Source organism: Eutrigla gurnardus (genome assembly GCF_963514095.1).
Source record: "Eutrigla gurnardus genome assembly, chromosome: 9".
Classification (NCBI taxonomy): Eukaryota; Metazoa; Chordata; class Actinopteri; order Perciformes; family Triglidae; genus Eutrigla; species Eutrigla gurnardus.
In genome coordinates this window covers 7,965,197-8,109,375 of record NC_139923.1, presented here as the reverse complement: position 1 = coordinate 8,109,375, position 144,179 = coordinate 7,965,197, and the positions used below count along the sequence as shown (strand labels likewise).

At 43.2% G+C, this 144,179-nt stretch overlaps 3 protein-coding genes across 3 annotated transcripts in view; 2 read left to right on the top strand and 1 right to left on the bottom strand.

Moving 5' to 3' along the window:
• The first annotated feature begins 54,825 nt into the window (after positions 1–54,825).
• Positions 54,826–108,635, top strand: mgat4c (mgat4 family member C). The gene is made up of 5 exons (XM_084018379.1): positions 54,826–54,910; positions 101,402–101,553; positions 102,190–102,337; positions 103,199–104,907; positions 105,215–108,635. The coding sequence occupies exons 2-4, from the start codon at positions 101,425–101,427 to the stop codon at positions 104,353–104,355; spliced, it is 1,434 nt and encodes a 477-aa protein (XP_083874505.1). The 5' UTR covers positions 54,826–54,910; positions 101,402–101,424; the 3' UTR covers positions 104,356–104,907; positions 105,215–108,635.
• Positions 108,636–127,555: 18,920 nt separating this feature from the next.
• Positions 127,556–133,001, bottom strand: nts (neurotensin). Its single transcript, XM_084016986.1, has 4 exons — positions 132,743–133,001; positions 131,931–131,992; positions 129,453–129,656; positions 127,556–127,991 (listed from the first exon to the last, which is right to left on the bottom strand). Exons 1-4 carry the CDS (start codon positions 132,801–132,803, stop codon positions 127,848–127,850), a joined length of 471 nt encoding a protein of 156 aa, XP_083873112.1. The 5' UTR covers positions 132,804–133,001; the 3' UTR covers positions 127,556–127,847.
• A 2,011-nt stretch (positions 133,002–135,012) lies between these two features.
• rassf9 (Ras association domain family member 9) overlaps positions 135,013–144,179 on the top strand; it is a 10,958-nt gene continuing 1,791 nt past the window's right edge. The window contains exons 1-2 of the mRNA XM_084016878.1: positions 135,013–135,204; positions 144,041–144,179. The exon at positions 144,041–144,179 is cut by the window's right edge and continues 1,791 nt beyond it. Of these exons, the coding sequence (XP_083873004.1) occupies positions 135,158–135,204; positions 144,041–144,179 (186 nt within the window). The 5' untranslated portion in view covers positions 135,013–135,157. The remainder of the gene's footprint in view (positions 135,205–144,040) is intronic.

The following is a 144,179-nucleotide window of genomic DNA, read 5'->3' as shown; positions in this document are numbered from 1 at the left end:
TTCACACCAGAATCCAGAAAAAAGTTGGATCTTGTGTTCATCAGATCCACCCGCCGCTCCTCCACAGTCCAAATATGGTCACATCCTTCACTGGTTGCAAAAACACCAAGATGGTTAAATGCTGAACTCGAGGCACGGGGTCACAATGTTATGTTTTGTTATTTCTCTGCGCTCGGCACAAAAGTCCACTCAAGGATGAACTCAAGAATCAAGATGCTAATTTCGTCAATGTCTTACAAATGTCTAATGGTTGGGTATGGATTGTAGTTTCTCTCCTTCAGTCTGAGAAAGGTTGCGAGCCCCTGATGTAGATAACACCACAGTAACCAGATCAACACAATGGGCTTGTAAAACTCAACTGCAAAGCTTCCATTCAAAGGCAAAGCAGAGAGTAAACTGTTACAGCTATAAAAAGGGTTCAAACGAGAACACTGGGCTCAGCAAATCGGGGAAAAGTTGATATGGCAACATTAAGTCAGCTTGTGTTTTGAAGTGGAATGATCTGACACTCACTGAGGTGCTCTTTGCCGGCTTCATCTTCCGTCCGTGGCCGCTTCTCCTCCGTGTCTCCCCCTCCGCTGCTCATTTCGCATAATGTGACTTTCCTCACATTAGTTGCCGAAGAAGGCTCGTTCAGATCCACAGAGACGTACTTCTGTATCCTCTTGTGTGGAATATATTAATCAATTAAGAGTTGAATGGTCAGTTTTCCCAAAGTACGAGTCAAAATGGTTTCTACCCACGTAGACAGTTTAATGTGCTGAGGTTCTGAGATTTTAACCAACCAAAATAACAGTGACAGTACTTTCTAGGACACAAATAGTCCAACTGAAAGCATTTTATTTAAATGCAGTTTTTCAGAGCTTTGAGGAGTACCAACTAAATTCTTTAACTATATATATATATATAGCGAGAGAGAGAGAGAGAGAGAACGAACACATCAACATTATTATTGGCACATACAACTAAAATAATTGATTAAAAGTTAGAGTCTCTCTAATTATCTGGTGATATTGCAGGTATTTTTGGGGCTGCCCCTCTATCTCATGCTAACAGTGAAAGGACTGTACTTGAAGAACTGAACTGAGATGAAAAAAATGCCTTAGGAGGCATTTTTTATAAAATATATGCCAAAAAACATCACAAAATGTATGGTATTTTTACATCTAAACCCAATGTATTTTTCATCATGGGAGATAAAATATGAGGTGTGCTTACATTGCTGGTCCTAATATCATGACATCAATCAATCAGTCTTGAGCTAATCATCTGATCAATCAAATCGTATTCTCTCAACGTTAAGTCCCGCCTGCCGATCCTGTCCCACTGGACACTCGATGCTGTTTCAGCTCGTCAGTATTGGCACCAGGTTGCCGATCCGACGGCTCCTACAGAGCGTTACATCAAAGCAAAGCACGGTTCCGAAGGCTATTTTTAGACGGCGAGTGGCTTCAGCTGGAGTTTGATTGACAGAAGGATGAACATATCAACAGTTACCTATGACGCTTTCTCAGATGTTTCTGTATCATCATGCCTGTCAACATGTGATACAGACATAGGATGCTGCCGTTACAATCAGCACATTGTGTTGTGAACGTGTAATTAGGAGCGTGGATGTGCCACAGACTTCCCAGAGTCATTTGCATGTGTTGCTTTCATTTACTAATAGTGGCTGAACTCACACTCTTTTATTCGTGTGTAATTATTTTTGGAGGTTTTGCAGTGAATCTGTCCTTGACAGAACCATGAACAGTGTCAGGTGAGGGGGAGGGGAGGGAGAGAGAGAGGGATGTTTTATGGCTGCGTGATAAAAAAGGAAACAAGAATTTTGAAGTTGCCTTTATCCAACGTTCAGATGTCGGTTCTGGAAATGGATGCAGATTAGCACATATTTGATGAGAAAATGCCTCGTTTGCATATTTAAAAAATATATGTAATTTCGGAAAACTGAAAAAAGCATTTTCTATTCGTACATGTTTTTTTTTTAACTTTGTTCACCCCTTGTCTCCGTTTAAGCCTCTGATGGAATATTGTGGATGAGCATTCACCACCGACTGAGAAATTCTTGTTTCTTGTTTCTACATCACTAATTTGTTGTTGCGTGGGGGGAAAACCTGCTGTGTGCGGGCATTTCCTTCATCCCTTCTGTTCTGAAATCCTGTTTAGCTGCTGACATAAAGGTGTAGCCGGCCTCGCAGGAAGATGTGTGATGGGGAAGAAGAGCAACATCCAGGCATGTTGACGGACAGACACTCGGCTTTAACGCGCCACAGAAATGATTGCGACGGCGAGGCGAACAAAACAACACTTGAAAGCAGCCCATTAGCCGTGATGCATAACAAAAAAACATGTCCAGATGCGTCACGTTACCGACGGGAGAGGAAGTCAGTCAAACTCAACGCGCTGCACACATTTAAAACTACAAATGACATGATTTCATTCATCCTGAGCTGCTGAATATGCTCAGCATCAGCACCACGTTATTATTGTTATCAGTTATGATAGTGGTCATGAAAGCAAGAATGTGTTTTATTGCAGTCACATGATCAGTTAAGTAATGAATCAATTGACAATTAACCAAAAGCTATTTGAAAAGCAACTCATCATTAACGATTCTCCATTTTAAAGACTACAAAATAAATACTTTGCTCTCTGAGAGCCTTAATTGTACCTTTTCATCATACCTGTTAAAATGTTATACAGGAGGCATTCATATACAGTGCATTAGAACTGCGAACGTCGTCTTGTTGTCTGTAATAAGGACCGTGGAGACGATAATGGGAGCTAATGGTTCGCTGGAGAGCAGCACCAAAGTGCCAAAGAATCAAAGGAAGACAGTGAATTCCCTTATGAAATATGCATCAATGACAGTGAAGTAAAGACCAAAGGCAAGCTGTGTTTGTTTGGGGAACGGGGCGGAGGGGCGGGTTGAAATAGGTTGCGTAGTGGTGCCATATTGCCATTCCCCTTTAAACATGCACGCCAGCTGTTGACGAAGGCACGGTGCAGCTTTGATCAGCGAGGGGAGGTGTGCTGAGGTTGACGTTACAGATGTGGACCTGATGGGGACCGAGGCTGCCTGCCTGATTTATATATTTATTTTTCATTAAGGAGTTTTAATTTTCTGAAGAGTCATTACATCGGAGCTTCGCCTTCAAAACTTGGCTTAATAGCTGCGATGGTCTGGGAAGGTTCCCCTTTAATCGTGGGCTCCTTTTTATAAAATGGGAGATTTGTATGGAAGCCCCACCAGCATGTGCAGGTGGTAAATGTAGAACGGCAGAGTGCCAAAGCAGTACATCAAACTCTAACAGACTCCGGTAAACAATGAAACCTTCATGAATAATTGCTTCCAATTGTTCCCCGGATGGAAGCACCAGGATTACCAATAAACGGCTGAATATGAGGCTGTCTGCGCTGATATTTACTCCTCTGCGCTGCACACGGTTAACAGCCGTGTGAGTCGGCTCCTCGAGAACACAGATTGACAAAAGTGAAAAACTCCCAAAGTCAGCATTTGTACAAGGCGCCTTGGGAAGGAAACTCAAATAGCACAGTTAATGCACCTGCGACTGAAGATGTTCATCACTGATTTATCACAGGAATTTCAGGCTCAACACAGGTGCTCTGTCTGTACAGGTCTGGAGATTACTGCTGAGTCACCGGATGCCTGGAGGCTCAGTCACAGAACATCGGAACGCACTGAGAAACTATTTGGACACTTTGAATAGTTTCAATTTATTCCACAACAACAGAGAGGAAGATGGAACTAGAACAGATATTTACATAGAACCACCGATATTTCCTTGGCTGTTGGTTAAAACTTTCTCCACCTTTTCAAGTGGAGAACTACTTTCATACTTTCACTTTCTACTCCCCTCCACAATCATCAGGTTGGTGTTTCAATTCAATTTTATTTATAGTGTCATATCACAACATAAGTTATCATTAAGCAGGACTAGAACACTCGGGATTTCCGGCGGTTCAGTCAGGATCAGGTTCCACCATCATCCAGGGAAACCTACAAGATGAGCACAAGGACTCCAGGGAACGCTTACAGTGATAGAGAGAGAGGCTCAGTTTGGGTTTATAGCAGCATAACTAAGACCCTCCAGTTTGTATTAGTTCTGTTTAGTTCCAACAGCTAGCAGTGACCCCCCCCCCCCCCCCCCCCCCCCAGGTTGACGGCTATGAGATGGTTTTGAATTAGGTTTTGTGTCATTTCTCATGGGTAGTGCTTCCATGCCTGCAGTGAGGCTCGCTGTGTTTGTGACGGTTTGATGTGGAGACGATGACACTAGTGTTGACATGAGCACGATTAACCAGGAGCTATGCAACCTACTGTGTCGAGACCTCTGCAGGAGTGAATCAACTTCCTGCCGTCTGTTTGTCCAAGAACTGACTCTTCATCATCATTCAGTGAGGTTACAAAGTCAAGCGTCCACGGCTCAGCAGCTGTGCTGCCTCTGGTTAGAAGCCTTGAGATCCAATATTTCTCTTCTGGGTCTCAACTAGGAACTGGCAGAAAATTATCCCAGATACAGGTCAACAAACCAGATTTACTTTCCTAATATCACTAATATCATGGTCACGTGGATTTCTGTATGAATTGTAAGGTAAAAAAAACTGTCAAAACTACATGACCAAGACTTGGAGGGGCCAAGACTTAGGAGTCCAAGTAAAGATTAAGACCAGACCAGACACAAAATGTGGAACCATGGTCCCCCAAATTGATTTAACTGATCCACATTCACATAAACCCCCACAGAAAACACATGAAGATTCCTCTTCATTCACTTGTATTCCATATATACTGTATATGTGTGGAGTGTTCCTTTGGTTTGTATGAGCGAAAAAGAAATAAATCAGAAAATGCACATCTGGAAATCAAATCCAAAATCCTCTTTGATTGATACAGACTGAAAATTCAGTCAATTCCAAGATGAGACCTTCAAGAAGCGGTCTTGAATCCAACACCCATCCGCTATAACACTGCAAACCTGCTTTCAGGAATTTTGCTATCCGTTGCACAAAAGTTCGTACTGCATCTAAAAGTTGAAAAAGTTGCTTCAATGATCCGATGACTCAGTAATAATCATTGTGCTCATTCTCAAGCCAAAACACAAGCATAACTGTTTTATTTAACTATTAGCGTTTTGTGTGACTTATTACCTTCACACAGGAGCGTTTGGCCGGGTCTCTGCTCTATTTAACTAACTTGTTCCTCTTGTAAAAATATGACTTCTCCGCTGGCACCAGTTGCAATGAACCGAGGACCTGTTGGAAATGTTGTCACATTCCCGCGGTTGCCGAGCGAGAGAGAGAGAGAAATCGATAAATGTCAGAGATGACTTAATACCCTGTTATTTTGACCACGTCTGTCCCCGGGTGCACGCCACATAAACAATGTCGGAGTGGCGAGAAAATCTCATCCTGCTTCTTCCGCGACTCGCCGCTTCTCTCAGGTACACATCCGCCATCGCAGATTCAGCTCATGCATTATTGAAGTCTGTCCCACTGCCCCGACCCTAAAGTGTAATTAGTTTTGCCCAACACTTCTCATCATGCTACACTTTGTGAGCGTCAGGAGGAGGGGGGGTCGTTGGGCGGTGAATACATTTTCCCCTTTAAGACTGGAGAAGTGGAAAGTGGAGGAGAGTCAGGTGGAAAGAACCAATGAGAGCAGGTTTATGGGAACCGTTAGTGGCACCTTGGCGAGGAGAGTTGTGCTGTGGGGGATAGGGGGGGGGCGTGATGTTGAGAGGAGAGTCTGCGAATGAGAAAAAGGAGGGGAGAGAGAGAGAGAGAGAGAGAGAGAGACAGAGAGAGAGAGCGCCTGAGTGGGAAGACAAAAAAGGCTCCTCGGCAGGCTTCTCACTTCCTTTACAATGAGCGTTTATCCCACTTTTTTGAGAGCCAATTATCAGCTCCCGCATGAGTCACGGCGCTCTCGTAGGCAGACCGTCAGCAGAGCAGCCTCACACCTCAGCGAGGACCGAGCGCGGGGATGCGTCCGCGTGCTTCAGACAGGTGAGTGTGCTGATTGTTGTTTTTCACGCTGCGGCTGCGAGAGGCGACGCTCTCCTCCTCCGACTACGCGCTTGTTTTATTTCCAGGCTGAAGTCTTGGTGGATATGTGACTCTCCCCGTGTTGCATCTCACGCCGCCTCTCCTCCCTTTCAAATTAAAACGCCCTCTTGCCTCCTGCTTCCGCTCCTTCATCTGCCTTTCCTTTATTGTTTATTTATGACTTATGACACGTCTGATCCAGACATCATAACTGATCTCAGTGCAGCGGGTCCACCTGCTGAGTCGTTCGTCCGTTTTGATGATCCAACTAGCTGGCGTCGCAGCAGTCAGGGTTTTTTACTCATCGTCACAACAACTGCCGTGTCTCATAATTAGTCTGGCGTTCAGCCCGTTCAACATGGCTGGAGGCATAAAAACTAACCGTATCTTATGTCCCATTTCTACATCCTCACAACTCACTCTCCCTTACTTTGCACTCTCACTTTTTTCTGAGGACTTTATTTCACTTTTTCTTTCTTTTCAGAGAGGTAAACCTCGGCTGTCCTGTGTGAGTGCTTTAGCGGCATGAATCCCCCCCGCCCTGCCGCCGTCCCGCTTGGCTCTATTTCATACTATTGTCTGCTGGCGGTGATTAACTGCCTGTGCCTGTGGCTCGGGTGATTTCTGCTTTGTGTGGAGAGCTCGGCTGCGGCCTGGCGGACGGGACCGGGCGGAGGGCGGCTGCCAGGATTGGAGGGTCAGCTGATCGGCTCTGAGGTGCTTGAGATTTATGACCCCCCAGAACAAAGCCGTGTCTGCCGAGGGACCTATAAACCATAAATCAGGGAGAAGTGGGTCAGATTGGGTCAGTGCTCATCTGCTCACTGCAGATCTGCTCTCTCTTTTTCCTGAAGGTGCTCTTTTTATGCACCTGACTACACGACACTTGAAGTGACGTTTTCTTCCGGTCAAGCAGCAGACCTGTTGCTCTCAGCGGCGCTCAACGCCGTCAAACACGCTCGCTAATGAATTCCTGTTTTAAAATGCCATTACCTCCTGTAAGTGAATCACCCCTAATCCCTTTATTATCTCCATCTACGTTAACAGTGTTGGCCTTTCGTCTCCGCACATCTTAATCATCCTAATTATGTGATGTTTGTCTTTTTGAAGAGGGCGATGAGAATCAAATGGCACGTTCCCGTTCCGCCAGCGACTCGTCACCGAGGCGTTACACTCCGCACGCTCCCATTCCAGTCTGTTTGATTCTGATCGCCGGTTTGACTACTTTTGTGATTCCTCTTCCTCGAGGGCAGCTGGAGCCAATGTGGGAAATTGATTTTCTGCAGAAGGATTAGCAGCAGGGTTACAGCTATAGGCACGCATTGCATTATGATTCATTTGGCATCTGCCCACCAATGCAGGCTAAACAAAGTCTTGTTGTATAAGAGTGATATTTGAGAGAAAACCCGGGCGTGCAGCAGACTGTCAAGGTGGTGGGCGGCGGCCATGGGAATAGCAATGAATTACTTGAAGCTGTGTTTTCGAAGTTCAGACAGCTTGAGTAGGGAGATAAATAATCTCAGCCAGGAAGGATGGATCTTAATTTATCTGCGTGTGTTGCTGCACAAAGAGGCATCGCACGCTGCCGCCGGAAATCAAACAAATGCAAATGCCGGGCCGCGGAACGGAAACAACGGCAGAAACATCAGATGCGTCTCAGTGTGACTGCCAGAACAGCAGGGATTTGTACTTGTGTTCACGACAACACGGGTAATATTTTCTCCCATTTGAGAGTGGAGCAGGAATTAAGCATAAGTGTGAAGCGCGGCGTTTTATCGTTTCCCCTTTTTGATGCTAATGCACGGCGGGTTCTCGTTAGATAAGTATGGACTTCATGCAGAGAAGAGAAACATCCACAAAAATGTCCTCTCAGACTAGTTTCCTAAACACCTTCACAGGCAAAGGAGCTTTTTTGTTGTTGTTGTTTTATCCAACAATTATTAGTATTATTCAATGCATCTACTGACTAATTTATTGAATCATATAAAGATACTTTCTTTTAATTCCTAAACAAATTAATTTACCAAATCAAAAACTTTTATTAAATAATTTTCTCTTGAAAACAAATAAATGTAGGAGGATAATAGAGCATGTTTGTCAGATGTCTGATTAAGTACAGGGTCAAGTTCTAAGCTTGGGACACATCCAATCAATGTACAGCAAAGCAAGCCTTCAGCCAAACTGAAGTACTTAAATCTTTAAAAACAAATGTTGTGACATGGATTGATTTCATCACTGGACTAGAAAGTTGCATTCATCACTGGCAAATCCATTTTTGCATCAGTGTGGTGCAAAGAAACCACGTTACTGACTGTAACACCAGTTTGCCTTGCCTTGTTTCCTCGTCATACATTTCCATAAAAGTAATCAGAAAATAACAACGTTAGATGGCGTAGCGCTATGTTACCATAACAGAAGCAGCACAGAAATGACTTACTACACGTTGATCCTTTTATAACACGCAGGCAATGAAGAAACATTAAAGGTCGAGTAGGTGATTCTATGACTTGAAATCCTTGTAACACACTGATAGCAATGAATACATTGAATGCTCTGACATAAAACGTTTCAAATGTCATCTGTGGCCGTGGCAGGTCTGTAAAATTATTTTATCTGCCCGACCTTTTTAATTGGACAGCCTGCCTGTCTGTCGATGCTTACTTCCTGATTGCGCTCTGCTGTTCTCGAGCTCCTGTTTGGCGTTCTGGGGGAGTGGCTTTAAACAGGTCTGAACCAAGGGGGCGGGACTTTTCGGTTCGACAATGCGTTCAAAGTCCAAATCTCTGTGGTTTTTCAAATGACCTACTCTGCCTTTAAGGAAGTCAATTTTAAGGGACCGCTACTGACAGAAACACGTTCTGAATGTAATGGTCGAGTTTTTCACGCATTTAATCGACATGTTGTTCACCGTCGCCGAGTTTTGTCGCGGCGGTGGCTTTGACGGTCAGCGTTCCTATAACGGATTACCCAGACTGCATAATCAAGTCCCCGGGGTCAGCTATTAGCCCCGCGTATGGTTTATTGCTGCAGTCCGCTCATGTTGTTGCATTAGTTGAGCTGCGGCCCAGGACTTTACTGAAAAACGGTTGTTTTGCCCATTAAAATGATTCCCACAGCAGTTTAGTGGCATTCTTTATTTGTTACTGTACAGCACAAAGCTGCAGCGTTTTTATGACCAGCTCAACAATGTGAGTGAACGGGGAAAAACATAATGGTAAAACATATGGGATTGGAAATGTATCATTTTTAATATGCCTCAGCTTTACGTTTGGTTCCCAGTTCAACACTTTCAGACTGTAATTTTAGCATCGGACGGCTAGAAGAATGTACTTTCTTTGCCAATTTACACGTAACCGCTGCGTAAAAACTTTTTGTAAAGGAAATAAATGTTCCTGAACAAAAGCAGGAATTACAGTTTGTTGTTACTACATGACGAAGGCTAGAGTTCTTCTGAAAGTAAAAATAATTTAGATTTAATCGTCAGCATGTCAAACATAAAACAGTGATGGAGTTTTGTTTCCCACACCATACCTATCCGTTATATTCTGCTTTCAAGTGGAGGAGATCTTTCATTCACAGATGATGATGATACGCACGGCATGTCATTCAGATCCCTGATTAATTGATTCTTCTAAATTATAGAGGATTTCCAGAATTCGGCGGATCATGATCCATCTCCGGGGGGATTGCGGTGCTTTTGCAGTGAAATATTTCACTGAGATGTGAATTCAACATCAGCCATGCATCTGTTCTATGGGTTTAACTCATCGACATCATCGAGCGCGATAATTTCTCCCCAGACAGCTTCGAACGAGCCGTAATGTCACACGCGGCGAATTGATGGCCTTATGCTTAGTGGGAAATAAATCCGTGCGGAGAAAGATTTTCAAAGCGGGGGCATAAAACACATCACTATTCTGAAAGGATTTTAGGGTTTTTTGGACACGTTTCTTTGAAAGGACACACTGTTCATTCTCAGCGAGGAGCTGATGAACTGAAGTCACTTTAATCACAATTTGTCCTCAGCTGAAGGAATCAGATCGGCAGGTCAGATATTATAGACAGCACTGAGCTGTAATAACTTCTAACGTACATATATATATATATATATATATATATATATATATATATATATATATGTATATATGAAGATAATATCAAAGCCTCATTTCAGTGCAACATTCAACAGTTGAGCTAGTTTGTCCTCTGACAACACAGAAGATAAGAGTTTTTTTACTTAGTGCTTTAGAAAGGTGCAGATGTTAACCTGCTGGGTGATTAATGCATTCAGTTTCATTTCATATTTAAATGGAAGGCAACAGTCACTATGACATGTAGAGACAGACAGGTAACCAGTCTATCACAGGGCTGACATGTAGAGACAGACAGGTAACCAGTCTATCACAGGGCCGACATGTAGAGACAGACAGGTAACCAGTCAATCACAGGGCTAACATGTAGAGACAGACAGGTAACCAGTCTATCACAGGGAGACATGTAGAGACAGACAAGTAACCAGTCTATCACAGGGCCGACATGTAGAGACAGACAGGTAACCAGTCTATCACAGGGAGACATGTAGAGACAGACAGGTAACCAGTCTATCACAGGGCCAACATGTAGAGACAGACAGGTAACCAGTCTATCACAGGGATGACATGTAGAGACAGACAGGTAACCAGTCTATCACAGGGCTGACATGTAGAGACAGGCAGGTAACCAGTCTATCCCAGGGAGACATGTAGAGACAGACAGGTAACCAGTCTATCACAGGGAGACATGTAGAGACAGACAGGTAACCAGTCTATCACAGGGAGACATGTAGAGACAGACAGGTAACCAGTCTATCACAGGGCCGACATGTAGAGACAGACAGGTAACCAGTCTATCACAGGGCCGACATGTAGAGACAGACAGGTAACCAGTCTATCACAGGGCCGACATGTAGAGACAGACAGGTAACCAGTCAATCACAGGGCTAACATGTAGAGACAGACAGGTAACCAGTCTATCACAGGGCTGACATGTAGAGACAGACAGGTAACCAGTCTATCACAGGGCCGACATGTAGAGACAGACAGGTAACCAGTCAATCACAGGGCTAACATGTAGAGACAGACAGGTAACCAGTCTATCACAGGGAGACATGTAGAGACAGACAAGTAACCAGTCTATCACAGGGCCGACATGTAGAGACAGACAGGTAACCAGTCTATCACAGGGAGACATGTAGAGACAGACAGGTAACCAGTCTATCACAGGGCCAACATGTAGAGACAGACAGGTAACCAGTCTATCACAGGGATGACATGTAGAGACAGACAGGTAACCAGTCTATCACAGGGCTGACATGTAGAGACAGGCAGGTAACCAGTCTATCCCAGGGAGACATGTAGAGACAGACAGGTAACCAGTCTATCACAGGGAGACATGTAGAGACAGACAGGTAACCAGTCTATCACAGGGAGACATGTAGAGACAGACAGGTAACCAGTCTATCACAGGGCCGACATGTAGAGACAGACAGGTAACCAGTCTATCACAGGGCCGACATGTAGAGACAGACAGGTAACCAGTCTATCACAGGGCCGACATGTAGAGACAGACAGGTAACCAGTCTATCACAGGGCTGACATGTAGAGACAGACAGGTAACCAGTCTATCACAGGGAGACATGTAGAGACAGACAGGTAACCAGTCTATCACAGGGCCGACATGTAGAGACAGACAGGTAACCAGTCTATCACAGGGCCGACATGTAGAGACAGACAGGTAACAAGTCTATCACAGGGCCGACATGTAGAGACAGACAGGTAACCAGTCTATCACAGGGCCGACATGTAGAGACAGACAGGTAACCAGTCTATCACAGGGCCGACATGTAGAGACAGACAGGTAACCAGTCTATCACAGGGCCGACATGTAGAGACAGACAGGTAACCAGTCTATCACAGGGCCGACATGTAGAGACAGACAGGTAACCAGTCTATCACAGGGCCGACATGCGAGACAGACAGGTAACCAGTCTATCACAGGGCCGACATGTAGAGACAGACAGGTAACCAGTCTATCACAGGGAGACATGTAGAGACAGACAGGCAACCACTCTATCACAGGGCCGACATGTAGAGACAGACAACCATTCACACCTAAGGACATTTATAGTCCTCAAACTGCACACAGAAGGAACCCGATCCAGGAATCAAGCCCGGGACCCTCTCACAGCCTTCATCGCAACATGATTATGATTATGGAATCTGGACTGCGTTCAGGATTATGGTCCAAAATCTGTCTGCGAGTCTGGACAAGCACGGAGGTTTCCAGTGTCACGCTGCTTACTGAGCCATTCAGAATATTAAAAAAGAAATCATAATTTAAAGAAAAACATATGAACCATGTATTAGTAACTCTTGTTCAGTTTACATTAATCAAAACAATAAAACATACAACATTATTAAATGAGTAGCTTCTGCATCAACAAATGATACAACCAAGCACAAAAAGTAACAATTAGTTTCTTCAGTAATACATGTATATGTATATATTAATTTGCACCCGACTTCGTGATACTTGAAGTGATGTTTATTTCTCATTAAAAAATGTTTGAATTTGTTGACAAATGAATGAAAAGAAGCATTTTCTTCTCGAAGAAATGCCTAGCTAGTGCAATGACATGATCCCTCACCGGCCTCCTACCCGTGAGTGTTCTGGTGAAAACCAACGCTAGAGAATATCACTCTGCGAACAATAACTTGAAGTTATTCATTGAGAGGAGCCGAATACTCAGCAGCTCATTTCTGTTAAAAAGCACGTCAGGATATCCGTCAGCCCTATAATGATGTATTGTTCAGATCTCAGAACCTTTTGTCACGTTGGCGTCCTTTGTGTTTTGTAGTTGACGCGCCGCAGTGAGTCCGGACATACGCAGCCCGAGTCCCTGCAGGTCTGAATGGAAGGCGGCCAGATACATAATAAATGTCAAGGTGAGTGTGAAAGAACGCAACACACACACACACACACACACACACACACACACACACACACTTGCTCTCTCTCTTCCTCACCACTGAGCTGCTTTGTTTAAAACTCCACACTTTCATGTTAGAGAAAACTTCAACATGTTGTGTAAAAACTCAACATCCGCTGTCCTGCTGAGAGTCAGACGAGGAGAGAAAACCACTAATATCTGTAGCCACACGGTCGTCACGACAACCGATACTCTGAAAGCTGGGTTCCAACTAAGAGTTGGATTTTCCTCAGTTGAAATATCCAACTTCTGACCTCCATGACTTCCAGGTAAACAATGGCAAACGCGAACCCCGGCCGTGGCTGATGGTGACAAACCCATGCTTCTTTGGCAAATTGAAAGTTTTCAAGTCAAGTCAAGTCAAGTTTTTGGGGCTTTTAAAAATGTTTTCCTGAATAACTTGTGTGCGGAGATGATAACTTTCAGGGATTGTTGACCCTAACTAATCTACCTGATAATGGCAACGTGTTTGGACATCAATCTTTATGCAGAACTCGTTTTTCTAGTTTGTATTGATTTAATTAAATGCAGTTTAGTTGAAGGTTTAAAAATCACACTTTTATTCTTATGAAACATCAAACAACGGCTTCTTCGTGAAGTCCGGGTAGATTGACTTTCACACTAGTGATTCTGACTGAGATGTGTTCCATTGGAGGATTTCTCATTGGGTGTCTGAGTTCCTGTGACTCACGTTACTACTTACATTAATCACTTGTAGATATAATCCAGTCATTCTAAGGTAATGTCAACACAACGATTCCTATTTTCAGGAATCACACACACACACACACACACACACACACACACACACACACACACACACACAGAGAGAGAGAGAGAGAGAGAGAGAGAGAGAGAGAAATACAATCATACTTATTTATTTCTATTTGCCCTTTAAAGACCAATTGCGGTTCACCCACAGAGACAGAAAAGCATTTCGCTTCACTATGCTGCATATTTACAGAAATAATGTCATGACGACGCGAAGACATCAAAGTGGGAGCTAATTTCAGTACGAATCATTAGTTGTAATATTATTATTATTTGTGATGGGAACAATATTCAAATATGGGAGTTCCCAAAAGTGTAACACAGACTTTGTATCATCAGCAAAAGCAGACCTCCGCAGATAAGATGGAGGGAAAGAAGAAGAGTGTGATCATCATTAAAAATGCACATGAGTAAAAAATAGATTAAAGGAGTTGCAGCCTGAAAATAACAAGATCCACACTCACACCTGCAGCTCACGGAGCGTTTCAACTTCTCATTCTCATTGAAAAAGTTTGAATGTCACCTTGTGAAGTCTGGAGCTACTGTGAGTCAAGGTCTCCATTTTCCAGAAAATGATGGGAACTAAGTGATGTTATTGGCCAGGAAGCGTTTTCAGCGCGCCAGCATCCCGCGGTAATGAGAAGAGAACACCAGCTTTCTTAATGTAGCCTAAATTTGCATTTGCTCACTGCAGAACTTAAGGCCAATTACACCTCGCCGCCTGCCAAATCCCCGGCTGCTGCTGAAATAAATACTTCCCCTTTTTCTTGAGTAATGCTGCTTTTTGACATTGTTAAAGTGACACGTTAGCTTTTCAGGAGCCGAGGCGATACATTTGTAACAAAAGCATTTTCCTTTCTCTATTGATTAGCAGTTTATCCCTCCTTTGTGTTTGACACGCGGTGTTGAATGTCACCGAGGCTGGTTAACTGCTGACAGCTCTCTGTGGATGGGGGGGGGGGGTTCTTGTATTTATGCATTTATACCTCACTTGTTATTTGTCAGATGAGTATGAGGATGAATTTTCTATTCCTCGTCAACTTGGTCGGCCTGTATGACTTCTTTTGAAATATCATGAAAATGTTCTAGATACATTTTTTTTAAAGAATAACAAACAAACGTTATCATTTGGAAATATACATGACAAACATCTATCAGCTTTACCTTCCTTCTGCCAAAATGTATGTTCACAGCATCAACAGAGGATACAACCAACCATTACAGATTTAACTAATAATATTTCGGCAGAATTATACTGATAATCTTCCCTTTCTTTCCCAGGATTAAAACATGTAAATCCAGGTTTAAATCTACTTTGAATATAATGCTATGCAAACACTATCTTAAAATGATTTGAGATGAACTGCATACTGAGCAGCTCATTTGTATTTTTCACACATTTCTCTTTCTAATAACTGAAGCATTTTCTGAGCTGTGCTCAGATGTGCACAGGAAGTGTCTTCAGCATGAAATAGCTTTTGGATTTGTGGAGACACAATATTTGTCAAAATCTGTAAGGAAAACAAATCTTTTAACAACAAGCCTTTAAAAAAGAAAGTCTTGGACTCGATCGACAAAAATCATAATCACCTATATTGAGATCTCGCTGGAAACGTGAACATTTTGTGGCCGACCTGATTGAAATGCATCAATCTGGTGCACTTTGACAGCAAAATCAAGAGACCAGATCCATGAAGGTTGTTATGCTTTCGTAAACAATTTAATCATAAACATTGTGGCACAATAATCATTGTATGTCTATTATCCTTTTTTTCATAATCATTGGAATCCAAAGTTGAAATTGAAATTCTATTAATTGCACTGCCGTAGTTTGGATATTTCAAAAATGAAAAAAGTAATTATAGCATAGCCTTCACATCCCTGATGGATAGATAGATAGATAGATAGATAGATAGATAGATAGATAGATAGATAGATAGATAGATAGATAGATAGATTGATTCAGAATAATAAATGTTCAATCTTAGTGTTTTGGAAGGCCTATTGGTGCCTTTTCCTGGTGTTCATCAACTCTGCTGGCTGCACATTTGGGGTCACATCCCATCATCAGATGCCACAGATGCATTTCCGATCCGCCGGCTTCCCGTCGCCTTCGTGTCTATGCCGAGCAGCGCGAGTAGGTAGAGACAGAACAGCAGAACGAATGGGCGGCGGAGGCAGCAGCGAGGTGGACCAGAGAGATTAGCCGGGAAATTGACACTGACAAATCTCATACATTACGGCTTCCTGGGAGGCAGCTATCGGTAGAGGGGGCGGCAGGTACCATATCCCATAAAAAGGCACCGGGCTTCTTTAATGCTCTGCCTGCAGCACGTTGGAAAGTCGAAACCACCCTGTCGTCTACAGCGCGGGAGATAAGGAAGCCAGGTGTGCTCAGAGGCATTTCATTTGACTAATGTGTTTACAGCTAGAATAATGAATAGAGAGAGGAAGACGAGTAATTAATTTGAGCTGTTCTAGGTAAATAACAAAGCAAATACGGGCAAAACTGTTTCATTTCCCATTGGAACCGCAGCTTCTCCCCCCCTTTTCTCGCCTGCTTTAATGAGATAAAGCCAGCCGTCTTTGATAAGGAGTCCTAGTTACGAGGCTGTTGGCTTCTTTGTGAAAACGAAGGACAAAGCAAATACATACATCACATCACCGCTTTTGAGTGTTCAGAGAACCTCTCGGTCATTTTTTGAAGAATATAAATTCATATTTTTATTTAAGCAATGCAACATTCTATAAACCAATTCACATTTTTATCTTCATCTATGTTTAAAACTCACGTAAGCCTATTCTCACCCAGTAAACCTTTTGAAATCCACAGATGTATGTTTCTCTAAATCTGGAGAGTAAAAAGTCTAATTACCAAACAAACATATCTCGGCCTTCGCAGCCACACTCGTTGATGTCTGCTCAGTGACTTAACCCCACTCAAGAGGTTCGCTGTGTGTTCCTTCTATCTTTATTTATTTTGGACAGCAGGGGGGGAAAAGGACCGGTTTGCTGTTGCCTGGCAACAAAGTGAGTCCGAGGGATTTTGCACCTCACAGGATCTCTTCCAACCATCTCTACCTTGAAACTTGTCCTCTTTAGAGGTTTATTTGCGAAACCATCACTGTTCGCAGACGATGAAGTGCTGTTTGTAACGATGGAGACATTTACATACAAAAGGCATGGATTGTTTTACTGGCATTCTGCTGTTTTACCAATGGATGAGTGACAATCAGGATGTCAGAGCATGTGTGTATACGTGTGCACTCCTGCTTTGCTTCTATTATTTATTATATGTTGCGCTAGGGCTGCACGATTCTGGAAAAAATGTGAATCAAGATTTTTTTGCTTAGAATTGAGATCACGATTCTCTTGCACGATTTTTTTCCACAAAATGTTTATTGCACTGATGAACTTTAACAAAACAAAAAAACGTTTGTTGCTTTGGCAGAGGCATAGTACTAGTTCTATCATTGGAAGATACGTAATTTTTACAAAAGTAAAAAAAAAAAAATTCTCTGTGGACACGCGATTTTAAACGCGAGTGGACACGCCGCTTCCCAGGATTGCACGCTTGGTGGGCTGCCACTGAGGATGATTGGCAGGCGCTCTCCTTCATACAATCACGCGCACACTTCATGGCTGCACCTGATTGGACGATCGCTTTCACAGCTGTCCTGTCTGCTCCGGAGTTCACGCAGACCAACATGGCGGCTCGTTTGGAAACTCTCTTATTTTACGAAAATAGTTCACCGAAAGGTGTTTCTGAAAACATTTTAAGCGAGAAATAAGCTATGCAGTTGCTGAATCCGTCTTTATTTTAGATCGACAACATTCAGTTTAGAAGATTTTGCGAGCGTTCCCGAGGCGGCGAGTCGAGCCCGGCGCAATGAATGGGACGCGGGTAAACACCGCTGCCTTCTCTCTTTCCAAACACTCAACTGCAGGCGGCTTCCTCCACTGAATCACGTGTTGTAAAGACGCTTTACCATAGGTTGAGGGAGGAGGCAGCGGCAGTGCTGCATTTGGGGGCGCTTCAAAAATGTGGCGCTTTGTGATGCAGCTCGAGATATAAAATGCTTCAGAATCGCTGTGTGTAGAAATTAGGGTTGCACATCTCTTTGTGATAAACGGTTCGATATGCATCTAGATACACAGGTTACGATTCGATTCAAAAACGATATCCTTTATCACAGACCGATTCGATTCAAAAACGATATCCTTTAATTACAGACCGATTCGATTCGATTCCATACAGTGTAAGAACGATACGATTCGATTCTACGGTTAATATTTGTTGTAGATATTTTATAAAATAAAGAAGCCGATTATATGAAAGTGACAGTACAATAGTTTCTTTTCAAATATGTAAAATACGACATATCCCCAAACATTGTGGCTGTATGGCACTGGCAAAAAAAAAACAGAACAACAAAATCACATGTCAATGTATTTATTTTTAGACATCTACCAAAAAAAAACTCTGTCTGAATCGTTGGATGGCGGTCACAGGACAGTGTCGTGGACGCTACCCGTGCTGCGGCCGCCTCTTGTGGCGTAAGTTTAGACACAAGCGATTGACATTCAAAGCCGTCCGTCTCTCACGTGCGGTCGTGGAGTGCCTGCGGTCACACGGCAGCGTCACAGCCGCCTACCTGTGCTGCGCCCACCTCTCCACCTCCACCTCCTCCATGTTCCGTGTTGTCCCTTGTTTATAACTCAACCCACGGCGTTTCACGGGCAGCTTCAGCTCTCGCGTTGTTTTAGAGACGCTGGTGTAATGCCGCCAACCGCTTCAAAGTCTCGCGATACCCGATCCATGACTCCGTAACCGATTCATCTAGGAATTCATTGATAATTTGTATCGATTGAGGAGGCTGCTACCGATGCAGCCGTATCTCTCACTTGTTGAACCGAATATCCGGTCGCATCGGTTTATCGTTTACAACCCTAGTAGAAATGAGATCACGTGTATGTGTGAATCGAGATCGCGATTTTTTAACGATTTTTTGTGCAGCCCTATGTTGCGCTATTACAAAAATGTCGAGGTTTACCTTTACAGCAAGCACAACAATCGTACAATATTGCAGCAGCTTCACAAGGACCATTTTCTACTCAGAATGGTGAATTTACCAGACTTCAGGAGACAAGCTGGTTAATTATTCACAGCGTTGTGTTCTTAAAAGAAGCCTCATTAGCACTCGATGCCTCCTTTCAAGTTCCGCCTTTCTCTTGTCACTCTCAAAAGAGCAACACAAACATGTTTTTCCATCGCCCACGATCGCTGCGCCCAAAGGAGCTACCATTATTACAGTCGATGATGCCTTTACTTTGAAGTCACACCGAGTCATACTGTCAGGTTTTCATTCCTACCCATACGAGTATTGATTGAATCACTATAAGTGTTGTAAAAGAAATGTCGGTGCTGTAATAAGGGAATCGATTTCTTAAAATAATGGGAACATGGGCTCCTAACAGGATTACAAATACTCTATTTCCTCCTAAAAAATAAATATATGATCAGCAGCTTAACTCTGAAGCTCCTTGTTCCCGGCTGCAGACTCGGAGACACAAATTGTTGTGAAAGCGCTGTGTGTGTGTGTGTGTGTGTGTGTGAGATTACTCGCCAACCTGTTGCGGTGACATGCTACAGTTTCTGATGAGATGCAGCTCCGCATCACTGCGAAACACAGGATGAACGGAGAAAACGGACGGATACTTTGATGGATGGATGCTTTAATTTTCATGACATTTAATTTACATTTAGGGCTAATCCAGTTCCCTTCATGCTCTCATTTCAGAATGACTGGCTTACACTTCTGGGACGTGGAGCCTAAAGCTACAGGTGCTTTAGGGAGGAACACTAGAAACGCTACCCAACATTCAAAAAGCTTTTTGTGCCCAATTAATAGCACAGAATCCAAAAACATCCCATCTACAATGATAACAAAGAAGGACATCGGAACCTTTGGCTGTATAAAAGCAAGTGGACGTCGTCACAGTGATGACACCCATTGGTTTATGAATTACAGTTTTGAAGTCTCTAGTTGGGGATTTGGTCGTGAACATCTTGACTTTTGGACACGTCCCCTGCTTTCTGGTCTGTTTGACTCTAAATGGAGCATAATCTATGAAATGAACATCATGCTGGATTGAAGAAGACTTTAAACTAGAGATCATAAACGAATGTTTACAATGTTTACTGAGATTATAAAACTAAAGAGAAGTAGGGTCATTTTCACATATACAACCAAAGAGGAGTCGCCCCCTGATGGCTGTTAGACTGCAAATTTAAGGCATTTTAGAATTGGCTTCACTTTTCAAAACAAGCAAATAATTGACATTTATGCACGATAAGTGACATAAATGACTGATTTAATAAACTAAAAGTTTCACCAGCAGGAATTACTATGATGGATTCCACATGAAGGCAAAGTCATCTCAGCTCATGATTTAACCGTACCCAGATTTCCCAGCATTCCTTTCAGTGTAGCCAAGATAAAAAAAATAATTTAATGTGATGCATGTCTACTTCATTTTAGATGCAATAAGGGACCTACTAGAAAATCCCAACATAAAATCCTTTAGTAAACATTAATGATGACATTTTAGTTGTGAAGACACAATTCAAGTTGTGTATTATTGCATTTGTGACTTTGGCATCCATGTTTAGTATGTAATGTGAATTTGGAGCACTTTATTGAATATAAAAACTCAGTAAGTGGATAATGACTACCCATTTTACTAATCCATCTGTTGCAAATAGTAAAAATGCTGTTTTGTTTTATTGTGAGCATGTTACACACAAAAACACTCACCCAAACACTCACGTTTCTATTATGTAATTTCTGCAGGAGGGTGGTTCACCTCACCTGCAGGCTTGGGTCCACCCAAAGGCAACCTATTAACATCCACTTTATCACCGCTTTCATATTTCATGACCTAGTTCATCAAACTTTAATGCGGTCCTGCTTCTACACGTTGGGGTTTTTAGTGCAAAGTCATGTCTGAATTGACATTTACCCATTAGATCTCTTGCTGGAATCTCAACTGCTGCTCCAAACTGAAATTATAGACTTATTCTTTAGCCATCAGGTTGCTGTGACCTCCATGCTCCAAACCAAAATATTTTTGGACGGACCGCGCCTTTCGAAAGGACACCATATTTGGTGCAAAATGATCTTGCACAGCCAATAAACCTGCTGAAAGCAGACGACGGGCCAAACGCCAGGAGTTTCTCTCCCTCCCTCTCTGCGGACATGGCATTCAGGCTGCTGTGGAACACTAAAGCATGTCTGGGGTAATGCGGTGCCCTCAGATTGCTGGAGTCCTACTGAGCCTGTGGGACGCATGATTAGCCTGTGCCCAGACCTGATATGCACTGACGAGAGCCAAGCACTGATACATGAATAGAAAAGAGTCCGGGAGGAGATTGGAAGGGAAAGACGATAGGCAGCATACAGAGGTGTGTGTCCATACTGTGCAGGAAACAGCGTTTATGGTTGACGGGGTTTATATGCTAAAACAGAGTGCATTTGCCATTAAATGATTGGAACCCAAATAGTTTTTTTTCCCCAGAGATCTATGCCAGCATGCTGCCATGTAAACAATTATATCAGTCCCCCAAAAGCTCCAATGTGAGTGAAAAAGATTCTGAGAAGAGGGTGACTGAATAATCCCGCTGAATGTGACAATCACTCTGAATGTGGCAAAAAAAAAGAAAAGAAGAGAAAAAAAAGGCAGCAGCAATGCTCAAAGTAGGAAGCCTGGAGCATAAAGCCAGTCATTTCAATCTGACCTCGGTTCAATGTGCCACACTTCAGAAGGGTTTCTGTGGTAACAGTGCAAATTGATACTCTTGGATTGTGCTCCCTGCATTCTGATGGCCTTCTGATATCACACAAGATGTTTGTTTCTTTGTCTGTTTAAATCAGTTTGCAAAGGAAACAAGGAACAAAATATCTTTTGGGGGGTAAAAAGCTCAAACAAATGCACCATCTCCAAACTGAGAGCTGATTTGATGGCATCACATACACTGGGAGAGTTTCCTCATGATCACACACGTTGGTTGAAACTAGTCCAAACACAAAAGTGCAAGACAGAACAATTAGTAGAAATAAAGTTGAATCCGTCCATGCTAATCCTGAAATGCTCCACGGAGGAACAAATGGGTGTATTTGCTGCAGAAGGTTCCTTAAGTTACTGCCGTCTTAAAGGCACAATGTTGTAACTCTGAGAGTCAGTGCTATGAGTTAACGTTAAATACAGGCTCTCATAGACCTGCATGTTGTGTGTCGCCTCGAGTCACGTAAAAGTGAGAATACATGTCTGCTCGGGTTCAACTAGCCAGCAATTGTTGATTAATCTCCTGATTATGTTTGCATGAAAGACCCATGGCATGTTCCCAGAACACAGTCTCATTGTTCATTTTGTCCACAAATAAAGTCCATAAATGAATATCATAAACAGGAAAACTAACTCCTCACATTTTATATGCCCGAAGTGTTCAAATGATTATTTATCTATTCATCATAAGTTGCTGGATCATTTTGTCTTTGATATATAGATATATATTCTTTCATGTTTAATCCACCAAATGTCACATAGAATAACATGGCATGTTCGGTTTGTGTGTGTGTTACGGCCACCGGGTCAAAATTCACAGGAGACAAATTACATAAAAAGGAAACAATTAAAAAAAAAAACTATTTAGACTAAACACAAATGAAAACATGAACCCAAGTTAACAAAAGGATCAGATGGACTGCCTCGAAATAAAAATAAGGGATTCAGGCCAGCCACGTCATGGACCTAAATCTTTAAACTACAGAACAAAGCCGAAAAAACAAATGTCTGCCAGTCTCATCCATTCCTAACGAAAACACACGGGAATATAAAAACAACATAAACCCAAGACAAAGCAGAGTGCAGCCACCAGGCTGGGAGAAAGGGAAAGAGAGTTCAATATGGCCTTTTTAACACGGTAAGGTTCATCAGACCACATGAGCTGCAGCTTGGGCCAATCAGGAAACCAACCGACCAATCAGGGCTCTGAAAGGCAACTAGAGCCCCATTGGAGCAGCCAGGCAAGAGCACAATGAGAAACAAGACAAGTGGTCATTAAAGATGAACGGCTGAAACGCTTAATGATGATGGGCTGAAACGATTACTCAAGTTACTAGATTACAAAAAATTATCATGGATCATTGTTCCACACGGAGCGTTTTTGAGGAAGCCGGGACTCCAGAGTGCGACCATTTTGGGCGCACATGCGACCAAAAATCAGTGAAGTGCGGCTAAATATGTTCCTCGGTCCCACCGGTGCTCACAACATTCAGCTGGTCTGTTTATGTGTGTAGCGTAATGTTTTTCCCCGCAGCATACAGAGATGAGTCACCACTGTCTGAGCCAATCAGAGGCCGAGTAGGGGTGGGCCTAGGTCCCTGATTGGCTCTGACCCCGGTCTCTTCTTCGCTGAATGTTTGTGAGGAAAAGTAGTCAAGTAGAGTGACTTGAGCGTCAAAAATGAAGACAACTGTTGATCGTTTTTTTTGTACAGAAAGTTTCTGTGCCCGTAACACCTCCCGTAAGAGGTGTTTCCTGTTTCACACGTCTCCGCCCGAGCCGGTGTCGCAAACCGGGCGGTCTGGTTGGGCGTAGTTTTAAGAACCAGTTGTCTGATTCGGTCCCCGGTTCCCCGTGGGCGGCCAACATTATGCAGTACGGCCAGAAACAGGTTCGGAACACTGCCTTTACTGTCGGAGCGTCGTCGTTCAGAGTAGTTAAAAAAGCACCAGAAACACAACCGGTACCGGGACAGGTGCGTGGTGGGCGGAGCAGTGTCTCAGTGTCAGGCCACCACAAACCGGAGCAGTGAGGAGTCAGACATGATAATAACATTTAACACTGTTTATAATATCAACAAAGACGCCTATTTTATGTTTATTTTTAAACAATTTAGGTTATTTTGATTTCTTGTTTGTTTTGAGGTTTAAATAAAGGAAAAAATCCTCATTTATCTTTATCTTTATTTTTTCGTTTCTTTTTTTCTTATCTTTATTGCTGTTTATAGTCAATCACCAAATGTGTTAATTAACATTGTATATGGGAACTATATACAATGTAAATTTTCTATCCGATTACTCGATTGATCAATGGAATAATCAGTAGATTACTCTATTACAAAAAGATTCGATAGCTGCAGCCCTAGGCACAATGCAGTCAGACAAGTACCGTTGTCCTGGCAACCGCCAAACCCAGACTCTTCCATCAGACTGCCAGATGGAGAAGTGTGATTTGTCACTCCAGAGAACGTCTCCACTGCTCTAGAGTCCAGTGGCGGCGTGCTTTACACCACTGCATCCGACGCTTTGCATTGCACTTGCTGATGTATGGCTTGGATGCAGCTGATCACCATGGAAACCATTCCATGAAGCTCTCTACACTGTTCTTGAGCTAATCTGAAGGCCACATGAAGTTTGGAAGTTTTGGAAGTTTTTGACTCTACAGAAAGTTGGTGACCTCTGTGCACTATGTGCCTCAGCATCCTCTGACCCCGCTCCGTCATTTTACGTGGTCTACCACTTCTTGGCTGAGTTACTGTCGTACCAAATCTCTTCCACTTTGTTCTAATCCCACTGACAGTTGACTGGAATATTTAGGAGTGAGGAAATGTCACGACTGGACTTGTTCCACAGGTGGCATCCTATCACAGAACCACGCTGGAATTCACTGAGCTCCTGAGAGCGACCCATTCTTTCACATGTTTGTAGAAACCAGGCCCGGAGTGGCTAATCGGGAGGACCGGGACAATTCCCGGTGGGCCGGTCTGACTTTTGGGCCGCGAGGGCCGGTGTTCAATTATTATTTTTATTTATTTTTTGCCGGTGTTCAGTCATGGCACTGAGTGGAGTGGGTATCACGTGTATGCTGTTACCGCTGTCGCTGGTCATATCAGGGAGCTGGCGGTCTGTTAGATCATGCCAATGAAACTGGGACGCGGACGCAGGTTAAGGGCACGCCCACCAACAAGAAACAGACGCAGACGCAGCCTGACGTAACGTACGTGTCGTGCACTAGTCCGCACACTTCAGTGGTGTTTGCCTAGCTCCAACCACAGATGTACAAGGAAAATAATAACCCAAACCGGAAAATAAAAAGAGCAAGGGTGGCGCAGAAAAAGCGAGGATTAAAAAGAGAAAAGCCCTGGAGACAGATGCAGCCAAATGTGCAAAAATCGGCAGCTTTTTCATTCAAACGTGCTTGCGGTCTGAAACGACCAATGAAGACGATGAAACGGGTAAGACAAGATAATGAACAAAATGCAACTTTACCTGCACCGTTCAAGTGAATTAATTAGCCTATCAAGTCAAAGAATTGCGTGGCGTTGTAACTAGGGATGCACCGAATTTTCGGCCACCGAAAATCTTTGGCCGAAAATGGTCCAAAAGCGCATTTTCGGTTCTCGGCCGAAATACTTTTTATCACCGAAACAACAAAAAAGCGCGGCCAGCACACGCTTGCTTGTCTGGATAAGCGCTAATATGTCTGCGGTGTGGACGTTTTTCAATGATTCTGAGAAAGACCCACGTATAGCGATTTGTAAACATTGCAATGCCTTGATTTTAATGAAGTTAGTACACAGTCATAGCCATAAATGCAATGGTACTAGGGTTGCCGCGCTGTGGACGTTTTCACACCGAGTAATACACTCGTGTCAACACCGGTATTACCGAGTTTAAACTTTGAAACTAGGTCAACCACCATCTTTCTCCGTCAACTCTCCTCTCACACTCGGTGACAGCGTCTGGCAGCGCGCAAATTCTCGGTGACAGCGTCTTATAACGATCATATAATAGTAGAATATAATTTTATATATATATTACAGATTATTACCTTTTATTATTTTTTCAAATTTAATATGTAATATTGTATTTATTCTTTTTATAATTTGTTGAAAAGGATGTTGTGTTGCAAAGAATAATGGTGGAGATGTGCACTCATGTTGAAATAAATCCCCATTGTGAAGCAACCATTACTTCCACTGAATTGGAATTATTTTAGAAAAAATACACGGAATTACAAGGCTTTAGAGAACAGTGCGCTATTGTATGCTTAACATGTAAAGTTATAATTACATTATTTTAATATAATAGGTTGTGATCTAAAGTGGGCCGGTCTGAGGTATGAAACTCCAGGGCTGAAAATGAGTCCCACTCCGGCCCTGGTAGAAACAGTCTGCATGCCGAGGTGTTCGCTTTTATACACCTGTGGCCATGGAAGTGATTGGAACACCTGATTTATATTATTTGGGTGGTTGAGTGAATGTTTTTGGTAATATAGTGTATATAAAATGTTAATAAAATAGAAAAACAACAAAATCAACTCTATTTAAAATGTAACAAAGCAAAGAAAAAGACAAAAAAAGCTGCAACCTACTCTCCTTCTAGATAATTATACCTCCTGAAGCCTCGCCTACCTGGAGCATACCATCTGCTCAGTAATGGCAGGCTGAGCAGGACTCATACAATGTTCCCAAATAATACAGAATAACAAGATCAAGACAAGATTTACTTCAGAATGGTGTTACCATTTCTTCACATCTTTGTCGTGGCCAGACACTCACTGCTGAGATGAGCTAATGATGCACACTTGAGCAAATGATCTCCAGCAGCAGCACGAGCAGAACAAGGAAACGTCCATGTTTCACTCCACTAGTGAGCCTTTTAACAACCTCATGCACCACAAAGAAAGACACATCTAAAACCTGTGTTATGCCAAATTCACACCAAATACTAACCACAGTTTCACCTTGTGTTAAAGGTATGGCTTTCAAAGGATTAATCACAGGGGAGCTGTGGATTAATCACGATTAATCACAATGATTTACCATGTGTAATTATAACTGAAAAATTCCCATTGTCTCTGTTAAAGGAGAATAATACTGGTCCACCTTAAAGGTCAGTCCACCTTAAGTGTTGCTGAGCAAGAGTTGTTTCTAGCGGATTGCACCACTACGTTTACGCTGTAACGTTACTGATGACTTCATACTCACCGTCACACCCCCTCCACCGGACACTCACTAACGTTACGGCGTAGCAGCTGTAGTACATCGGCAGCTACATGAACTGATGTGGTGTAGACTCACTAGACTGTTTAGCTTCATCCTGCAGCTGCTGATTAATGATGATGTAACATGTTTGTCTATCAGGTTAATGTTGCAACTGGCGGCTTATTAGGCTCCATGGTTAACGTCAGGGTTACTTGGGATCGGTGCGGTTGTATCGGAGTAGTTTTATGAAGCTGCGTGGTTATTGAGATTTGTTTTTTTTTACAACGAACGTCCCATCCAGACAGCCAACAGCATTGCCCTAGATGAAAGCGCAAGTTTAACTGCAGGATCAATTGTGTTTATTTGCATAACTCGCGCTAGACACGAAGGAGAGAAGGAGGGATAGAAATACTGGGGAACTAACCAATATTGCTGCTTTGTACATTTTGAAAAAGTCCCAGAAATGCCGGGAAAATAAACTTGTTGTGGATTACATTGAGTTTTGACTTATCACAAATATGTTTTAAATTAGTTCAGAGAGAAAGTAGGCTGGAGGTGGTTGCAGATTCTGAGAACACAGGACTTTCACCCAGGAAACTGTTTGGTCATTTTAAGCCAAGACATTGTTTTTTCACTAAACCTAACCAAGTGTTATTGCCCAAAGGTAACAAAGTGGCGTTTTTTTATATTGATTACAGTTTCAAACCGTAAGGCTGTAACCGTATTTCGGGTTCACTCCCCTCGGAACGTGAGTAGGTCTGATAAGGTTAATGTTGTTGGTGCAGAAACGACCCTTTTAACGTGGCAATCTTGACTTAATTCCCTGCCATATTTCTCACTGCCACTCTGCAGCTTGTGCTATGTTCGTCTTATCATCACAGCATCCCTCTGTAGGTTTAACCCATAAATATCATTTACGGGGCTGTTTACACAATGAGGCTGACAGGTCACACAAAATACAAACAGAGCTCTCGTTGGAGCCTGAAGAGAATGGCAGTTAAATGGTCTGGCCTCCTCCAGGATAAGGCGACGCTCAATCACCAAAGACAGTCCGGCCCCCGAGGAACGCCGACAAACACATCACGTTATTGAAAGGAATAAGGTGAAATACATGGGGCTTCACAAACTAGGTTTACACCGCTCCCGCGACGCCCGCTCACTGCCATCGCCGCCCATTAATTATCAATGTGGACTCATAACATGGTTGATTAGTGCCTTAGATTGTCTTCCCGGCCGTGGATGTGCAGTCATTTTCACAGGGAAATTATGAACTCAATGAAAAGTGTGACAATCATGATGATTGATGGTGTTTGCTTTATTGGAGGCAGTTCGACGGCACTGGGCACGGGCGGCGTCCTTGGAGGGGGCCATCAGTGTGATGGCTGCAGTGTACACATCTCGCAGCTCACAGTTCCCTAAAGTGTTCACAGACTATAGAATTGTTGTGGAGGGGAGAAAAAAAAAGGTGATATAATGAAAAGACATTAAACCTTGGAATGGAGACACTGAAACAGATGTTGTTTTGCCTCCATTTCTTGCAGCGGACCATTTAAACATCGTATTTAGTGTAAACAGAGACCAAAACATGGAGATTTTCACCAACTCATGTTGTCAACAACCTTATCTGTCCTTCGCTGTCTTTCTTTTATTAGTTTCAAAATATAGTTCCCTTAACTGACCGAGGCCGATGCTCCCGGTTGATGATCGAGACTTCTGCTCCAACACGTCCTTTCCACACCACCGGCCACCTCCTCCCGAGTGCCTCTTCAGGCCTCATTGCCCTCCGGTGGTCCACAGTGTGGCGACTGGAGCGCCACTTCTCCTCATCCCCCGTATCCACCTGCTGGGTGATTGAAACAAGAGTGAGCTCTTGTCAGGGCCTTGGCCACCATGTAATTGAATTCTACCTTGTTTCACAGAGCGCGACAAAGTATGGCACTGGATAGAGGGTAAATATACTCAGCACTTAGAGACAAACCTGGGCCACGACCGCTCAACAACAAACACCAGTGCAGGGTATTGCTTGGTATCATTTACAGACACAGTGCTGCTCTCTGTGTGGTTGTTGCAGGGAGGAGGCCTTTTGTTGGTTTTCAGTTAGAAAAAATTTAACTCGGGACGGGAAAGTCTGTATCGATCCTTAGCAAGCACAACTGAGCAACATTAGCTCCAGTCTGGTGGGCATGAGTTCCCTCAACTCTCAACATGTCCTGGCTTTTATCTCACATTTTTCCATCTCCTTTCTGTCATTGAAAGCACCGTCTGTACTTTGAAAGGTGGCAAACAATGTGTTCTTGCAGCAGAAAATGCAACAATCTTTAGTTTTATGGGACAAAAAATCAAACGTCTTGCACTTGTGTTCTCTAAATACTAGCTATGCTCTCCAGGAACAAAGACCACACCATTAGGTGTCCAACTTACTGGAGCGCAGTCAACTTGGACGTGGCAACATTTCCACCTTCAACTTCTGATTTCTGAGGTAAATGCAACATATTTACTACAAACCATTATGAGAGTACATAATACGTAGGTCTGAAGGGTTTCAAACAAATAAGGAAGAATTTAAAAAATGTAAGATAATTTGGAAAAAAAAAATATTACATAGGTGACTTCTTAGGTTCTTGTTACAAGCCTGCAACTGTAAATCAGATGAAAAGAATGTCAGGTCAGAGCACCGACGAAAAAAAGAGGGTTTTGCTGTATAACGTCGGTTCACTCTTGTCTTTTCCAATTTCCTCTCCGCACCTGGAGGGAAGATGTGTGTGTTCCTTCTTTTTTTGTGTTCAAATTAAATTGGTCTGAGACGGCACACCTTTCGGTCTTTGGAGGGCAAATGGGATTATATCGCTGCGGCTGTTTCAAGGCGTCACAGGCGTCACTTCGCCGAGGCAGGCTTCAGCTGGTGGCCTGTTGGCTGTCGGCTAATCTAAGGAGATGGATTCTCAGTGCAGCGCTCTCTCCAGTACAGTTACTGTGCTTAATGGGTTTGACTCCCCAGGACATTGTTTCAATCTAAAGGTCATCATGGTCTTAGCTCAAGCCAAGCACCTCTCAACCCAGTCTGATTTGCTTCCCAACCACCCTTGCATAGTGTACCTCAAAGGACATTTTTTTTCTGTTAGCACTGCCACAGTAATTACCAACGAAGAACATGTTTTAACTTTGTCTATTTCAACTCAATGACAGCATAACATAATTGTTCTATTAATACTGCAGGGACTTTTTCAGGAACCTTTGCAATTTTTGCTTATCAGTGCAAAAAACAACTAGAACAAAACAAGACAAATCACAATTTTCTGAAATTACCTACGAAATGAAAGAAGTTGCTACACAATTTACTTCATAATAAATGAATGAGCAATCACATAATCAGTTGATTAAGGAAGCACCATCTGAAGTTCGTCCAACACAAAGACAGAAAATAGACAAAATATTAACAGAATAACAGTCGTGACGAGTGATCACAAAATAACGAGGGTAAAAAGTCCCCCAAAGGGAAGGAGGGCTATTTCCTAGTTAGATGTCAGGAAGGGCCAGAGATGATTGAGACTGAGCAACATGTGTGCAGTGACAGTGGAAGTGAGTTCATGACTATGCTAACGATATTCGCTGCTTCTTTGCAGCAATTTAAAATATTTATTTTTCTCAAAGTTGTCAGTCAGCCTCCATCTTTCATTCCTTCAACCACCAAGATAGCGTTCTGCTATTCGTTTGAAGCACGATGATTGGAATGGACCAATCATGAGCAGGCTGAGGTTGAATGCAGGTAAACGGTCCGTGAGGAACAGATTGGCCAAAATGCGAAATCTGGGAACTGGTCGGCTGTTTTCGAACAATGATTTAGCTTTTTATTGGTTTAAAATTGTGCTGTAAACTGGCTACTCTGGTCGTACGCGTCATCTCTCCAACTCCAGTCTCGCATCTGAAATGCTAATCGGACTGTGAACAATGAGCAGCACGCTGAAAAGGAAGAGGAAGTCCGCTGGATACACTGGAACCCCAGAAATATAGCCCCTCACCACCAGAGGCTTATTGCTTCAGAACGATACCTGATGGGTTCAGATTGATCTGGTCCTGTGTGTGTGTGTGTGTGTGTGTGGGGGGGGGGTTCTTCTTTGCAGACAGGATTATTGCTTTTGTGACACATCCAACTGTCTGATGGGCTCTTGTTCCCGGGACTATTTGGTCAAAAGGAGCAACAGTCAAAAATCCTAAACCGGTCAGGTTGAGTGTGCTGGAACTCTGCTACTCAACACCAATGGATTTCTCCCAGCAGTTTCCCACCACATGAAATTCCACGTCTGCAGCTTGGTGACAGAATTCAACTGCTTCCTGCCACGTTGCAGTTTCATGTCAACTCTAAGGTGACAGTTGGCTCATCGGGCCTCAGATAAGGCTCTCACAGAGTCCGCTCGCCCGCTCTAATTTATCTAAGGGATTTCTTGTGCTGCATATATTTTGTCCTTTGAGCAGCCAAGCATTAAATTGCTTTCCATTGGGAACAGCTCGTATGCCGGGGTCACTAAAGCTGTGGCTGGTTTCCAATGAGACGGGTTGGAAGCAAAGCCAACACTGTAATTAGGGTCACCCAGCTCTGGAGCTGTTGGTGGGCCAAAGGGTCGTCACGGCTGCATGGCCGCTTGAAAGTCACAATAAAGCTGGAGGATGGTAACACACGACTTCTAAGATCATAAATCAACAAAACACTAAGGAGGCACGTCTTCAAAACATGTGTTTTCTTTGTTCAAGGCACCAGCCTTCAATATAGTATATTTATTCATAAAAATATTCATGGGATTCTTTACTTTGCTCCAGAGAATTATAGAGGCAGTTAGGACATGCAGCACACTGTAACTGTGAGAAGTAGACGTGAAAAGACAAAGGCAGATATGGAGAGATAGCGGCGGCTTGGCCAGTGAAAGCCTTGTGTATAAGGAGTTGTCAGCTTTGTCTCATCGTGCCAGAAGCTGACTTCAGCAGCCTTTTGCTGTGTGAGCTCTCAGTAAAGCCTCCCTGCCTGTACAGTGTGCCTCCCAAAATGTAGCCGGTGGTGTTTTTCTATGAGGAGAATGCACAGCGTGTGTCCATCTGCAAAGAGCTCTCCAAAGTGCCCAGTGTTGGAGGGAAGAAAGGGGGAAGAAACTCCAGGGTGCTGTTTTCACCTCACAGCATTCTCTTTGGCATGGCGGAGTGGAAACGCCTCGGAGGAAAGTGCAGAGGAGGAACATTTGGACAGCTGCTCAGCAGAACTGACTAATGACTTGGTGTGTTATGACGTGTGCTTTTCTGTGTGAAAGCATACCAGTTTGATCCCGGAGGCTCAAGGGATACTCAAACTCTTTCGAGGCATATTTCAAGGCTGCATTAAAGGAATACTTCAGCTACAAAATTAGTTTTACCTTGAATTCTTAAAGAAATCTTTTTTTTGGTGCAAGCATCAACGGTGAATGGAGAATCAGAAAACAGGGAATGTTTTGAAATTAAACAGCCATATTATACGAAATGATCCGTTTACAAACTCTCATCATCTACATTTATGTATTACGTCTCATATGCATTCCTGTCTACATTCAGTCTATCATTTTAAATACCGCACACATTTATATTACTTTAAATATTTAAAAATGATTAATAATTGTATGTTTGTTTGTATTATATTCCTATTTTAACTTGTACTATTCTGTCTTAGATTCTCATTTTCTGATTTTTCTTTTTTTATACATATTTAATGAGCAATGTTGAAGGGAGTGTGGGATTCCATAATTTCATCGCCAGCGAACTGCTGCGTTTTTAATTGTGCATAATGATAATAGTAAAGAGCTTGAAACTTGAAAGTAGTTTCTAACCCTAACCAATAAAATCCAGGCGTTCGTGGACGTAACAAGCGCGTTGGGTTTCTAGTCTTTGGACTCCAACTTTGATTTCATGCACAATGTGTAAACACTCTCATTTGCTAACTGCCACTTAAAGGAGATTTCCAGCGGAATTTCGCTTTCATCAAAGAAGAATTTGAAATAAATTGAAGGGAGTTCTATTGTGTATGAGCTATTTTTTTCTTCTTGGCTTCTAATGAGGCTACATCTGTGGTAGAACCATGCAGGGCTAAGTGGACCTCATCACTGATTAATACATTTCATACTGTGGAGCACAAACTGCTTTGATTAGAAAGTCAGCACAGTCATAGCATGAAGGGAACAGGAGTCCTTATTGCCTGAAAGCCTCCTGGACGTCAGGCTGAATCAGGCCACTGTACTTCACATGCTTCAAAAGCACTAAAATTCTGGTCTCACAAAATCTTGATTAGGGGTTTCACGCAGGAATACTGCAGAGTAAATACTGTATGTGGAGCAGAGAAGAAGCTTTTTACTACATGCACACTGGTTACGTTGTAGTTTCAAGTACAAAATATGAATACAATATTGAAATAAATAAATAATATTTGGCACTGAAGTTGTGATAGTAAGAAAACAGTTGCTGCAACCTTCCAATGTCTGATTGTACTCAACTGAAGGCTGCTGTTCACTTCTTATTCCTGCATCCCTGTGTTGCACGATGACAAATGGTTCCAGTCCTGCAGCATCACGTCCAACGTCGTGCTCCAGCCCACCTCTTGCGACCCGTGTGGGTTGATGTGGTAAAAACACAAATGCCAATCCGCAAAGGTCTATGACCCGTTTGTTTCTGCCTGCTTTTATGTGAAGGAACGAAGCAGCAGTTGTAACCACAGAAATCAAATAGGAGGATAATTCACATTAAAGAAGCAGGATGGTCATTTCTATGTGTCTGGCTGTGAGCGCTGTAGCGGCCCACTTCCTTATAAAGCAAACCAACGTAAGGAGGTGAGGTTTTGCAGAAACGACAAGCATGGAGTAGCAACATTACTCCAACATTAACTAGTGAACTAGCCAGACAGCCGTCTCAAGAGCTGCATCCAATCTCATCCTGGTGAGCTGTGACATCACCTCCTGGCCCTGATGTGTGTGCTGTCACCATGACACCAATCAACGATAATAAATCCCATTTTCTTTTGACCTGGTTATACTATGGTTGTAACCTTAGAAAACATGCTCTGTTTCATTGTCTCCTGCAATGGAAATACCTCCACAAGGACCAAAACAAAATATAATAAATGAAATGGAAGTTTAAGATTCAGTCTGAAGTCAGCCCCATATTCTAGACGTATCCAATTATGAAACATGTAATAATTGGGCTGGTTGAACAAATAATGTTGCAGCTTCAAAAACAGCAGTAGCACCTCAGTGTTCCTCAGTTCCATGGCGGTTGTGCAGAGGGACGCAACTTAAAAACTCTTTAGTTATTGTCTGGCAGAAGCACCAGAACGCTGCAGTCCAGCATGTATTTGAAACCTACTGTATGTGTGCTTGTTGAATTATTTATCCACTGGTTTTGAACGAGACGAGTCAATGTAGAGAGTTTAGCTGAACTGCAGTTGTTTCTCCTAGACTATTTGAAAAAAAGGCCCCATAGAAAGCATTCACACCATTTATCTTTACAATAAACAGTATATGGTGCTGGATGGTAGAAAGGTGCTTATATAGAGCATCGTGTTCCAGGCGGCTTGATAAAACGATGAGCATCGAGGGAGGAGCTCTTTATTCTGCTTTTGTGCTCACACATCTACACACCCACCCATATACGTCCTTGTAATACACGGGGACAGTTATGGAGGATTTAATTGTCTGAGGAAAAAGATAAACAAAAGAGATTACTTTGCATTACTGGTGAGTTTATAGAAGCGTGTTACGTCAGGCTCCCAGAACCGGTGGTCTTATATGGACCATTTTATGATGCAGCATTATATAAATGAAGTCCGCTTACCGAGTGTCCAACTCCTCATTGCTCCGTGGGTGAAGAAGGACAACCATGAAACTTCCTCAGTTGATTTCTTACATTAAGAAAAAACATTTTTTGCATTACAAAAAAAATGTTAAAATATGCAAATGACACCATTAGCATACATTTCCTGAAGAAAAGTAGGAATATTGGGTTCAGCCAGCTTAAAAATATGTTCATTTTATTGACGTATTGGGAAGAAACTTATCTCACTCAATATCTCACTGTCACCAGCCAGAGAATACATTTCCGGTATGTTTCCGGGAATACATTTTCATACCTATCTTTATATTTCATATACCTCTCTGTAAAAACCTTCAGAATACAGATACGAATGGAATTGGAAGGTTTCATTTGATTTCACAAGATCTCATAATTGTAGATCTTTGATTTGATTATGTGAAAGTAAAGCTGGATACTTTGAGGAAGTATTGATTGGTAACTTTTCCCTTTTATTGATTGAATCTGAACATAAATGTGACAGGCTCGCTGGATGTCTTTACAGAAGATGCAAAATATCTGTCAAGATGCAATCTGTTGGAGAACTTATACACACATTATTCACCGTGTTGCACAGACTGTCTGAAATAAAGAAGAAGCTGTCAGCCCTGTGTCGTCCCCCCCACACCCCCCACCAGCACTGGTCACATTTCAGGTTCAGAGCTGCAGACGTGAGAAATGTTATTTATCTCCTCCATATTTAATGAGCAGTCGCCCTGGGAAGCAGATGGTGCATTAGCTGTAATAAACCAGAGCTGACTTCGGTGGTTTAGTGGGTACAATACAGAATTGAGCCGTTAAGGCCTCGCCGTTTTCACACCAAGATGCTGTCAGGAGTCGAAAGGTGTCCGATGTCCACGGGGAGCATGCTCGCTTTCCTTACAAACAGATCCCGATCATACATCTGGACAGGTTCTCATTGCCTCCAGTGAAGCATCACATATTGATGTGGAGAGGACAAAAATGACTGGAAGCTCTGACCCCTTTGTTTGCAGAGGCAGCATTAAAGTTGCTGAGCGAGGGCTTCACATTGATAGTTACGCTCAGCAGAAGCGAGTGTGGTCAAACACACACACACACACACACACACAAACACACTCTTCGTACACATGCATCCTGTCATACACAGGAGAGAGAGAAAAAAAGGTCTGATTGAGATTTCTGTCATGTTCTGGAGAGCAGATGTGTCTGGTCATCAGAATGAAGATGGAAATATTAGCAGAGCGCATTCTCGAAAACTACATCTGGCAACAACCATTTATTCCCTCAGATTATTTTTTTCCTCTTCTGCTTACTTCACAGCTGGTGGTTTGTTGCTGTGATGTCTGAGTATGTTTCACGTCCTTGTTCAGTCTGTGCAGAGAGACCGGGGATGGCTGGCAGCTGTCTGAGAGCAGGTCCACTCCCACAGTCGACGGCTAATTTCAATCATTGAGGGGTGTACACAGACATGTTTAGCCTCTCTCGTACAGTAGGGCTGCAGGAATGACATGTTTTTGTAGGCCGACACCGGCATTGGCAATCGCAATGGTTACCGAGACAAAGAGCCAGTTGGGTTGTGAGCCTGGAAGATAGATTTCTATGCATGAAGGGTCATCGCTTGTGGGTGGAGATTGAGGAAGGTGATGGTGGTGCAGCCTACCCGGGAGGCAGTTTGTCCCATGCAAGAGTTGTGTTGTTTTTTTTTCTTCTCTTTTATCTATTGAGGCCATCAGGATGTAAATCAATTTAACACAAGAAAAAAAGAAAAAAGGTGGTCAGAGGTGAGGTTTTGCAGTAACTTCAGATTCAGACAAGCAGTAGAGTAGTAATGTTACGAAGCAGAGAGAGCCAAAGTAAATTAGTTAAATTTAACTTAGTGCTTCATCGACACGCTCGTGGGAAAGCACATTGCTGTTGCCAGATGTGTGACAACTTTGTTCGTTCGGGGGCGCCATGAATTTCCATTTAGTTGGTAATCTGATCCTGACCGATCTGGTAAGGGAATCTGATTTCATGATCCTCATATTTTATTTGGTTAAATGCAGAGTAGGTCAGGAGACTTTGAACACATCGCCAAACCAGAAAGTCCCGCCCCCGTCATTCAGTCCTGATCGAAGCCCCTCCCCCAGAACGCCAAACTAGAGCTCGAGTGCAATCAGGAAGTAAGCTTTGACAGACAGGCAGGCCGTCTACTTATTGGCTCCGGCCCGGCTTTTTTAGTTGGACAGGATTTTTACAGTCCTGCCACGGTCATAGATGATATCTGTTAAACATTTTTGTCAGAGCATTTATTTCATTGATGGCTATCAGTATGCTACGAGGATTTCAAGTAATATAACAGAAAATATTTTTGAGACGGATCAAAGCTTCAAAATGTATTAAATTAACTGGCATATTTTTTATTTTTTTTAAAGATTATTTTGCAGCTAGAGCACCGATCAAACGTTTTTATTATTTATATAGACAGTGTGTAAACAGGGAGAGAGAGGGAGAAGACGTTTTCCTGCAATGTCGAGCCTCTGTTGAGCCTCTGTACATGGGGCGGCTGCCCTAACCACTGCACCACCGCCCGCCCCTGGCATATTTTATATCAAACAAAAACAAAAAGTCAAAATCTCCAACACTTGAACACTGTTCACCACTAATCTTATTTAAGGCACCAAACCAAAAAAACATTTTCTTTAAAATCCCATTGACTGAGACGAGGCAACTTCAAAAATGCGTTTCAGGGTTTTGGGACTCACTGCTGCAGAGCTTGAGTGCTGCTGTGAACCCTGCTGAGTCTCAACAGGGCACCTTGAGGTGAGCGCAAGCAGGTTTCTAGGAAGTCAGACAGCAGCGGGTGGGCTGCAATGATTCCTCATCACAACTGGGTGCCTTCTTAACCTCGGGGTGTATGTGGGAAACAATGATCATGCGGTGCGGCATGTCAACTCTAGGCCTGATCATGGAAAATAAATAAACATAGCCATTGCTTTCGATGGGATCCATCACAGACTTACTGATGCATGCAGGGCTTGCCATGTTCACTTATTTTCAGCCAAATGCCATTGTTAAGGCAGCAGAGAAACAGATCTTAACAAGTTAAAAGGACCTCCCAGGAGATGGACCAGGAGGGAGAAGGAGGGCCGTGGATCACTGCAGTGTGTTCATTGAGAAGAATGAATGAATAAATTGAAAGTGATGGCATTCCTGGCGATCTTCAAGGCAATGAGACATTATTGATTTCTAAGGAGAAAACGCATTCTTAATGTGTCCAGGGATCCCGGCTTTCTCTCTCCTCTCATACCTGTACTCACCATTTCTGCAGCTTTTAGACACCGAAAATGACTGAATGATTTAAGCTTGATACACGGAGAAAGCTGGCTGTGGCTTCGGCATGCCAGTGTAGCAGCAAGCTCCTCATCTCAATGGATCCACGAAGGTATGTCTCAACCATCTGTTCGCTTCTGACACAATGCTGTGAATCAGCAGTTCTTTTGAAGGGTTGCATCTTAAAAGCCTTTTTATCTATGAATCGCTGCAAAGGTGGTAATCTGTGATGATATTTAGAAGGAAAGGAGCGGGGATTTTGGTTTCTGCCCCTGAGCCCATTTTCACATAAACTCGAAGCAAACAAGCTGTTTTTGAAGTTGTTTACCACATGATGGTTCTTTGGCATATGTTTAACAACTGCAAGATATCAGAATTAAGTGTCAGTATTAGGAAGCATTAAGAAGTTGTTTTTCGCCGATAGATATCTGATGTGAACGAATACATATCTCTTTAATCTGTATATGATGCCATATGAAGCCGAGGTTGCCGTGGCCTCGCCACTGAGCAGTTACGGTGCAAAGTTATCTGCACTTTTCATTTGTGGGCAGACACCCAGACAGGTGGGTGGGTGGGGGGGTGGGGGGGGGGGGGGGTGCTTGGATTAAAGATCATATCAAAGCCAGCGAATAGGTATTGTGATGCAGGAGCGATGGTAGAGATAGCAGATGGAGCCCAACTGTGGAGATATGGAGTGCAGCCCCAAGTTTATAAAATAGAGTGCAGATAGGCCGAGGATAGCAATCAAGGGGGCGGTGTGGTGTGTGGCATAGTTGTGCGTCAGGGACTTAGCAAATGATTGACTGTTATGTTCAAGGACACCAAATTAAAGATTCTTTGTTGATAGCATATTTGCTATGAAGACAAACAAAAGTTAAACTTTGCTCCTTTTCCCTGATGATTAATATCTTATTAAAAGGTATCATTTTTGATGATGGCGAGAGTTTTATTTGTGGTGAGGTGGCCTACTTCCCTTATAAAACCCCGAAAAAGGCACAAAGGGAGACCTTGGGACACTCGCAGGGGCACTTAAGTGAAGCCAATCCGGGAGTGTCCTAAACTAGCATTCTTTGTAATGCCCAGCAGGGGGAATAAAACATCATTAAAACATAACTTCATGGTCTCAATCTGTAGTTCTCGAGAAGTCTACTTCAATCCAGCATGATGATCAATGAGTAAATTATGGTCCATTTAGCGGAAAACAGACCATCTCTGCATTGGCACATACCTGGTAAATTTATTTGTATTGGGATAGGAATATTTGGACTTGATCACACTACTTATTGTAAGTCGCTTTGGACAAAAGCGTCTGCTAAATGACCTAAATGTAAATGTGATCATCATGTATATAAAACACTTGCCTAACAAATTCCTGGAACGTATTTCATTGTCTAACCGGGACCTTGAACATCAAGTCTCCAATGCGGCTGTTTTTAGTCTGTTTCAAGGCTTAGGTTCCCATCTGATGTGACATCAGGGCAAAATTAAGCCTCCCGCTCTTGCACAACAATGTTGGTTTATAGACTTGTTTGTAACGCTTTGTGTTACTTGTGTCGCTTTGAGTGTGTCAATTTAAGAAAAATGTCAGCAGAAATGACTTTGGATTAAAAAGATGTGCGTTGAACGTGGACAATTCACCCCAACAAAAGTGACTGTACTTCAGTTTTGACGCCGTCGTAGAAGAAATCCCTTTTCATGTCGTGTTTTGGAAGGCGGGGACATTTGTTCCCGTTGAATAGCTGTATATCCAAGAATCGCTTAGCAAAGAGAAGATTAAGTGCACACATTAATCCAGGAGTCAGAGCAATCTTGTAATCCACTCAGTATGCTAATTGCCTGTTCTTTCTCCAGCAAAGGGGTTTACAGGCCATTAAATGGCACTGAACAGTTGACAAAGGATAGCCACATTCTCCCCCACCCACTCTCACTCGCTCTCTCGATATTTCTTACATGGACAGGCTGTTGCACACCCACACACCGCTCCTCTAAAAAACAATGCAGAATCTCAAAGAAAAATCCAGTGTTGTGACTCCAAAGCAGTTATTTGTTTTTGCAGTGTTTGGGTGGAACTTGCAAGCTGTGGTTGTGTTCTATGAACACCTGACAGTGACAAGTGGATCTCTCGCTTCTTGAATGACCTTTTGATCTTCTGGACTCTGAAGGGGTGTCTTTGGACGTTTTCCCCCAGCATACCAGGTCTCCCTTGTAACATCTGTCCATGTCTAACAGTGATGCAAGTGAATAATAACAGAGAGCTGAGTGCTGTTGTCTCCATCGCAGTCCCAGTCATGCACAACCCCTTCCTTCTCCAACGTTGCCCAGCCACAAGAGGATCGCACCAAGGTAAAGTGCAATTCTTAGCGCGCTGCTGCCTGTGTAGTCCCCCAAGTGGCCTTGGCAGCCCTCAGCGTGATGGATGTTGTTTCACACCGGGCGTCTCGGTACACTGATAAAAGCAGCCTCGTCAAAACACATTCACTCACAATGTAAGCAGATAAAGATTGTTGCAGATAATTAGAAGATTTGAGCTTTGCGTTATATCGGTTGCCACCTGCCAAGGAACCAGGGCTGTGACGGATGACTCAAACACGAGAGTTCGGCATGAAGCCTGACTGCAAATGTAGCTGGTAATGACCAGTGTGTTTTTCTGATGCAGCTAACGAGCACGGCCATTAGACATAAATGACATTTTAAAAACCTGGGGAGTGAGAAAATGAAGATACACCCCAGATAGACTGCCTGTGGGCTGCAAATATTGCAAGAGGATCTGTTCACGTCCAGGACCTGCACCCTGAGTGTCTTAGCTGCCAGTCATGTGACGGAGGCTCATTAACGTACAGTGACTCACGTCAACGCGGCATCTCAGTGCACTTATCTTCTGTGTTTGACAGATAATCCTTTTATGGGTATCATTTTCTGAAGAGACCGTTTGCAAGGAAGGATTGCCACTTTGGACTCCTCTGTAGCGGGAGATGACGGCTTTGAAAGGGCAGCTTATAGTTTGTTGAGATATTTTGATTCAATCTTAACCTACATGCTGGATGAGGCATATTGCAGGATAGAATCCAACAGATGGATGTGTTTTCTTCTGTTTACACAGTAGCTCTCAAACATGTGCCAGTAAATCTCTAGGATCTGCAGGCTTATGTTGCAACCAATCACTGGGCACCACGTTAGATGAGTCACCCGACTCCAGTTGAATGTGTGCAGATCAGGATGAGATGAGCTGATGTTTGGTTACAGGTTTTAAATATTCAGTGGTAATCAACCAAACTGCTCATTCTAATACTGAGCGTTGAGTCTTTTTCCAATGTAGCTGATTCATGAAGAGCATGAACTGAATTAAGCTGCACGTTGTTATTCAAATATTAATTGTATGAGATCTTTGAAAGGCTTGAACAATTCAATGGATTTTGAATACATTGTCATCTGTGTTTATTGACTTATGCCAACCTTTTACAGAAGCAACCACGGACGCATTTGGCGTAAAGTCGCCATTTAACGTGGTCACTTATTAAGCCAAAACACTAGCAGGGTAGCCAGAAGTTTTGTGTACTATTACACGTTGACTACCACTGGACTGTCCATTGGCCCATTTTAAAACTCAATACACTCAAACCTCTGAGTCTATGTCGTATTTGATGTTCTGTACAGGTGACGTGGTTAGAAGAATGACATTATACACTAGCTTCCTCCACCAAATACATGTGTATATATGGCCACTTAATATTGGGGCACTTGCTAATGTATTCTACTCACTAATAGCACATGAAAGACAATTTGTTTAGGTTTGCATGTTGAAGCTAAAGCACTTGCTCAGAAAAAACATTGGCATGCTGACAGCTACAGTCATACAGCTGACATTGTAGTCAAGGATAATTCAAGCCTAATAAAAGTGGGAAATGTGATTTGGAACGATAAATCAACAAGAAAGAATGGTTTTCTTTGGAAGACTTGAGATGTTTTGTCTTTTTCTTGTGCGTGTGTGTGGGTGTCTGTTTGTGAGCTCATTGATCTCTGGTTAAAGGGTGTTTTCCTGGAGTTGCTTTCTTGTATCTGCCGTGTTCTGACCTTCATGTATTCTCTTGGTATCTCTGAAGGTATTCTGAGGTGAAAGCTTTCCGTTGTTCTGACTGTTTGGTTGGGGGTGTAAGTATATATAACGTGCAGCTGAGATGATATGGTACGGCTGTGTGTGGGTGGTTGTCTCTCAGCTTTCCTGGAAGCCATGGAGGGCAAAGAAGAAAATGCTCGGGATGAATATGCTCCCACCAACACAATGTTGGCAGTGAAATCCCCTTCTGCTAGCTCAGGGAGAGAAGTATTTAAAACATGGAAGATCCACAACTAAACTACAACTAAATAAACTTGGGGCTGTACTTTTATTTTAAGCTCTTCACACACAATCTTATTTCATTTATTTTTAATATGCACTGTTACTGTGGATTAACTTTCTTCAACTTAAACTTTAACAAAGTAAACAATTACAGTAATCCACACATTCCTAAGGCCTTTGAACACTTTTTTTGTTGCACGTTAAAAAACAAATACTACCTCACATTAAGTCAATCATGTTTGCACACGACTACAAAACTTTCGTCTGTCAGAAAAGTTTTCAGAACAGGATTGATTTCCTTTGTCAATTTGTCAAATAGCATTGAGAGAGTTTATTGACCACTCAGAGCCACCGTAGAGCTACAAACATCCAAAATATCATCAGACAAGCTCATCCACCTCGTGGCTCAAAGCAAGACGCTGTATGACAAACAGAGATGAAGGACAGATTGAGGCGAGCGATCGCCGAGAAGCTTGGGATAGGGTGGGAAGAACTGCATCCGCTGTTCAGGGTCAGGAGGATCGTGGAGATTGGTGGTCTTCTTTCTGGTGTGCGGTCCCAGTTGTGCTGCAAGCAGTGCAGTGAACTGGACCACCATCATCCTGAAGTCCACCTGGATCCGATTGGGATAGTAGCTCAGCTTTATATTTTTCAAGAAAAAATCACTCACTGCTGGCTCCGTTCATTTTCAATTTGCTAATATTTGCAACAAATGTATATTAAAAAATGCATCGGACTCAGTGTGCAAAGGCCTTTACTCCAAGTCCTCACACCATGACGGTCTTGGTTCTCTTCGGGTGTCAGCTGTGGACGGGGTAGGGACGGTGTGTTACAGTGTCAGTTACAATGTGTCAGTTAGAGTGGAGTGAGTTAGAATCCCAGCACCAGGGTTACTATTCATTCTCATCGCTCAATTCAAAAGTGCCATAACGAGTGTGGAGCGGCTGCTTCATGAAGTTGAAATGAGGAGTTATTCATACAAAACATGCTGATTTCACTGCAAAAACCTTGCTTTTGTTGTTAGGAAGCTGATCAAGTCAATTTGGAATCCTAGAAGAATGTCGATTCTTACTTGAAATTATTTTTTCCTTTCAAATCCCCACTAGCCAGCCATCCGTCTCCTAAGCCACCTCCTCTCTCCTCCAGCGAGCCTTGAGGAGAGAGCGCCCCTCACTGACGTGTGTTGTCACCATGACAACCAACAACTAATTTTTTTTTGTCACATGATCACAGGAAACAGTTTAATGTCCATTCTACTATTCTGGACATAACAGTTTTTCTATGAAATTAGGATTTTTTAGTTTAAGTCTGTAATACATTAATAGACACATTGTCGTACAAAAACACAACCTTGGTTTCAAAACTAGCAAAAGGAATTTTCTATAAACTCAAGATCGAGGTTGTTGGAGAGGAAGCTTCTGTTTCTTCTTCAGGACGAGCACAGGAAGCTTCTCTCTTCTTCTTTGTTCCCTTTACAAAAGCTCCACACATGATTGATTTTACCAAATCAAATCAAACCACACAAAAGATTATTTGCTTGAAAAAGTCCTGTTTTTGTGCCATTGAAAGTAATAAGGAAAGATCCACTAAAGAGCTTTTCAAGGGGCCATTAGAGGTTTAGGGTTGGAGGATGAATTTAGTTTAGTCTTAGTCTTAGAATTTAATGTAGTCTTAGTCCTGTGTCAAATGTCCTTGTTAGTTTCTTGTTTAGTTATCAACAAGTTTTAATTGACTAAAAGTCTGGGCGTTATCATTGTCAAAGGAAACCATAACTATTCCAGTATGTTTTATTCGATGCAAATTGTTGACATCTTAGTCTTTAATCATAAAAAAAAGGTTTGAGAATGCAGTTTTGGTGCCTTGTTTACTGTTGTCTTGTTATCATCCTTACGTAGCCTGAAAATTGACTAAGTTAATATGCACCCCAACTCACAGCACTTCTTTAAATAGTCACAATGCAACCCGTTGGTTTCATGTAATGGTTTCTGTCACTTAGCACAAAAACAATACGGCATCGTTTTTTATGGTAGACACAAATTATTTTCATCTCGGGGACTATGCATGGGTCAGAGCTAGTGATGTAACATTAAATATTGAGAACATAGTATTAAATATTAAGAGAAATTAGATATTAAGGATGGGTCCAACAAAACAGGACTTTCAACCAAGAGTCCGGTGTTGGACACCCCAAGTTCCAAATTGTTGTGAAGTGATGTTTTTCCTAAACCTAACTTAGACGTTTCATTGCCTAAATCCAACTCTAGAGGTTATTTTAATCCCAAGACTTTTTCCTAAACCTAACTAAGAGGTTTCTTGCCTAAACCTAACTTTCATTTTGTAGTGTCATGCAGACTTACAGAAAAAAAGATGAATAAGTGATACACACACAAACGAAAATCTATTCTTTGAAAGTCGTGCAGTGAAAAAAAAATGGAAAATGTGTGTACACGAATCAGTAGTAATAAAAATAAAATAACGTTTGAGTGCTAATGTGGGATAAAAACAGAAAGTGTGATGGCAAGACCTGTATTATCATAAACAATCAGTCCTCCCATTCTAAAGCTCCCTCCTTAAACAAGGACGCAAACACTAACTGAATGAGGAGCACCTCGCAAAATGAGGTCATCGCCACACATCCTTTGATCCCTCCATTCTTCATCTCGGAGGCAAGTGGCATATAAGAGGATCTATCTTTGTGAACAGTTTTGAGTCCCCAAAATTACAAACAAACTAAAGGCAGTGGATCGATAGAGTGTGTCTCACAGAATGATGAACTGGCACTTCAGAGGGGGGAAAATCGATGCTGCACTCCCTTTCTCTGCCTGTCCTCCTCTATCTCTCTTTCTCTCGGTCCTGAACTCTCCTCACACTGCAGCGTTAAAGTGTGCGTACCCATACACACACGCACACACACACACACGTGTGTTGCTCCGAGCACTGTGATTTAATGTTCCTTTGTTTCTTATTCCTTCGTAGCCTGGAAGACCCCTGCCACTTTGATGTGTGAGCACACCCACCAATAATGGCCCACAGGATACGCAGGGGAAGTAAGTGCTTCTGGTCAGATATACCATGCTTTAGTGCTACTCCTCCCTCAGTAAACCTCCGCTCGTCCGATGCAGACATATCGATCATTGCAACATCTTTAAAATCATAACATGTAGCACTTAACACGAAGCTGCTGAAGTGAAACCACCTATTTATTACATCACATGCTTCGGACAGTCCACTGCTTGGCATTGCATTTTTATATCCCTCGTATAAAGCGAAGGGAACATGCAGTATAGGACCACCGAACAGTAAAAGGAAGTCTGTTGTATATCTTAAACATAAAACAAATAAAGTTCCCCAAGAGGAAAATTGAATTCCAAGAGCTCAGTCTGAAGCTAGAAATGAACCGTTGTATATATATATATATATATATAAAGTATTTTGGGTTCTTTGAGTTGGCTTTGTAATATGTGATTTGGCAAGTTTTTTTTCGAAAACTTGCCTGTTTTTTTTTGTGCCATGGATACCTTCGTCTATTTTCCTAGCATCAGTGTAACCAAGCATCGTTGGCTAGTATCTGTTCGGAATACCTTTAAAATCAGGTGATTGGCTAATTGTGTTGTTAGTCTGCTGCAGGCTACAATATGTCAACGATTGAATGGATTGCAAATAACTTTGGTCCCCAAAAGGATGAAGCTAACTGACTTCCTCTACTACCACCATGAGGTTGACAGGTTTTTAGTTAAATATCTCAATCAAACACCTTTGGATTACCATGAACCTTGATACTTTGGAAATGTTTACCTACAGGTAGCACAAGATAAGAAAGTCACCTCTGATCCAGGGAAATATATCTACAGCCAGATTAAACGCCACACATTTATTTACAGTCAAAAGTCCCAGAAAATGACTGCTGTTGGCTTTGGATGATGGATGGATGGATGGATGGATGGTGTCGGTGGGTGGGTGGATGGGTGGATGGATGGATGGATGGGTGGGTGGATAGATGGGTAGATAGATGGATGGATGGATGGATGGGTGGGTGGGTGGATGGATGGGTAGATAGATGGATGGATGGATGGATTATGGATGGGTAGATGGATGGATGGATGGGTGGGTGGGTGGATGTAGGGCTGAACGATTTTGGGAAAATATCTAATTGCGATTTTTCTGACAGATATTGCGATTTCAATTTGATTCACGATTTCCTTCAAATCAAGCTTCAGTGCAATATTCACAATGTACAGTAACATTAAAACATTGAATGCTATTACTCTAATGCAAGGATGAAAACTAAAGTTAAAAATTGCTTCCAAATGAATTTATTAACAAGAAACATGCATGTTCATTCTTTAAAGTCCTTGACCAATGGCAGTTATTACAAATGAACTAATAGAGCCATCTTTGACTGTCTTAAAATGTGCAAAAATCCTTAACTGTAATAATTTAATTGTAAATCAAATACAAAAACTGTTACCACTTTTTCTTTACACTCCGCGTATAGCTGTGGGACGGCAACCTGTTAGAAGTCGGTGCGGGAGGGAATCGTATATCTTCTGTCCAGCGTGCGGAGGAGGTTTTTAAATCCGTCTTTCCGGTGTCTTCCGCTGCTCTTATCGTACGGAGTTACACTGGCAAAAGATGCTGTAATTGTAGTCTGTTTGCTACAGTGGGCCTGATCATCATAGTCACCGGACTTTTCACCGGACTTTTTCGTCATACACGCGCCATGCAAATGTCTGTGGTGATTTTTCAAGTGCCGGTGTTGTGCCGTAATCAGCGCCCCTGCCGTGAAATGCACCCTCTCGCGGGAGATTATATCACCGGTATATATTGGTTGTGTTTCCGCTGGATGTTGCAACTTTAGCGCGACAGGTTTTGCACAGTACCCGTTTCTGGTGCACGTCTGCAGCCTCAAAGCCGAAATACTCCCAAATGACGGACGTGCTGTTTTTCTTGGCGATCAAATCCCCTAACTCCGCTTCTGGTCCAGTTGAAGTAATTTCTGACTAATTACAAATACGGAGCAGGTTAATACTGATTGGTTAGCGTGACCTGTTCACGAGTAGTATGATTGGTGAGCTTGGCAGGATGGTAGGGAGACGGCATGTATGTGTAAAATAGTTGACAACAGATCCTGGGTGAGTCAGGAGCGCTGCAAAAACCGCAGCTTTGGCGATCACATGATCACGTTGTCTGAAATCGCAATTTCGGTCAGAAAACGATAAATCGTTCAGCCCTAGGTGGATGGATGGGTAGATAGATGGATGGATGGATGGATGGATGGATTATGGATGGGTAGATAGATGGATGGATGGATGGGTAGATAGATGGATGGATGGATGGATGGATGGATGGATGGATGGATGGATGGATGGATGGATGGATGGGTGGGTGGATGGATGGATAGATAGATGGATGGACATGCAATTTGACAAACTGGTTTTGTTGCCTGAACCTCATTGCCACTGTTTCACTACATCAAACAAGCACAAAAGGCCGCCCACGGCATCACGTTCTTCAGTGACCTCAGCGTTGGTCACAACAACGTTTCAGAACAAATATCTGCAAAAACTAACACTGACAATTCCATCAGCCGGCGTTGTACATTGTATTTACTGCCAATTAGCAGAACTAAGGTGGCGACCACAGTAAACATTTCACCTCCTTCAAATCAGCATATTGTCACTGCGGCCTCGCAGAGCCGCCACAGCTGGTTTGTTCCTCATTGTCTTTCCCTCACACCAAATCGGCAGCTTCCCTATCAGGTGAAACATTCTGCATCACCTTTCTTCATGTGTGCGTCTGCTTGTCTGTACTGGGCGTTAGCTGCTGGTGTGATGTGGGTGAGCTCTCAGACAGCTCCGTTGGTGCTGCAAGGCAGCGCTGTCAGCTGTGGAGAGCTCCTCCTGTCAGCCCTGCCTCGTGAAATGTAGAGCTGCGAGATGAAGCCTGAGACAGGTATCCATGTGGGGGGAGGAGGGTGGGGGGGCTAAAGGTGTGCGAGCGGGCAGGCTGGCGATCTATCTATCTATCTATCTATCTATCTATCTATCTATCTATCTATTCAAGTCAACAGGATCTATTTGTTTCCGTTTCTTTGTCTTATTCCGTCTCCAGGGTTCAGTCTGGGCTGGCAAGCTGCCGTGTGTCACTAGTCAAATATTCACCGTACATGCAGGGAGTTTGACGAGCCACTCTGACACCTCCACACTCTTCGCCCTTATTTCCATTTCCCTCCCCGGCTGCTGCACGTTCCCTCACAGCGTTCAGCAGCTGTACTGTACGCTCAGCGGAGTCATGATGAAAGGAAACCCACGAAACGCCGCTTTTTACATTTTCACACCAAAGAGATGGGGATATATAAATATATATATGAAAAAAAAAACTGTATCTATGGGAACATGTCGGGTGAAAAGCTTTCATTGAAGCATTTATTACTATTCTGTTGAAGGCTTTCATGCTAAAACTGGCTTTTTAAGATCCTCCTCATCCTGTTATAATGGGGACACTCATTCTATATGTGGAATTAGTGGAATCTTGAGGTACTATGTGGGACTCTGCACTTCCCAGGGTGCTTAGCAACATCCCTCAGAGAACTCAGCTGGACTTAATGTACCCAGCTGGATTTCATGTTAAAGAAAATGTTATGATTATAGCATCAGCATAGCAAGAATCTATATGTACACTTATTTATAATCAGAAGGGGTTGTTGTGGGTTGACTACATATGGTCAGTTTATATACACCCCTCCTTCTTGGCTTTTGAACATGTGCACCACAAACATTAAAATATAAGTCATAAGTCTGCCATCTCCAAAGAAGGCTAACGTGGCTTAATTATGGTCGGTTAGCTTTATGCTAACTTGAATGTTGATGAAACAATACATTCAAGTCTCTTCAAGACTTTTTAAATGTTATTGGACCAAACTGATCAAATTGATATTGCGGGGTTTTGTTGCTCAAACCAATTTATTCACCACTTTAAAAACAGTAACAACACTGATAAAGAATTAACATGAAAAACATGGAGATCGTTTTATTGTCCAGCCTCAAAACAACAGATTCAAGATGTGTCACAAAAATGATTGGAAAAATTCCTGCAAGTAGATGGGTTACCATTTGAAAATGATCCAATTCCAATAATTTGAATTTGATTCAAATACCACAATGATACTTTATACAATACTATGTATGAATGAAAACCTCATAGACTGATTAGTAGACCGACTATGTTTCTATAAATGACTACAGCACATTTATTTACTGCATGTAAAATCATTCCAGTTTCTTGAAAATAGCTCTTTATATAAACCGTCTCATTGTGGATGGCAGGAGGTTTTAGTTCATTGTAAAACACATTGGCAACATCAAAAGAAAATAACCCAATTAAACACCCGTTCTGCTGCTGTTTAATAAGAAAATACATCAAATTTAAAGCTGGTCGCTGACCGTTCCCTGACAAGCAATCGATCATATAAACGGCGATTTTTTTAATTGAATCCGGCGGCGCAGTGCTCACTCCACATGGAACGCTACAGGGCTGCATGACATCACTTCACGGCGGAGCGTGTCGTTCACTACCGAGCCGGTTTGTAAACGACATCACCGTGACTGTGTGTGTGTGTGTGTGTGTGTGTGTGTGTGTGTGTGTGTGTGTGTGTGGGGAGAGAAACTTTGCTTGCAGGTGAATGTTTGTCACTTCTAAAGTTAGGGTGCCACTGTTTAACGATGTGCAGCCCTACATGCAAGAAGTTTAGAGAAAATGAGAAAAAGCAGTATACTTGTGTATTCTCATGGTGCGTTAGCGCCTACCCCATCAAGATTCTTGGCAGCACTGTTCATATGGAGAAAACATGGGGTGATATAATTTCACTGCACTTATCATGCAGTCCAGTTTTATGTTTTTTTTTTTTTTTTAAATATGGAATTAAAAAATATGTCAAAAGCAGAAAAGCGGCTGTGTTGACAGCAGGCCTGTTTGCCTGTTTGCATCCAAGGCTCCAGCAGTGAGACGGCATCGATCAGCTCCTTGTGCTCTACATAATTCTCAGCATCATCCTGCAGCTGAATGATTAGCCTCGGAGGGAAGAGAGTAAACCGGAGCGGGGGAACGTTGCAAATCATCTTTTCCATTTTACTTTTTCTGCAGCCTCTCCTCGTAAGTCATCATCACAGAGCCGAGGCCTCCGTCTCAACACTCTGCAGAAATATCAATATGGATTTAGGAGTCTCCCTGAAGCGAGGTCCTCCGCTAATTAAATCCGTTATCACTTGATACTGTAAAAACACAAGCAGAGGAGGAAGTGTGGGGAGGGGGCGTGTGTGCTGGTTTAAATGAGGGCCAGTGGAGTTTTATTTAACAAAGACAGCTAATTGGGTCGGAGCTCTTTATCCTCGTAACGCCGAGGTTCCCTGCCATCCACTCGGACCGCTCTCGGCTCTCAAACAGAGCTGGACTCTTTCGGAGAGAGTGAGACGGGGAAGGAGAGGCGAATCAGTATTTTAGATTGTCTTCGGGGTTGGAAGGCATTTGTGCGAAGGTGCTGCAGGGACGTCTGTGAACACCATCTTTCATCCCAACAGGACGGTTCATCCAACCGAGGTGGCGTGAGCTTCACTGGTGCCGAGCACGGACGCCATGCTCCCGCTGTCACGTCCACTTCCCATCAACACAAGCCTCCACGGGAACGCGATCACTGGTCCCAGGCAGGGTGCATGTACTTAGAACAGCGAGGGACATAGGCAATGTGAATTACCTCTGACCTTATTGTAGCTCAGTCAACTCATTAGATAGTGAGTCTAATATCAGTAAACTCTAGTCCGACTTCTTTGTTTCAACATTTTACTCAAACCTGCAAATAAACACCCTCACAGACTAGTGTGCTAAAGTGAAACAGTCCATTTACACTGATGCCAGACCAGCGGTCACCAATCTTTTTTACAAGCCCAGATACCGTGAGAAAATAAAAGCCAACCATTGTTTAAATGATGAATTCTGCCTCTTTTATTTTGTACAAATGTATGTGAGCCAGCTGTTTGGTTTCTCTTTGTACACAGCTGTTAGCATCATCACTGTTAAATTGGCTGCAAATCAGTCTCATCCATGAGGTGTTCTTAATTTGTTTTTGTCAAGCTCTATTTTTATTATTATTATTATTATTATTATTATTATTATTATTATTATTATTATTATTATAAGCAGCAGCAGCAGAATTTCTAATTCTAGGTAACTACAATAAAATGCAGATGTCTGTTTTGATCTTCACTTTCATGCAAGTATATAATAATAATAATAATAAGGTTACTTTGAGTTTGTTGAAGTGGCAGCTGTACTCTGCTGCCGCTATTGCTGTCCTTTCTGTTGCCACATTAAAAGCACTAACTAGATTAAAACGAACGCCTACAATGCAGCATGTCGCGCTACGGGGAAAAAGCACAACAATGTATAAGGCATTAAGATGTTTAACTCGTTGGCGGATATGTGCTTTGCATCAATAAACAGCCTCCATTCAGAGTAAACAGCAGCAGAGCGGACCAACGCTTCATTAACACTTCACAGAGAAGACGAATGAAGACAAAAAAGAGGAGTCTCGCCACCTTCCTCCCTCTCCTTTCCCTTCACTGCATCTCCACTCGCTCTTTGAGGCGGCGACCTCGGAGCTGCCCTATGTTCTCCGTGTTACTCACATTTGTGTCTTTCCCCCGGGCTCTTTGTCTGAAAGGGCCCGGACCGAAGAGGCAGGTGGGGCCGAGCGCAGTACGGCGAGGTTAGCGCGGCCCCGGAGAAATCTGCACAGCGACCTTATTTCTTTCATATTCCCCTGATCCTCCCGAACCCGAACAAAAACAACTTCTTATAACAACGGTGAAACTAGATTACACAGAGTTTAATTGCAGATTTGCCTTGCAGTCGTAGCACCAGCCCGTCAGGTGTCTTTGCACATTTTTTTTGTTTCAATGTTTAATCTGGCAGATAATTGCATCAATTATTAAAAATGATGCACGGCGTCTGCCCACGATCTGGTTGCGACTGTTTTCATGAATCCTCATCTAAATTGCATATTTTCAACATCAGCGGGATGGCGATGCGTTGCGGAGCATAGCTCATCGTAGCTTGTCACATTCATCTCGCCGTTAATATCAGTGATTGGTCCCCCAGTCACGTTCAGCCGCCATCTTTTTTCATTCCAGCATCTGGCTTTAATTGGTGCGACGCTGTAAAGCCACAGCTGCTCTGCCTGTTAGGACAATAAATTACACCAATTAGGAGCGGAACAAAAGAGGCTGTCTGAGACCGCCGCCCGCCACCGTGCCTGGAGACGGGGAACGCAATGCCGACACCAGAACACGGGCCCCCATCATCGCTCTGATCACAACACGGTTCCAGTCCAGCGAATATATAGAGCAGGAGGAGGCCTGCAGCTCGCCCCTCACTCACAGCAGCTTGTGGTGCATAAATATAATGGGAGAAGTGTCACTGTGTTAAACAAAAAAAAAATCAATGCAAGGTATGGTGGAAGGTGTGTAATTGCTGGGCGGATGATTAATTGGTGTTTGGATGATGAGTTGTGGATACATCCAAGTTTTCTGGCAGCCGCCCGCTATATTGATGGCGCCGGTAATGAAGGCAATAATGAGGGAAGGTTTAGGAGGATGTGGAACGGGAGGAACAATAGGAGCATCTGTGCCTCTCTACAGTTAGAGAATAATTGTGATCATATTTCATATTCCCTCTTTTAAAGCTAGCACCGGCACACTCGCTCTCTGAGAGATGAGACGTGTTTATTTGCCGCCGCAGCGCGTTTACGGCAGCTTTAACAGCTCGGGTGGTCTACCGTTCAGAATGTAGGCTATCTGCCTCCACCTCGATGGGCGCTCCAGCCGAGGCCACGCCGTCCCTTTGTCTCGGCATGCCGTCCCTTTGTCTCGCCGCTCACTGAGAATACACGCCATTAAGCCAGCCAGAGTTTGACAAGAAAAATGAAGTGTGCTATTTCCTGTGGCCTTGAGTGTCTGCCTGAATAATGAGCGAATTGCCTGGATGCCCCCCCTCCCTTGCCATTGGCTTTACTCTTCCCGTCGAAGTTCCAGTCTGCTGAGAGTGAGGGGGTCTTTAGGTTGCTGCTTGTCTCGGAGAAAAAAAATGGTCACGCAAGACCTGTCAAACTAAATCTGGAAACCCCAGAAAAAGAAAGAGGATTAGATGAATAAAGTGGGTTTTATTGATGAAATCCTCATCTCGTGTCACGGTATTAGAGAATGCAGAATAGGGCCGGCTGTATCTGATGATGAATCCTTTATGATGCAGCATCATGAGCCGGTGCAAACGGCTGCGATTGTGTGAGCCAAATTAACTGGCACCGTTTCTCGCATCCCATATGTTCCTTTTTTAAAATGCACGTCGGCTGTGCACGCTCTGCAGCACCACTGGAACGCAGCGAACCGCGGGGAAGAAAAGGGAAGCTCCAGTGCTATTTCCTTCGCCCAGGCCTTATTTCTCTCAATTACCAGCGTGTGAGAAAACACTCTGACAACAAGACTGACCCCCTCTCGGAGAGCCGTGGTCATAACTGGAAGGCTCTTCCTGCTTATTATGACAGAAGTGTTATGGTAATGGAAGGAAAAGGCTGCGCCGTGGCGATAGCACCGCAGGAACGGATAGCCTATTATCCGCCACTGTGTGGCGGTAGTAATGGTGAGAGGGAGGGCATCCTATCTGTTATGGTGATGATGCATTTTAAATGGAGAGTGCCTATTTTATATCAGGGGATGATAATGGCAGCCTCCTCTGGGTTGTGTTCATGAAGCCAAGGAAATGGTGAAAAGGGTCCAAGTGTAGAGAGTGTGCCGTTTTATGGGAGCAGATGGATTGAAGGGAGTGGCAGGGTCTTTCTCCTCCGTGTGTTGTAATAATGGAGGGCCGGCCCGTGTGTTCAAAGAGCGTGAATATCCGAGGGGAAGGGAAGACGACGCGGCCTACGACAAACAAGAGCCACGCGGTAGAAAGGGAGCCTTCGTTAGCCGTCTGCTTGACGCTCCGCCGCCCCTGTGATGTATGTTTATGGCCCATCATCTCGAGCCAATTACCCTGCCTCAGTGTGGGAGCGCCGTCAGTGTCAGAGCGGAGAGAGAGACAGAGAGAGAGACAGCGACAGTTAATGTGCCCGGACGTTCATTGCAAAATGGCGTTTTCCTCAGGGGGCCTCTGGAGATCCATCTTCCAAAAGTAAGCCGCGGGGCGGCAGAGTCTGCAGAGTCCACAGCTGCTGGGACGTAAAGGCTGTCGACTGTGTGTGTGTGTGTGTGTGTGTGTGTGTGCAAACTTTGTAAATGTCATATAAGCTACAAGGACTCATCGTGTTGTTGTGTGATCTTCTTACATTGAAAAGCCTCAGCTGTGAAGTAACCTTGGCGTCTCTTTGTCTCCCAGATTCAGCTGAGAAAGACGTGTTCATGTGTCCCGCTCAGGTCGACCTGCAGACTCTCTCCCACAAACGCGTCTGACTATTTACAAGGTAATCTTTTTTATTTATTTTTTTCATCAGAAAAAAATGTTTTATTTGTGCTAAAGAATACACAGCGGCTGCCTTCAGATTATTTCCCTTTTTCTCCATGAAACGTTCTCCTGCGGAGAAGTGACATTAGAATAGACAAACCGAATCCAAGTCACAGCGCTAACAGCCGCGAACACTCATTTGCTTGTAGCGGGGAGTCGCTTTTAACCCGCTGACACTGAGGAGGAGCGGGACTTTACCTCAGGGAATCCTGTTTGGATGATTCCTCTGTGAAAATGAGAATGCAGTGAGTGGCAAGACAATGGTATATATATACATATATATATATATTCTCTCTTTCTGGCTCCATATTCACAGACTGTGACAGATTGAAACTGCAAAGCTGTGTTTGTGTTGGCTAGATGAAACGACGCTCCTGCCCAGAGGGTTTATCAGGGAGAGAAAATATTGACCGCCAACAGTTGCACTTTGGTGGTGTTATTGCTTTTCACACTTGTGTGATACGGACAGCCGTCGCCAAGCACAACAATTGTAAACCCGCAGCCATATTGACAGGCGCATTGCTTTTCTGTGCAGGGCAGCATAGCCAGCTTATGGTGTTTACTTTTTAGCTTATTTCTCCAAAGACAAATAATATAAAAGTGCTGGAACGAGGTGAGAGGGGTGAGACGCTGAACCCACAGGGGCCTCTAAATTTCCTTCTAAATTAAGGCTACAAAACACAGAGAAAATAGCAGCAGAGTGTGTGTGTGTGTGTGTGTGTGTGTCTGACTCACTGTTTTCAACACTGCATCATGTCAGCTGCTCAGCCGGCCTGTCTGATGATCGGTTAGTGCACAGGTGGAGTCCATCCATCACCTCAGTATTACAGGGTCTCACTCTGACGTATCACTGAGTCTGTATATGGCCCTCCTATTGTAAAACTCAACAATATCACAAAAAGTTGAATTTGTTGTTTTTTGTTTGTCCGGTTAGATCCCCGCTAGCATTTAGAAATACATACTCATACGCTGAGATAATACATTGTGATGCACGTCTGCTGTAAATAAAAATAGAATCATTGACACAATTGAAACACAAAAGTAAAAAAAAAACAATATGTTCTTTTGTTGATGATATGATCATATTCCATCCATCCAACATCAACCAGCTGTCATTGGGCGAAGGCACGGGATATGATCATGTTACGAAATTCCAGGTAGTCCATTTGTAGTTGAAAACTCATCAGCAATGGCATTTTATTTCTTACACTTTCAGAGTTTTGTTTGATGTATGTAATAACACAGGACACGTTTCATTATTTACTAAATGATTTAGTTTGTGTGTCCTGTCGACCGTTACCACACAGCCCAGTCGGTGGAAAAAACAAACTAAATGTTGCCATTGTACGATCCTGTGCATGTTTTTTAATCCGATCAGACCAAAAGACGAAGTATAGCAAATGTTTGTTATAGAACGCGTGAGAAAATCCACTCTGGGCAGGTGGGACAAACAAACACAGGACTTTCACTCAGGGGACCACTGCCAGTGCATATGAAACCAAAAGTAAGCGTTTGAAAAAGTTTTCTATTCTTTTCTATTTAAGTAGCTACATCCTTACGTTATAGGTTGGTACATTATTTGCATTATTTTAAACACAAACCAGCCTTAATATTACCATTTGTTTAATATTTAAGTGTCATTGTTTGTTGCTGCAAGTGTTATGCAAGACTGATATGAAACATATTTATGGTATTTTTTGGTCCAGAAACATCAACGTTTGTCAATTGGATTGAACCACATGTATGCTCATTTTGCTCAAATATTATAATTATTCTAAAGTATTGTAATGTTATAGAAAAGCAATGACAATGTTGTAAGTACCTAAGGCAAGTATTGGGAATAATATTGCAATATTCATTTTATCCATATTGCTCATCCCCATAATAGACAAAAGTTTTAAAACATCTTGTATTTCTGCATTTTTACTGGTTTTCTCTAGTTTTTTACCCCATAAAAGGAACTCTGCTTCACAACGTTGCCAGACTGCTGTAGCCGTTTCTGTAACCCAGAACATTTTTAAGTGGTACACTCCAGTGAATGAGTCGTTTGACATTCGGAAATGGCGGGGACTTGAAACAGCTTAAATCCCAGATCGAGGTGATCCTCCACATTCTCATCAGCGTGCAAATGTGGGCGTGCATTAAAGATTCATGCAAACAGCTGTTTCTTCTACAGGACAGCGTGGCTCAGATAGAAGACTGTGTGCTTAGATTTCAAATCAGGGTAGCCTGGAGGAGCTGGGTGGAGGATGGGAAGTTAACAAACACAAGGCAGCTAAACACCTAATCACATCACTGAAATCAAGGGATGATGTGCAAATAGTCCCGAGCCAACAAATCGGTCCAGGAAGTGGACCTTCAGTTAGCGGAGCTGTAGTAACATGAACACATCCAGCGCCGCAAGTCGGATCCCAGGTTAGACTCAGGGCTCCACCAGCCCACTGTGTCTCCTACCACAGGGGTTTGGACTATATCAAAATATTGTGGTCAATGCGCAGCTGGCAGAGTGGTTAGAGTGCATGCCATGTACGAACATACATACGCAGCAGACCCCGGTTCGAATCCCGGCCGGAGGTCCTTTCCTGCATGTCACACCCCTCTCTCTCTCCTATGTTTCCTATCTGTCCACTGCTAAAAAAGGTGTCTATGCCCAAAAAAATCATGGAAAGACAGACAGGTAACCAGTCTATCACAGGGCTGACATGTAGAGACAGACAGGTAACCAGTCTATCACAGGGCTGACATGTAGAGACAGACAGGTAACCAGTCTATCACAGGGCTGACATGTAGAGACAGACAGGTAACCAGTCTATCACAGGGAGACATGTAGAGACAGACAGGTAACCAGTCTATCACAGGGCCGACATGTAGAGACAGACAGGTAACCAGTCTATCACAGGGCTGACATGTAGAGACAGACAGGTAACCAGTCTGTCACAGGGCTGACATGTAGAGACAGACAGGTAACCAGTTTATCACAGGGCCGACATGTAGAGACAGACAGGTAACCAGTCTATCACAGGGCTGACATGTAGAGACAGACAGGTAACCAGTCTATCACAGGGCTGACATGTAGAGACAGACAGGTAACCAGTCTATCACAGGGCTGACATGTAGAGACAGACAGGTAACCAGTCTATCACAGGGCTGACATGTAGAGACAGACAGGTAACCAGTCTATCACAGGGCCGACATGTAGAGACAGACAGGTAACCAGTCTATCACAGGGCCGACATGTAGAGACAGACAGGTAACCAGTCTATCACAGGGCCGACATGTAGAGACAGACAGGTAACCAGTCTATCACAGGGCCGACATGTAGAGACAGACAGGTAACCAGTCTATGACAGGGCCGACATGTAGAGACAGACAGGTAACCAGTCTATCACAGGGCCGACATGTAGAGACAGACAGGTAACCAGTCTATCACAGGGCCGACATGTAGAGACAGACAGGTAACCAGTCTATGACAGGGCCGACATGTAGAGACAGACAGGTAACCAGTCTATCACAGGGCCGACATGTAGAGACAGACAGGTAACCAGTCTATCACAGGGCCGACATGTAGAGACAGACAGGTAACCAGTCTATCACAGGGCCGACATGTAGAGACAGACAGGTAACAAGTCTATCACAGGGCCGACAGACAGGTAACCAGTCTATCACAGGGCTGACATGTAGAGACAGACAGGTCTTTGGACTGTGGGAGGAGGCCGGAGAACCCGGAGAGAACCCACGCTTACATGGGGAGAACATGCAAACTCCACAAAGAAGGAACCCAAACCCGAGCCGGGAATCGAACCCAGGACACTTTGGATTGAATCCAATAAACAAACTTATGAAAACATACACATCCTCCTGCAGCGCCGGTGTGATTGACAAGCCGTCGGGACAGCTCTGCGTCCGCGTCCTCTCATGAGGACAAACTGGACGCTACTGTAACTCACTATAAGTGACATCACCAGAAAGGACGGGGTGAGCTGATTAGCATAATCAGTAGACATGTCTGCAACACGACACATAGATGTCTTACAGAACGCCAACACCGTAACCTTTTCACAGTCTTCTCATGTTAGTTCAGGGTTGAAACCTTTTACACAGATCCAAAACCAGAGTAAGACATCTCAAAGGAAGCAGCTGATGAGAGTCAAGTTAGTCACTAGATTGGCTGCAAAGAAAGGTGAGCTGACAGGTGTATGCTTTTCCCCATGATGGATACAGAGATTCTACAGCCGTGCAGCAACACGATGCAGCGGCTGAATGATGTATGTTCGGCTGCCATCACTCTCCTCTCTCATGTCCACATGCACTCTGACTCTCGTGTTTGCTCTCACATCCGGTCCCTCGTGTATCCTGATAAGCTTGTTCCTCCTCTGTTCCCGTGTCTGGGGGGAGACGGAGGGTTCTTCAAACAACTAGATGGATTAAACATACAGATGAAATGTTGAGGTGTCTGCGTGCACACAGTAAAAACAAAACAAAAAAAAAACAGGTCTGTAAGAGTTTAACACAACAGCGTTCTCTCCTCCCCTGAGAAGGGTCATGACCTCCTCACAGGAGCGCCACCATGACCATTTGGATGGTAATGCGACAGGCTGATTGCCAATTTACACTCCACACAAAGGCATTGCCCCACTGAATCAGAGGACAGCTCCGTAATGGCAAAAAATGCGAACAATACGGGCGAGCTCCAACCAAAATGCTACGTGCTGTTTTTTCCCCTCTGCTCAATCACAGCGTCAGGAAAATGAAAATGTGCTAAAAATAGCAGCGGCTCAAACTTACAAAAATAAGGGTTTTCACCTGTAAAGCACAAAGTCGCCCCCCGCCTGAAAGCCGCCTGCATCGCTCATGCGATGGCGAGCTGTTCCTGCTGGATGTAATAAGCAGATGAGCCCCTTTAGAAATAACAGATGGTTGTGTTTTACTAATGGCGAGGCTCCATCACTGGCCGTCACTCCTCGTTCATCAGCAGCTGTTAGCCGTGCATCACATGCTCGTCCTCTCACTCTCTCTGCCATTGGACACCATTTTCCACCAGCACTCAGCGGTTAGATAGGTGCGTCATAATACAGACATGACGGTAGTGGAGTGTGATTTCTGCTCGTCGGCTTCTCAAGAAACTTGACAAACCTCGTCAAGCTGATGCCGGCGGTCGGTCGGCAGTTGTTTCTGTGGAGGTTACGAGCAGCAGAGGGCCGCTCGGCTGCGTGGGAGTCTGAACGTATAATAGAGAGCATTTCTAAATGATGGGTAATTACAGCAATTGTGTTGCCTGGACAGATCTGTCTGCTCTTTATGCATCTTGAATTGTCGTGGAATTTTTTAAATATTTTTTCTTCCAAAATTCAGTTTCAGAGCAGAAAGGATCATTTTCTAATTAATTTGGAACTGTTCCGAGGAGGACGGCGAGCTGAGAATACAATACGCTCCGTGGGTTAGCAGCTTTGTCTGTGCACCTCATCACGGCCGACAGACGAAGAAGAGTTTTATGAAATGGTGTCAGCTGTCAGCGTGAAGCATTGACCCTGGGTGTGTGTTTTTGGGGGGTCAATCACTCAGAACCAGAGTCTGTCTAGACTCATCACCCACATTCAGCATCACACAGAGAAAAAGTAATTATTTTCCATCACATCCGTTGTCGACTGTCTGAAAGTCTGGACACAAAAACATGTGAATTATAGGAAATGTTGGGTGCCTTGTTGTCACAACAACAGAGGAGAAATCTTACCATATCCAACAGTAATAATTCAAATCCAAAACATGTGTTCACTAATATGACTCCAGATAATTGGTGTTTTCTCTTATATTGCAATTGAATAGAGTCCTGCAGAGATTATATATTTTGTTGGCCAATCCTAATGGTTAGCATCCCACTGGTTCCCTCGACAACAAACCCATGGGATTTTTTTGGTGGATTTTCAATTATGTTATTATTTTATTGTGGCAAACACATCTATACTATACCTTGTGTTCAGCAAGATCCATCCATCATCAACCGCTTATCCTGTATTCAGGGTGGCGGGGGGCTGGAGCCGATCCCAGCTGTCATTGGGCGAAGGCAGGGTTCAACCTGGACTAGGGTTGCACATCTCTCTGTGATAAACGATTCAATATGCATCTAGATACACAGGTTACGATTCGATATGCATCTAGATACACAGGTTACGATTCGATTCAAAAACGATATGACTTGTATGACTTCAGAGTCGCCATCACTAAGGTAATGGCAGATGAAATGCCGATTTTATTCCGTTGTTGGGTGATACATTAGTGCAGTGCTACCAGGCTGCTGTAGGTGGTGCTGTTGCAAATGTTCTACAGTGTAAATGTTGTGTAGTTCAGAAAACCCAATGAAACCTTGTAAAACCTGTAAAGCTCCGTTTAGCTTTATTTGTTCTGCTTCAACATCAAGGTTGCTCTCGGTCGGGGAAATGTGTCAAATAAAAAGTGGTGGGATATCGTTCAACATCCAGCCTTCATTTTATTTCCTTACAAAGACAGTCTCTCTTCTTATGATGAAGCTATGTGAGGTTATTTTGAGAAATCCATAACTAAGACCAAAGTAGATGAAGGCGACATCACTAAACAGGAATTAAAGGGTGGATATCCTTCCAAAACATGGAGCTACACATCAGGGATGTGTAAATCTCCCCCTTGGATTTGTTGATGTGGCACTCTCTTTGGCTCACACCCACGTGGTGTTTCTCTGCAAGCTGGAGACCGACTCAGCATTCTCTACTCTGGTTTTCGGTTTCCAGAGGAGAGTCACGGCTCCGACCCCACGGGATGCCGATTCCCACCAATGCTCTTGGACTTAACAGTAACAGTTTTTTTTTATTTGCCCCGGTGTCGAGGAAGAGGAGAGGAGAAGCAGAGCGAAAGACAGAAGACTATGAGCTTAATGTAGATCTGTCATCAGCTGGCTGCAGATCAAAAGAGCAGCATTGGCAGGCGGAGCACAGAATCCACCAGAGCCTCCTCTCCATGCCAAGCTCCAGCTTCTCCGAGGTAGACGAGCACAGAAGGGCCTGGCTCCAGGCGAGGAGACAGTGTATCTGCTTTCTATGTGTATGCATGTGTGTGTGTGTGTGTGTGTGTGTGTGTGAATGGGGGCGGAGAAGGTGTGGGCACATGCACAATGTCTCAAGGCAAGGATCTGGCACTTTGAAAATGTCACCAGAATGGCAGAAACAAAAACAAAAAAAGAGAGAATGGAGAAAGTGTGATGAACAGACGTGTATGCTCTGGGAGGTGTGGGATTCAGACACTATAGACAGAATCCTTCTCTCAGAGTGGGAGAATGAAGCCTTCATCTATATTCCTCCCGAAGATGGAGCGAAGCAAGCTTTCCTGGCGGTACGCTTCGGCAGCATCAGCGTTCAGCGATGTCAAGCGGATCCAAATTGCAGTTTTTATGTGCTAAACTTTTCTTAGCAGCATGAGATTGTTTTTTCTGCATTTTTGTCTTTATTTGGGGACAGACAGAGATAGAGAGAGACAGACAGAGATAGAGAGAGACAGATGACATACAACAAAAGGTCCCATGGTTCCCAAGGCCAGAATCGAAGCTTGATGGTTGTATTGTGATAGGATACCTGATAATAAAAACCTGCCCGATCACCGCCGGATGGTGGACCATCCTCATACATACAAACAGATATTTTCGTATGTATTGTTGTTTAAGTTAAGCTCTGTTAATCATTGCTGCCGAGTATATATCTCAGACTTTTATTGTGAAAGGTAAGAACGAAGGTGAAAGGTTGTCAACATGGGGGCAATAAGCCTATTTTCCTAAATGAATGAATATGTAGCAGAGCAGGACATTGAACATAAGGTGAACAGGAAGTGACATCACACACAAGGAGGGGGAGGAGAGTTTTCAAATGAGAGGCACCTGGGAGTGACATACAGACACAGAGAGGGAGAGTGTGACTGAGGGTGAGAAGGAAGGTCAAACAAAGGAGAACAAAGAAGCGTGAAGCAGACCGAGTGATAGAAGTGAGAAAAGAAGCGTAAGGAAAATAATCCAGGACGGGAATCAAAACTAAAATAATCTGAGGAAACTGGAGATGGTTCGTTGAAAAAGGATCGGATTAACCGGAGAAGAGGACTGAGTTCCAGGGAACAGGCCGACAGCCTTAGGCCGGTTTGGAGGTCATCGAAACCCCTCTCTCTGTCTGGATTCAAACGTCGCACTCCCTCAGATAAGTCTGGGTCCCCCACCCCCTTACTCTCCAGGCTTCTCAGCTGGCTGCCCAGTTCACCTGCTCTTTCTCCCATTCCAACCCACTCACTCACACCTTCCTACACTCTCCCCTCCTGATCTACATTCTCCTTCATTCATCCATGCTCACACACTCACATACAACCTTATGAACTGAACTGGACTCTTCTACACCCACACACACACACACTCAGCACCTTCAGAAGAAAGAACTGAACTCTGAACCTGAATACACATACACTTACCTGCTCCCCTCCCCCCATTCACACTACCTACTTAACCAATTATTGACATTTTGAACTGTTTTGAACTGTTTAACAATTATATTACGTTACGTATGAACTGATCTTGAATTTGAGTTTAATTGTTGGATGATATATTTGTTTGAAACTGTGGACTTACCTGATCATTGAAGATTAATCAAATTTTTGTTTAACTTAATAGAAAACTACCTTAATTGATCCTGTTTTTGGTTGTTCTTGTAGCGAGACAATTAGCCGGGACACTTTATTAACTCTCCAACACTCTATATAATTACAATCATTTAAGTTGTCTTTTTTGACAGTACGATTTATATCCTGTCTGGCGCCCAACGTTTATATTTTGCTTGTTAGGAGAGGCGTCTCCGCTACAAATACGTTCAGTTATTTGGTGGCATCTGTGCTGTGATGTGCTGCTCTGCTCACATTAAATATATTATTTTAACACCACAACTCTTGGATTTGTATCACGCTGCTCTCATCCCGCTGTCACTTTTCCTTTAGCGCAATGCATGATGGGAAATAATACTCAGCTAGTGAGCATCTGTTGTGCACTACTTTTGAAGATGGATTGTTGAATCATGTGAGTCCACTAAATAGGGTTTAATAGTACTCATTACATTAAGACAGAACTATATAGTGAGTGATTTTGGATATAGTCAATGTAGCCCAATTGACCATTCACTAAGCCCCGCCCCCTAACTCTTACTAAACTGTTGGACTGATGGAGCCCACACTGTCACTAACTTTTATTATTTATATAAAACGTTAAAAAAGCACCATTAAGAAACAAAAGCAGTGTGTGTTTGGCTTCAGTAGTAGTTTGTTGCTTGGAAAGTTTAAAATGCTTCACATGATACAAACAGTGGGAGAGGCAGTCAGCAGGTTCTGTTTATGCAGAGCAGCTTATTTTCTAAAGGCAGACTGCTCATTAGCTCAGGGTCCCCCCTCTGTGTGTGTGGTTGCGGCGCTCTCTGTTTGGAGCAAAACAGCTAAAGCGGCTTAAAGCCACATCCTGTGTGAGGTCAACAAAGGGAGGAAGGCAGCTTATAAAGCATCTGATTGAGTGGAAGTGATTGCACCTGAGGGAGGGGGGGGGGGGGGGGGGGGTTCCCTTCCAGTCAGGAGCACTCCTTTTATCCTCCGGCCTCAGGTGTGTATATTAGCTTTTAACAACTACAATGTGAAAATGATCTGTTGACGTAAAAAAAAGTCCTGCATTCCAAATTGGGCTCAAGTGAAAGTACACAAGTAATAGCAACAAAATATGCTTAAAGTACACAAAGGAAACATATACTCATTATGTAGAACGGCCCTATATATATATATATATATATATATATATATATATATATATATATATATATTTCTTTGTTATATTTAGCAATGCATTATAATGAGTTCATCACTGCGGATGTGGAGCAGACGTATAAAGTTGCATAAAAAGGAAATACCCAAGTGCAGTACAAGTTCCTCATATACAGTATTTGAGTAATGTACTTAGTAACATCCCACCACTGCAGACACATAAGAAGGCCAATCAGAGGAGGATAGGTTGCTGCAGATAACATACAGACTATGATGATCCACCGTCAAAGCTGGTATAGACATCATTTGGACTTCAGGTAAAAATTACATATCGAATATCAAACCATTTCTTCTTCATTTCATTTCATCAACGATATTTTCCCCATTCCTTGGCTTTAGCAGGTCCCTTAATTCTGCTGCTGTCGCTGTTTAAACAGCCATCAGCAGTGACATATAGAATTATTGTTGGTTACTATAAATAATAAAATTCTCATTAATGCAGTGGTGGCACTCATGTTTACACCGGCCCTTTACACAGTCATGTGAAGTTGATGTATGGGACTTTTACGAGTCCACCGAATGGGAAAACAGTGAGAGAAAGTTGAGATAAGGACACGGAAATGTTAATTGGTGGAATTGTTTCCCTCGAGATGTGCTTCCTCTTGCAAATGAGTTGTGTTCAGACATAATTTCTCAGAGACGAGGTCAGAAACAGAGATGGAGAGAAAAGTGCCTCCATTCCTTGTCTGACCGGATGATGCAACGACAGCCCACGAAGTAAACTCAGACTGCTGTCAGTTTCTCTGCAGACAGCAACACTGTTAGCAACTGATTCAGATGAGACGCCTTGATGAGTGTTTAAGCTGATTTCTTTGTCTCAGTTAGTCAAATGTTGTTTGGATTTCATGCACGTCATTTTGATTTTTTTACTTCCATACCGTGTCTAAAATACACATTAAAAAGGGGTTTATTTTACTAATGTCTATTTGCATCTGTAGAGTTCTCCAAAAATTAATCATACCTGGTTTGCATATTTCAACACACAATTTCAGAAAAAATGATTGTCTTAATGTGAGTCATCAACTTGAGACATTTCATGATGATATTAGTAATTCCATCCATCCATCCATTTTCTACCGCTTATCCTGTATTCAGGGTCGCGGGGGGGGGGGGGCTGGAGCCGATCCCAGCTGTTGATATTAGTAATTCTTTCACATATTCACCTGCAGTGTCACCTAGATGAATGCAGTTTTACAATCTCTGAAGGTGTTTTTCTCCATTTCATCTTACATACAGCAGACTTTCCTGTTTCATTCTATCTGTACTATATATGATGGTGTTTACAGTTGGTGTTCATATCATCCATAGCCTGATTAAAAACAGCATGAACATTGTTGAAAGTTGATAGTGATGATTTTCAGACCGAGGGGGGATCGAGAGATATCCCTTGTTCCCTTTGTGAAAACCTCTAATATGTCAACAAAATCTAAAAAACAAGCACTTTGAACCTGGATCCATTCAATGTTCAGATTTCTGTTTCGAAATTTGCATCAGAAAATAAGGTTTTAAATATGTTTTCAGTAAAAAAAAAACAAATAGTAATGAAATGGGGAAGTTTTATGGTTTGGCGAGTTAATGCTCTATTTACTTAGGGTCTCCCCTTAAAAAAATCTTTCTAGTCTCATGACAGCAGCAGGGAGCAGATGCTAAAGATAAACAGCTCCCCTGACAACAAAGGTGTACGGAGTACACACTATATATCTGTCTCTACAGCTCAAGGCGTTTCTAAAGAGAGGGACGCCGTGGAGAGGAATCACACCCTGACCTTGCCAATCTTGTTCAGTGTCGGTGTGGAAGTAGAACATCTGAGTGAAGATGCACAACATCTCTCTTCTAAGGTGTTTTCTTTGTGTTTGCGGGTGTGTGCGTGCGCGTGTGTGTGCGTGTGCCCGAACTCAATGTCAAACCTATTTTCAAACCACTGATTCAGCTCGTTGGGGAGATATACAGCGGTGCTGCCGATGCTAACCTTTAGAGATTACGGTGACATTAAATGCTGCATATGGCGAGCGAGGGAGACCCGACCACTGTGCACCTCATCTGATGCAAATGTCCTCTTTCACCTCTATCAGCAAAAGTAATTATGGCAAACCACTGTGACATCTCGGGCTGCGCCAGCGAGGGGAAGAGTCCCCCGGTATAGGTCATGGAAATACACCCATCTCTCTCTGGGTAAGGAGGAGACAATTATCTTTTGGTGCGGGGAGGCGGCGTTGAGGGAGGAGCCCTCCACCCCTCCTCAAAGTGAAGTGTCTTCGGTACCAGCAGCCTTGAGGGACTCCGTCAAGGAATTGACTACGCTGTTAGCATGCTCGGGGCTAGAGAGATGTGTCAATGTAGCACCGTTGTGTCTTTCGACAACCGGGGCTTCATTAATGTCGGCAAACATGTGTTTGGTCTGGACTTCATAATGTCTTTTTCCAGTCACTGCCTAGATATGAAAATGACATGCATATTGGCTCTCGTGGTGTCTCTGCTGCAGGATGTCAGGTTGATTAAGTGCCTGGGCATATCAAACACATCAAACACATTCTCACCATTATAATAATGATAATAATAATAATAATAATAATAATGACATTTATTTGGTTTGCCGAAGGTTTTAGATTGTGTTACATTTTTACTGGTAGAAGCAGGAAACTCGGAGCGTGGGCTTTTGATTAGAAAACGTTCTAACAAGCAAAGCATTCATTTGTGAAATAGGCCGTCACACCTCCTGAATGGCATCTGATGCCTTCTTGGAAAAAAAAAAAACAATCTCAGAAAGATAGACAAAGCGTAGCATCGGCCACATTAAGTGCCCGACCGCGTCGTGCTTTGGAAAATCTACTTGTATGTTTAAGCTGTGTGACTTAGATAAAAGCCCACCTTGTTTTCCACGCTGGAAGCAGCCGTAATCCTCATGAAAGTGTTTTCTTTTCCCCCCTCATCCCCTCGTCGTGTTTGTGTTGTTGATGTGGGTTTTGCTCGAGTGCTCTACCTAGCAGAGGGGTCCTGCAGGCCCACGGCTGACCCTGCTGTTCAGAGTCAGTGAGCTGCAGTGGGACAGAGCGGCTTACGCTAACCTTTAACCCCCCTGGCAGTCGCTGCTGGCTTAGCTCCGCTGAACAAGTCAACTGGGCTTTGTGCCTGACAGTCGACCGGTGCGGGTGTCATCTGGCCCTTTAGTGAGACCCCCTGCACCTCGGGGTGAAGCCCACCACATTATCCAACACACTCCGGAGACAAGAGGGCATGGCACTCCCTAAGGCCGTCCCTTGTTCCTAGACCTTTTAGCAGTGACTACGTTTACAATGGCTTGAACCTGAATGCATGCTAAATATTCAGCCAGTCTTTAAACACTCTCTGTAGTACAATGAACCTGTGGACGACTTTGACACTTAGAACATACGTACACATTGATTTAGTTTGTTGCTGTTTGTGTAACCAAACACACCACGACATACTAGTCGGCTCACTCTGTTAGCCATGGATTACAGACTTATTGCAATTCAAATTCTCAGAGCAATGCCCTGATTCACTAAGATTGCCCTAATCTGACTCAGCTGCAGGGTCAAAGTGCATTCTTTCCCCTGAAAACACTCAAATCCACAGATTACACAACGTCTTTATGTGTAAAAATAACACGATTGGCTCTGAGCTCCGGAACAAAATCCTGGAAATAAGTGGAAACTATAAATCCTCCTTTATACTATTGAGAATGTCGAGTGACATCAACAGAGAGCACTTGCTGAAATCATTATTTTATGTGACCGACCTCCAGTGCTTCTAATGTTACCTTGCAGCTGTGATATAAAGTGAACTCCAGGCTGTTCATCTTATTCTCACTCCCAAAACATTATATAACTCTGCTTGGTCAGTGGCCCCAAGCCTCAGAATATGATGTCCCCCTCTAGTGTCTAGTTGGACATGTCATGGCTGACGTATCATTGCATGCATGGTGTCTTTTCAAAATAAACTCCTGTGAATATAGTCTAACTGAGGTTAGTTGGTAAAGAAGTCACGTAGCTAAATTACACTAAAATAAGTCAAACGTGGCTTGGTTTAACTCGGGACACGAACAACAGTCTCCTAGGTGAAAGTCCTGTGATTGTTTGACCCATCCAACCTCCACTCTCACCCGACTTATAATGACATGAATGGGTTCACATTGGAGTCAGTTGAAAGCCCGGTGCATCTGAAACATCCAACACTTTTTTCATAGTCCAAAAGAAATTGCAAAGTGCCTGAATGAAAAAGAAATAAAGATTTCTATTTCGCTCTACCAATTTCTTGTTTTGTGAAATGCTTATGAAAGCAGAATACCTCAAGGCCAAGTTGCATAAAGTTAAATAGATGCATCGTTTCATCCTGACTGGTTCTATTCTGCTTTACTATTTAAGTATTGTAGAGAAGGTTTTGGTGAAGTCGGGTATGGAAAGGCAAACTAAAATATATAATGTATCAGATTAATATGGATTTATTTGTGTGGTCTCGGTGAATCTATAATTGTTTTGTGTTCTACTCTCATTTTGTGAAGAGAAGAGAAATATTAATGTTGTGAGTCATAAACAAATGTCTCCATATAAATGTTGGCTGTGTAGGTGGGCTGGGGACGATCAGCTGCTGTGTGCAATTAGTTATTGCATGGGGGGGGGGGGATCACATTCATTATGGGAGAATATGGCCACCACGAAGGAGCCTCTTGAATTGTAATGAAGGAGGCCCCTTGATAACCATGAATTCACCAATTAAGGTTCTCATATAACATTCAAATTATGTGCATTTTAACGACGCAGAGACGCGCAAGCTTTCCTTTGGTTACAAGGAGCTTTCCTTGCTTGCGAATGTCAGAGTAATTAAGATAATTAAAGCCTTTGATGTTCCACACATAATCCAATGTGAAGCAATAGAGAGAAAATGCACAAAAAAAAGAAAAGTTGTAATGAATTTCAAGGCTTTGTCCTCCTCTGTTCCTTCCATTAAAGCGCCTCTCATTGTGTGAGATTCCATTTCCTCTCAGTGAGACACTTCTCACATTGATTGGGGAGAAATTGGCTGCTTCGGTTTTGCAGAATTAACGACTTTAGCCTCCTTCACATGTCAACTTCCGAGCTGCGTAACCGCGTCAGGCCGAACTCAACAACAGTGAAGTTTTTCTCTTTTAAAACTTTTTTTTTTTTTGCTGAGCCCACTTTTGCAGCACTGGACCTTTTGACACATGGCGTGAGAGCTTGTCTGACTCAACTATTTGGCCAATGACAGCAAGGGAAATAAAAAAAAGGAGGCCCAGCCATGAAAAAGATACATTGTGTCTCTGCAGAAGCTGCACACCACACTGTGTGTGCTTTTAACTCAGAATTTTTGTCCCTGAAATGTCCTTATTTCCATTCGTACAAAAGACTTTGAGACATGGCAGCTATTTTAAAAGCAAGGAGTAATATCGTCTTGACATCGACTGGATGCATGTGCCTGCATTATGTATGATGTGTGTGTAAGAAAGAAAAAGTAAGACAGCGAGGAGAGGCGGGGGAGAGCTTCTTGGCTGAGCTTTTATCATCCTTAAATGTACCAAAATGAGTCTCGGGGAAAAGGAAGCCGTGTGGCTTTTGAAGAATTAATAAGCCCGTCTCATTTGGATGTGTCTGGCGTCTCGGACAGCTATGTGGAAGCCCCGGTTCCACACTTTCCTGACAGTGCCTTTGATGATCACTGATAACGCACAGCGACTCCCAGGGAGCGAGGCATCCGACAATGAGGGGAGAGTCAGTGGAGACCGGCTCCACTGATCCTAACTGAGCTTTATTATCTGGCCTCTCTGCAGCAAAGCAGTGCATTAGGTATTCCTGAGACAAAACATTTGAGACAGAGTGTGTGCCCATTGTTCTTCTTGTTGAGGAAATCTCGTCCTTTGACAGAGGTTGCTGGTTTACTCGCCTGCTCAGTGCAGACAGTCTCTCTTTTTGAAATTCTGTTAAACCCTTCTGTATAATGACTGTGCTGTCTTTTAAATCAGATTATCTAGAATTATTTGAGACATATAATTTAAAACGAATGTCATTGGTTGAGTTTCTCCATACAGGATGGATCTGTCCCTCTACCATCTATTTGGTTCCAAATCTTAAATTTCCATTTTGAGATCCCCCACCTGTCATGGCACGAATTTTCTGTGCAGCATCGCTGTAGCACGAGGACGTGGGAGTGATTAGTGCCATCAAGATAAAAAGCTACCATCCAGAAAATGTAGTGCAACCCGGTGAGTCAGAGGTCCAGAGATGGGTTTCAGCAAACAAAATAATCAGGTGGAGGCAAAGCTAAAGCAGGTACGTAATGATGAGCTGGTGCCAGGCAATTTTCTTCTCTGCTTCTCATAACCGACAGGAAATGACACCAAAAAAAAAAAAAAAAGCTGTGGCTGCCTTTGTTGAGGACAATTTTGTGATTATGGGGTTGATGGCTACATTCCGCTGTTTGATAGGAGGCACAGCCACCCTTTTTAGGGCTACTTGGCCGGCTTTTTGCATCGGTGTTGCTCCCGAAAGTGTCTCGCATCCTTTAATCCTACAAAGATGTTACACCAATTACTGCTTTCTATATAAAAGGTAAATGGTAGCTGAAGGGGCAAAAAAAGGTGCCAAAGAGGGATTATAAAGAGTTGTTGAAAGTCTGGATTTCTTGGAAGCCGTCGGATTCCAAGTGAGGTTATTAAGGTGAGGCTGATAGAGTTCATCCCGGTGTTTATCTGCAAACAACTAGCTATTTCATTCCACTCCATCTAACAGGAGTAATCATGTCTCCTACAAAATTGCATTTCAGTACAACTACATTGCATTCTCAATTCTATTTCGAGACCAACATAATGGCCGTCGTAATTTTAAACATGTGATTGATCTTTGTAACGATTCAGAAATCACTGAACCCAAATGCATAAAGTCTGAAGAATTTCTAAAATCCTTTAATCAGTCAAAAAAAAAAAAACAAGGAGGGACAATCAAACAAAATCTACTGGTCAGCAAGCAAAGTGTCAGGCAGGTAATGTAATGCTGGATAGCTATGCAGGGAAAACTAACCTGGCAGACGGTTTGGGAATCTGGGCCGTGATAACAAAGAGTGGTTGATGAGGGTAATGAGGACCAGGTGTGGAAATGGGCAGGGAAACCCAGGAAAGGTGAGGGTGAAGGTGAGTGATCAGGCCCAACGCCAAAAAATATGAAATAAAGTCAAAACAAAGACGCAATTAAACTATTTGGTTGGGTTTTAATAACATCACAGTTTGGCTTAACAGTAGTGTGTTAAATGATGGACGTAAATTAAAATAAGTCAGCGCTGACATTCGGTTTCACATGGGACCAGAACAGTGGTTTTCTGGGCGAATGTCCCCTGATGATCCACCTATCCACCCCGACCTCCTCCCTCTGTGAACCTCCGCAGACTGATTCAAAATGGATTTGCGATACATCAAAAACAAAAGGAATCCGGGGGGGAATTTGATGTCTGTTTATAATGCACAACAAATGGAGAGGTTTGCAAAGTTTGAACTCAAATAAACACTTCATGACACAAATTGTCTGTACAGAAGTTCAACAATCATTTAGTTAATTTCAGTACAGTAGGTGCTAAACTTAATCATCTGAAATATCGTTAATTTAGTGATGCAGTCAAACACTCATTTGGCTTCGCCCCCCACACACACACACACCTGAAAAATACTTGTTATATCAAATTGCAGATTTGACAGGGAGCCCTGGGGAAAGCCAGCCTGTGACCCTGTTTTAATATGTTGCCTCGGGCAGTTTCTCTCCTGCAATAATGTGCCCCCTCTCGCCGACATCGGTAACCTGACAGTCGTCTTCGAAGGCTGAGGAAATGCAAAACACCAACAGAATGCCGCGAGACATCCAGAGGAGATGGGTGGAGGGTATACTGGGGTTTAAAGAAGACTCGAGGGTCATTTGTCTTTTAATATCTAAAGGATATCAAATGTACAACGCAAACCAAATACTCCTAACGATGAAGCGTTTGTCACACACCGCCATACCACCTCTTAATAACCAATGTGGTTGTTAGCAGAAGCAAGATAGCTAAAAGGCTGGATGATGATAAAAGAGAGCAGCGGGCAGGATATCGACATGGAGAGCAAAGATAGAATTGATTTGCAGATCTTGCAGAGGCATCGGCTTCTGTGAATTCCTAATCCGGCAGTTTTTAAGGGTGCCTCTGTGGCAGGAACCAGTCTTTCCTTATACTCTCACAGGCAGGCCTCTTATCAAGCATCGGCCTGGATTAAGATTCAGCCCCTCCGTCATGTTGGCACACCACAGGCTTTACGGGATTCTGGATATCGAGTGTTTAAAACGGAGAGGGAGAAAAAGCAAATCGATCCGATCAACACACCATGAAAATCTGTCCACATGTTCTGACCTGTTTTGTTTTCAGCTTTGTCTGAATGTTTGCTCTCAGTACACATTTATAAAGTCACCTTTCACTGCTGTGTACTGATGCAGGATCTGGACCAAGCAAGTTGATTTCTAATCTCCTGTCCCCTACAGTTTTAATTGGAAAGAAAAAATATCCCTCCACGGGAGCTGTAGTGCGAGGCTGCAGGGAGGCGGTGAAATCTAAACCGAAGTGACACTTACTGACTGGGCCGAGGGGAAGGGAAAATGAGCTTTTCCCGGGGAAAGGGGAAACCTTTCAATAGGCAGATTGACAGGTTGAGCAGTCGGAGGAGATGGAAAGCACTTGTAGGCGCTCGGACGCGCCCAGGGGTCAGATGCCAGAGTTGGCAGCTACGCCGGAGAGACGGCAGGCTTTCCGTGTGACATTCTTGTCAAACGTTTGGCAGCGGGATCTCTCACAACAAACACAGCGGTATGCTGACGGTTAATCTAATTTCACCGGCTCCAATCATGTGCACAGCCTCGGGGGGGCTGTTTTGCCTCGACATCATGTTAGAGGCTATGTAGACAGAAGTCTTGGCTTTGTCGCGTGCCTGGTGGGGGTTTCTTTGAGGGGAAACCTAATACAAAGAGGGATCCAGCAGAATGAAAACTCCCCGTTATCGCTCTTGTATGTCAGCAGCGTTGATTCCACAGGAAATTGCTTTTATCTTTGAAACAGCACAAGCAACACAGCGCAGAGAACAAAGAGAAGATTGTGACAAACGTCACTTAGTGCAGAATACATCAGCAACGTAAAGAAAATCTCCATCAGCGCCGGTGCCAACCTGCACTAAGAGACACTCCAGTCTGATCATCCCACCGCCTCGATGTGTAACCAATGAGTGTTTAAGCCCGAAACGCCATTTTAACTGAGACGGTGGCCTAGCATCACGCTTAGGGTGTGTTTCACTCCTTCTCCTAAACGTGATATCTCAGCAATGCCTGGAATGGATTTCTTCAAATTTGGAGACGCGGTTAAACTGCTTAGAATGTTGTGGTCAAAGGTCACTGTGACCTCGCAAAGCACATTTTGGGCCATAACTCATTTCATGCAATTGTCTAATACAGAGGTCTTCGTATACATAGATATTATATAATGAAATGGTTGCTTATTAAACCGGTCCAATGATAATGTGCAGTGCAGCCCAAAGTGCTATATATAAAATCATTTTTTAATGATGTATGTATACAATGCTGAGCCTTTCAAATAATAATTGTTGACATATTCATATATTTATTGAATATATTTTAATTCTATATTGGCTTTTAACAAATAGGAAGATATATATACATATATTTGCTTATTATATTAATGTTAATGCATATTTTTGGACATATTTACATTTTTCAAAGAAAAACAGATCAGATCAATTCGGGGACCCCCTGCAATAACTCTGCGGACCTCCTGTTGAAGATCTCTGGTCTATAGGATAAAATTATGTTGTGGTTTGCGATTGGACTTAATTAATCACTAATAAATATTTATTATAGTCACATATAAATATCACATAGTGATCGATTGTATTCATTGATATCAGCATCCTCTCAAATAGCGCTTACTGCCTGTACATGGTGGCCACTTATGGGTACCCAGTTTGTGACAACTCTCACTCTCTTCAGCTTTTTTTGGACAATGAATTCATACTTGTTGTTTTTAATGAAGTAATATCATCAGTAGGGGACTTTGAACATCACCCAAACCTAATTATCTGTCAAATCAGCTGGGGGAGGCGCGTGGAAACAGCTGTTTGTGGCTATATTTGAGCTTGTTTTGAGCTCTCCCCCAATCCCCCATCGGCCACAAAACGATCAATGCAGATGGATCCTCATCATTAGTAAGCTGGTTATCATTAGTCGAGCGACTTGACGTAATTAGGTTGCCGCATCAGCAAAAAAAGCCGGCGAGTCAGTTGTCAGTCAGCTGTCGTAATTGGGTCACATCAGCCCCTGGAGGCAGGGAAGAGGAAGTACGTAAACAAAGTAATTATGTTTTAGTTGACTTGATATTCTGCTATTCCAGCCGGGGGAGGTTTGATAAACAGCAATGAGACGTCTGCTCCAGGTTCATTTGAAGCAGCGCCGCCTCACCAGCGTTCACTTTCAAATGAGCTGATAGCAGGAATGAATGTTGTCCTCATCATTTATAAAAGCCTCCATTAGGCGGTGTTCTCGACAGGTTGTTCCACTGGCACCGCGCCAGCATGACAAATACTCCTAAATATGTAACCGTCTCTTCTACCTTTTTTTGTCTTTTGGTGCGGGCTGGTCAATGTTAAACACCTAAAGACTCGACAAACAGAAGGAGACCATTCATCACTCTCAAAGTTAATCGGTGGCCTGTTGCTGCATGAATCAAGGACACCAAAAGGAGGACTTTATCCGTACAAATAGCGTACGATATATGAGTATTGTTTTGGTTGTTGTGGTCACATGACTAGTAAAAATATGTTTAAGTCTAATGGGCATGGTTGAACTTGAGAGGACGCAACCTTGCAAGTCAAGTCTGTATGCTCGGATTCTGCCCGCATTGGGATCTGATCTGAGACCTGCTGAGACCTGCTGTCTGAGTCACGTTAAGTTACTGATGAAGTCCCAACATTTCCTTATTCTTCTGCTTCAAGATGAATGCTTTTAAATAACAATAATAATAATTTTACTGTGAAGAATGGAAAGGAAATTGTGGGGTTTCGTGGCTCTTCATAAATAGAAGGAGAGAGAGGAAAAGCAAGAATCAAAAATAATGGGTACCTTAATTGCAAAGAAATTACAAGGAATTACAGGTGTTTTTCCACCATTTTACAGCTTCTCCTATGATCACAATCTGTATCCGATCAGGCTGGTCGCACTAATGTGTAAAGTGTCTAACCACAGTTGTGGACACAGCTTTCGATTTGCCGAATAAGATCACAGAAGTGTAACCACTGTGAAAGATTAAATCACTTTGAGTGGAAAAAAAACTCACAGAGAACATGCTTTCCATCGATGGCTGTACGGTTCACACTTGTTACAGTCACCTCACAACAAGTTGGGCCCAGGATTAAATTATGTGGCTTGCCCTTCTATGTGGAGTTTGCATGTTCCCCCATGTTAGCGTGGGTTCTCTTTAGGTTCTCTTTGGGTTCTCTTTGGGTTCTCCGGCTTCCTCCCACAGTCAGACATGCAGGTTAGGTTGATCGACCATTCTAAATTGTGATTGCCCATAAATGTGAATGTGACAGTGAATGGTTGTCTCTGTGTCAGCCATAGAAATAGAATACAACGAACATTGAACTTTCCAGCGGCCATTGTTGGCGATTGTTAGATGTTATGGTGACAACACACATCAGTGGGGCCGGTAAGGGTTAGTTAGCTAGGTATATTGTCCTTCTCTGGAGTGGCGGGAGTGAGGAGGAGGGACCATTAGACCCCACTGCTGTAACCAGTGCAGAGTTAAAGAATGGAAAAAATCAGCTATCCTCTCGCTAGCTAGCTTGTTAATTCCACTGCTTTAACGTTGCACACAATTAGAAAATTTGCCAAGCAAAGTTGTCACTTGATCTGAAAATGTGCTTTCCAAAAGCAAGAGTGTGTGGATGAAGTATTACGTTTTCTATGCTTTTCGACATTACTCCTCCACTGCTAATTGTTGCAAAACCTCATCTCAGTTACTAAGTCGGTTTACTTTATAGAATAGTGCATTGGCAACGGTACACAAAAAAAATGTCCTTCCTGCTGAGTGGATTTTAATGTGGCTGTCCGTTTATCTTATGTCCACGGTGTCGGCCCTGTGATGGACCGGTGACTTGTCCAAGGCGGATCCTGCCTCCGCCAAGTGTCAGCTGGGATCCGCTCCAGCCCCCCAAGCAACCTTGAATAGAATAAGCAGTTACAGCAAATGGATAGATGGATATTTTCCAGCTACTAATACGACCCATACAGTTGAAGAAGATAATAATTAATATGCATAACTGATGTACTCACAAAATCCCAGATTGGAATTTTAATGTTCCGATTATCTGCTGAGGGAGAGACGGCTCCCATGTGCAGCTGATCTGGTGTACGTCTACCAGTAATAAGGCGAGATGAGAAGCTGGAGGGGTGCAGACCAGAATCATGGAAAGTGCTTGGTTAATAAATGAAATATAGTGCTTTGAGAGTTTTTCCACTGTGGAAACTAATTATTATTTAGAGAATCGACCCCTGGTACACACAATGGCAAATCTGAACTGACTCTTTGCAACAGTTAGCAGTTTTTAGTAGTCGTCTGGGATCCAAGCAGTCTTTCCATCCATTCCAAGTCAAATGAGCTATTTCAAAAGCATGGGCTACAACCGATGCGTTTAACAGCACAATTAAATTCCAATGGCCTAGTATCTATTGAGCAATTAACCTTTGGTAAACCAATTATTATTGAGTATGTGATGACAAAAGTTAGGTCCTAGAGGAGCCATGTCCTGTTTTAATAGACGGTCTTATGCCCTATAAAAGATGGAAATGTGGACCCATTTTAGTGCCCTATTAGCTTAACTCCGCTGAAACACCGCCAACTTGCTTCAGCCGTGAGTATTGATTAATTGGCACGGCACAGTCTCACTGTCTGGGTTGGCGAGAAGGAGGGAGCAAATGGATGAAAATAGATAAGGCCATCCGAGGAAAAGCCAGGGTGTGGAAGCTGTTGAGAGCTGGTGTAATGAACAGGATCCAGAGGTCTCTGAGGCGGTCCACGTGGAGCCTGTAGCAAAGGCTCTGGGCCTCCCTCACCTTTTTGGGCCGCGAACAAGCTGTTCCGCTCCCCATCAACGCCCGTCCCCGTTGCTATCGCAGGACGTTTCAAAGGCAACGATCATCAAGTCACTCAAAGCGGCTTATCGCTGCCATGCGTTCTCTTCCTCACAATCCTCTGGAGGTTTGACGGATAACTGTACCGCCCTTCTACTCACGCACCATTGTGTAAATATGTAATGCGTTGACTGCCATTAGAGCACACTTAGTCATTTGAATGACATTGTAAGTGACGTTGTTGATTTGTCAGCGGAGGGTCATTTGTCATCTCAGTTGTGACTTCAAACATTGTGGACAATTCCCAGCCCGCTATATCCCTCATGGAACATGGAGCAGCTCAGCCATAAATTTATCACAGGCAATGCCATTACCTTTAGCTTGATGGCCCTCAAGCAACAGCAGAGCAATAATAGAGAATAGATTTTATCCCCGCATGGAGACGAGGCTTTTGCTTGTGCTTTATTTCCTCCTAGCAGCCTCTGAGATAAAGGGGAAAATAAGGCAGCCACTGAAGTGTTATACCTGCCTTAATGAAAGGTTTTAAACTGATACAGGTATTGACTGTAAAGCCCCAGCAGCATGCCGGTATATCAGATGCCATGTCATAAATGAAGATCAACATCCCTGTTAACTTTCCTTTACACTCACCTGAAGGAAAACCAAACTGAGCGTCTCATAATTAAATTTTTTTCTGTTGCGATGCAACGATTCTCCGGCGAGATCACGGAAGAGATGGTGAAACGCCTCAGATGATGAAAATGTTGTCTCCTCACGACTGTCGTTGGCAGCTCACACATTGGAACGTGGATTTTCGGTCTGAGGAAATTTGGCCCGCGGGTCAATAATGGTAATAAAGGCTGATCAATAGCTCACCCCTGGGGCCCACTTGGCGGAGTCGGTGACTACTTGTGATTCATTGTGTACGAGGTGTCATGCAGCGTATTGACACGAGCGCTCATTTCCTGTTTGCCACCAACCAACGCTTTGGTGACGGTATGAGCCGGTAATGAAAAACAAATATCAGCAGAGTTTTGTCAACTGAAAGAAGGAGGGGACTTAATAAAGCAAAAATGTCTCTTTTCACAAATATGAAGCCTAATCAGAATGTTTGAAAAAAGAAAAAGGAGGCTTAATATGCTCGGTTTCCTTCTCGAAGAATTAGCAGCCGGCGCTGTCAGCACCAATAGGAAATCCTATCAGAATATTAATGTGAAACTGCGAAGGCACACATTTTTCTGCCAACACAAATTGTGACATCTAAGCCGGATTAGGAGACATCCTTTCATTACTTTATTTGATTTTCTGACTTCTATTTTTTCCTCTTGCTTACATTTTTATGCTAAGGAGCTTTAGATGTGCCGCGATAAGACGATAGCGGTGTGACAAACGGTGCTTCTGAGGGCTATATTTCATATTTTTTTTAAGGAAACTAAGAGTAGATGGAAGCTGCCTTGAACCATTAATTCAAAAATATGAATGTTTCTGTCATTGTTGTCTCTATCCGCGGTTCTTACGCCTATCTATGCGGTTACCACAATCCAGCTGTATTTTACTAAAATAAATTATCTGATCATGTTTGTGGACAGGAAAGAAGATGTGTTTGCTACCCCCACCCTCCCACCAGCCAGACCCAAGACTCTCTGCCACACTTCTCTCCGCTTTATTAGCGTAGACTCATTTGTTTCATATTAATTATGCATTAATGTCAGCCCACTAATGAAGGCAAGGTCAAGGCACAGGGAAAAGAAGATTCCAAGAGAATGCACCCAAAGGAGCTGGAGAATTTCAGGAGAGTGAATGCTAAAATATTTCTCACATTGGGTGAGCGGCCCGGTGCAGACAGACCAGGATGATGGGTATGCTTGTTAAAGGTTGCACAGAGCTACTGGGCTCTCCCTCATCACAGGATCCTTTCTTCCCTTTACCTCCCACTCTTTTTTTTCCTCTTTCTCGCTGTCTCTCCGGTCGTGAACTCGGTGCCGAGGCTTCGCTGCTGAGAACAGCACGACTCCCCTCCTCCCTGCACCTCCACACCCTCATTATCGGCCACCATCTGCCCGACCTTAGCCTCACATCGCTCCTTTCCACCCGGCAAGCCACATCAACGCTCGCCCTCTCACTCTCCACTGGCACCTTGGCTCACGAGCCAGCCACAGCTGCCATTTCTCTCTCGCGCGTCCTCTCCGGCCATATTTCATTCTCTGTAATCCCTCCGACTCGAGTCCCTCTTACACGGACGGGCTGCGTGTAAGCCACTCCACCAGAAACACTGATCTCTGAAGTAGTCTCCAGACTTTTTTTTCTTTTTGTCAACACACTTTGATTCCTCGGTGCCTCTAAACGCTGTGTGCATGCAGTTCTTCCCGAGGTCAGATGTGAAATAAATTGCCTCAGGCTAGAAAAGAAGGCTCATTTGACGGCGGGTCTAAGAGTGAGAAACTTTCTTATAATGCAGTCTGAAGTTGTTGCTTTTTTGAGTACCTCCATTTGTTAAAGACAAAGAAAGTTCAAGCTCTTAAAAGAACATGAAAGTCAAAACTCGTCCTCTTGAGTCTTGGCCTCTGCGGTTGCGGGTAAGCCACAGCCGAGCGAACTTCTCGGTGTCAGGAGGGTTGATAGCGCGGCAGGTCTCGCTATCAGGCCTGTCTTTCTGTCTTCATGTTGTCTAAGACTTCGTCTGCGCCGGAGAGCTTACAGGCAGAGCCGGGAGAGGATGGTGGGCTACAGCCGCTCGTCTTGACAGATAAACAGGATTTTGTGTCTGGCAAGCCGAAGATTGTCAGCTCCAATCTCTTGAGAGAATTACAACGGGCGGTCGATGCTGGGACACTGGCTCGACAGAGAGAGCATCAGACCCTGTGTATCGATGAGCGGGAGATGCCGACTCCTCCATCACGATAGCGCCACATGGTTTATTCATGGCCGCCGGCGCCGCAGGTACAATTCAAGATTTCCCCGAGCTCATGAAAACGGCCTCTTCGTAAACATGCCGTAAAAAGACAGAATGTAAATGTCACCGGGTTTGTGTAAAAGCATAATAATTGTAGTTTGACTCAAAGTGCGGCGCGGTGACAAGGCATCTGAGCCAGCGCTTCGTGATTTATGAGCTTTCTTACATTTCCACCTTTTATCTAGAGGCTGCCTCTTCCACCTCCGTGTCTACACCACAGTGTTATGGTTGCTTTAAAAGCATAACTAACGTCAACATTAACAAGTTGCGTTCACAGTCGCCCCCTCCCTGGATTGTGTGGGCCCCCGAGTCCAGCTCATGACCTTTAATGCTCTGAATGGAGCCCCGCAGGTCACATTGTTGTCTTTTGCTAAATGTCAGCAGTCAGCGATGCCGGCAGTTTTAAAACATGTGGGTGAAAGCCACCTCTCTTCTACCAGCTTTGGTATTTCCCCTTCGTGAAAAGGGGGCGGGTTCTTTGTGCTCTCCAAATCAATTGGAATTAGTTGGCCGCGAGCCCCGTTGGCGTCGAGCAACATTACCCGGAGATAAGGGAGCTCAGACGTGACAAGCCATATTAACCGAGCAGCTCTCCTCTCTGATTGGATCGCTGCCGTGCTGCTCGCCTGCAGGAGGTCGAGCCCAGCGTCTAATTGAACAGTCCGCCTTCCTGTTGACAAGAATGTAATTTCGACAAATCACCGAGGAAAACACTCGTCTTGTTTTGCTGCCTGTGCACGGTTCTGGTTCGGATTAAGGGGGGTTAAGTGGATCAATGCCCATTTCTTTAGCCCATCCAAAGCAGATGTTGGTGGGGGGGGGGCACAAAACAGAGAATGGGTTACATCAAATGTCAAAGGAAACATGACTTAATAATTCAGATGTGTGGGACGACGTGAATCAGATTGTGACTATTGATAGCAGACTTGGGCTGACATTAATGGTGGAGATTGATATGAATTTAAAGCAAACTTCAAAAATAATATCAGGGATCATTTATTGTTATTGCAACACAGGGACGCACAACGACATGCAACATGTGTTGATTTGCATAATTGGGTTCGGATCAATTAAGATTTAAATTGTGCCCAAATTACACATCTGTCATCATAAAATCCTGCATTTGGTTGGCACACTTCGTTGTCCACTTGGAAGCACAGCAAGACCCCTTTTTAGCCGACCTCGGTTCCCTGAACCAGGGTTAAATTTCACAGACCAGTTCAAAACCATTCAAACTAGACCGGTGTTCATTTGAGCCGAATCAAACAGGTCAGATGTGAAAGCAATATTAATTTCCAGAAAAGTTCGAATGATTCAGTAATTCACTAGAAACATAAAGATACAGTATTTATATATATATATATATAATTTAGATAAGTTAATTGAATTATTGTCCGCTTTTCTATGCCGGCGGGGGACAAAGAATTTGTGAATGATTAATTAAAATGTGACATTTATTATCCTTGTTCACAGTGCAGTTTATTGGCTAATGAATCTCATTACTATGAGACATAATGTATTTCCATCTGATTGCCACCGATTACAGGTAAAACAATCAAGCAAGCCTAGTTAAGTTTTTCATCAAACGCACGTGTGTTCTGCTGCTCGTTATGTTGTTATTTATTTTAATGTGGAAAGTCATTGAATGAGCTTCTCATACCAGAGCTGAGTTAACAGATAAATACATGAGGGTACATTAATTTTAAAGCCAAATGATTTAAGCTCTACTTTACACAGTAATGGAAGGATCTGCTGTGCACATGTATATATTAATGTATTCAGAGAAGCCCTTGCTTTGTGGCTGTCAGAGTCAGAAATGAAAGCTATCAGCAGCATCAGACAACTGTGTCCAAAGCAATGTTTCAATATTTTGCATGCCCCAGCTCCCATATGGTGTGTTACATCCCCTCCTCCAGGAGCCCACCATGCATATTATTGTGTTCTATTTTGAGAGACTCCCCGTCACGCAGTGTTGCGGGAGGGGGGGAGGGGGGGATTCACCAAACGTCTGTGCCCACCAGGGCCAGCCGCACAGCAGCTGTGACCGATAAAGCGAATCCTTTTCCACAAGAGAGAAACTTGTTCTCTGCTCTCTCCCGACTCTCACCCCCACAGCTCGGGCGCCGTCCCCCGGGCGCCAGACGTCCAACTTCTAAATGCCAACTCAGTCAGGAGTTATCGCCACTATTTCCCCGGCGGAAAAAATGTCAGATGGATGGTGATTTTCTGCTTTATGATTTCACAGGAGTGGTGACCGTAGAGAGTGTGAGGGGAGATACTCCGTCCCAGTTTGATAAGTGGGGCACGATAATGAAAATGGCTTTTTGAAAACTAAGGTAAAGCCTCATTTCAGATCTCAGCTGAGACAATGTTTAGTACATTGTTCTAATCTAATTGTTCATGCTCTTGATATTGCGTGCAAACTTTATCTGTTTGCATCGTTTTGCCGGGTTGTTATGATTCCACAATGTACCGAAGGCCTCCGTGAGCATCTCGTAACGCTCATTTGAGTTGTACTTCACAGCCAATGAGAGGCGAGCGAGAGAGCGAGTGCGGCACTCTTCCTGAACACGAGGCAATAATCGGCCATGCATCTCCAATCTGAGCCGAGAATAACAGCAAGGTGAGAAAACGAGCATCGCTTCAGGGGGGGAGAGAAAGTGAAGAGACGCTCGATGACACGCCTCGCACATTCAGCATCACCGCCCGTTCTGCAGAAGAGTCTGTTTCTGTGGACAGTCAGTGATGCTGCGCCACTGAAGACAATGGAACGGACTTCTTCTCAGTGCCGTGCTCACAGATTTAGAGACCAAGGAAGTGAGCAGAGTGATTTGACTGTAGGTTAATGCAAAGTGTCACTGTGGAAGCCACTTAAAAGCTGTTACAGTCAGATTTGGCTGCCATTTGTCATATTTCCTTTTCAACCATGAATGGAGCAGAGAGAAGAGGCTTATGGGTATTTTTAGACTCCCTTTGATGGCTTATTAGCCGGACTGGAACGCTTTGACTCTTTTTAAAACCAAATCTGAATAAATCACAATGATGGCAAAGGACCAAGAATAAATTGTTGTTTCCGTGACATCAGTAAGTATATATATACACATACATACCGCATGTAAATAGATCTAATTTCCATAGAGTGCTGCAAGGATGACGTATTCTTGTAAGCCAACCCTGAAAGTTGGCATCACTGTTCGCTCCACAAAGAGCCGATGGGGTTTATCCACTGGATTTTGTGATGTTTACACGTTTTCCTCAACGAGGTAATCTTCACACATGAGCAGCACATTCCTGATTTCCGAAGCATCGATGCAATCAGCAGAAGTAAATAGCTAATGTTTGAACTTCCCCACGGTCGCACATAACGAGGCTGTGAAGGCCGACTAGTCGGCGTGATGATGTTCTGTCGTCTCATTCCAGCCACTTGTTAGCAACCGCCTCTTTGAAAGACACGTAAAAGCTTCAAAATTCACAATAGGGGTATTTAGGGATGTGTTTTATATAATAGAACAACATTTTTAAATCGTTTAAGCTTGTGTTAACCACAGACCTAATTTTAGGCACTGAACCAAAAACCCATTCAAGGAGCCTCTTTTCTTTTCTGGGTTTAGGACTCATTCCTGCAGCACTCTGCCTCCATCTGGAACATGATTCAACAGGCCATTCAGATTTGTATGTTTGGACAATTAAAGCATGTTAAAATGTTCAGTAGAAACCCAGAATGTGAGTTTCACAGTCCGTAGAACATCACGCATTGCGAAATCACTATATTATGAAATCATAGATAGATTTCAATTCATATTGATGAGGTAGTAGCAGCATTAATATTAACGATAGCGAGTGGTGAAGCTAGTTAGTCAGCCAAGCTTGCTTTGAATATATTTTCACGAAATGAAAAAAACCTTTTAATGTTTTATGTGCACAAATTGTGAGATAATGACAACGAACATGAAGAGGTCAACTCCAGCAGCTTTTAGAGCAGGCTTGAAGATGGCTGGTTAAACTGCTCCTAAATCCATACGTCTGCATTTAGTGCAGAGATGCTGAATGTTTGGGATGAAGCTGGCGAAGAGGAGAAGGAAATGGAATCTGCTCACCCAGCTCCATTAAAGCTGCCATCCTAAAACTTCTATTCACACTTTGCATCCAGCATAACAGAAACAGAGATACCGAGATCTAAGTATGCATAGCTCACACACCGTCAGCTGCTGGATGCAGAGACCACAAGGAAAGTTCTCTATAGACCGTTTCACAGTTAAGTGTAAATGAGCCAATTTGTTTCTGGTTGCAGTGGATGTGAATGACACGTAAAACATGGACACAAGCCGTTGCCTAGCAATGCAAATCTTTTGGAACGATGCAAGGAGATGTTAAATGTCAGTGTTTTAGCATTCAGTTAGAGAAAGTCTACTATGATGGGTGGTTAGAGTGAAACAAACACAGGACTTTGACCCAGGAGACTGCTGTTTGTGTCGTGTGCAAAACCAAACGTCAACGTTGACTTTATGCTCGTTACATAAGGAATGGTGGTTGTGTTAAAGGTTGCTACTTTACTTATTATTTAACACAAACCCGACTAATCGCTCAACGTTGACCACATGTCACCGCTCCTTTCTGCAAATGAGATGCAAGGCTCATATTTAACTAACACAAAACAGCGGCATTCAAAACGGATTCCGTCGTCTGCAGGATCGTATAAAGCCAGTATTATGATCCTGGGAACCAGGCTGCATGAAGACTCTGAATAGACGGAGGCCCTTTTGGCCTCCATCTATTCATTTCAATGCTTAGAACACTCTTATTACCTCTCATGCTGCGAGTGTCTGCCTGAATACCAAGTGACATGTCCAGGTCACACAGCACAACACAGGCACCTTAACCACCCAGAAACACATCTCCGCCTCGCTTTTCCCTTTTTTCTGGGGCAACCTTCAAGAATGCGAAGACCCCCACCCCCCCACAGCCTGTTAAACTCTCCACCCACCGACGCCGCCGAACACAAATTCACATCCACACAGGCTGAAACATTAACTCTCTGTCAAAGACTGCTTCACATAGTAGGGCTCATGAATATTTGACGAGGGCGTTGCAAAGCTCGGAGATTTTTAAGCTCAACTCGCTGGTCACCATGCATCTTTAATCCGGTCCGCCCCTCTTGTCCGACGGCAGAAAGAAAGGACCTCGGGTATGAGAACGAATGGCCCTCTCCACCTTGATGAATAAGTAAACACATTCAACCAGGCAGAGATCCAGTCGGCAGGCTTCCAGTCGATAACAAGTTGATTTGTTTTCCTCAGTTGTTTACAAGCTACCGATTACACCTCAAATTTGATCCATCTCTCAACGCCTTTCACTGAGCTCTGACGGCCCTCGAGTCCGACCACTTCCTGTTTCTCCTCTCAGCAGCCTCAGAGAGCTGCGCTTGTGTGGTGCAATAAAAAAGAAATTAGGTCGTACCTGCACCGAGCTTCTGTTCATGAGCTCCTCGTAAATATTTTCCATCTAAATTTGTGTCACTTCCTTCGTCCGATGGAGACAAACTTGATTTTGGTGAGTTATTGTTTATGTCAAACACAGGATACGACTCAGTGCTCAAGGTTATTTTCAGGATGTTCACTGCTAACTAAATGCACATGAAAGTGCACTTCTTCATGCGTAACAGTGACCTCTGTGTACTTTTTCTTTACATCAAACATGGTTTTGTTTTTTTTCCCAACAGAATCCAATCCGTTCCATTGTCTGCATGTCATCAAACAAATAAACAACAATGTTTACCAAATGGCTTTGTTGTACAACACACCCGCTTATTAAAACGGCATCTCATTAGAAGCATTGAGCAGCCGTTTTACATGAGATTAATTAGGGGTTGTTGTTGGTTTTTTTTTTAAAGCATTTTCTCTTCATTATCATTCTGTCTTGCAAATGGATTCACCCCAAACGTAATGCATATTCATTTTACAGGAAGCTTGAAAATTGTTCGGAAATGAGCCAAAAGGTGGAGCCGGGCTGTGCCGACTCCGGCTGAATAACAAACACAGGAGCTCTGGAGGTGAAAGAGAACGGTGTCTGCCGAATACATTTTGGAGACCTGCTGAATTAAAACTCTATTGTAGTTCATACATACTTCACCTTAAGAAGTATTATCTCGGTCCGACCTGTTTTGTAGGATTCATTATTAAAAACATGGAAGTAGTGCACGTTGAAACAGAACGCGTATGTTTTTATTTGCCCCTGTTGCCAGGTGAGGATTCGGATGGAAGGCATCCTTTTATCTCCTCTTACTGTAGTGGCATTAATAATGCACACAGACAAGCTTTTACTGGATTCTCATTTGCTATTTCAAAAGGTACAAAAGGTAAGAGGAAATGCGGAGCATGGCCTTTTCATGAAGTGGTCTTTTCATGAAATGAGCGGGAATGAGGCTCTCTTCTTTCTTTTCTTCTTTGACGTACTATTTGGTATGTGTAATGTGTGCATTCCCACATCAGAGGAGCCCACTTCATTGAAAGCCTGCCCGAGGCTGGGAGCCAAACAAAAAGTTTTTCCCTTTTTGCCAAGTTATGGACTCTTTTACCTGAGGCAGGATGAAGTACGACTTCAAAGGCAGGGGGCATCCTTTGTCAGCATCTCACACTGACAGCAACTGATCCACCTCAAGAGCAACGGCAGACAACTAGCTAATCAAAAGAAACAGTCCCTTTGGCTATGCATCCAAAAAAACAAGAGGCAGGGTTTCATTGAGCTGTAACACGCAGACAGATCCTTCCTTAACCTGAGGAGGATCCATCAGCAGCAGGGGGAAACATTTTATTTTCAAAGTGGAGTAATTATATATACACGTCTGTTCACATCTAGCGTCAGCAACAGTGAGAGTAAGATATGTTTTTTTTGTCCAATTGAAAAACTCCCAAAAAGTTTTGTGTTTGCCAACTTTGAAAATGCTTTGAATGAACGTAGCGAGCGGCTTTAGCTGCAAAAGTCCCTGAATCGCTGACAGGCGGTCCCTTCAGGCCTCCTCCAAACAGAGTCCCCAAGTAAAAGTCTCATTATAAACGTTAACAACCAACATGGCTGTCGTTGGAAGTCACAGCTGACAAGCCAGCAGCTTGTGGAAGACGTGCATGGGTGGTTATGAGACGGTGTTCCCCTGGGCACAGACATGGAAAAGGCCCCACCACCTTGATGGGAGCAAGACACAGTCTTGATGGGTGTTTAGCCTGTTTCTGTTCTGATTTTCTGTCTCTTTGGAATTGTTACTCATCTGTCTGCGGCGTTGTGTCTCTTTGTGGTCATTTTTCTGTATCAGTATAGTTATTTTGTTTCTCCTTGTGGACAGTTTTTGTGTCTTTGTAGTCATCTCTTGACACTTTGTCATCATCTTGTGTCTCTGTGTTGTAGTTTTGTGTCTATGTAGTCTTTTAGTGTCTCTTTGTGGTCAATCATTTTGTGTCTTTTTGCAATCATTTCTTGACTCTTTGTGTTGTCTGTTTGTAGTTATTATGCACATCTCCCTATGGTTTTGTGTCTCTTTGTAGTCAGAATATGTATCTTGGCCCAACCCCCCTGACACTTTAAGCACTTGAGCTCAGGTCAACATAAATGATAATTACATCTTGATTACAGACCTGGCACATGTTTAAAAAACGGTTTCTAAAATACCTCACCTACCTAAGCTCCTAACTGTAAAGGGGACTTCTTAACATGTGGACACACTGCCGTTTCACATGTAGGATATTAGTTCCTGTCTTTAATGCAGGACAAGTTTGCCCTCGACTGGATTTTAATTGATTGATTGAGGACAAAAAAAAGCAGGATTCAGGCCTGCCTGGGAAATTAGCCAACGTCATCTTTGTGGAGACATCCTTAGTCTTTAGCTCTAAGCATGAATGTCACAGAACAGTAAAACTCTCGATAATTAAAGTGTAATTGTGTTACAGTTGGTTCGGTGCCTCGTTTAGTTCCATCTGATTATAGCAATAAACTGCCACCGCAGTTTCAAGTACAATGACAGGAAAGAGCCGTATAGGAGCCGACTGAAAGCCTTTGAGTTACCGTGTGACCATAAAACTGATCCCCATCACAGAGATCACACTACCCTACTGTGCAGAGGCATCACAGGATTAAAGGTGCAGTTAAAAGTCTTCTCTTGCCCTGTAGCACCAAATGACTGTCATACATCTGATGGAGTTGTTGATTGGTAACAGGAACTTAAACAATTTCACGCTCTTAAACAGGCGCCTTCAAAAGCCAATGTGTTCTGGAGCAGAAATACAACATTATCCACAGTTCTGATATGTTTCCAACGTCATTAGTTGAGAGCTGAAAGGGAAGCTGTCTGGATCTGCTGTGTTGTTGAGTTCTGTTGTTATTTTGGTAGCCTTGGGTGCACCTTCATGCAGACATACTGTATACTAATTGGAATTGGGTTGATGAATGTGATTTGTATTTTTTATTAAAATAACAAATAAAATGAAATGTAAATACAGCAAACATTCAAAAAACCTAATCGTGTCATAATCAACATGAATAAATATTATTTTATATCATCATTTTATCTCCAAAAAGGAGTTAAATAGATCCAACCCTTCTCCACAACTCAAACAATTAATACATGAATGTATCATATGAACTCTGATGACTGGAAGCCTAGATTTTGATTTTTTTAATGTCAATTCCAACCTTGGAAATGAAATAATATCAGTGAGCTGGCCATCCACATTTAAGAGAATTGTTGGATTTATCGTTCGTTGTGATCCACCTGTACCTTTAGTTGCAGCATCATTATACGGGTGTGGAATTGCAGTATCATTCTATACGAGGACTTGGGAGCTGGTTTTTGTGATCACAAATTCAGTGTTTTGCATAACCAAGGTTATAAAATAAAAGGCTGATGATGGAAAACTCAAGGTCTGAGCAATGACCGCAGGAATTTGCTTAACACTCTGTAATGTTGCCGTGGCACAAACAGGGTCGTTAAGGTTGAATAAGTACAGGCGCGAGTCCCAGAATAGCTAATTAATATAGTGGACCGCGTGCTCCCGGAGACTCATGAGCCAGACACAACAAACACAGGCAGGCCAGATGTAGGAAAAAGACTTTATCCTTTGTCTAGGTGCAGGTTGGGTCTCTCATCTTAACTACTTTGGTTGTATATTGTCATGGAAATAATTGAGCTGAACAATATTCTTGTCAATGTGAAAGAGAGAAAAATGGACATCATTGATTTATCATCGATAATTTAAAACCATGAAAATATAAATGAGGAGAAAATATTTCTACGAATGTTTGTGTCAGATGTTGAATGTTAATGTATTCCCAGCATGTAGCCAAGCTATCTTCCGTATATTGCAGTCAGTGGTATCAACGATTCTTCTGAAAGGGCCTTTTCATCCATGAAATGTTTGTTCTTGATTACCGAAGGAGAAGCCTGGCGAGAGAGCTGCCCAGTCAGGAGTATTGGAGATAAACGTCTCTTAGCGATTGGCCGTCCCACATATCTCATCAAATATTCATGCAGGAGACTTGGGAGACTTCCTAGGATATGAGGATATAGGATATCGGATATTCTCCCATCAGTCTGGCACTGGGAAAGGTAGTCAATGTCTCGGCAAAGAGCTTCCTGCAGAAGAACGCCGTTATTCAAGGCTGGTGAGGAACACAGGCTTCTCCTCTGAGGTATCTTGCTCTACGTCTCAATTTCTAGCATGTTGCTCTTTCTCCTGCATGACGGAAGGAAGAATGTATGATCTCTTGGATTGTGGAGAAGTATAAAACTTTCAACAGTATTTTCTTGATTTTAAATATTAAAGAGCACTGCGATCCACTGAAAGGTTTAAACTCAGTAATGCGGCCTGGTTTCTTTTCCTTTGTCACTAATTTGTACGTCCAAAATCCAAACAATGGTCTAACGATTATCTCCTAACAGCTGTTAAACATGTGCAATTTCTTTATCTGAACTTCCTTTTACCATTCAAGTGTGATTTTACCATTCCAACGGGTTTTGTTTTCGGATTTGTTGACCTTTAAAACCTTAAAGGAAGTTTCCTTGAAGAGGACAGAGTTGCTGTGATGATCTTTATCATCTAATAACAGTGCAGCTGTTTCACAGCCAGTGAATAATGAGGAAACTGCTGGAACATTACACACAGGAGGGCATGTTTTTTTCATGCATATTTGCACGTCAATATTTTTTGTTGATGTTTTGTCATGAATACTTCCACACAGAGCACAAATATTACACAGTTAAAAAGCAACAGATTGTTTGGGAACAAGGATACCCTTTCTGAGCTTCGGCCCCATGAATTGAGACTTCAAAGTTGTTGTTGTGCAGAACTGACGTATTTAAACTCTGTACACTAAAGTACAACATCACAGGGGCTCTGTGTCCCAGATGGGACACTTTATTATTTGTTTAGAATTATTATTATTTATTCCCAATATAAGTTGAGTAAGATTTCACTTTTTGTCTGGTTTTGGTCTCCACCACGTCTCTTGAGAAATCAAACTTTTTTTAACCAGCTGATGACTAGCATTAGCAAAAATGAGACCGATATTAGATGATTAGGTGACACGTATGTGATATTTTTAACTTCACTGAGTGATTACAAATCACAGTGGGACCCCAAGGAACACTAGTCCTGTGGGGTTATGGAAACATTGAGTCATAGCATATGAGTCACTTCTGAAAGCCTAATTTCTTTTCATACATATACATAGAAAATAATAAGAGTGTTGAGGGATCATTCAGAGTCAGGGGACCACCTATGGGTTCTTAGATATTTGATATTACTCATATAATTGGATTAGCACGATGTCGGTTCAGCTTTAAGATGTCGTTTCGGCAGTTTTTTACATTTACCTGAGTACTTTCAGCCACTGTGATTAATTGCAAAACCCGGGTTGGCTGCCCGCTTGCTGCCTGACCAAAATGCTCATCCGCTAAGAGCAATTCAGTGTTTGCGCTGTCACGCTGGATAAAACTGGGCCATCTTATTGTGACTCCGGTCCTCATTTCAACGCGGAGCCTTTTGAAAAGCCTGCCAGTGCCCTGTCCTCCCCTGCACTAAATGTGTAGGGAGGAGATAGTGCATTCTCATGTTATCTGCCGCCGGCCTCTTGCCCCGAAAGCCATTTTCTCATTTCACAGATTTGACCAGGAGGTGACCTTGCCTTTTTTAAGTGCTTTTAAGGCAGAGCCAAGTCTCCTCTTCCTTTTTTTCCTGTCACAAATGGAGACAGAGACGAGATTTCTTTCCAACCTTTTCAATGTTTTTTTTCCATCTCCTTGCATGCCGCTGGCCAGTTTTATTGTATTTTTTGTAGTTTTTTTTATGAAGTAGACATGATGACAGGCTGTTGTGTGCTAATTCAAGTGGGTCTGTGCTTTTAATGTAGAAATTGGCCTCAGGAGAGCAGCAGCATATGTTTATGGCACATGACGTCAGGCACCGAGGACAGTCGGGGAGTTTGAAGTGGACTAGTCTAGTCTATTAGCTGAATGTGATGTAACAAAGAACTAATTGAATATCTGAGCCAGAGAGAATACTCCACAATTCTGCATCTTCAGTCTCAGATGCAGCTAATCATTTATGTCACCGGCTGCATCTTCATAAGCACGCGCAAAGGACCGGGAAGAAATGAAGACCATTAGCATGTGTCTGTTGGGATTGCTAAGATTGTATTGATACCGATTACATTATTAATCCTATCATTACAATTCTTTGTCTTTATCGGTTCCTAATCAATTATTGAGTGGAAACAGTACATTAAAAGCCTATGCGCTTTTAAATTTTAAATTTTTTTAAATTGTTGTCGATGTTGTTATTTACATGAATACAAATGATTAAATTGATTGGGAAATAATATATCTATATATATATATATATTAAAGTGCCCCATTTGAAAAGGCCTTTGAGCGTTTTCTTTTCGTTTCGCTATCGGACAACTAAGGAAGCCGGTTCTGGATTCCCCCGTGTGTCTACATGTGAACGGGGGATGTAGAAATAAGCAGGCGACATCGCACTGCTCCATCGCCAACCCTCCCAAGCTGGCAGAGTGCTAATCTGGGTCAAAGTGCTAACTGCTTCGATGGAGAGGCTCGGCCACACATGACTCATTTCTCACGCCTCCCCGTCCTCGTTACGCTCACGGCGGCTGGAACCGCGAAAGGCTTTCACATTCTCCTGTAACCTTAAATGTGAACATCCAGCCAACACTCACAGTAACTCACAGTGTATGGTGCTACATCATCATAAGGTCTTTGATTACACTCAGCTTGTGTATCATGATGAATTCAGTTGTCTTTCATAACACTGATGTCGTTGAGGATTGGCTGTCCAGAGATGATGGCACAAGTCCACTTGATGATATGATATGAGGCCTCTTTCTCTGCAGCCAGGTACATTGAAATCAAATGGGGGGGGGCTTTGGACGATCCGAGGAAGCACATTTCAGTAACGGACCAGGCTGGATTATCTGGTTGATTGTACTGCAGTAGTTAAAGCGCTACAGCCCCTTTTGTTCTGAATGTGTTGATGCCTGATTGCTCTGAAGGTGACATCAACGGATGTTCATCAAGCATTTCATGAGAAACGAGTCCAGCTTCCACCACCTGTGCTGCCGTTCCTCCAGCAAAAAATACAAATAAAACAAGCCTCAATGGTGGTGGATTGAAAAAAGCCTTGTTGATGTCTCCAACACATCCTGGAACCAGAACAAGGACACTGACTGGAAAAGGCAGTTTGGCTGTGCTTAGGAATATTCTTGTATCTGAGAGCCTGACAGGCTGAGACCATTTGGAGTGGGTTTTTAAAGCCCCGAGGCTCGTCTCCCACACCGGTACCTTACGGGAGAACAGCTGGAAGTGCCGTTGTCACCGGACTGCTTGTTTCCCCCTCGGGGGGACACGGTGGCGACAGTTTGTGGTGGCGGGCGGGGGGAGAGAGGGTGGCGCACTTGGACAGCGTGTCCGTGGGGAATGCAGCACATCCAGCACACACATCGCTCCCCTCTCCCGCCGCCACGCCACCTCCTCCTCCCATTAGAATGAGTGAGCTCAAGCTGCTGACAGCGGTGACAGGCCCAGCGCAGGGAGGTGATCGGGGAGGCTGGTGCTGCTGCTACTGTCACGACGCGGTACATCTGTTTGGGTCCTTGTGAGACCGTCTGGGACCGGGTCTGGGACCATTTAATGATCGGAAAACCACTTGACAGCTTACAGACCCAGAGACAAAATAACAGAGCAAGATTAGGGTTTATGTTGTCCCCTCCAACAACGTGGTAACACCCTTTGGAAGATGACCTTAGTGGAGATAATACGCGATCCACCTCTAACGTGATTGGCTGACACAGTGGACAGGAATCACATGGTGGATCTCCCAGCAACACGGTGCATCAAAAACACCCTCACTGACAGTCTCCCATTTCATCTCAATAATTAAGATCATCTCCATGTTTCTACAGCGGCCGATGTCTGACAAGGGTCGCCGCTTTGTTGTAGATGATAGATTCCTTTGTCTGGCCGGCTGTAAGAACCAAGTAATTGGTAAACTGTTCGACCAATTTGAATTATTAACAAAACAGTCATTTCATAATAAAGGGATTCATTATTCCACCCTGCGCCACGATTCTGTTATCAACAAAAGCCTTTGTTACTCTCGGCTTTTTATCGAGAAAGAAAAATCCATTGAAAATGGCTAAAGGCCTGACACAAAGCAACTGCTGAATCCCCGCAAATCTGCAGGCTTAATTGATTATTTGTGCAGAGCTGTATATCTGCAAGGTGCAGGATACCCGGGGGAAATAATGTAAAACAGATAACGAGATGAAATGAGGGAGAATAGCTTTCTGCAACCCATTTTATTAATCTTTTCTTATTCACAATGAGTTTCCCCATCTAGGTTTTTTTTCCCATTATTGAAACGCAGCTGCACGTTTTTAAAGTTGAGCGTTGATTCAAGTAGGCAAGGAAAGGGTTTGTTAAGAGGTTATTTTGATTTTCTGAATAACACACGAAGGGACTGTGTGTACCTGAGACTCCCAGATGAGAATATCTCATCTTCATTATTCTGCCTCAGCTCCCTGCTGGAATTCAAATGGATGAATTCATTATGCTGATACTGTACACACATTGTTATTGGTTTAGGTTTTTTTTTAAAAAGCAATCTATTCAGATTTCTTCAGACTCAGGTTTGTAGGTGTTACTCGTTCACCACAGTAACTTGGTAATAATTACTGTGCCACTCAGCTCACGTTTGTCGTATGTTAAAGTCTCACTCCTTACCCGTTTTTCTATCTACTCTGCTCTTCGCTCTGCATTCACAGCACCGTGGGGGGGATCGTTGGCATGCAGGAGGATTGTGTCCACTCGGCAGCAATCAAACCATTACGAATGGAGAGGAAATTGTTTTGTTTAGCTTTTTTGTGTTTTGTTTTGTTTTGGTGTGATATAGAATTCTTGGCATTAGGTTGCACATCAGGCCAGACCATAATTGCCTTCTCCTCACTGGGGAGCTGCTTGTTTTCCATTTGAAGTCTGCCTCTGTCAGATTTCACCATTAGAGGGGGGGTAGCAGGGGAAAGGAAGACAATTCCTGGATCAGTCATCTCATACGAGCTGCCAGACAGGCATGGAGGACATCGAGGATGAATCCAGGGATAGCTTGCCAAGGTACAGAAAAAAATGCAATATTGCTAGTAAAAATTAAAAAAAAAGAGGTCCTACATTATCAGATGTACTGTATTGTATCTATTGAACATGCATGATTAATCGATAAATTATTCATCAAATGACTGATGGTGCCATCCTCTTTGAATTTTACCAAAGGCCGTAGGGAGAAGAGCAAAAACATGTTTTCCATCTAAAGAAGCTCTCAGTGCCATTTTTTGCTGTTCTTACTGTGAAGAAATACTATAATAGTAAGTAGTAGTAGTTATTTTGGAGAAAAATGTAAAAAAAAAAAAAAAGGACAAGTCAACAGTGAGAAACATTTGATTTGTCCTGTGAATTACAGATACGATGTTTATCAATTTAAAATATACATATTCAAGTTGTATCCTTTAGTATAATGTGAAACCAGCAAACTGCATCTACCATCACCAGCGCAGACGTTAGCTTGTCTTGCTAGCTACATTTAGTGTTACCTGATGGGTTTTATCCAGCAACTTTTTTTCTCAATTGAGAAGCAAAATAAGAACCAACCCCTGTTGGTCCAGTGGAAAGGGACTTAGCCTCTATACTAGCAGAATGTACACTAACCTCTTTAGCAGCCGCCATTGTTTATGAACATTTCACGTTAAGTTTCACTTTCACAAAGCGGAGGTGCAGTTTGCACCAGAATGCCAGTGACCATAAACGCTGATGATGCCGATTCAGTTTGCTGATAACATTGACAAATGCGTTTTGCAGATTTTTGGTGTCAGTGAATCAAATCTATCTTGGTTGTCGGACTGTTGGCCGGCATATTTCTAGCATTATTTATATCATTAGTTGCAGCTCAAAAAATAAATCTGGGTTATGGTGTTACATGAGTTCTCCTTAAAAAAAAGTCCTGAATTCTGTGCCCCTAATTTCACAAGGCACTTTGTGGGAAACATGAATTTTTCATCGTCATCATGATACTACTCTATACAGAGCTCTTAACGTGATTTTCAGATTCCCCTGTTTTCTCGTTCCTCACTTGCACTCATCCTTCTGCACGGCTTCATAACAATCCTCAGCTTGCTCCGACGTCAACGATTGATGGGCAGAAGATTTCCAGCTGAGAGTCGTTTCAAGACCCCCGAGGCACTTGGTGTGATACAACCAGGTGGTAGCTGGATGATTGTTGCCGTCTTTATGGGCACATTGGCAGGATTTGAGAAATCATTTTAACACAAAAAATGAAAATCAAATTTTAATTGATGAGGTCCTTACGGCTCTGCTTTTGCCCCAGCTTTGCTGCCGGCCAAGCTCCCTTTACGCCGAGCTGACGGGATTCAACCTCTTACCGAGAGCTCTGTTCTCACGATGAGTTCGGGGCAGACGGCTCATACAACTTAAGTGCAGAGCCAGTTGCTGGCTCTAAGCGAGCAGAGTGGCTGTGTTGTGGTTTATTTGGTCCAGTTCACACACACACACACACACAGTGCATAATGGATATTTAACAGCCCCGGCCTGCTGGAAGTTTGCCGCGTCCTAGAATGGTGCCGGGGACATCTGAGGGAGTGTGTGACTGCCAGGATGACACACCCATTAAAATACACTTAGTCCATTTCACTGCTGCAGTTCCACTCTGGATTTATGCCACAAGAATGAAGACAACAACACATACATGCCTCCCTCTTGTTAATGGTTGCTCGCATTGAATCCATACCATAGACCATCCATACATAGTCCCATTTTCCATGAATGCACGGTAGACTGGAGATGATGGGATGATGATGTTAAATGTGTGGTATAGGCAGGCAAGAAGCGAACGTATTTCCCACCTGTGCCTCATCCTCTTCTTGCTCTGATCTCACTGAATTATTGAAAGCTTTGTTTTGTATCGCCGTAGACACTCAGAACTCCGATCTGAGGGATCAACTCGCCTCGAACACGAAGCAGAAACATAGTTTAATTGGAGATTTCCCCCCAGATCACGCAAAAGAATATAGCTTTTTAGTTTTATTGTAGGTCAGGAGTCTCAAAATCTTATGTTTGATTAAAAGGAGAAAGCTTCTGCTGAGTTCTCACCAAGGAAGAAGGCAAGGGTTACCTGAGCCGTGGTGTCAGGAGGCCTCGCCTACTTAAAGACATTGGGCCCTAGTATCGTAGACCAGGCGCAGTCAGCTTTCAGCGCACCTGTGCCACGCCGACGGGGTGTGTCCGCCTGGACTTTGCAAGATTCGTGCACCGCGCAGGCTCGCGCAGGCACACCTCCCGTCTCGCCCACCGGCGCAAGTGGGAAAGAGGGAGGAGAAGAAGGCGTGAGTGGGAGACGAGGAGGAGACGAGGCGTGGACTGGGATTAATACAGCCGATTCAGATCTTCACCAATCAAATGAGCTCCTCTCCTCACCTTTAATGCGTTAGGGGAGGTTCAGTGCAAGATCCGTCACTTGACAACCCAATGACAGAAGCAGCGCCGCCGCTCCCACCACGCTCATCACGCGCTGTGCATGCGTATCATAATAATAACAATGCCCATATTATAAAAAACAGGGGAGAGAGAGGGAGATGTTTTGGTCCGAGAGGCTGAGTTTCCGTTAAGCGTGCCATCCGCCTTTGATCTGACGTCAGATGTGACGGGACAATCTATATAGATATACATTCACGTGTTGATTCAATTAGTTGCATTAAATAGTGTTTGTTGTGATTATTTATTGCATTTAAATGTGCCTGGAACTGTGGAAACCTGCCTGTGAGGTCTCGGTGACGTGTGCGCACTGCACGCCGTCAGCCAAACTTCCACTCCGCCAGCTGTGATTCGCCTTGAATGAATGGACTTTATTTACGCCTTACGCCTTGCGCCTTGCGCCGAAAGTAGATCAGGTCGGAGCTGGCGAGCTTTCAGCACAGTCTCGGCGAGGCTTTTTGCCACCAAACTTCCGCTACGCCAAGCTGAATCTGTGACGCCTCCCACTGCTGCGCCGCCAGACCCATCTTGGCGCAGGCGATCCACCAAACTGACAAACTGACCTTGCGCAAGGCTGCGGGGGTCGAAACTTGCATTACGCCGGCTCCGCCACCCTGCGCCGCCCTGCGCTGCGCCACGAAACTAGGGCCCATTATCTCTAATGATTCGTGCCTCACTGTGCTTTCTCCAGCAACTTAGTCCGTGACCCTAAGCTTCAGACTGTAGCGCTCTAGGAAGCCTTCTAACATATGTGGTGAGGCTTCGGGTCAAAATAATATGCTTCTTACCTCAATGTCATTGGTAAAGTTACGTAACGAAACTAGAGTAAAATAACTGTAAAATGATTATTTGTTACTCGGGACATGAACAGCAGTCTCCTGGGTGAAAGTCCTATGTTTGTCACCTTGCACGTGTCCTACTTCGAATTTTAAACTATGTCCGTTGACCATCCGTTAATGATGATACACACAATAGATCTCAAAGAAAGATTATTGATCCAAATTAGATTCAATATTGTGGGTGAAACAAACATTGACTCGCGCTGGGAGCATTGCATCAGACTCCAGTGTTTTATTTTGAAAATATGAGCTTTTGTCATTTATAAGAAGATGCAAAGCTCCATAGTTTAGACTTCACATGACTGAGGTTCCTCAATCTGTTTGATCCAGAAGGCGAGTTCTTGTTTGGTCAAAGGTAACATGAAGCTAAACAATAACACCACTTAAGGACTGGCAATGTGTTAAATTCAATATTTGTAATTCTGTGCCATTAATCACATTTTATTTTCATGTACCATTTTTCACAATAATGCTCTTGTGTTAAACACAAAGTCATTTACAGTTCACTTGGGTTTGCAAACAGACCTTAAACACAATTTCTTGGATTTTCTACTCATCTATATTGCAGGCATTAGCTGCATTAACTGGAGGCAGGGGATATTGTAATTACAGATTATTGCCGTCAACATAAAATCCTACCGTGTAGAAATTGGCACAGAGCAGGCCGCGGTGGATGGATATGTTAAATCCAGTTTTCAAGTGTGCACAAAGAGGTATCGATGAGCAGAATCCCAGGTGAGGCCGACTCCTGGTGCAAGTGATCGATGTGTGTGCGGTCATTGAACTGAGCTCAGAGCTAGTTTGTATTCTATTAGGCATCTCGGGGGTTTTGCAGCGGTGGAACAAAAGCACATGCTGATGCTTAATTGCTGGGAAATGAAAAAGACCCAACGCCATCGTTGCATCTGCTGCTGTTTATTGGCTTCTCTGCCGGCCTGTCACACTCGTACAGTTGCTGTGAGGAGTTGCCAATCCTGTAGCTGTATGTGAGAGCATTCATTGATGATCGCCGATGTGCCGACTGATGTACGTACGGCTGTCAACACTGCATAGACTTATTTGTTCAGAATGCCAGTTCAAATCCACAGAAACACACATGAAATGGGATTTTTTTTCAGATGTGAACCACATTTGGAGGTGTTTTATATAAGCATGGAGGAAGCATCGGTCCTGTGGACAGACGCCAAAATAAATGGTCTGCTGGCACTTTCACTTTCTGCTGAGGGCGAATGCTTCTGCGTTTGTGTGGACAGTATTTCTTGAGGATTTGAGAATCGGATTAGACTAAAGATTTATGATTCCTTTGCTTTATCTGTGTCGGCGACAAGAAACATTTCACATATCAATTTATGATCTGACTTTAGGAGGTTGTAGCGTTTACCTATTACCTCCAGGGGGATGGGAGCAAAAGTAAATGTACATGTTGCGATAATATTCTTACATCATGCAGCATGAGTCTGAGTCTAAAAAATGAGTATCGTAAGCATCTCAAAAGGTACTACTGCATCACCAACAGTCACCTGAGCTAAACAGTTCACATCACCTGCAAAACCGACTCAGAGACACACTGTGAACCATCGTCATGACGACAACACTGTCACTCAGAACACCGAGAGGGAAAAACACCAACACACAAGTTACACACTTTCATCACTTATCATCTTTGAAGTTTGAATAATTTCAGTGACTAAACTTTTAGGTAAACAAGAAGGAATGAAAATTAGCAGTTTGCTTCAACAGATATATATTTTTATTTTGTCTATAGTCATTTACATTGACAACAACCATGTCAACAATAGCATTTTCCTTCATACATATCCTCCCTCTTCCTCCTGTTGGGCCTTTGGGTCCTATTGTAAAAATATATTGCGTTTGGGTTGTACCTCAAACCCCCCCTCCTTCATCACATCATTTGTTGTTGTTTTTTCTGTAACTGATGAATAATTCAGGTTTGGACTGTTTGGTGTGTTGGTGAGGGGGAAAAAAAATAATTAAACAGAAAATGTAAAGGTCACGCTAGGCTCTGGGAAAGTAGCCCAGACGCCAGAATAAAAACACTGCAGTGTGAATTTCGTTAACTACAACTGTGTGGGAAATATGTTTGCTAACAACCCTTTATTTTCATGATCAAGACGAGCAAAAACACACCTAGCTGATGCGAGCAGACAGACGAATGTATTGAAAAGCCCACACAGCTTCATCAACAGCTAAATACCAGCAGGGTGGTGAATTCAGCCACCGACGAGTGAACATTTTCATTGTTATTATGGAAGAAAAGTTTGATTTGCATCAATAATTCAGTGTTTGACATGGCAATATCACTCAAGTCTTTCTCAAGTGATTTCCCTCTTTGCCTGAAAAGGAAAAGATCTCTATCACTTGAAGTCTTTTGCAGAATAGTTATGATGCTTGTGGAAGATAATCACGTGGTCTCTTGATGTTTGACAAAAAAGCAGATTTTTGGCATCCGGGGCCGACGACACTCAGAGAGAGCCGGTGTAACGGCATTTCTCGTCTCCTCCTCCTGCAGGTCCCGGTGAACACTGGTACAGCATGAGGCTGGTGTGGAAATCCCTGGACAAGATGAGGTGTCTGAGGAAACGCTCCACTATTCCCTTCCTCGGCTTCCTCATCACCTTCCTCCTCTTCCTCAACCTCTACATTGAAGATGGCTACGTGCTGGTTAGTACATTTGTGTTTGTTTTAGTGTTTCCCCAATTAGAATTTTACACAAAGTACTCAGTTAGCATGTGTATTCCTTCTTCATCTCTGGACAAAAACATTTGACCAAACAGGCTTTTTAAACCACATGTGTACTCTCCGCCCATGATGTCCCTTTCGTAATTGCTTGTGTTAAAAGGAAACGTTTAAATTTTCATAACATGGACCCAAGTTGAAATCATCTTCTATGTCTTATTCATGACGCCATCAAAACTCGGTGATCACAGTACATTATCCGTGTTTGTTATTTAAATTATTGATCGGTAGTTTGCATTTTCGGCTCTCTGGTGCTCGTCTTAAGTCCGTTTGCTCGGCTGTGCAAACTGCCTGAAGGCGTTCAGAGATTCCCTTTTGTCTCCGAACGTTAAGGCTGAGCGCCGTCATGTCAAAACACATATTGTCTCAAGTTTGTACAGGATGTTAGCGACAAGTTGGAGAAAACAAAAGTCTTCCCCTCATTCTGAATTATGCACAGTAGAAATTTAAAGTTTTCAAGATGACTTCCCCATCCTTTGCTGCGGTAGTAATGACAGCTTGTACATGTTTTTCTTCTACATAATGCAAAGTAAATGTTGTGATTTTCATCTTGCGTTGCAGGAAGGAGATAAAAGGCAGCTCAGGGAAACATCCGTCCACCCTTCGAGCGCTGAGCGATACGTTCACACCTTCAGAGACCTGAGCAATTTCTCTGGATCCATTAATGTCACGTATCGTTATCTTGCCGGCACCCCGCTGAACCGCAAGAGTAAGTTTAGTGTTTGTTTAAAGAGAAGTATTATTGAATGTTTCCACGAGCCCGGGGGATGTCGCATTAAGTCGTACGGTGATTGTGACCGTGAGCTGAGAATAAGAAGTAAAACTTAAAAATCTGTGACGCTAGGATTTAAAGCACAGCAATAAAATGCAACTCCTCCACAGACTTTTTTTTATCTTAAAATGAAACACTTTGCACATCTCTCAAGTATACCCTGATTAAGTCACCAAATGTGACATTTTACCTACAATACACACAAACCTCTAATATTTTAACTGATGGATCTTGGGCTCTGATGCATTGGACTTTGATCAGTTCATGACCCGAGGTTTTGTTCGTGTGGAAGATCAGCTACCAGGAAAAAAACGTTGCCATTGTACGCATCGAACGGACACGTTGAATGTGAAATCTTTGGAATTGGCATCAGAGCCAAGTGATGTAGTATAGTTTGTGACAGTTATTGAAAGTCACATGGTATAATAACATCATTTCTAGATGGTACCTCAGAATTTGGAAAGATTCTTGTTAGATGGTTCACGTCAGGGATCGACTTATTTTTGGTTCAGAAATGATGACATTCAATGTATAAATTGTGGCTTGTATGTATGATTATTTTGTCAGACTTATTATTATATTATTATAATATATTATATTATTATACTAATATTCCCAAAGTCAAGAATTTACTTAAATAACAGAAAGGAAAGAGGAAATCATTTATCTGGGGAATAGCCTTGAATTTGAAGCGATGAATTTTCTCCAACTGGCATTGTTTGTTTGTACAATAGACTTAAAATTGGTAAAAAAATTGTCAACATCTTGATAACACAAAATGCTCATTTCTGTTCACAGAGTATCTCACCATTGGTTTGTCATCGGTCAAAAGGAAGAGGGGAAATTACCTTCTGGAGACGATCAAATCCATCTTTGACCAGTCCAGTTACGAGGAACTGAAAGAGATCGTGGTGGTGGTCCACCTGGCAGACTTTGACCTGGTCTGGTGTGAGAACCTGGTGCAGGAAATCACCAGGAAGTTTGCCCACCACATCATAGCCGGGCGTCTCCTGGTGATCCAGGCCCCGGAGGAGTACTACCCGTCTCTGGACGGGCTGAAAAGGAACTACAACGACCCGGAGGACCGGGTCCGTTTCCGCTCCAAGCAGAACGTGGACTACGCTTTCCTCCTCAACTTCTGCACCAACCTGTCTCACTTCTACATGATGCTGGAGGACGACGTGCGCTGCTCCAGGAACTTCCTGACGGCGCTGAAGAAGGTGATCACCTCTAGGGAAGGATCCTACTGGGTGATGCTGGAGTTCTCCAAGCTGGGCTACATCGGGAAGCTGTACCACTCCAGAGACCTGCCGCGTCTGGCCCACTTCCTCCTCATGTTCTACCAGGAAATGCCCTGCGACTGGCTCCTCATCCACTTCAGGGGTCTGCTGGCCCAGAAGGACGTGATCCGCTTCAAGCCCTCGCTGTTCCAGCACATGGGCTACTACTCCTCCTACAAAGGGGCCGAGAACAAGCTGAAGGACGACGACTTTGAGGAAGACTCCATAGACATCCCCGACAACCCTCCCGCCAGCCTTTACACCAACATCAACGTCTTTGAAAGCTACGACGCCACCAAGGCTTACAGCACCGTGGACGAGTACTTCTGGGGGAAGCCTCCGTGCACCGGAGACTTCTTTATCATTGTCTTCAATAAATCTCACAAAATTAGCAAAATCAAGATCGCTACTGGTTCTGATGATCGTCAGAATGACATTCTTCATCATGGAGCTCTGGAGGTCGGCGAGAAACTTGTTGGGACCAAGAAAGGGAAACAGTGTTCCTCATATATCACATTAGGGGAATTTAAAAATGGCAACATTGAGGTTCAGGACGTCGACCACAAAATTGCCTTTGACATTGAGTGTGTTCGCATTGTGGTGACAGCCAGTCAGAAAGAATGGCTAATTATAAGAAGTATAAGTTTATGGACTACACAACTCCCCAGCCAATAAAGACTGTACACAAAGACTTAGTATTAGTCTTAGAGGCAAATGTTTTTATTATGATTATTATTAACTAATGTATGTATTTCCAGGTTTATTTATTCATTTTATATGTATTTATTGATACTCATTTTGATTGCCAAATCAATCTCTTTTTTTTTCTTTCTTTTTTTTTTAATACCTGCAAGTTGTAACCTGAGTGGAGAATCATTCTTCAGGACCGTTCAGCTGACCTCAAAGTATCCATGAACGTATCTTTTCTTATTTATGTCAGATGTTGATAGCAGTCCTCAACACTGGGCTGGCAGAGAATCAGTGTTGTGACTAACTTTAAGTGGTATTACGTTGTTGTTTTACAACATTCTTCTGTACAAATCCTACGAAAAGACCAAAGCAAACAATTAATCCATCCTACTAAGTACTACTAAGTATTGCCATGTAGTTAAAGTCTGACATATCTTATTCATCTGTCCCACAAACCTACATTTGACTATGAGTCAGTGAGCCAGGCCATTTCATCGGCTGACATTTAACTTCCATTACAATAAACTTGTAGGCTGGGTGAACCCTGCCTGAACTTCCGGGAAATTTGGATTTCGCTCGGCAGTTTAGGTTGGACACCCTCAGGCTTACTTTCGCTGTTACATTGCCAGAATCTTTGGCTCCAATCAGAAACGGCCATTCTCTCCTGGCACGCTCTGATTGGTTGTAGGACTATCCAATTGTGTACGGAGTCATTTGAACGATGCCCATTGATCCCGCCTCTTGAGCAGTAGAAACAAAGCGCAGCTTCCCCAGACTAATGTTCAATCTTAAAAGATTGACCTTAGTATGGTGAAAACCAGACTAATAAACTTGGGCACTGTAGTTCATTTTAATTCACTCCCTCGGCTGAAAATAGCTTTCAAGGATTTATGTTTTCAGTGGAAATGATTACTACTAATAAAGCTACTGAGAGATGGACGAACACATAATTGGTTGTTTTTTTTGTCTTTTCACAGGATTTGTTGACAATAAAGCATCACACCAGCCTTATCTTAAAATGGTTCCAACCAAAATGTAAGTGAAGTCGAGAAGGATTTAGTTTTTAGCATTTAATTGATTTTTATCTGGTGTAAATTGTTTCATTGCATTGAAGCAGCCTAGTATTGTACGTTTCTGCAAATGACAGATACCTTGATTATGTTTTTTGCATTCAGTCATATGTAGTGATGTAGTAGCAACAATTAATGAAAGTTGCATGGTATAATAAACGAGTATAACACACAAGAAAGTCATCTACAGCAGGAAAGTCAGAAAAACACTTTCTGACTTTCACTCAGGAGACGGCTGTTAATGTCCCGTGTAAACGTTGTTTCATAACATTGTTACGATGGTTATTTATTTTACACAAGTTAATAACATGCAAACCGTGACAAGTATCCTGGTTTGTTGTCTAAAGGTATCCAATCCCTTCACAATGTTAACCACCTGGAATTGTGCGTTTCTGCAAGCATGCTACGAGGCTGATATGAAATGTGTTTCTGATTTATTATTTTTGGCATCCTGTGGTTTGTGGAAACGTACGATGCCAACATGTTTTCTGGTGACTGGACTGATTGAACTTCAATTTTATCATAAGATGTGATACATCAGTGGTGGTAAATCAATATTAATTTCGACCCCATTACCCCGGCCTACAGTAACCATGACAACATTAACGAGTCATTAGGTGATGATGCAATGAACCAATCACTAATGAATGTGCTTCAGGTGAGGAATAAAGACAAATCTCAGAATACTATATATAATTTAGCTTTGCTTGTTTCATTACAGTTGATCAAATGAATAACCACCAATTATCTATAAACATGGGGAAAGGATTATTATAAAGTGTAAACAGATACAGGTTCTCCATAAAAAACCCTGTCCAATTAAAACTTTGGAGATTTCTCATGACTCATTAAGCGAGCAAGTGTAGCTGTGGGATTTCTCTCTGCCAATGTCCCCATTTTGCCCTTAATTATTTCCCTCCTTGAAACACCACCAGGAAAGTATCAAAGGTCATCGTTGCCTTGAATAATTAATATATATATATATATATATATATAAGTAAGGTGTGACATCACATTAATATATTAACATGATTTCACAGCTAACTTTTTTTTTTTTTTGAGGTTGAAATGTGCTCTCCTGATTTAGTCATCTTGGATCTTTGTGTTCGAGGCGAGTGTGGAGGCGGTCTGAGCTCCTCTACAGGATCTGTACAGTACAAACCGTCAAGGCTGCCGACAGGAGAACAATGTTTGTTTTCAGCCATCTTCTTCAAGAGCTGAGATTAGATTGCACAGTGAAGAATGGGCCAGACCTGCTCTTAGGTCTCTCTTTTTTTTTTCAACACAGCACAATTTTCCCCCAGTAAATTGGTCTGTGTTTGCCTCGCTCTCTACACCAGCAGAACAACTCCTCCCCTGAAGCTATAGGATCTCAATTCGCTCTTTCCTCCGATGTTTCTGCTCCTACAAGGCTGGCTCCCTGTGATCTTTGCTCTCGCTTCATGCGGTCTTGTTTTCTTTTCACCAAACTTACTCTGCTTTCCTTTGAAGACCCTTTTGTCCAATTCCCCACCTTGCTTTATGTCAGGACATTTGCAAGAATCAGCGCTGCAGATGTTAACTAATTGTCAACGTGATGCTCAAAGCCGGTCACGTTAATCGTGTTGTGTAATTATTGCCTGTCGGTGAGCACTGACATTAGTTTCTACATGGCAATGGCCTCAATATTCACTCAACAATGCAATAAAGAGGTAAATGTTTACATAGTGGCGTTCTTGGGGAACAGGAGGCGGAAGCAGATCGTCATTAAGCATGCCGCCACAGTTTTGTAAAGCTTTGTTCCACCGTTGTGATGGCCACCTGTTCCGTGTTTTCCCTCAAGGTCTTGTTCAGTGTCACAGACCAAGGCCTCTCGCAGATTGGCTCGTGCCGCCACCTCAAAATCCTTCCTCAGCGAAACCCCCCGTGTGCCATGTGAAATTAAATTAGAATGCCCACCACCAACACAATATAGCGTATTGTTTTCCTTGGGAAGTCGCTATTCATTTGGTGAATGACGGCGTGACCTGCGTGGATCCGGCTCCTCGGAGGGGGATCACGTTTGAATGGATGATTCTCAGAAAACACAATCTTCATTGTGCTGCATCTATTCTTTACGACGTGCATCACGGTGCCAATTCAAGCCTGGTATTACCTGCTTATGAGCTATAAACACGGGATGTCACCGCAGGGCAGTTAGCTGCTTTACAAGTGTAATGGATGGCTTTGATGCACCTTGTGCCCGAGTGGAGCGATCGTGTTGCGAGGCCGATGTTTCCGGAGGAGAAATTGCTCTCTGATCTTTATTTGAAAAAAAAAGGAGCTGCACGCTGCAGATTTATGGACAGATTTACATCTTGGGGGATAACAACAAAAGCTGCGTAAATTCCTCAACTGGATGTCAGCAAACTGCTGTGTGCAGCTTTTTTTCGCTATTGGCAGCATGTTTTTTTGAAAGCGCAATCCATACCAGAGCCTGGAGTGAACAGTGTGCAAAGAGAGCCGCTGTGCCGTATATTTCATGAAAGGATGTTCTTTCCTCCTGTTAAATAGTTAACAGCTGATAAATGGCCATTTGCGCCGTCCATTTGTTAAGAATTACAGTCTAACTGCGACGATCTGTGTGGGGGGAAAAGGGCAGAGGTTTGTGAATCACTTGCAGGTATCGGTCTAGATTTGTTTTAGTTGTATCGGCTGCGAGGGTTCGATCACAAAAGCTCCAAGCAAGCGATGATTGTGAATATAACGTGTGGATCCTGAGTTATCTGAAACATGAGCTGTCTTCCAGTGGAGCATGTACAAAGTGCATGAACAAAAATAGTTTTTCAGTGGATAAAACAACTCCTTTTATTCAGTCAGGATCTATGAATTATTGTTCGGCTTCTGCTCATGAAATTGTCCCGGGTTTGTACGTAGACGCCTACTGATACTACAGGTGGGGAGTGCTGTATATCGTTAAGTGGAGCGATTGTGTTAAAGATGTTGTTTCTGTGTCTGTTTTACTTTCCATCGTTCTCTAAAAATAGTACTGTATTGTAAGATGACATATATTTTTTTACACGTATAATTTCAAAATGTTGTACTGTATTGAAATTAGATTAAACAAAATGAATGCCAACGTTGTCGTGCATTGACTGCTGAGCATGATGTATTGAATGTGTGTCGGGGTTTCAATATTAGGTTGAATGCCTAAAGCACAGAAAAACACTATTTACATACGCCTGAATCAAACATGTTGTCCTTCTGTATTTGCCTGAACATGTTTTGTTTCACTGTTTATGAATAACAGTCGAAAATACAGCATACATTTTAAATGTAAAGGGGTGGAAAAAAACAACATAACTGACATTTACAGTTCCTTGAAACCCGCAGCGAGAGCGAGCCTCAGACTCGGATCTCACTGTAGCCAAAAGCAAAATCCATACATTATTCATTTCAATATTCATATGCTCTCTGCTTCTTCTTTTTTTACGACTTAATGAAGGTATGGGGTGGTGCTCAGGGGGGGAGACTGTGCTGTTAATAGCAAGATGCTCTTTGTGTTTACGTTGTGAAGGGTCATTTATAAAGTGCACTGTCAGACACATGAAACATGGCTAACGAGTAGAGTCGAGTATAAGTAGATTATTCCATGCAGGTTACTGTATATTTCATTATGTATCAAATACGAAGGGCTCGGTCACTGACCCTATTCTTCAAACTATGACACCCTTGGTAGCCTTCCAGCGTCGGTTTCAGCTCGTTTTTCAGTCTTTTTGAAAATTAAAAATCCGGTTACTTAGATTTTATGTTTATTTACCAGGTAAGTTATGGAGCTACTTGTGATTATAGAAGAATGTTAAAAGTGTTATTCTTAAGAATTAGATGGAAAAACACTGACAGCAATTATTCACAATTCAGTTATTGATTTTAATATTTTCCCAATTTTCCTTATTGCTCTTAGACATCTCAGTGTTTCATGTAGCCAGAAGATTTGGAGAATTATCTCAACTCATAGAGGAGCATATCATCTGTTAATTGAATACACTGGGCATCAACAGTATTACCAATTGGGTGTTTCATAAAGAGCATTTGGCTCACTGTAATTCAAAATATTAATACATAAAAGAAATGCATCATTCAGGGCAAAATGAAATGAATCTATAAACACTTCATTAGAAGTTTAGGAGTAAAAACAGGATCTGTGAGCAGAGGTTTTTATAACAGGTTGGATGCAGGCTAATTCAACACCTTCAGGCTTTCACGGTCCCGACACCTTTTCAGAGACCTTGAGCGTTTTGTCACAGTTTCCCCCGCGTCTCTCCGTTCTCTTCTTCAAAGTCAGCCAGAACAAAATGGACGCTAAGCAGAAATGACGGCCGGGCACCTCAGAAACCACAGCTAATGCATGCGACGAAGGGCCTAGGTGGCAAGTCGAAAAACCAATATCCCACATATCGAGACCTGCACTGTGCTCAGCAGGAGCCATCAGCCAATCAATTGCTGTGGTTGCCATGGTGCTGCCAGCATGCCTACATAGGGGCCAAACCCACGTGATAACCAGACCTGATATGGATTGTGTGGATCCGTCCTGTTTCCGGGCCTCTGGGAATCCACCTCTCTGTGGTGGGATTTTAATTTGGCTCTCCATCTAGAGAGAAGCAGCAGCAACATGTGTAGCAAAAGAACAATGACCACGGACCGTTTCATTTGCTTCGCTTCTCTTGAGGGGTTTGAGCACACACCGGCATGGCATCAACGCCTGTCAATAGCTTTTGATTGGTTGTGTGTTCATGGAGCATTACCAGGTGCGGCCGGCCGAGCTGGGGTTTAAGCCAAGGAAATAAAAGGACGTGTTGGAAAAGGCTGAAAAGAAGTGCAGTGAACAGATGAGCGGGTAAGCACGGGGATTAAAAGAAGAATTGAAGTTGAAGCGAAGCTGAAGGCAGGGAAACACGAAGCGGGCGCAGGTGATGAATGACTCGTAATAACCTGGCAAGGAACTTGTGATTGTGTGTCCACCGGTGATGGAGGGGCCTCTCGGTGTTCAGGTGCTCTCGGGCTGATGAGCAGCCAGTTATACGGCGGAGATGGCGAGGCCCGAGTCAGCCTGCGCCGCCGGCTATTGAACCGGCTTCACGATGGGAGAGGAAACGCATTCTTATCTGCCACATCTGGGATGAAAACAGCCGAGGGCAAGGAGGAAAGCGCATTAAGGCGTTCGATCATCATTTGTTTCCTGGTGGCGGCAAATCAGAGCTATGTAAGGTGGCGTCTGCACATGTGCAGGACGGGGGACGGCGCTCTCCCACGCGCTACGAGGGGATGTGGTGTATCTGCAAGGGTCAAGACTTTAATTACATGGGTTAAGCCGCGCTCTTACAGCAGAGATGATCCGTCGTGGGGCTGCAGACGACCTAAGAAAACTCTTACTTTCATCTGCTGTCATGATGTCGAACATTAACAGTGAAGCAGCCCAGCAGAACGCCGCGTGCTTCACTGTAACTGCTCCCGTGGCATTTACCGCGTCTTCACAAGGACTGGAGATAAAAGGAGCAGCGCTGCAGGCTTCTTCCTCACAGAGGATCGTCCCCCAGGCGAATGGGGCTTTAATCGCACCCAATTCCTTTGCCTCAAAAAGGTGTGACCCCCCCCACTACCACCACAACCACCAGTCTCCCATCTGTCTCTCAGTCTTGCCAGTGAACACATCTTGCCATAGGGAGATGTGATGCCACATTTCCTCCTTCGTCCCTTCTTCCCTAAACCTCCACTTTCAGCTCCGCAAAGCCTTTCCTCCCACGGGGAGCCGGCAAAGGAGTAATCAAAACAATTACCCAAGTCCCATTTTTTGTTTCATAGGAGACTTGTCTTTTTTTCATGTGAATCTTCAGCCTGAATGAAACAGGTTGTGTCTTGGGGACTTTTTGTGGAACATCACAAAGGCAGCAGCTGTCACCGCACAAGAAAGGCTGCAGCTTCACGCTGCTTCTACCAGCAGGTTTATCACTCGGCTCCTTCTACAAGAGATCCACAACCAATTACCGTTAGAAAAAAAAAGGAGGGGAAAAACAATGTGTGAAGGAAAAGTAGTCACCTTGATATGTTCACACAAACAGTTATCAGAAGACATCCTCTCATCAGGAACTGTGGAATATATATAGCGATCTGGCTCATCATGTAGAAAACAAAAGCAGCCTCGCTGCACATATTTCACTGCAGTTACCTTCAGGGATTGTTATCTCGTTTCCCAAAAAAGGGAAAAGAAAAACACAGCAACGCCCAGCCTACCTCACAGTGTGTCTCATGATCCAAACAGCTGAAAGGAAAAGCTAGGCAATGTCTTTGCAGATCAACGGCTCCCTGACTTTGATGAGACAAAATGAGCTCACCACGAGATGTAACGTGCTTCCCTGAACCCTTCCCGCCGCCTGTTGTTCATATCTATCCCCTACAGCGACTCTCATACTCCCGGGCATGTCGTCCCAAATTGTAAAGGACTTAATTAAAGATTAATGTCAGCGTTTCTTGTATGCGCTGCTTAGATAACTCATTTCCCAGGGCCCATTACTAAAAAAAAATGCCCGGCTGGACACCGGCTTTTTCAGCTGTCAGAACAAAAGCCTCCAGCTCTCTGGCCAATGCGATCCTTTCAGGTGAAGGACAAGTAATAACAGCTCTGCCGCTGCCTCTGTGATGCCACCACTGTGACGGGAACAGGAGGAGGTTTTAATTATCACACGCAGGTGAAGAGACACAATCAGCCCACTGCTGCTGCCCCTCCACCCCTCCTCCAACCGTTACTGATGCTCACTGTCCTCATGAAGCCTGTTTATAATGTCAGGGCTTGCCACAGAGTGGGGGTCCGTCTGTGGGAATCAGGCTTTATATGCCTCTCCACACACAAGGGAGGTGTGGATACCTGCCGTGATTGTCTGGGCCGTTCAATCATGTGGATGCATGCGTGTTCGTGTCTTGTCAGCAGTTTCTAATAGATACAGATGGGATCTGACCAACTCCGGTGGAGTGGCAGCAGCGCTGCACCCGAGGCTCGTTGGTCTCTTCTCCCATGAAAAAGATAAGATCCACAGCCAGTGAGACGTTCACCATGGACACAGCTCCATGTTTGAAATCAATACGATACAGCTCGCAGTGACACCGCAGTGCAGGGGTGAAGGAGGATGATGGTCTAGAAAACCCTACCCCATCTCTTACATTCCCAGACAACTTACTCAAATTACATGCAGTTCTATTTGTAATTACGTGATTAAACCGCAAACAAAATACTAGGTTAGATTTTGCAAAACTTCATGGCTTGGCTTAATACAAGCGTTTTGGCTTCAAGTAAATCAAAAAAAGTTGATTGGCAACATAGTTTCACTATATGGGAACGTTATTTGGAGACCAGGCTGAAAGGCATGTTATTTATGTCTCTACTCTAAGTCACAAAGCTAAGCCGCGAGGCAAAATATTCAGCAGGTCATGCAGGTCGGTAGATAACAGGCACAGGGTTTCAAATAATGTATATTGCGTATGTTATGTTGTTTTTATTTGCTTTACATCTCAGATGCGAAAAAGACTGTATCATTACAAGTGCTGCTGCTATGTGCACAGATCTGTGGCCTATCCTGATGGTTTCAGTCACTGATTCAGTCTTGTTGTTAGCCATTTTCTGTGGGTGCAACATTGATTTTCCTTCATCTTTCTACAGTGACTTACATGTCAGACATCATCAATGGCATCCCCCAGGGCTCAATTTAAGGACCCACACTTGTTTCCCCTCTTTACATGCTCCCTTTGGGTGACATCATGCGTAATTATAACATTCAGTTTAAATTCTACAGACGATACGCGACCTTACCTGCCGATAAAACCCTGTCACACCAAATCTGAGATGTCCTTTTTCATTTTCATGTGAGGTCTCAGATTAATAACAACTTCCTCGGTCAACTGGCTTCAAATTCAAAGCCCTCTGCTTGAAATATTGCCTTAGATTAGAATGCCATTTAAAAAAGGTTGTCCAATAGCCTACTGCTTTTATCAATTACAGAATATCTCCAAAATGAAATTATTGGTGTCGTCCCCAGATCTGGAGAAGGTTGTTCACATTCATTTCTTCACTTCTGGACTGTTGTAACTCTCTGTACACGTTTCTCCCCTGAGAATATTTATAACATCTCAAACTCAATTAAAATGCTGCAGCTCAGCTGTTACCTGGTTAAAAGAATAATTCAAAACCTTTTTTTGCTTCTTTACATGAGCAACTCACGTCTTTCAGAATCACTTTTAAGACCCGTCTGATTCACCATCATTGACGTCTTCGAGCTGCTCTCCCCATGATCGATCACGCTGCCTGAGATTCTCATGCAAAACCCTGTTGTTTTCTGTTCCAAAGTCACTGCTAACAACTTTGGGATGTGCATTTAGTTGTCCATAGAGCTGCCAGACTTTGTACCACCCTGAAGAGACCACGTGTGCTGAATCGTATATTTTTGCCTTAACTTTGATTGTTTTTCCATTCTTATTTGTAATACTTGCTCTGCTACCTTAAACGTTGTTTCTCTCCCCATGTCTTTCGATTGCTTTGTTCTGTTTATTTATACACAGCACTCCATTTTGAAAAAGTGTGTTAAAAAGTAAAGTGATTATTATTCATGTAAACAATAAAGCTTTGTTAGCCAGTGCAAGCTTGGCATAACTAATGCCAGGGTATACAATATCAATTTGCTTGTTTAATGAGCAGTATGACATGACAAGGAGTCATGATGTAGGAAAATAGATGAGGAGGAGTCAATGACTTACACAACGCTAAATGTGTTTCCCTGACCGAGTCTATTGTTTTCCTGTATCAGGATTCCTCAGAGGGCAATATCACTGTTTCAATATTGACAATTACCAAAGAAACAAAGGAGACACTGTGTTTAATTAACTTCAGACAAATAATCAAGAAGATTTAATGAAGACTGCACCTGCTTGACCCCGGTAGTTACTGTTTCACTGCCAGTGGCCAAGGCTGCAGTACCAATTTACTGAAGCAACCACAACTTCAGGAGACCTGGAGGCTATTGGGTGACTCTCTGGCAACTGTTTGCATTTCATTTAGTACAAAAGTAGGAATATGGTCAGTTGAGGGTAATAGTCATCAAACCTGATGAGGGCCTTATCTTGATAAGAGTGAAGAGAAGGTTGTCATTATTTTACTTTCATGCTTTTCAGTGCTGCCACCACATATAAAGGGCACAAGAGGTGGTCTGGCGTTGGACAACTTTGAAATGTTGCTCAATGAAATTCATCATCAAAAATGTTGAAAGAAAGGATGAAAATGAAAACGAGAAATTTCAGTAAAAAATTCAATTAAACTAAAGCAAGCTGCAGCCTCACATCAAGCTGCCTTTTCTCCGACCTTACTCACAATCACAACAATAATGGCGTATTATCTTCCACCTAAGTGGAACCTACCACCTGCCCAGATAAGTGTAGTGGGAGCTAAACGGAGCGGGCATCCAAATCACGCTGAATAATCAACATACCATGAATACAAGATCCATTAAGAAGTTCCTGCTGACATCTCAATCATTCCTGCATGTTACCATCACCCAGCGCCTTTCTGCTACCACACATAACAAGGCAGACCTGGTAATGCTCTCCTTGATTGAGCTGCATCGCAGGCAGAAAATCCCATGAACACATAAAACAAACAAACTAAACAAGCTTATGTCATATTTACGTATAATTTAGAGCACATCCGATAAACTGAAACATTGGATTGAAAATAATAATTAAGCATGCTCTTAAATACTATTAATTTTAAGTAATGGGGTTAAGTGATGAGGGAGAAAGGCAACTTTTTCACGATGCATATTATAATATTAAAATTGAGATTAAATGAAAAATGCTGTTTTAACATCATTAGATCACATCCCCAGTCATATTGTGTACTTATCTAACAATTTGGACCAAATAATGAAAAATAAATAAATAAAATATTTCTATTTTTACTTCAAAATCCATTTATCTTTTCTTCCTGTAAATGTGTGCTAATACGTTGAATCCCTCAAATATTCCGTTTCATTGGGGAATTCACTGGAAAGAGATAAAGACACACTAGCTTATGTTTTACTGGGACTTTATTGTCTAATCAAATTACCACACAGATAGTATTTCAGTAGAGAAACTTCCTCTGCTCCCATTAAGTGTTGTCTTTCTTTGTGCATGTTTTAATGTTTTCTCCTGAGGAGCATAAAACCAAACATTTTAAGTGATTAAACATTTAAAACATGTTGCTGGGACAGGATCACAATTTTAACAAAATGACCAAACTCACAAAGTGATGTGATTTGTATTTAAGCTATGACTACATATATGTTTTATTTAAAAAAGAGCACTAATTAGTAACAATTATTAAGTTGACTGCTTAAAATGTTAAAACGAATGCTTCTCTGTGTGAAAACAAGCAAACCTGACGGACAGTTGAGTCAAGCAGCTGGTTTGATGCACAGAGCTGGACGAGATGTTGTTTTTTAGATTTGGTGGGGTTACCCCGAACATTTATTATTAACATTTGTCTTGGCTGGAAGATAATTACATTTTAATGTTATTTTCTCATGGATTACATCTGTTTTTGTCTGAGCACTATGAATTCTATAACAGTCTGTAGGGAGAAGGTCATGTTGAAAGTTTGGGTCAAACAAACACAGGACTTTAACTCGGGAGGCAGCTGTCCGTGTCCTGTGTGAAAGTCCACGTTGACGACAACAGATAACTGCGACTGTATTCCATTATATTCCCCTGGAAATGTAATTGAGAATGCTGTTTAGTTTGTAGGAGGCCAGTTTTGTTGTGCTTTGTCTCTATCTGCTGTCTACCTCATTACAACCAGAGGGCCACCGTTCACAACGGACATCGACATCCGCACCTGTGACACTAAACAGCTCCGACACGGCTTGTCCCTTCACCGCTGAAGGCTTCAGGAACGCTGCCCATATGTGAGGCCTAATTACTTTTTCAGCTGGTCCCTGCCACAAGGTTGAGTTTGTTGTGCCACCGTCCAAATCCACACAATCAGATTCCTCACAAAAAAGGGAGCTCATCTCATCCCTTCACAAGCCATTATCTTGATCCGTCTGGCTCTTTTTTTTCCCCACACAATTTACAACGCTGTCCAAATGAGAGAATGACTTTCCTTTAGCGTGAGTGAAGACGCTCATCAGCATCCCACGGAGAAGTTCCAAACTGTCAGCCAGCGTCCACCAACTCCAAATTGGAGTCAAATTGAAGAGGCGTCCAGCTGGAGAAAGGCCAAGACAAGCCGGCCCGAGCAGCGCTGCAGCGGCAGATGTCGATGAGGGGTTTTAATGGAGTCAAATTAATTCGCGCAGGGGCGCAATTTGTTCTGTGAGTGTGGGAGGCGTACTAAGTCTGAAATTTCAGGGTCACGGGAGTCGTTATATTGATGGACATCTGCTGAGGTGGCCTGCAAATTTGCAAAAAACTGACAGGTCTGCTCTGATGTTGAGATAATGATGAATTGCTTTCTCCGATGGAGTGAAGACAAAGTTGCCTACTCACATATGTTTGATCAACATTCTGCAAACAAGTACATAACTACTCATACACTCTTCTAGTTAATATATATTTAATTTGTTATTGGAGGACATGACAGCTTCCCAATACAAAACTTCTGGATCGCCCCATCATGGCTCGCTGCAATGTAGGACAGGAACCCAACACTTCGCTGTTAGCCAATGGGATAAAAGAAAAACAAAAAAAAAGCTCACATCAAATAAAATGTTTAAGTTTTGTGTCATGTTTGGTAGCTCTTATCACAATGACATATTATTAAGTGTTAATTCTTTTATAGGTTTGGTTTTAATTAGTTACGATGATTGACAGCTGTGATTCTCTCTCGCTAACAAGGGCTCGTGATTGGTTCTGCTGGGTGTGTGGGCGGGACTTCGCCCCCGTGGCTCCTGGTTCCAAAAGACATCAATATTTGTTCTTACATATATTTGACATATTCCACCATAGTGTGATATAGAAGTGAAACATTGTGATTTTTATGTTTCTCAGCTAATCATAATTAAACATCTGTTTTCTTTCAGTTTTTATGAGCAGTTTTATAACAAACATTAACTTGGATTTACTTGTTTGCTATTAAGAATCAGACTGAATTGCTATTCCGTGGTTACTTTCTATTATGTGGTCATTGTTGGTCTTTAGTTTGCTACTTGAAGCAGCTAATGTAAAGTTTAATTTCAGCTGCGTCACTCTTGTCACTCTTAAGCATGCTTGTTGCCATTTCAGGGACCATTCATGGCTTTGATGTGCTGATTCTTAATGACACCTACAAAGCTCTGATTGGCTTGGAAGCTTTTTTCCATCCAGGTAAACTGCCGAGAGTGATCACAACACCAGGTGATTTGGGGAAGATTTCCAGATGTCTCAAACAGGTGAGAGTTGGTCTGCACATGTATAGATCTGTCAATCAAGTTGAGTGAAAGTGACAATCTTGTTTTTTGTAAGCTGGTGAAAGCAACTGTTGACTTTTAATGCTTGTGGTTTACATCTGAAGGATTGTGCTTAGATCAATTTACATGCACATAATGTTTGATTCTAAAGAGAAATTTGAACTGTCATTTTTTGAACTGCAAAACACTTTGAAGAAATCAGATCATTATTAATCACTTTTGATCGTATCATTCACATCTCTTTTCCCTGTCTTGACTTCCACTCAGCCAAAGCACCCTGGCCCGTACTCAGCTGGTACGAACTGCAGCGCTGGGCTCTTCCCTGTGACGGGCCGTAGATCTCACGTAGTGATGTGAGCCTCGCTCCATCGGCCGCCAGCGGAGTTCAGGATTGATTTTAGGATTCTTTTAATCACTTGCGAGGCTCTGTATGGACTGGCTCCTATAAGCGTCTCCGAGCCAGGTGGCAACCTCTGGTTCTGGGAAGGGAAGCCATGGGAGTCAAGCTTGCATTCTTACCTTAGATCTGCTGAGTCTGTTGATCGTATCCGAAACTTCTTTAAAGTGACTTTTCTATAATTCTATGTTTCTGTAAATTCAAGAGTATGTAAGCTTGTACGGCTTTGCAGGTGGTGTTTGTGTTTTCTGTACTGTTATTGTAATACACATTGTAAAAAAGGTTTCTGCCTGCTGACATCCCATTCAAAGTTTGTGGGCCCCATCCTAAGGAAAGTTGCTGTAGTTGTCCTTGACATTGTAACTAATGTGAGTCAGCCTGAGGCCTCCCACTGTCACTTATTAGTCGGGAATCCGGGTGGCAGAATGGGATTAAAACAAACCAATTGGGAAAAATAGGAGCACTGCATTGTCTGTTAGAATTAAGGTCAGGACCAAGTGTCTGTATTGTGACTGGATATTATGTAGGCTGAAGTTTCAGATTTATTTTGGTGGGGCAAAACCTCCAAATGAAGTTATTCTCTGGAGAAATGTGGTTTCCAAAAATCAGGTTTAGTATTGTACTGCACTGCCACCTGCTGGTATAAAAGCCTCATGAAAAAGACACATTCTTCTCAGAACAGGTTCCCTTCTCTAATGTTGAAATTAAAGTACTATTTCACCACACAGCAGGACATTTTCTCTTCCAAACACACACCCTCATAAGTATTCAGGAGACTTCGGATGTCTGCCGCCGTGGGGATCTATGGACCCGGCAGTGACTCAGACCTGCTCTTCTAGAGGTGGAGTGTTGCTTTTCATTCGAAGGCTAAACGACTCCATGAGAAGGAACTCTCTGAGTAGAGAAAGCTTCTGCCAAGATTCATTCTGTTAAGGCTGTTCACCTTCAAATATTAGAAGACTGGGATGCTTTTTCAAATATTACCAACTGTATGACGTTGTAATTACCTCTCTGGACATTGTGATCCCATCTTTGCTGCATGTTAGGTAGACACTCAGTCCACACACCAGTTTAACTCAGATTACAATGACTTCTCACATTTGAAATCCACGCTGCAGGGCTCTGAGAGAACATGTGGATTTGTCATTACAAGAGTATTTAAACATCTATGTCACGATTGAAATTGACACCGGACCAAAGAAAACCCCAGAGTTCTCCCTCCCTGCTGTTATTAGAGGAGATACTGGTTTTGATCTTTCAACAAGCTGTTCTTGTGCCTGAAGGGATGCTTGTATTTCTGTGACACTTTACAGTCAGTTCCACTGCAAACCAGCGTATCTGACTAGTTGGACAACACTGCCATCCGCTGCCTGTGATGGGCACGTGCATCGTTGGTGGTCACTGACATAGAAGGAATACTAAAGGTGGCTGCTGTATGGTTTTTCTTTGACCTTTATTTATGCTGAATTTGCCTTCTTCCTACTACACACGGACAATTTGCAAAACATTCAACTGAAAGTGGATCATTTAGTGTCTGACTCAAAGGAATTAGCAGGAATTGTTGACAGGGAATTTAAACAGCTGATTTGCACTTCAACTTGGATAAAATAATCTACCTGAGTTGATGTTTGTCGACGCTAGCTGACCTGGATATTTCTCATCTGTGAACTACATCATTTCTCCATCTCTTAAAGGGACAGTGTGTAGGATCTGGTGGCATCTAACGGTGTAGTTGTACAGTGAAACCCCTCCGCTTGCTCCTCCTTTTCCACCGTACCGCGTTTTTGCAGACTGCGGGAGCCAGTGTTTGGTTTGTCCGTTCTGGGACACTGTAGAGACAATCAACTCTCATGGAGATATGAAGCTCATTCTAAGCTAACGAACACACAAAATGAAAACATGGTTGAATATTAAGTCATGTGACTAGCGTGTCACAACTGATGTGACACAAAGTCAACGTTGTTCTGCATGGGACACAACGGCAATGAAAGTCCTGTGTTTGTGTGAGCCCTCCCTCCCTCCCTTCCTGCCCAGCGTGGACTATCTGGCTCTTTATACTACATCAGTTGCCCTGAGCGTCTGATAACGATGCGGGTGGGTTTAGGTCGGCGTTAGTTGAAAGCACAATACGATCAAATGCCGAGGTGCACTGATCAACACTCGGTATTTGACAGTGAGACAGGGTTGCAAAATGTTACACACTGGCCCTTTAAAATCATTAATTTATTTACATTCAATAGAAAAAATCAAAGGGTTGATTGACCTTGAATCTAACGGCATCTAGCAGTACTAGATTACGTTTCACCTGCCGATATTTTAAGTGATTCTCTGAGTTTGCTGCCGTCTACCCAATACAAAGAAGGCAAATGTCATTTTCTTCTCTGGCGCTCAGAGAATTGAAAAATTACATCTGAAGTTTTCATTGTAAACCTTTTTTCCACAAAAGAAATGGTCCCACTGAAATCTGTTGAAAGGTGTGTGTGGATTATTCGCAGTAACTGGAGACGTATGAAAGCTCAGCACCTGGAGACACAAACTGCCGGCTCGACTCGATACCGCTGTGAAAATGTCTCTTGGGATCTGCGTGTGCTGACCCTCGGAGATGAAGGTGTAATAGTTACTTTAGCAGCTGCTACAACTGACTTTGATCCTTTATAAAACAAAGCAAAGCCCGAAATGTTCCTTCACTGCCGCTATGCTGTCTGCTCTACTTGGCTCTATGGTGATGGTGTTTCACCGGGTTTAAAGTATACATGAGTCTCATTAATCTTTGATTCAAGGGGCACCGATTTTATTTCTACGGGTCTGCCTACATAAATGGAAAGATTATGGTATTTAAAGTATTCAGCATTTTGTTAATGCCAAAACAAATATAGTACATCACAAAAGTCTGATATTTAAAGCTGCTGGGCACTAGTTTCGTAGACCAGGTGCAGTCAGCACTCCGACGGGGTGTGTCCGCCTGGACTTTGCAAGTTTCGTGCACCGTGCAGGCTAGCGCAGGCACACCTCCCGTAAATTCCCACCCGCGTAAAGGTACGTGTCCACAGGGGCGATTTTAAACGCGTGTAGACGTGCCGCTTCCCAGTACTGCACGCTTGGTCGGCTGCCACTAGAGGATGATTGACAGGCGCTCTCCTTTAAACAACACATTTTTGCGAGCGTTCGCGAGCGTTCCCGAGGCGGCGAGTCGAGCCCTGCGCCTCTGATTAGCATAAAGTAGATTGGACTTCAACTTTAGGCAAATGAGGAGCGGCCAACTCGCGCGCCGTCTCTCGACATTCGCCGCGACGCTACCAGAATGCATTGCACAGCTTTTCACATCGACAATGAATGGGACGCGGGGAAACACCGCTGCCTGTGGACACGCACCTTCAAGGTACGTGTCCACAGGGGCAATTTTAAACGCGTGTGGACGCGCCGCTTCCCAGTATTGCACGCTTGGTGGGCTGCCACTAGAGGATGATTTACAGGCGCTCTCCTTTAAACAACAAATTTTTGCGAGCGTTCGCGAGTGTTCCCGAGGCGGCGAGTCGAGCCTTTAAGGTGCGTGTCCACAGGCAGCGGTGTTTCCCCACGTCCCATTCATTGTCTCTGTGAAAAGCTATGCAATGCATTCTGGTAGCGTCGCGGCGAATGTCGAGAGACGGCGCGCGAGTTGGCCGCTCCTCATTTGCCTAAAGTTGAAGTTGAATCTACTTTATGCTAATCAGAGGCGCCGGGCTCGACTCGCCGCCTCGCGAACGCTCGCAAAAATGTGTTGTTTAAAGGAGAGCGCCTGTAAATCATCCTCTAGTGGCAGCCCACCAAGCGTGCAATACTGGGAAGCGGCGCGTCCACACGCGTTTAAAATGGCCCCTGTGGACACGTACCTTAAGTGGGAAAGAGGGAGGACAAGAAGGCGAGTGGGAGACGAGGAGGAGACGAGGAGGAGACGAGGCGTGGACTGGGATTAATACAGCCGATTCAGATCTTCACCAATCAAATGAGCTCCTCTCCTCACCTTTAATGCGTTAGGGGAGGTTCAGTGCAAGATCCGTCACTTGACAACCCGATGACAGAAGCAGCGCCGCTGCTCCCACCACGCTCATCACGCGCTGTGCGTGCGTATCATAATAATAACAATGCCGATATTATAAAAAAAACAGGAGAGAGAGAGGGAGATGTTTTGGAACTGTGGAAACCTGCCTGTGAGGTCTCGGTGACGTGTGCGCACTGCGCGCCGTCAGCCAAACTTCCACTCCGCCAGCTGTGATTCGCCTTGAATGAATGGACTTTATTTGCGCCTTGCGCTGAGAGTAGACCAGGTTGGAGCTGGCGGGCTTTCGGCGAAGTCTCGGCGAGGCTTTTTGCCACGAAACTTCCGCTACGCCAAGCTGAATCTGTGACGCCTCCCCCTGCTGCGCCACCACACCCATCTTGGCGCAGGCGATCCACCAAACTGCCAAACTGACCGTGCGCAAGGCTGCGCGGGTCGAGACTTGCATTACGCCGGCTCCGCCACCCTGCGCCGCCCTGCGCTGCGCCACGAAACTAGGGCCCGCTATGTTAGAATGTCTCTACATCTGGTATCACAGAATAAGTGAAATCCACGGTTTGTGACTGATGTATCATTCAACAAATCTAGGCAAGTGTAACTGGATCTTTATAGGTGGAACAAATCAAGCGTAGCGTTAGTTCTGGCAGGCCACGACGTCAAGCTCTAAATCAGCAGCAACAGCGTAGCTGTCAAAACCGAGGAGATCAGCTGACGGCTCAGCTGACTCCCCGTGCTCGCTTCCTATTGGGAAATTGCATTCAGAGCGCACTATTTAAACTGCTCTAGCCGGACCTCCCTCGTTGCTTCCTCTGCTGGCGTCTTCAACCCACCTCCACCCCAGCTCCTCCCGTCATCTGTTATGTACCTTACCATTGTTCTTGTTGGTTGCTCTGCTCTGTCTGGGTTTTTGTTTGCTGCTACGCTCCCTGCTTATGCCGTTCATGATGGCTCATGAAGGGCAGGAAGGTGCTCTTCCTGCCTCAGGCTTTCCACGCAAGCGCGTGGAAGAGCAGGGAGTCCCAGAACAGTACCATACCGCCAAATGAAACTTGTGCAAATAAATAAAGATTATTTTTGACAAAGTGGTCCTGACTGAAAAGGAGTTATTTGTAGCTAATCCTGTGGCAGCGATCAGCTGGTGGCCTCCACAGAGAGATGAACACCGACACAATCAAAAAGGATGCATTGTTCAATTTAACAAAAAGACATTTCTGTTCCTGACAAAACTAAGATTCAACCAACACACTACCTCGACACATGCAGCAGAATCCTGCTGGAGAAACGGTTTCCATGTGTTTCCTGCAGCTAGCCTTCTCTGAACAAACACAAGCTGCTGAGCTTGTTTCTCTTTGGCTGTCAGGGTTTCAAAGAAGGACATCCAAGCACTTTGATTTGTACATGAAACTGACATTTATTCTCTCGTTCGCCGCAGTCAAAGTCAAAGTGTTTTATCTGCTGAAGTGGAAGTGCCCCAACACAACACGTACTACGGAGAGCTCACGCAGGTCCAATGTGCACTGGGTCGATCAAGAAAAGGTAGCTTGTGCTGAATTTTAACATCCATAAATATAGTATACTGTATTTTTTTGCATTCATTTCCAGGCTGTAGTAATGAAAATAAGAGAATGGCAGCGTTTTCAATCGTCTCTTTCATAAAGACTGAGGAGACAGTGACCAGTGGGCAGCAATTGAAAAATAAAACTGGTAACAACAGTTGAAGGTGACCAAATATCTCAACCACTATCTTATTATACTTATATTACAATGCACACAATGCTAAAAACTAAAAACTTGAAGCTCATGTATCAACAACACAAATCCAAGCTGTTAAACCCACAGTTTTACAAATCTCTGAACACCACTTTGCATCATTCAGAGTTTTTTCAGTGAGAAAAACCGTCCTTCAAAACACAGCAACCTGATTATTGTCACGCATATGCGTCAAATAGGCAATTTGTGTTGCATAGACAGATTTGAATATGCAACATGGCTCGTGTAGCTAAAACATACATGAACACTTTTGATGGTTGTGTTTTGAATTTATCATATCAGCTCTGTCGCTGTGATCCAGCCCCCCCACGACCCTGAATACAGGATAAGCAGGTAGACAATGGATGGATGGACAACAGCTCTGTAAGATTTGAGCATATGATGACTGGGTTGTGTTTCTGGTGGAATTAATCAGTTTTGAGAAGTGAGAACTTGGTTTTGAGTGTTTCAGTTTGCAAAATGGTGATTATGGAGATTATGTAACTCGTTTCATTATGTGTTGAGAGTTTTGAGAAATTGAGCCACAGTTTGGGAAACAACTGTAAATACAAAAAGAGTATAGGGAAATTATTCATATTCATTTAAACAGACTCAATTGGAGGCAACACATAACTATTTGAATAATTGTTCTAATAGTTGATGTGAAAAAAAGGCTGGTGTTATTTGTGATTTCTCTTATTGTTGTTGTCACTTCTGTACCACATGATGGCAGTCAGCCTATAGCCCAGTCATTTTTTACTGAAGAACCAAATCTAGTATAGTTGTTGTATTTTTAATAGGTTTCCTAAAACAGTTGACAACTTTAGAAAACTTTTCCATCCAATCATCCATCCATCATCCATCAATCCATCCATCTACTCACCCATTCATCCATCAATCAATCAATCCATCCACTCACCCATCCTTCCATCCACTCACCCATCCATCAATCCATCCATCTACTCACCCATCCTCCATCCATCCACCCATCCATCTATCCACTCACCCATCCATCCAGCCAGCCATCCATCCATCCACTCATCCATCCATCCATCCATCTATCCACCCATCCATCCTCCATCCATCCATCTGTTCATCCATCCATCCACGTGCCATCCATCTATCCACCCGTCCATCCATCCACCCATCCATACATCCATCCATCCATCCGTCCACCCATCTATTCATCCATCCATCTATCCACCCATCCATCCTCCATCCATCCATCTGTTCATCCATCCATCCACGTGCCATCCATCTATCCACCCGTCCATCCATCCATCCATCCAGCCATCCATCCATCCACTCATCCATCCATCCATCCATCCATCCACTCATCCATCCACCCATCCATCCATCCATCCATCAATCCATCCATCAATCCATCCATCCACTCATCCATCCATCCATCCACTCATCCATCCATCCATCAATCCATCCATCCACTCATCCATCCATCCATCAATCCAACCATCCACTCATCCATCCATCCATCCATCCACCCGTCCATCCATCCATCCATTCACCCGTCCATTCATCCACCCGTCCATCCATCCATCCACTCATCCATCCATCAATCCATCCATCCACTCATCCATCCATCCACCCATCCATCCATCCGTCCATCCACCCATCCATTCATCCATCCATCTATCCACCCATCCATCCATCCTCCATCCATCAATCTGTCCATCCATCCATCCACGTGCCATTCATCTATCCACCCATCCATCCACCCATCCATCCATCCAGCCATCCATCCATCCACTCATCCATCCATCCACCCATCCATCCATCCGTCCATCCATCCACCCATCCATCCACTCATCCATCCATCCACCCATCCATCCATCCGTCCATCCATCCACCCATCCATCCATCCACCCATCCATCCATCCAGCCATCCATCCACCCATCCATCCATCCAGCCATCCATCCATCCACTCATCCATCCATCCATCCATCCATCCATCCACTCATCCATCCACCCATCCATCCACTCATCCATCCATCCATCCATCCACTCATCCATCCATCCATCCGTCCATCCATCCATCCATCCATCCACCCATCCATCCATCCATCCATCCATCCATCCATCCATCCACCCATCCATCCATCCATCCATCCACCCATCCATCCATCCATCCATCCATCCATCCATCCATCCACTCATCCATCCACCCATCCATCCATCCATCCATCCATCCACTCATCCATCCATCCATCCATCCACTCATCCATCCAGCCATCCATCCATCCACTCATCCATCCATCCATCCATCCATCCACTCATCCATCCACCCATCCATCCATCCACTCATCCATCCATCCATCCACCCATCCACCCATCCACCCATCCATCCATCCATCAATCCATCCACCCGTCCATCCATCCATCCACCCATCCATCCATCCATCCACTCATCCATCCATCCATCCATCCATCCATCCATCCACTCATCCATCCATCCATCCACCCATCCATCCATCCACCCATCCATCCATCCATCCATCCATCCATCCATCCATCCATCCATCCATCCACCCATCCATCCATCCATCCATCCACCCACCCATCCATCCATCCATCCATCCATCCACCCATCCACCCATCCATCCATCCATCCATCCACCCATCCATCCATCCATCCATCCATCCATCCACCCATCCACCCATCCATCCATCCACCCATCTACCCATCCACCCATCCATCCATCCATCAATCCATCCACCCGTCCATCCATCCATTCACCCATCCATCCATCCATCCACTCATCCATCCATCCATCCATCCATCCACTCATCCATCCATCCATCCACCCATCCATCCATCCATCCATCCATCCATCCACCCATCCACCCATCCATCCATCCATCAATCCATCCATCCATCCATCCATCCATCCACCCATCCATCCATCCATCCACCCATCCACCAATCAGGGTACGACAGCTATCTGCTTCATAGATTCTAATTTCAGGATGTTTTTTTTATTTTAAGCTAGTCATGGTTAACCGGTGTGTGAGAGGTTGGGAGGGGATACATGTTTCTAAATCATTATCTTTATACTTCTAATATTAGCAGAGTGCATTAGCAAATTATCAACTAGCGTTAGCACTTCTATACCACACTAGCTACTACAGGTACTGAATGTATAGACATGCTGCTTTTGCTTTTTAAAGTATGGTAACAGTTAATAGAGACTTGGCTTTAATGGAAAGTTGTTCCTCCACTGTTTTCAGTCTGATCTCAGGGTGATGTGGAGGTTCACTTTACACTGTGATCTTCAACCTGTTTTTGAAGCTGAATCAGTTTGACATCTTGGAAATATCCTTCAAACATACATTGTAGAATGCTTCTTTCTGAAATCTTATTTTTGCTTTTCCAAAGATTAGAAAATATTCCTGCAGGACGGTGTGGGCCCACATGGGGAGCTGCCAAGAAAAGATAGACACATCATATCCGGTTTTGTATCATGATTCCTTTAATCATAACCTCAAACAAAATAGACTTAGTGTGCAGTGAAGAAATAGAGTAAATAAATATAGTTTCTCAGAGATACATTTGCTTGATGCTCAGGATTTTATTTTCAGGACCTATACTCATAATACAGGCAGGCCTCGATGCTGGACATACAATTGACGGGTCTGACTGGATTAAAACAACGATGGGAAAAGAAAAAAAAAACATTGCAGCTACAAAAAGAGAGAGAAAAAAAACACAATCACATCTTCACAGAAACGTATATTGGTCTGGTCCTCTGAAACGACGCCGCGCCCCCCGGGATGGTCGTCAGTAAATTGTACTCCGCTTCAAGATGTACGGCCGCCGGGACTTGGTGGTGCGTGCCGCTTGCCTCTTCAGGATGTAGGGTGATTTTCGTTTCAGTGGAGTGGCACTGTTCTCCTCTAAATATTCTTGAGAGTCATGGAGTAGCTATTAGGGGACAGAGAGAGAGAGACACGGCGGAGGGTGAGTGTCAAGCAACAAGAAGGAAATTGGCAGGCAAACGTGTTTTGTTGCCGAGCGGCAGCGTAATGGGAGTCTACGCCGGTGTGGCTGTGATTAAACGAGTGCATCGCTTCTGTCCTTCCATGCATGGAGAAACAAGTGCTAATCTAAAGTCGCCATGTTGAGATTATAAAAAAAAGAAAAAGGCAGACTGTTGTGTAAGGAGCAGAGGAAGAGAAATGATGGAGGATAGAGAGGAGGAGGCGAGGAGGAGTTTCCAAGTGTGTTTACTGGGAGAGAGGATGGATGGACTCCTGTGTGTGTCAGAGATATTTAGACTTAAAGGCCTTCATGCATCAGGGAAGGGTTTTAATGTACTTACACACAGATTTTTTTCAATGTTGATGCTTTCGCAGCCAAATACATGTCATATATCTTCAAACACTATATTGTTCAACAGCAGAGCGGAGGCTCTCTAGTCTGAACCAAGCTGGCACAGTTTTATTACTCCTTTCAACCTTGACAAAGGCAGCGCCCACCAGATCCACTCCTTTTTTTACCTTTCACAATAAAAGCCTGAGACATTTACTCATACTCATATACGCGCAATTGTTTACTAGAAATAACTAATATTCACTCAGAACCATTTTGCTAATGTGAAAATCAATATAATAGCTTTGGCCATACAACCCTATTACTTGGATGCAGACCGTCAGATGCTGCTCTGGGCCAATAGGATCCTCCGAATCCATTCAAACCTTTTATTGGAAAAGTGTCGCAAATTTGCTGCTATGAAATATTTGCAGGTGAGAACTTTTTTATGTCATGTACTCATGCCCCCAGTGTATTGAGGCTTTTAATCTGCATGTATGTTCCCATGCTTATATGAGTGTGCTTAAATGTGTTTATAATATTTTATATCTAGCAGTGAGGTCAAAACGTTAATGGCCCTTGCTAGAGCTATTCAGTTTGTCCCTTCTGGGCTGCGATAGAAAGATGGGGGTGAAACACTAGACGTGTGTGGATATGAAGGGGGAAAACAAATATCTCTAAATCCTACACACTGGCTATTTAACTGGCTCTATTTTTTTATTTTTTATTTTTAAAGAAGAATTTTCTCCGCATGTAATCATTGAAAGCATGGAAATCCATAAAATTGTAGATTTGTGTTTGATCCCAGATGTGTCGTCTCCCATTTTAAAAACAATTAAAGTCTCTGAAAGTAAACACTAATTTCTACTTTGCATTATTATACTGAGGTCATTTTACTGCTATACTATTTACTGTTGCAGTGGTTCTTTAAAAAAAAAACAATATTCATGTCACACATATATGCACACCAAATGCCATCAACAATAAGACTTACTGAAATGCACATTTCTAGAGCGACAACTCACACAATAATACACGTGTGTGTGTGTGTGTGTGTGTGTGTGCCTGTCTCACCCTCTCCTCCCGGCTCTGCAGCGCTCGGCAGATGAGTGTCAGGTTGTACAGCTCCTCCAGCAGCTGGAGGCTCCCCTCCCTCAGCTCGCCGCCCTCCTCCTCCTCCTCGCTGCTCAACGCCTCCTGCCGCAGGCTGTTCACCATCTTGCACAGGTTGGCCAGCGACACACGCCAGTAGGGGGCGCTCTGCTTGTTCTGTTTAATCTGCAGATGTTGAAAAAGAGAGGAGGGGGGGGGGGGGTGACGTCATATAGTTTGAAAAAGGATGATGTTTCTAATTGAATTCAGGAAGTGGTTTGTGGACGGTTTTACCAAATTCAAAGCTTGGTAATGTTAGATCTTAAATCGTAATCGTAAAATTAGATCTTCTTTTCACGTTGTGAACTGAAGTGACAGCTGAGTCGATCACAGAGGACAAAAAGCTGCTAAACAACCTGATATTTAGACCGTGAAGAACTTTTGTTTAATTTTAACTTGTATAGTGAATTACAGATTATCATTCTTTCTTGATGTAGTTGGTATCCTCAAAATATACTTGTTTTCTCTTGTAATGTGTCCCAGGTCAGAAACTCACCCTTTATGGAACTTTAATTAGGTGATTTGCATGTTAATCTTTGAAAAAAAATCTGGACTTGCTTTAGGATTTTGAAGACAGTTCTCCTCTCATCCAAGAGGCGTCTTACATTTACATTTACATTTAGGTCATTTAGCAGACGCTTTTGTCCAAAGCGACTTACAATAAGTACATTTGTCAAAAGACTAGTGGGGAGTTCCTGTAATTAACGGGTCGTTAATATGAAGTATAATGAGCTGAACTCCCCTAAAGTCAGTTAGAACTGAGGACAGATGTCTTCAAAAACCTAAAGGTCCAGTTGTCTACGATAAAGCTTTCAGAGATCACCAGGACCTGGATGACGTGTTAACTTTTGTCTTTTATACGTCCAATAAGAGTATTGAACTTGAGCTAAAAGAATACTGATTCTTGTCTTGAATGAGCTTAATCAACCACAATGGATTTCATTCCTTCTCTCAAGTGCTGTGGCCTCAATGCTGTTTTATTGGTTTTTCCACACTCTGAACGATTTGATCCATTGTGTTTTCTATTTTACAGTCGAAGCAGTAAAAGCTTTGGCCTTTTTAAGTGGCGCTGATGACGCATCCGTGGCTCTCACTTTACTTTGTGAGCACCGATGCAGTCTTACACCTGTTTGGACTGCAGTTCAAATATATGTTTGTACTATTTCTTCGGCAACAGACACCCAGAGTGATATTTCAATTACATCTAACTCATCTAGCTGCAGCCTGTTGTGTTATAATCCAGTTGGAGTGGCTTTAAGAGGGTGGAGGGCCCCGGGGCCGGCCTCTGGGTGTCACCGATGATGATGGAGAGATTCAGGGAAGCGAGGGGAAATGTGCGCTTCATAGCTAAATAAAATGAACATAAATTACTATAAGCTCCCCTGAGACTTGGCTGGCATCGTTTAATAGCATCAGAGGAATGATGTCTCCTCTGATGTTGTGGAGGCAAGAGGCAGGTGGAACGCAGGCTTCTCTTTTGTTTGCCGAGCAGAGAACGACATGTGATAAAAGCTGTAGCAGCACACCAGGGACCAAACATAAGCTGCTGCTGGCATTTACAGATCGTTCACGGCATCGACGATTCAAAGGGTTTTCACTTAGTTTTAAATTAACTACATGGGCGAGGTCAGGCGTGGTTTTAATTGTGCTGAAAGGTCACATGAAGGATTGTTTTCTCACGTCGCTTCATTGGGATCTTCTCCCGTAATGTAATCATCATTTGAGGGGAAAGGATCTCTATACAGAGCCACCAAGACTTGACTGTGTGTTGCAGGCTGTGGACTAACGCATGTTCAGTAGAAGTAAGAGCTGGAGACGAAGTCTGCTTCCTCATCACATCCTCAGAAGGAGAAGTGTGGACATGCAGGTCAATCAATTTAGCCGTCGCCAGAAAATAATGAGCATATAAAGTTAAGATGAAGTCTCTTCCACCATTCTGCACTTTCCAGCCTCTTGAGCACAACTTATTACAACAATCAGTGCCCCCTCAGCAACCTGTGAGCATCAGCAGCGATGAATCACGCGGCCGATTCGTCACTGCCACGTCTCCGTACGAGCACCGCGGTTATTTATCATGGAGGTGGAAGATGTGTCGTTATGATGCCGTCAGCTCCATCTGAATGTCATTACGCTCGCGCCATCCGTCTCCCCGTGCCTCCACTTCCTCCCTCAGCTCGGCCACACCAGATATGTGTTGAAGAATCATTCAATTACAACTCAGTAACTTCCCTCCGCTCTTATTTTCTGATTATTATTAATCTTGCTCTTGCACATTGAAGTGTAAAGAATTTCCTTCAATTTCTAATCAAATCAGGGTCAGTCTAAGAACACATGGAACCGTCACTAGCTGACCGACTGGGTTGACGTGAGAGGAGAAAAAGATGAAAGACGGCAGGTTACCTTGGAAGTGAAGAGACTGCCGAGTAGCTCGTCTTCCAGCGCTCGCTGATCCTGATCGATGTCTGTCAGTCAGGAGAGAAACAGGAACATAACCTTCAACCAGATCTAATCCAGAGTTTAATGAATGTTGAGTGACTTCTGATTCATAAATGTCAGTGAGACGTGAGAGTATTGCCTCTTCTTCAATGTGTCTCCTGGCATTTAGACTCTTTCAGGCTCTTAGTGAGCAGAAAGAGTTTGCAACCCACAACCCAAGTTCCTGTTTGTTAGTCAGACACCTTTAAGTGTTCAACTGGTGACACACTGTTGGGTTACGGATCACCCGATGAAACTTTGTTAACTCAACATGGGTTATTGATCTGGAGGATTCACAGTTTTTCACTATGGTTTTGCTCTGCTGTAGTTTTATATAGAGGTTTATTTTTATCGTATAAACGTGGGTTCAAACTGGGTTTAAAACATTTAAATGAGACATCACTACAAAAAGCCAGTTTATAGGAGCCAAAAGGGGGAGAATCCTTAAATCAATGAGTCACAACTTGTGCAATTAAGAAGAATAACAGTCTTTGTCCATTACTTGTTAAAGAGTTAAAAACAGTCGTATTTAAAAAAACAGAAGTAGTCCCACGATTTTCCAGTTTTGCACCTGTTGCATGCAGTACGTTGTGTGAGAGCACTTGCTCCACACTTTCTTGTAATGTCATGGCTTTTCCCCTATTTTTTGTCACCATGAACGAAGGCAATGATTAATGATAAAATCAGAACACAATACATGAATGCAAAAACCTGTAGAAAGAGTCCCGGGTGCTTACCTGTACAAAGTCCACCACACGTGATACAGAGAAGAAGCATACATGCCAGCTGTGCCTGCATCTTGATGAGGAAACAAATAGTAACCAAAAAGGAAAAAAACGGATCCCACGCTGAAGAATTCACCTGAGGAGGAATCTAGTCCATAAGGTGAAAGGTCAGACACAGAAAGCTAAAGAGGCTGGAGAAGGGATTCGTAGTGATGCTGCTGCTGCTGCTTCTTCTCTTCCAGCTCGAAACACGCTTCCCCTTCCTTGCAGCTTTCCGGTTGGTTGTGAGGTGCAGTGGGCTCCATTCTCTCAGTTTATAAGAGCTGATGTGATGTCAGAGGATGGTCCCTCTCCTCATCGCCACCCCCACCTTCCCACCCACTGACACAGCCCCCTTCATCCACCCATCAGTCTCCTCACTGCGTCTCTTCCCTCCTGTGTCATCCTTTCATCAGACGTCACTTTGGCATCATGAAGCTAAAAGGGTTTTTTTGGGGGCGGGGGGTTTGCATCAAGCTTTGGGAGATTTTGTCATTTCACCTCGTGAATGCACACGGTCGGCGGGTTGCGTTGCACTCGTCTCCCAGGAAGCGGGGTGCAGCGCTGGGGTGGGAGGATGCAGAACAAAGGTTCACTCTTTGTGTCACTATTTGGAGAAGCTCCGCTCTGATGGTTTCATTTTTTTTTCAAATGACGTGTCGGCGAGTGGTCGTCTGGAGCAGGGGTCAGCAACCTGTTTGGTGTGAAGAGCCATTTTTCATTACATCAAAATTGAAACCTCAGACAGATCCGTAATTGTATTCCATCCAAGCATTTTTCTCCCATAATCATAATTGTAATTATATGTGAGAGTTAATAATGAGTCTGGACTTAGACAAACCTAATGAGTGCCTGCTATAAAACATGACACATAGTGATAAGTAGCCTGTTACTAATATCTGAATATGTTGTTATTATTATTAATATATATATATATATATATATATATATATATATATATATATATATATATATATATATATATATATATATATATATATATATATATATATATATATATCAAATGCTAGATGCTCACATTTCCATTTTGTTGAGCACTTTAAAGACCATGTTGGTTTGAAAAAGAAATAATAACAAAATCTTTGTTCATTTTGAAGGTTTTTTTTTTAATCACACCGATTCAAAACCATGAAGTAGTTGAAATAAACAGCTCCATGCACCACAGGGGAGGATTGAACTTGTAGCGACTGCAAATAAAAGGAGAAATGTACACAATCTACACAAAACCCAAAGAAATTCAAGTAAAAGTTCATGCGATGCGGATTAAACCCTGGATCAAGTCACTACGGAGTCCCGCAAGGTTCAATTTTAGATCTTCTTCTCTTGTTAGAATTTTATTAAGATGCAATCTTGTTTTTTGTGACTATTGAATATTTTACTATTTATATTTCTAAGCTGGATCAGCAACATATCTGATGGGTATTTACAGTTAAGACATGAAGCTTATGTAAACATTCATCTTATAGAAATATACATATTACACTCTATCTGCTGTCCAATTATACAGCTATTTAATTAATCACAGAAATGTTGTGAATTATATATTTGTAAGTCATTTCTTCACTTTTCTGTTTAGAAAGTGACCTTTGGCTTTTTAATAATGTGTCCTAAACCGAAATGCCTTTATTTGGAATCACATAAAAACAATATGTATATGCTAGATCCACCTTGATTTATAGCCACGAAGTTAGTCCAGTTTGAGTCAGACTTTGACTTGACACCTATTTCCTTTGACTAAATATCAGTAACTTCGGAACAGATCTGCAAAAGATATTTCAAGCATGAAACCAGGCAGACTGAGTGGGCTGCTCTCACGTCTGATCCTCCTCCTGTTGTCGTCTATCCAGCAGGGAGAGCCAGTTCCTCTCCGTCCTCAGTCCGCGTCCTGCGCTGCAGCTCACTGGCCCCGCGTCACGGCGGAACAATGGCCAGAACTCCGTTTACCGCATGTAATGTAACGGCCATTTCCAGTATTACATACAGGCTGTGTCTTAATGTGTTCATATTCTGTCTGGGATTTCTCCACTTCCTCATATCTCCATGTCCTCCTCTGAACTTTTCACGTACAGCAGCTTTAATCAGCAGCTTTGCTGTTTTGGTTGAACAATGTGACTTTGTGTCTTTCCTCCGGTGGTGGTTTTCCCTGAAGCTGGGGGTGTGGTGGGGAGGTGGGCAGAGGAACACCAATACATGTCAGGACTGTGTGGGAAACACCTCCCTCTTGCTTTTGGGACGGGGCGGACAGAGTTGCCGCAGTCGCCCAACTTTAGTCAAACACTCACACAAAGTGTCCGACGTCGTCGTGCCATGCCGGGACCGTAACGCGCTCTCGGATTGCCGCAGTGTTCCCCTCGCGCTCCCCGAGTCATGGCTCCGTTTGGGAAAAACTTCCTGAAAGCTCGACAGAAGAACAGGTAATGTGATGATGAGAGTTGACTTTTCTTCAAACCGGTTGAGTGTGCGGTTTCCCCCCCACGAGTTCAGTCAGCAATGAAGTTACTGTCGAGGACGGGCATCTGACGCACAACGCAGCGCGCGTCGGTGGCGCACGAGGGGCAGAGGGCGACCCTTTGAAAGCACTTTTATTTGTTTTAAATGCACGTTTGATACAAGTAGGATGCAGGCTATAAATTGCAATCAAAGAAAAGGGCATGATGGTGATATAGGAGGGAATAAAGTACACGTCCGAGTGAGACAAATGTAAACCATTAAAACACGATTAAGAACAACAGGGACACGATATAAACTAAAGGAATTAAAGGTATATTACAGGGTTTTCCCTTTTAACTAAAAGGGGAGGGGGCTGATTGTGGGATGCACCAATACCAATATCGGATACTGACTAGAGTAGCTAAATCAACTATGGGTGACATATTCTATAAGTTTACACTTGAATTGTAATTTTTGACCAAGTTGCTGGTGTAAGATGTATTACATTAATAATAATTCAGTACATTTATATCGGTGTATTTATTCGTTCCATTTTCTTTCTTCTAAAGCAATGATCATGTCTGATGTCACCTTATACATCAGAAAATGATCCCAGTCATTTCCACACAGTGAGCCGTACATAATCAAACCCAGGATCGGTACTCGGTGTCGGTATCAAGACCCAAAAAGTCTGAATATAATAGAAATACAGCCAAGCTCAAAGATCGCAGATTTAATCATCAAAAAGGTGCCGTTTTCTTCTATCTATCCTCATGGTTTAATTTTTTTCTCACAAAGTAATGTGCTAAATCTACATAAACTATAAAAATACATCAGTATGTATACGGTGTGTGTGTGTGTGTGTGTGTGTGTGTGTGTGTGTGTGTGTGTGTGTGTGTGTGTGTGTGTGTGTGTGTGCGTGTCTGTGTGTGTGTGTGTTTGTGTCTAAAGGAAGGGGGATGTAACTGTTTTATGTTTGCTGTATAATGTGATATTGCGGGTGGTTCCCGTTCCTGTCAAAGTACACTTTACTGTACATCAACCTATCAGAGCTGCTGCTCTGTAATTACCACCAAATGTTATTTTTAATACACGTTTCATGTGGGACAGCAGAGTCAAAGAACACCTTAACTTCAGGTCCAGGGAGCATCAATGCTCGTATGATTTTCCTGGAGTGGCTAGTGCGGCCCGTTTGATGTGGCCCCGCGGCTGCAGCTGGGAGCCGACCTCAGCTTGTGAAAAGGTGGGGAAATTAGATTTACTGTGCCACAAGCTCTTCTCCGTTATTGCTGCACAAATTCTATTTGGACTGCAGACTTATTGTTGTGCAGAATTGGTAAACAAGAGTTTCACTTTCGGAGTATATAGGTCATGATCCAATCAGGACTTTGTTGGATGTTGTTGCTGAGACCAGGTTCAGGGAGGTTCTTTAATTCTGGGGTAAAAAACAGTTTGCATTAGTTTTACTTATTGAGACTCGTTCACCACCAAATTCAATGAGAACGTCTTCGGATTAAGTTCAGACATAAAAACAGGCTTTTATGCTAAATTGCGGTAAAAAATCTTTGACAGTGGCACCCGCAGCAGAATGGATGATTCTCACATCACACACAGAGCTTTGATAACTTCAAACAGTCTGACTGAGGCGGTCTCAAGTGCATTCTGTGGATGTCTTCGCTTTTTCATGTCGTGTGGTAATTACCATTGCGGCACCCATAATTACCTCAAGTGTTTTAGATGTGTAGATATGTCAAACGCTTGATATTCGGGAGGATGGCATGTGGAGCTGCAGTCGGTTGGAACATTAAAACTTTGACTAAACGTTCAGAATAAACGCAGTGTTTGATTACAGCTGACGACTTTCCTTTTGGTTGTCTTCACCATGAGAAGAATCGCGGGGTGTCATCCTGTCTGTTAAACTGGCGTCCTATAGTAAACCATGCAGGCCTCAAAGTGGGTTGGAAATCAGACGGCTGCCAGCCGCTGACATGTGTGACCAGCGCAGCAGCGTGACAGCTTTGTGCACAGCACCAATTAGCTGCTGAAATTGTCGGGTTCACGTAAATCAGCCGACCACTATTCAAATGATAGTGATTGTGCCGAAGGACACAAGCAACGGCGTATTTAGTGATTCACAGAGAAAAATAAGAGTGGTGGGTGGTGTCACAGAGGAAGGGAAGGGCGTGTTGTGTCTCTGCTCACAGATGCCTATCAGACTGGGAGTCATCCCAGAGATCAACATATGAGATATGAGAGTGATGTTATTTCCTCGCTGATCCCTCATCCTCTTTCAGATAAGAGAGGAAGCATCTCCTCTTCGCTGTCTGCTCCGCGTCGGTGTCTTCTATCACACAAACCAGACGCAGAAAACAACTTCCCCATCCTAAATATATTAGTTCTGATCAGGTGTGGAAGCTGTGATTATCCCGCCAAAATAATTAGGATTCACTCTATTAGTCACCAATAGTCGTCACAATATGCTTAAAACTCTTAAAATGGCAGTAAAACATATTGGAATCACTTTAAAGCAACACATTTGTATTGCACCACAGATAGAAAGCATCTTTGTTAGTGGAGACTGTAAAGGACACAACAAATAATGTCCTAGAGATCTATTTCTTTAAAATCATGCTCTATTTTACACTTCTCTACCATGATAGCAAGCTAGCCAGCTTCATCAACCCACTCATGTGTCAATATTCAATAATAAAAATAATGGGGATAATGTAATAAATTCACCATGATTGTTTTTTTTTTCTTTCAAATCACAATACGTAACAATATCTTAAAAACTATGATATTCTTACTATTTATGTTTAACAGCTGTATACTACTATGATTGCTGTGATTGTTTGATTGTCTGTCCATCTTGCATTGTGCTGCAGCAAACCCCATCATATTTTGGGTAGATGTTTATGGCTCTATGTTCAAGGACCTCTCGTGGTCGGGTTGACTCACACTTTCTAAACGGAGGGGGGGTTAGCCAATTAGTGGGTTGTATTCATTCTATTACACAATACAACTGCACTCTAATGAAGGCACCTTTCTAGTTATCTTGTTTGACAGATTTCCCATTGTAAAATATTGCTCAATAGCTGACATTATGCTAGCTTTGGCTAACATTACACTCCCTGCTTGCACCCGCCACTTTGGCGCTGCACATGTGCAACTCTCAGCAGAGGTTAGAGCGAAGCAAAATGGCTCACCCAAGTACCATCATCACCTCCTGCTGCATCCAAAATCGATGATCTTGTTCCTTAATTTCATCTCGATCGTAGGTTGACTTTAACACTGTGATCTGTAGGCTTTAGCTTTCACTGCTGAATCAGTTTGACATTCTGGATTTATCCATTCAAACCCATTTTGTAGATTTGTTTGTTTACAGTATTCAGGGAGTGCAGTTAGTGACTGTGTGGGCTCCATTGTGCTTGATGGAGTGACAGCAGGGGGCGGGGTTTAGCAAAGGGTCAATTACTTCATCATATTAAGGGTGGCAGCACAGATGTAATGGATGGATATCTCTGGGAAATAAAACCTGAGGGAAATATGTTTTATGTATCTAATCGTTTTTATTTACAGTTTATAAGAGGTTTTGCTTCACTTTAAACTACTTTCAGGACCCTTGTTTTGTCATCACCGAAATGTTCATTCCAGAAAGTCAGAACCGGTTGGCAGCAACGACCACAGGATATAAAAGCTGATGTGCTTTCACGACTTTGTTCTGCTAGAAATATCTGCATCACCTTCTCGTATCACTATTAACCTGAGAAAACACTGGGAAGGCTATAAATCTGTCATTTGTTATGACTTGTTCAGACCACCAGCATGCAGTCCTCTGTGGTAACTTGTAGCTTGTAAATTCATTACACAGAGTGGATTGTTCCTATCCTACAAGGTTGTTATTATCAGCGTTACAATGGAAGAGGGGGACGAGCTGTAACCGTATCGCCCCACGCAGAAACTTGTGCTGAGAATTCATATAATTTAAACGTGGCTTCCTCCCGCATGTCTGCCGTCTCAGCCAGTATCTCAGCTTGTAAGTTTAAACTGAGGTCAAGCAGGTCTTCTCAGGTTTCTTGGGTTCACCCAAGTGTGAAATGTTGAGGTCTAAGCCGCCCTGCGCTATTCACTTCACAGCCACCATCCTCTTTACATGTCAATATCTCTCAGTCATCACACATCCTCATTCTATTGGCACGTTTCCAATCAGAGGTTCATCACAACATCGGCGTCAGCTTTGTCCTTTATCGCCCCAAAAAACTTCAACCTACAAGAGACACCCTCATCTGGAGTAACGGCATAATCCCACACTATGAATATCAAAGTGACGGCCCTTATGTATCTATCACCTGCGATGCAATCAGCCCGATGCTGCTTGTTTGTCCTGGCAGCGAGTCGACTAGAGAGGGTTCGGATTCTTGGCGCTCGCCGACACCGACGCTGCCAGTCTCATCAAAAATGTTTGTCCTCTTCAGAAAATAACTATTGACAGCGCTGCAGTGTCTGAAAGCTGTCTGACTTTCAACCCACAAACAGCTCACAATTGAAAATAATAGTTCAGTATCTAAAAATAAAAATGTGGTGTAACAGATGCTCGTGTATAATAATGTTTTTCTACACTTCCTTTGAAGACTGATGAAGTGCTGCTCAGAAAGCCCAAATTTTCTCAATGGTTGACTTGTGATGAAGTAACTGATTTTTAAAAAGTTACCATGTAACACAAACAGAAACCTGGCACTCTTTAAACAAACCTAACGGTTATGTTCCCTCGTGGAATGTGTTTGCTTTTTTGTCGGATCAAAAATACGTTTCCAATGAGTCTGCAGAAGTCTGCGTAGGGAGGAGTTAAATCCAAAATAGACATGTATCGAGAATCATTTAATAATTTACCACCACTACTATCTAGTATCATGAAGTGACCATGAATTAATTATGCAATATGGATATTTATCCCATCAAAGATGAATGTAATGGTTGACATTGTATTGATTTCCAAAGCAGAAGAAATGGAGATATTTCATCATCAGGGACACGAGCTTCCCTTTTAACACCGCTTTGGACATTTAAATGTTTTATTCCACACCCAGATTTGTCAGCACTTTCTTCCCAGTAGAGTGGAGTTTTAATGCGGACCAAAGTGAGCGCTATGGAATCCATTTTCCCTTCCTCCCTCTGTCCATTGAACTGTGGTGGCAGGATGTTGTGTGAGCGCTGGTGATTGTGGCCCAGGACAAATACAGGTGTTTCCCTGCCTTTTCCTGCACAGCTGAGGGCTCGGGTCACCGTCGCTGAAAAAGCCGATTGTCTGGGCAGCGTGTTTATTCACCTGTATGTTCAGATATGTTTGTCACATGTTGAGTACACTTATGAAGTTCATGTTTAGATGTTCCTTCTCTTTTCTCTACATTCCCAAAATATTTGGCACCTGAAGACAAAAACATTCTTCTACTTGACCCCTCATCACAGCTTTCTAGAGGTGCGGGAAGGTTTCAGATCCTTTATTGTGTGTGTGAACGCAGCCTTTAAATGTTGCTTAAATCGCTAAATGTTGAGACTTCACTGTACAGTTTATTGATTGATTGTCTAAAATCTTAATCTTCTGTACTACAACTACTAACTGATACACATGGTGGACTAAAATGTACAATACTGTACTTGTGTAACATGGCGTTGGGAGCAGTTCCACCTAAGTTTACCTCAAAGTTTGTTTCATTTCCAGACTATATTTATCACATAAACTAGGATTTCGCTTCTTTTTTTCTACCCTGTCCATCATCTCTCGACCTCTCAGTTCTATCTTGTGTTGTTGAGACAATAACAACATGTGTTACAACGCTGTTTGCATTGGATTGCGTGATGTTGTGCAGGTGTGGCCTTCTCTGTTTTCTCCCTGAGCAGCCGCAGCACTCGCAGGGTTTCCTGAGGAGATGGTAGTTCGAAACTCTGCGGTCAAAGTCGCCGCGTTCCTCATCTTTGATTACCTGAGGCACGTTGGGTTTGTTTGGCTTGCACATAGCTCAGGTATTTGCTGCGCCCCGCTCATCTCCAAGGGTCTCCCTAACCATTAACCAGCCTGTTGCATTGTTGCATACGTATTGCATTCCTGAGACCTTATTCACCGGCCGGTTTACACAGCGCTGCGGTTGTGTGTTTTCACGCCGCATGGGAACCAAAACACAGACGTATCAGACCGTAAAATCAGCTAAATGTGAGATAGTGCAGCATTTAAGTTCTCCCGTTTGAGTACTTCTTATTGCGCCTCGCTGGATCGTGATGGCGTGCGGGCGGGTAGCGTCTTCAGAGGATGTGTATTTTAGTCCGGCCTATCTCTCCTGACGATCGGTGGTTAATGTGGGCTGCAGTCGTTATGTGGTGTTATCTCCACTGATAAACACACAGCAGATACATGATGCAAGGTTCACATCTAAACACGTTACTACATCCTGAGACGAAGAACAACACCTCACATGTCATATGCAGGCTGATCACATATTATCACACAAGGGCTGTTGTGCTCTAATCCTTGAATGTAAAACTGAAATGCTTCAAGTACCTACGAGGAGCTTTCATTGTGTGTTGATGTTGGTCTACAGGCAGCAGACAGTGTTTCCAGAGTCCCTTGAGGAATTGTTTTACTGCAGCAGGGTCTGACAGGCTGCACTATGCAGTCCTGGTTCTGGTTCTCCAGTGCCTCCCTTCCCTCCAGCGGTCTCATGAATATGGAGGCCTCACTGGAGTCTGAGCTGAGGGAGTTTCCGGAGAAGCTGCATGATTTTTTTCTGTTTTAGTGCAAAATTGGACCCGGTGGCTCAGATGATGTCTTGATTACTTATGCAGGTCATAACGAGGCATCATAATTAAATTGAGACAATTTCATAATCAGTTAATAGTTCCTAGTCCCAAAGTCCTTGCAAACAGACTGGTTAAACACCATTTTGGCCTTTTGGTTTCTCTCCACCGCTGTCAAATAACATGAACAACTGTCCTGCTCAACAAAAGCTTAACCCTCACTCGAGTTTGCTCTCTGAAATCCCTTTTGTGGACTGTAGATGAAACTCAACATAAACCAGAATTACAAGAACATTGTGATTTATTGCTGTTCTCTGTTTAAAGTGTTGCCTGTTTGATTTTGGGGCGTGGAGGAATGTTCGTCTGCCTTTTTGCAAACCTGCTAAAAGTCCCTGTTAGAGGAGAAGCTGCAGGGTTTTTTTGTCTCCTGGTGATATTATATAAATAATCTCTGTCTGTTTTGTTTTTTTAGATTAAATTGTCTACAATCACGGTATTATATGTCACTTTAGTTTTCTCTTTCAGAGTGGCTTTCACTTTAAATGTATGTAATTCACTGAGACAGTCAGCTACAGCACATCTGCCTAGTGAATTGAAAACATTTCTTTTGTATAAATAATAACATGATACATCATCCTTTATCGTGAAATCAAATTGAAATGTCTGGCAACGTTATCTACTTATTTGATTACTTGTCCGTTTTGTGGACATCTGCATTGCCGGTGCCTATCATTTAACGGTGGATATTAGGTCCTGGATATTACCGGTGGTCCATTAAGCATGTAAAAAATTGATATCGCCGGCCCATCAGAGGTCAATTTTTGAGCAAGTTTTACGGCCCAGACGAAAAAGGTAATGAGGGCCTTGGGGTTAAATAGCTTAGAACTGGGCCATTAAGTGATCATCTGTGATGAGCAAGACGATGAGTAACAGCCTAATAGAATCAAGCCAGGGAGCACAAAATGAGTGAATGTAGTTTTCTGCTCATTGACCTAATGGAAAGCCATCAACATAGGATTTATTGAAGAATACATAGAATAGTGAAAGGACTTCCAAAGCATGTGAGTGTACTTAGAACTCCAGCAGTGTCACTGCTGATGGAGAACTTGTGGAGCATTTCTTTTTGTACGCTGTAGGTTGTTTTAAACGGACTCATCGGTGACCAAATATGGTTGTTTTTTTTGGTTGTTTTTTTTCATAATTGGGCTGTTGGGATTGGCCCCGGTGTTTCAGACACATGATGATGTCATCCCAACATCCCTGTTCATGTCTGACGGCGGGGGGGGGGGCTTTGGTGCACGTCATCCCCCCTCCCTCTCCCCTCACTTCCTGTCACCTCTGTCCTGTCTGGTAGAGAAAGGTAAACAAGAGTGTGCGATTTGACTTATAAGTAATATCTCAATAATTGAAAATGTATTTTTAGATTAAACAATTTGGACATACCAGTGACACTAACTTGGCATCATTGTGATATCAGATTGATCTTTAGGATAATATTCTTTATTATTAAGTTAATTATCCACTAATTATTGCTTTTATTTAAATTGAATTCCTCTATAAAGTACAGTTTGCAGGCAATATTCTTTTAATTATAGTTTATTCATTTGTTTATTTGTTTATGGATTTGACAGTCTGGCTATGGTGACTTATGGTGACACTTAAGGTAAAGCCAGGTCAATACCACAGTCAGCAGGACTTTATCCTCAGGGGACTATGAATGTCTCTACCTTCTGTGACAAACCTTGTGGTACTTGAAGTATAGTCAGGGCATTACCCAAGACAGTAGGCTTTATCCTCAGGGGACCATGAGTGTCTGTAAAATGATTGGAGGAAGATGACGTGTCACTAGTGTGACTACAAACACCCAAAGAAATATACTTTTAAAAAGAAAAGTCTTAAAACGACAGACAGCCACCAACTTGCGTGCAGACAAATAATAGAACGTTTTTATTTTGAGGGGTTAAGACGAGTAAATCTTCATTCCAAAGCCACAATTGCTGTATGACCTTTCTTTTCCTTTCTCTCTGCTAGGACACAAGATGCCGAGCCGTTGGAAGGAAAGGAGATTCAGGTTTCAGTCTGCAACGAGGACAAGGTCGTCTGTGGAGTCACCAAGCACACAACATGTGTAGATTTGATTCAGGCCTTGCTGGATGATCACAAATCCGTC

What these genes read in the sequence shown, in the direction of transcription:
- mgat4c (XM_084018379.1), top strand. Translation starts at nt 101,425, where the DNA reads ATGAGGCTGGTGTGGAAATCCCTGGACAAGATGAGGTGTCTGAGGAAA. An exon ending in TTGAAGATGGCTACGTGCTG is followed by an intron (nt 101,554 to 102,189) that starts GTTAGTACATTT and finishes CTTGCGTTGCAG; the next exon opens with GAAGGAGATAAAAGGCAGCT. An exon ending in CACCCCGCTGAACCGCAAGA is followed by an intron (nt 102,338 to 103,198) that starts GTAAGTTTAGTG and finishes TTCTGTTCACAG; the next exon opens with AGTATCTCACCATTGGTTTG.
- nts (XM_084016986.1), bottom strand. Translation starts at nt 132,803, where the DNA reads ATGCAGGCACAGCTGGCATGTATGCTTCTTCTCTGTATCACGTGTGGT. An exon ending in GTGTGGTGGACTTTGTACAG is followed by an intron (nt 131,993 to 132,742) that starts GTAAGCACCCGG and finishes CCTGACTGACAG; the next exon opens with ACATCGATCAGGATCAGCGA. An exon ending in TGCAGAGCCGGGAGGAGAGG is followed by an intron (nt 127,992 to 129,452) that starts GTGAGACAGGCA and finishes GTCCCCTAATAG; the next exon opens with CTACTCCATGACTCTCAAGA.